At 32.8% G+C, this 117,619-nt stretch overlaps 13 protein-coding genes and 4 pseudogenes across 14 annotated transcripts; 6 read left to right on the forward strand and 11 right to left on the reverse strand.

Annotated features, from left to right (window-relative positions):
• Window positions 1–2,552: 2,552 nt before the first annotated feature.
• LOC107415233 (calcium-transporting ATPase 12, plasma membrane-type) lies at window positions 2,553–7,180 on the forward strand. The gene is made up of 2 exons (XM_016023531.4): window positions 2,553–3,247; window positions 3,718–7,180. The coding sequence occupies exons 1-2, from the start codon at window positions 2,957–2,959 to the stop codon at window positions 6,739–6,741; spliced, it is 3,315 nt and encodes a 1,104-aa protein (XP_015879017.3). The 5' UTR covers window positions 2,553–2,956; the 3' UTR covers window positions 6,742–7,180.
• A 2,927-nt stretch (window positions 7,181–10,107) lies between these two features.
• LOC107415217 (uncharacterized) lies at window positions 10,108–10,575 on the forward strand. The gene has a single exon (XM_016023507.3). The coding sequence runs from the start codon at window positions 10,108–10,110 to the stop codon at window positions 10,573–10,575; it is 468 nt and encodes a 155-aa protein (XP_015878993.3).
• A 3,603-nt stretch (window positions 10,576–14,178) lies between these two features.
• On the forward strand, window positions 14,179–16,039 carry LOC107415349 (glucan endo-1,3-beta-glucosidase 4-like). The gene is made up of 3 exons (XM_060813698.1): window positions 14,179–14,406; window positions 14,568–14,819; window positions 15,721–16,039. Exons 1-3 carry the CDS (start codon window positions 14,352–14,354, stop codon window positions 15,753–15,755), a joined length of 342 nt encoding a protein of 113 aa, XP_060669681.1. The 5' UTR covers window positions 14,179–14,351; the 3' UTR covers window positions 15,756–16,039.
• An 824-nt stretch (window positions 16,040–16,863) lies between these two features.
• Window positions 16,864–17,868, reverse strand: LOC132800383 (uncharacterized). Its single transcript, XM_060813938.1, has one exon. It carries the CDS (start codon window positions 17,859–17,861, stop codon window positions 17,334–17,336), a length of 528 nt encoding a protein of 175 aa, XP_060669921.1. The 5' UTR covers window positions 17,862–17,868; the 3' UTR covers window positions 16,864–17,333.
• A 9,436-nt stretch (window positions 17,869–27,304) lies between these two features.
• LOC107415310 (CASP-like protein 2B1) lies at window positions 27,305–30,389 on the forward strand. Its single transcript, XM_016023617.4, has 3 exons — window positions 27,305–28,098; window positions 28,199–28,331; window positions 29,940–30,389. Exons 1-3 carry the CDS (start codon window positions 27,875–27,877, stop codon window positions 30,189–30,191), a joined length of 609 nt encoding a protein of 202 aa, XP_015879103.2. The 5' UTR covers window positions 27,305–27,874; the 3' UTR covers window positions 30,192–30,389.
• A 2,540-nt stretch (window positions 30,390–32,929) lies between these two features.
• LOC107415292 (protein NAR1) lies at window positions 32,930–38,544 on the forward strand. 2 transcript variants are annotated; one of them, XR_003056424.3, is made up of 12 exons: window positions 32,930–33,318; window positions 33,553–33,623; window positions 34,475–34,628; window positions 34,739–34,925; window positions 35,098–35,224; window positions 35,873–36,050; window positions 36,157–36,206; window positions 36,294–36,465; window positions 36,844–36,970; window positions 37,147–37,238; window positions 37,774–38,059; window positions 38,245–38,544. XR_003056424.3 is itself a non-coding variant. In XM_016023595.4 (11 exons), exons 1-11 carry the CDS (start codon window positions 33,187–33,189, stop codon window positions 37,924–37,926), a joined length of 1,443 nt encoding a protein of 480 aa, XP_015879081.2. In that variant the 5' UTR covers window positions 32,930–33,186; the 3' UTR covers window positions 37,927–38,544. The 2 variants fall into 2 exon arrangements, 1 of the variants encoding a protein (XP_015879081.2); XM_016023595.4 differs by having other exon boundaries at window positions 37,774–38,544.
• Window positions 38,545–39,167: 623 nt separating this feature from the next.
• Window positions 39,168–41,317, forward strand: LOC107415498 (uncharacterized). Its single transcript, XM_016023840.4, has 3 exons — window positions 39,168–39,329; window positions 40,465–40,621; window positions 41,131–41,317. The coding sequence occupies exons 1-3, from the start codon at window positions 39,327–39,329 to the stop codon at window positions 41,175–41,177; spliced, it is 207 nt and encodes a 68-aa protein (XP_015879326.1). The 5' UTR covers window positions 39,168–39,326; the 3' UTR covers window positions 41,178–41,317.
• A 255-nt stretch (window positions 41,318–41,572) lies between these two features.
• Window positions 41,573–44,135, reverse strand: LOC107415489 (uncharacterized). Its single transcript, XM_016023831.4, has 5 exons — window positions 43,388–44,135; window positions 42,872–43,090; window positions 42,569–42,667; window positions 42,326–42,430; window positions 41,573–42,182 (listed from the first exon to the last, which is right to left on the reverse strand). The coding sequence occupies exons 1-5, from the start codon at window positions 43,955–43,957 to the stop codon at window positions 41,970–41,972; spliced, it is 1,206 nt and encodes a 401-aa protein (XP_015879317.3). The 5' UTR covers window positions 43,958–44,135; the 3' UTR covers window positions 41,573–41,969.
• Window positions 44,136–46,167: 2,032 nt separating this feature from the next.
• LOC107415186 (desmethyl-deoxy-podophyllotoxin synthase-like) lies at window positions 46,168–47,869 on the reverse strand (annotated as a pseudogene).
• Window positions 47,870–48,694: 825 nt separating this feature from the next.
• Window positions 48,695–51,204, reverse strand: LOC107415167 (cytochrome P450 71D8-like; annotated as a pseudogene).
• Window positions 51,205–59,174: 7,970 nt separating this feature from the next.
• Window positions 59,175–65,832, reverse strand: LOC107415151 (uncharacterized). Its single transcript, XM_016023440.4, is given in 6 exon segments — window positions 59,175–60,518; window positions 60,675–60,915; window positions 60,917–61,604; window positions 63,436–63,445; window positions 64,036–64,650; window positions 64,886–65,832. Coding segments are annotated over 6 exon segments (3,072 nt in total). The 5' UTR covers window positions 65,777–65,832; the 3' UTR covers window positions 59,175–59,891.
• Window positions 65,833–69,486: 3,654 nt separating this feature from the next.
• LOC107415142 (desmethyl-deoxy-podophyllotoxin synthase-like) lies at window positions 69,487–71,602 on the reverse strand. The gene is made up of 2 exons (XM_025075076.3): window positions 70,563–71,602; window positions 69,487–70,358 (listed from the first exon to the last, which is right to left on the reverse strand). Exons 1-2 carry the CDS (start codon window positions 71,454–71,456, stop codon window positions 69,732–69,734), a joined length of 1,521 nt encoding a protein of 506 aa, XP_024930844.3. The 5' UTR covers window positions 71,457–71,602; the 3' UTR covers window positions 69,487–69,731.
• Window positions 71,603–71,733: 131 nt separating this feature from the next.
• Window positions 71,734–73,158, reverse strand: LOC107415427 (serine acetyltransferase 1, chloroplastic-like). The gene has a single exon (XM_016023751.4). It carries the CDS (start codon window positions 72,975–72,977, stop codon window positions 72,048–72,050), a length of 930 nt encoding a protein of 309 aa, XP_015879237.1. The 5' UTR covers window positions 72,978–73,158; the 3' UTR covers window positions 71,734–72,047.
• A 16,092-nt stretch (window positions 73,159–89,250) lies between these two features.
• LOC107415416 (desmethyl-deoxy-podophyllotoxin synthase-like) lies at window positions 89,251–91,141 on the reverse strand. Its single transcript, XM_025075055.3, has 2 exons — window positions 90,114–91,141; window positions 89,251–89,967 (listed from the first exon to the last, which is right to left on the reverse strand). The coding sequence occupies exons 1-2, from the start codon at window positions 91,005–91,007 to the stop codon at window positions 89,338–89,340; spliced, it is 1,524 nt and encodes a 507-aa protein (XP_024930823.2). The 5' UTR covers window positions 91,008–91,141; the 3' UTR covers window positions 89,251–89,337.
• Window positions 91,142–91,595: 454 nt separating this feature from the next.
• LOC125420678 (serine acetyltransferase 1, chloroplastic-like) lies at window positions 91,596–92,511 on the reverse strand (annotated as a pseudogene).
• An 862-nt stretch (window positions 92,512–93,373) lies between these two features.
• LOC125419471 (desmethyl-deoxy-podophyllotoxin synthase-like) lies at window positions 93,374–96,255 on the reverse strand (annotated as a pseudogene).
• Window positions 96,256–103,408: 7,153 nt separating this feature from the next.
• LOC125422815 (premnaspirodiene oxygenase-like) lies at window positions 103,409–104,670 on the reverse strand. The gene is made up of 2 exons (XM_060813857.1): window positions 103,688–104,670; window positions 103,409–103,564 (listed from the first exon to the last, which is right to left on the reverse strand). The coding sequence occupies exon 1, from the start codon at window positions 104,579–104,581 to the stop codon at window positions 103,688–103,690; it is 894 nt and encodes a 297-aa protein (XP_060669840.1). The 5' UTR covers window positions 104,582–104,670; the 3' UTR covers window positions 103,409–103,564.
• Window positions 104,671–117,619: the final 12,949 nt, after the last annotated feature.

Genomic DNA, 117,619 nt, shown 5'->3' on the forward strand with positions numbered 1-117,619 from the left:
TTAACAAATTATTGCTTGAATTGTTTTGAAAAATAAATTGTTTAAATTTTTCTTCTCTTTATTTATTTATTTATATATTATCCTTTAATTATTATCAATATTGGTAAAATATTATGCAAGATAAGAGAGTGATTAGAGTATGCAATGTGAAAAGATATATGTTATTCCAGATAAAAATTTATTTTGAAAATTATTAAAAAATAAAAATAGAAATAAATACTATAAATTAATATTGACATATATCATACATCATGTCTACTCTTGTGTAGCCCAATATAAGGTAACCCTTATAACTTATTAAATCATTATTGTATGTATGTGTATATATATACTTGCTATAATAGGTTTATCAAATTATTTACAAATTATGGACGAATTATTAGAAGGGTATCCTATATTTACCATCCCTGAGGTATGCTTTATTATTTTTATTTTACTAAAAATCCATATGGGACAAAGTAAAAAAAAAAAAAAAGGGACAGAGAAAGCGAGAAATTTTACATTTTGTCCGATAAAAAGAGAAATAAAGGGCCATATTTTCCGATGGTCGGTACATGTGTCATGTAGGAGAAGTGGTGCGTCGTACATAAGTCTTTCTCGTCAAGTGGGTCGCTTGTTTTTCTACCAGTTTGATAATCATTTGGCAAGATATCAACGATAGGGTGACTTTGCTCAAACAATCTCAATCGGTCCTGTTAGAGTGGAAGAATAGAGAATGACTATTTTTCATTGAAACCAATTAGGGGTGGGCAAAATCCAATCCAACCCGTTCAACCCGCCCAATCCAATCCATTTTTAACGGTTTGGATTGGATTTTTACATCAATTGGATTGGATTGGGTTCAAAATATTATATTTTGTATGGATTGGATTGGTTATGGATTGGAAATATAAATCCAATCCAATCCAATCCAATCCAAATAATATATTATATAACTAAAAAATTATATATTTTTTATTTTTTCATTTTTATATATTAATTTTAGTATATTTTTTTATTTTTATATATTAATTTTTAATTTTTTTTTCCATTTTTATATATTGATTTTTAATATATATATATATATATATATATATATATATATATATATATATATATATATATATATATATATTTTTCTTTTACATCTCCATATACCAAATCCCAAATTAAATTGTAAGTTGTAATCATAAACTAAATATTTACCTTTGTTGCCACCCACCACCAGTCTATCACCATCACCATAATATATATATATTTTTTTACATCCCCATCATATATATATATATATATATCTACATATATTGTATCCAATTGTTATATATATATATATAAATGTTTAAATATAATTTATTGCTAATTTTATTGTTTTGATCTTTGTAGAGCTTACAGAATTAACTAAAATTAGTAAACCTGTCAACGTTGATTAACTTATGATTTACCAAAGTTTTAAGGTTAAAAAAAAATTATGCATTGATTCTTGAGTAAATGAATTTTAACGAATGTATTATTTTACATTATTTATTCTAACAATTTTAATTTGATTTTATAGGAGTGAGATGATGACATTAATGTTTGCTATTTAATAAGTGCATGATATGTATCATTTGCTACATTTTCTTCTTTATTTTCTATTGTAGACTATGTTGTATTATTCTAATTATATTTTATATTTGAATAATTATAATTTATTATTTATATTTTATATTTGGAAAATTTTATATTTGTATTATATATTTATAAATTAGTAAGTTTCAAACCGATCAACCAATCCAAACCAAACCGATCATAAATGGTTTGGTTTGGTTTGAATTTAATGCTTTAATGGTTTGGTTTGGATTGTAAATTAGAAAAACCGATATGTATGGATTGGGTTGTATTTCGGTCCAAAACCGAACCAACCCAATCCATGCCCACCCCTAAAACCAATAGTTATCTTAATTTATTAGAAATTGAATAGGTAAAGAAATTTTTGCATATTTATTTAAAAACGAATAAATTTCATATTCAAAAAACCATAGCTTAATACCTTCTCTGAGTTAATTTTAATAAAAAAAAAAATTTAATGAAAAGGATGTAATTGCAGTTGTAGAAAACTTAAGGAGTAGGTGGGCTGTAATTAAAGTAGACTTTGGAATGCAATGTATCCTTGCTACAATTTAATGTAATCCGAAGGCAGTTCACTTAGGTGAATTTGCATAATTTGCGTGGCCATCATCGAATATCTGTCAACTTTTTCTTGAACAAAAGCATTTTCAACCAAAGTTAGAAAAATAATATGTAAATTTCCTGGTATTTCAGTTGATTGGTGCCAATGTGCCACATAGTTCTCTCTTACTTTTCCGGTATAAGGAATAAAAGAGTCATTCCAGCGTGTCGCTGCGGCCACACCTTTTGTTTTTTTCTTGACTTCCGTTCCATATATGAATTCTTGACGCCAGAGATGACAAAACAAAGCCCGAAGCAGATAAAAACTATTAAAAAAATAATAAAATAATAAAATTAACCAACCACTCTACAATTTCCTCTCGAGTTTCACGCGTTTTCTACTTAGATCTCCATCCTTTGTTCGTACGTATAAAGTCCTTTTTTTCTTTTTTGGGGGGTTTTGATGAATAAGTTGTACGTGTGCATCCATACAACCTCAATGAGCAGCATCTTATATTATATGATATTAACTAATTATAGGCATCAATATACATCCAAATCATCCATATCAACACCGTGGCATGGACGGCCCCAGTCATATGATCTCATTACCAATATCTTCTATATACTAAAGAATTTTCTTTTCCATAGTCCATTCTCACAACTGCAAAATCCCTTTTCCATTTTCTACTTTCTCTGCTCTATTTTGCTCCCATGTCTTTCTTTCTACTTTTCTTGTGCAATTTACATAATATTGATCGTCTCCTTTTGATATATAAAATATATTGCTGTTGTCGGTTTGAATATACACAAGAGAGATTAAGGTAGCATGCAGCAAAACCAGATGAACCAAATGTCTGATTCGAGCTCATCACCGCAGCAGCATGTAGACCTTGAGTCTCAGCAGCAAAAAGTGTTGTTGAGAGCCCGGTGGCGTAGGTTTCTGTTGATCATTAAAGTGCATAGAGCCTTCATGTCAATCCCAGTTGACAAACTTAACAAGTTCGCTCCCCGAGTCTCAGTCCCATCATCATCATCATCATCATCATCAACAGCAGCAGCAGTTCTGTCCACGCAGCATTACACTGCTCTCTCCTCTATGGTTACCAATGAAGATGCAGTAAGTTTCAAACATATATATATATATATATAATTGATATTGTAGGAGAAATTGCCCACTGAATGTTGGGAGACACACCTTCCACAACATATTACGGGACGAACAACAATAAATCATGCATCCTGCAACATGTTGTAGAATATGTGTAGCTCATCGTTCAGTGGACGACTTGTCGCCACAAAAGCGGGACTGTATGTATGTATGTATGTATGTATGTATATAAATATATATTTCCTTCCTTTTCTATAATAGATATTGGTACTTAACGGCCACTACAAGATGCAATATTAATAAAGCCCGATCATGTGGAGATATCCTAATGCCTCCATTTAAGATTTTCATTTTTGACAAGAAATTAATGCAGCCAGGAGTACCGAGAAACTATTATTTTGTTCCATTCATGTTACCGGCCGTCAAATTAGATAATTCAGATATTACTGTCTGAACTCAATTTCATTGATTTCTTGAAGGATGAATATTCTTATTCGGCTTTACCTTATGATCAAGTGTCGATAGAAGTCCATCCAGATGCCGAGGAGCAGGATGACTACTGTAGAAGAGCGAGGGACAACGCAAACCTGCAACGGGAAAATATTGTGAAGATAGTAAAGGACAAGGACATGGATTCTTTGCAGAGTTTTGGAGGTGTCCAAGGAATGGCAGAAGCTCTTTGTACTGATCTAGAGCTTGGGATTTGTGGTGACGAAGAAAGACTTGATATTCGATATGCAGGGGAAAGTGCACTACTTTCCACAACACAGGCAATCGAAGCCCCTCGAAAAGGCTTGCTTGGACTTCTTAAACAATATTCTTGCAACAACTGCAACATTCTACTTCTCTCCTTGTGCGCGGTGTTGTCCATTGGATTCGGCATCAAGGAGGAAGGCTGGAAGACTGGTTGGAACGAAGGTGCCATTATACTGGTGGCCATTTTCATACTCGTAGCTGCTCCTTCCATCCGTGATTTCTTTCGTAAACGCTCACAGAAGCTTTTGGAGATGCAGAAACCAATTGAAACCGGAATGTTAACTGTTATCAGGGGTGGCTGCGAAAAGGAAGTATCAATCTCTAACGTCATGGTAGGCGATTTGGTATACCTGAAGAGCGGATGTCCTATCCCGGGTGATGGATTATTCATTGTTAATTCTGGTGACGATCAAGTCCTTGTTGTTGATCATGATGGGTTGGAGTCAACAGCTGATGAGAAAACTCCATTTTTATTTTATGGTGCAAAAGTCATTAATGGGAATGGACGAATGCTGATAACGTCTAGGGGAATGGATACAGTACTGAGGGAGCTGATCAACAAAGTTTCCAATACTCGTAGTCTGACCCCATTATCAGCTCAACTGGATAAGGTGGGGGCAACAACACAAATAGCTGGGATATCAATCTCTATTCTAATCCTTGTGGTGTTGTTCCTCCGTTTTATGCTTGAAAGCAAACATACTAATAAAAATAAACACTCAGCTGGTCTCCCAGACCTAAGGAATACAACAGCAACCAAGGGAATCATAGACATCATTGAAAAAATTGTCAAAAAACCATCTGGAAAGATCAGCCCTTTCACAGCTTCACTCACCATTTTGCTGGTAGGAATTCAAGAACCAATACCTTTTCTCATCATACTAGCCACGGTTTATTGGAGAAAGAAGATGTTTTCTTGCAAGGTGGCTTATGCTCAGGAACTATTGGCTTCTGTCACAGTAGGCTCCGCCAGTATCATTTGCGCTGAAAAGTTATACCAACCGGAAATTGCCATGTTCTATGTTGGTGAAGAGAATATTCAGAAAGACTGTTGGGTTGCTGGAATAGATATATGCGTTCGTGAAGATCTCTGTCAATGTATCAGCAACCCAATCCTGATGCAATCTGTTCCTGGTAGATCAACAGAAGACCCGCTTCTTACATGGGCAGCCTCAGAATTGGGGACTGATATGGAGATTTCAAAGCAAAATTCCACGATTCTAGAGATGAAAGCATTGAGCTCCGATGAGGAAGGAAGTGGAGTATTAATTAGGAAGGTCGACAGGGAAGATGGAAGATATGAACAGCGCTTACACTGGAAAGGTCCTGCAACCACAGTATTAGCCATGTGTTCCCATTACTATGACTGCAATGGTGTAATAAAGGACATGGACGAAAACAAGAGAGGGGCTTTTAAGCATATCGTTGAAGGAATGCACTCTGAACATCTCAAAACCGTTGCCTTTGCTTCCAAAAAGATGGATTTTTCAATTCTAGAGGAAAATGACTTGATCTTAGTAGGAATGATAGGCTTGAAAAGCACATGCTGCACAAAGATCACAAATGCAATTACTGCTTGTCAGAATGCTGGTCTAAAAATCATACTTGCTTCTGAAGATGATGTGTCGGTTCTAGAAAACATAGCTCACAAGTGTGGATTATTTATGCTTCCCAACTCAGTCAGGCTCAAAGGTGAAGTTTTTGGAAATCTTACCGAAAAAGAGAGGATGGATCTAGTGGATAAAATCGGTGTGATGGGAAACTCTCATCCATCTGATAGGCTCCTCCTTGTTCAATGTTTGAAAAAGAAAGGCAATGTGGTGGCAGTGGTTGGAACCAGGACAACTACAAGTGCTATGCTAAAAGAAGCTGATGTTGGGGTGGCAATGGGGATTTGGAGCAGTGAAATGGCAAGAGAGAGTTCCGACATCATTGTTCGAAATGGAAATTTCAGTTTGTTAGCGAGCCTTATTAGTCACGGAAGATGTACTTACAACAACATCCTGAAATGCATCCAACTTCAGCTCACAATGATCATATCAGGGACATTGATTTCCTTCATAACCACTGTGTCCTTGGTAGACGTCCCAATTACGGCGATTCAATTGATCTTGGTAAACTTCGTTGTGAACCTTGTAGGTGGGCTTGCTCTATTATCAGAGCCACCCACAGATGAACTGATGCAAAAGCCTCCTATAAGCCAAACCGTACCTTTCATCACAAAATCCATGTGGAGAAACATAGTGACTCAAGCTCTATACCAGACATCCATCTTGGTCACCTTTCATTTCAAAGGGAAAAATCTCCTGGGCATCAGCAAGCAGGTAGGCAAATCCATTGTCTTTAACAGTTTTGTGCTTTGCCAGGTATTCAACCTGTTGAATTCAAGGGATCCAGAGAAGAAAAACGTGTTCAAAGGGCTTCGTCAAAATAATCCATGCTTTTATGTAGCAGTGTTTATCATCCTAATCCTGCAGGTATCTTTTACTGAGATTTCACATATTATTATGGATTATGGCAGATTGGACAAGACACAGTGGGGTTTGTGTCTTCTAATGGGATTTATTTCATTGCCAATCGATTCTTCTGTGAAATTGACAACCAGCTTCTTCAAGATTCATCCACTCCTCCCTAATATTATTGGATCTACAAGCTTTACACCCTCTGTTCCGGCAGAATCAACGGTTTCTACTATTCTAGAGCTCCCTTTGATGGTTGCAGGGGAAAACTGTGAATCAACTACTTAAGCTTAATGGTCATGCACATATATACATGTTGACTTAGAAAAATGCAGCTATTTAGCTCCAAGTTTTGTATTATAAATAATCACCGATAGTACTCTTTCTTATTTTAACTCTTATCAGCTTTGCCTTTTTTGCATAAATATTTTTCTTAAAAAAGTAAAACTAAAATTGCTAACAATATGAGGTACACGGGTAAGTCTTTATTCATAGAAAACAATCAGAAATTGCATCAAGCAGAAGACCTAATAACAGTCCTGTAGCTTATCAGGAAAATTAAAATTATATAAATAAACAAAAGTAGCAACTAAGTTTGTAGCCGAGAGAGATCTAGTTAGTTTGTTTAAGACTGTAAAACACAACAACAAAAACAGCAGCAGCAGCAACAACAACAACAACAATAACCACAACAAAAACAAGAAAAACACACACACACAGAGTTGCATCTCACCTTTAGGTAATGAATGAACTATCTAGCAAGTGAAGTTATTGACGAAGACAATATTGGTGATGGGTTTGGGTTGTAGGAGATAAAGAAGAAGACCGAAGACACAGTCTAAGGTAGTTGACGTTGACCTTTTCAGTCAACAGCTGGAGATTAAATTTTAACCATGTGCACCACAATTGACAAACCTTTTATCAAAACGCTGACGTACTGGTGTTGTTATGAATTAAACTTCAATGTCGTCTGGGAGACTGGTGGGACTTGTCTTGTTCCATATCCAGATCTTTGAGAGCTTAATTGTCATTGAATCAAAATAAATAAATAAATAAATAAAACGTACATATACATATAAAAGAGCTCATATTGTTGTTGATTGATCCATCATCTTCAGAGAAACGACGTGCCATGATTATCCACAAATTTTGTATATAAATTACAAATCTTCAGTTAATGTTCCAATTAGCAGGATCTGAAACAGTTTCTGTTTTTGAGAATTGAGGATTACACATAATTTTCCAGAATAGCCAATTCTTTTTTTTTTTTTTTTTTTTTTTTTTGGGTAGTTTTTTCTTTCATTATTTCGAGCATGAAATGGGCACCCTAAGAAATTATGGGCTTTTGGAATCCGCCTGCCCTATCCAAAAGATTGGGCCATCACCGGTTCTTTGGATCTCAAGACAAGTGATAATTTACCCACTACAGGTTACATTTTCTATATTATTTAAAAAAAAAAAAAAGTTACATTTTATATTCCGCCCAACAGAGAAAAAAAAAATTATATATTCATATACATATACATATATGTATATGTATATATATAAAGCTAGCATGTTACTGTTATATATAGTGCATTGGAATTGACAATGCCTTCCTTTGTTTTCAATTATCATTTCGTGTGTATATAGCATTGTCTATTATATCAATTATGCCAAGCTCATTTTGAATAAACCATCCTAAACAAATTCACCCAAAGAGAAGGAAAAAAAAAAAAAAAAAAAAAATCCACCCTAAACAAAGGAGACTCATTCGCTCATGATTGAAGCTCTTCTTTTTCCTCCCCTCCCACTAAAAATGTTAGAGATTTCATTGAAATTAGGCGGAAAAGCCGATATACATGGAAAAAAACAACCAAACAAATGGTTAAAAATATAAGTATATACAATTATAGAGAATGTCTGCGCACCAAATTATATATCATTGGTTACCTAATTATATGTAAATAATAACGGATTACAAGCCGACATATATATTTTTGATATTATATGTATATATGCCTTTTATAATAAAATTATATAGAGAGAGAGAGAACATATTCAAATGTCTCCTTATTTATTGAAAAGAAAAAATGGATTAATTGCATTTAAGTATTTTTTTTTTTTTTTTTTTTAGTTTGAAATTTTGAAAATCCATCGTATTGAACCTTTGATCCTTTATTTTTTATTTACGCACATGGATACAATTGGATCTAATCCTAATCCACCACTTATGCTATTACCTTAATTTTTTTTTTTCATATTAATAACAATGAACATAATTTATAGGTTCTAAAATACACAATTTAAAATATCATATGAAACCATGAAAATTATGTCCATTGCATTTTTGGCATGGTGTCAATCGAACCAATACAAAACAAATAAAAAATAAAGATTAAGATTTTGTAATAAAGGATAAAATTGCGAAATTTAAATTTTGAAGGCACTAAAATGCAAGTAATCTGGTGAGGATTTAGGAGCTAGAATGATTGATTTATTCATAGTCAAAATTTTATTTGTCTCTTGGGAGACAGTTCAATATGGCTTCAATTAATCAACAATTAATTACGGAATGAAAAAAAAAAAATATGTTTTCCCAGTATTGTAAAAAATTACATTGCAAACGTGGCGCGCTGAGGGGCTGCAAAATATTCTCCCCCCTCCTTGAATGTGTCCCAAGGCAAATGGATATGCTATTATATGCAAGTTTTTCAATTGCACGCCTTGTCCATCCATATCATGTAAATATATATAAAATTAATTATCTCTTGAGTCTTTCAAGCTTCGAAGTTAGAAAATATTAATAATGGAAGGAGAGGAGCCAGTAAGAGGGATGCATAAAAGAAGCATCCAAACCATTTCCCAGCGGCATCTGCAGCCTTCATTTGTGCATGCCATTCCAATCCAAAAGCTCCAAGACAAAAACCATTCATATACCCATTAGAGAGAGAAGTGTAAAAAGAATGTTGGGTATGTTTGTCTTTGTCATAACATTATATTATTTTTCAATCAAAGCATAATGACATCCTAAAGATTATTCCCCTCTTCTAAACCTTTGTCTTTTTCCCCCTTCCACACATTCTCTTCCTCCTTTTTTCTTTCCAAAGCAACCCCCACCCAAAAATAAAGAGGCTCCATCTCCAAAGCTTTTTAAAGGAGCTTTTTTTTTTTTTTTTTTTTTTTGGGGACAAAACTCACAGAGCATCATCCAACCTATTATTCTTCCAAACACTCCCTTCCATTTTACTACTTGAAAGTTGAAACATTCTTCTTGGATTTTTCTCCAAAACCCTTTTTCTCTTTAGCCCTTTTTGCCTTTTATTATCATTTTTTTCCTTTCTTTTTTGGCCTACTCTTCCCCTCCACATTCCTACAACACCAACACCTTCCTTAGATTTGGCCATTTGACCTTTTCCCTTTGGATTTTTCAAGCTTAGCTGCCGATTCCCTTCCTTTAAAACCCATATCTTTAGAATTTTGTCCAAACAAATTGAAATCTTTGGTTAACTTAATCATTCAAAACATAGAAAACCAGATTTGGGTTTCCTATAAATACATGCAAAATAATAATATTCAAGTTCCTACTTAGAGGAGTACTACTAGTTCACTCCAACCCACCACCCAACTTTTGAAAAAGCTTTACAACACAATATTTGCACTTTTTTCTCTGAAATGAGTAGGGAAAGCCATAACCCAATAGCCATTCACTCCTCCATTGCTCTGTTGCAGGAGAGATTTAGGCAGTTGCAGAGAATGAAGGAAATGAGGGAGGGAAAGGAGCTTATAAGAATGCTTGTTGTTGAACCAAATAAGCAGAAGCAGTCGGATATTAATCTCAACCCCACCTTGTATTTTGAGCCCCCAAAGTCGTTTCCAAATCCAGATTTTTTGACTCCACAGATAAGGCCAATATCCCAGCAGGATTCGCTCTCACTGTGGCAGAATTTGCGTAGCAACATGAATATTGAAGATTTTAGAGGCATCGAGATTAGTTGTTGTGTCCCACCCACCCTGATGAACTTGTGGCCCGTAAACGACACACCGTCTTCTTCAAACGCTTCGTCGTCTTCGTCTTCCAATATTTATAAATTCGAGGATTCTGATTCTGACTCTGATGTTGATACTTCTCTTCATCTTTGAAACTGGAAAAACTAGTCATATATACTAAAGACATGGACCCAGAGAAGAAGTACTACTGCCTGCTACTAGTGCGTGAAGCTTTTTCCAAACATATATTCAGGTGTAGCCCCTATATATATAAATATATTTGTTATATTGTTTTTAGCATTTTAAAAGGCTTAAAACGCCAAAATTGTTAGTTAATTATATATATATATATATATATATAAAGAAAATAATCAATGATACATGGCCATGGCCTTGGCCATGCACATCGGAATTATTGTTTGGTGTGGTTGTAAAAGCAATTAAATGATCAGTAGTATTTGCTTGGTGCAGTTCCATTAAAAAAGTACTTCTAATTAACTCTAAGTTCACTTATGAATTATGATCCACCCAAAAAAATAAAATAAAATAAAAAAATAAAAAACACTCCAATAAGTTTACTCTGAAAGCTGTGGAATTGATCCAACGAGTTAAAATTTACAGAGAGCATGATACGGATGACATAATTAATATTATGCATATATATTTATATTTATTAAAAAAAATCGATTCCGAACTTAACACTCGATGATATGTATATCGTCCTGATTTGACGTTCATTATAAAGGGAAACATGAAGTATGTTTCCCTACTTGCAGCACTTTAGAACAATATTGTGGTTTCAACTAAAAGTGGTAAAGTTACTGTTTATTGGCATTATCAATTCTTGCATTTGGTTTTTGAGACATATACATGTGTAGCAATTCAATATGTAAAATTACCCTCAGACATATATATATATATATATATATATATATATATATTTATGGTACATATTTAGTGCAAAATCAAGGGATTAATACTAATGATCAAAGTGCAAAATCAAGTAAGATTGAGGACTATAAATAGCTAATATCAAGAAGAAGTATCAATTCAAGTTCTCCTGCAACTATTCTTATGATTATGTTGTGTGCTTTTTATAAAGCTCTAATACGGATGTTGATCTAAAATTTTAAATCAACAATAAAAATATTTGCATTTTTCATTCTTCTCTCTTCAATCTTCCTGTTCTAAAACTTCTTTTACTCCCTTGATATTCCATTGCTTCATGGATCACATACTGAAACTCTAATAAAATTAACAAAGGGACAAAATAATACAATTATATTATGTTATAATTAAAATTGAATTGAGATTTATTAATTAAGTTACCGTTTGTTGATGTGGTTAGTTTTTATTTTTTGTTATTGTTTTTACTTAATCATGTGTAATTGGTTTCTTTCAAATTTTAATTAGTAATATTTAAAGTTTGTTAAATATTTAATTAAATTAACTATAAAGTTAAGAAGAAAAAAAAGTAAACAATAAAATTTCTATTTAAGTTAGTTTTTAATTTTATTTTTTAAATTTATAGTTATTTAAAATTATTAACAAATTCTAAATACAACTACTCCACTCACTAATAAATAAAAATACACAAATTAAAAACCACCACATCAAATTTTCTTGCAATTTTACTCTGTGATCCATATAAAATTTGTGATCCATTTAAAATTAGTGGATCGTAGAATTATTAAATCATGCATATCAAATAGTGCATTGCAAAACTAGAGTGGAAGAAGACAAACATGCAACAACATAACCAAACTAATAGCATTCATTAAAGCTGAATTTTCTTTTTCTTTTTTAATTGATATGATTGTTAAAGCTGATCCTTTGCATATAAAGCCAAAAAAAATTATGTTCCCCTATCATTCTGTCAAGTACTTTTTGTGCTGTCATTCAACAACGTTGTGTACGGTGATTTATTTAACGAATCCCAATAACCAAAACCCTCACAAATATTTCCAACATTAAAATTAATTTTCTATAAACAAAAAATTCAGTAGTAATAGATAGCATGGTTGTACTTTTAATTAGCAAAAATCAAATTCGCTCCTGCCATTTATTTAACTATTTAAAAGTGTTAAATGGAAATCTAAAGAAACGGGAATGTAAATTATATAATTATAATGAATTCAAGAAGGTGATGGATTTAAATTGTAATAAAATGGAGTTAACAATACAAGAATTTAATTACAAAAACGAATAAAAACTGGACAACTAAAGTGAGTTCTAGTGGTATACACTCGAATAAAGTTTGCGGATAGTTAAAAAGTAGAATGCAAAGATAAGAAAGAAACATAACAATTCACAACAAATAGAAAAACGACATAACTAATCGAAACAAAACAAAAAGAGACCGATGTCGATTGCAGGGAGATCCTCAAAACCAGGCCTTTGATTAAGCTATAAAGGGTTTATGTTTCTCCTAAGTTGTCTCACTAATTCTTTACCCAAAAAATAAAAATAAAAAAAAAGTATAAAAAAAAAAGCTATCGTCACTGATAAACCATCTAAAGGTTTGATTATTCCTCTTTAAGCCATTCCTTCCCATATGAAGTCACAATTGTTCTGACCACAAGCAAAAAAAAAAAAAAAAAAAAAATCTTAGACCAATTTAACTCAAAAGCTGTTGGTAAGTTAGAGCCTTCTTTAGTCAAGTTTACTTAGTGGGCCCACGACTATGGGGCTCTATTTCAGATTTCATTCATGATTGTGTCCCATCATATCTTTGAAATAGCATTTCAAACTCAACCCAAAAAGATAGACAAAGAGGAAGGAATTATTATTGCTTATTGAATATTACATTAATAGAAAACATGAAATCAAACTTGTAAAGGGAGGTAAAGCTTTCTTTAAAAAATTAAAAAAAAATAAAAGATAAAACTTAAATGAGAAGAACATCCATATATATTCTCATATTAACTTAATCATATTATATGTTTCTGAAAAGGTCGATAGTCAAATTAATAATGATTGTAGTGTTAACTTCTAGAATTTGATTAGGGTAGCCATTAAAATTTTTCAAAATAAGTTTATAGTATCCAATAGATCATCTTTCATATTAGACTACTAAACTCTTTCTGGAAATTTTCCAGAAATTTTAAGAAAACGTCAAATAATAAACTTGGCAAACCTTTTGATTTTTATCTAATTAATACATGGAAACGCTATATTGTCAAAGCATATTCAGTAATTGCATCAATTCCATTACACCTGATCAAAACATTCATGCAAACGTTTGGTGCAACAATCTGTGCCCGGTAGACCACCAAAAAAGCCCAAAAAAAAAACAAAAAAGGCTTGTGGATCCTGATCATCCCGTTAGGATGAGCCAGATGGAACAAGGGTCCCACTTGGAAAGAAAAATTCTTGGTTGCTCTTTCCCAAAGTTTCTTTCAAAAGCAAGGTATCTTGATGGGTCCCATGTCAAAAGATTTAGCTATTTATTTAACAATCTTTGACTAAGACCAAAACATGAATTGCAACCATAATATATTTTCGATCCTTTTTCTCAGGTAAATGTACTGAAAATTTTCATTCAATTAAATTTTTAAGTATATAAAAGTTTACATTGGACCTTTGACTAATTTTAAGTAGATTAAAGTTTACATTGGATCTTTGACTAATCAATTATTTTAGTGTAGTACTTCATAACTACACTAGGATATTTTACTCATATAATCAGTAGCAATTAATGGCACTCTGGGTATATAAGAATAAGAAGGTATAGTAGTAATTAATAAGGAAATCAATTAATTATATAGAAAATGAATCTTTAATATGCAGAGAGTGCCGTACGATTGAAGGAAGGAATACCTATAGAGATGGGTAAAGCTTATAAGAGAACTTGTTTGGCTGTTTGGCAATGTATCTATCTCCCAAAGTTTTACTTCACAGAGTGCTAATTGTCGGTGATCTTGAAGAGGATGAGAATTCTGCTAGCTCTGTTCCTTTTCACTCTAGTAACACCTCATAGTTCAAGTAAGTTCTTCATTTCTCATTACTCAATATTAATTTTTTAATTAATAATATATTTTCTTTTTCAATATTTGAACCGGTATCGTTGTTATATATATATATATATATATATATATATGAATAAACAATGGCTATATAAACTAATATTTTCTTGGATTGATTAGGTGGGCAATCTGGGCAGTGGTGCATAGCAGATGAGCAGGTCCCAGATGATGAGCTGCAAAAGGCCCTTGATTGGGCTTGTGGGAAGGATCGTGCAGATTGCAGTAAGATCCAACCAAACCAACCTTGCTTCTTGCCCAATACTGTGAGGGATCATGCTTCTTATGCCTTCAATAGCTACTATCAGAAATTCAAGCCCCATGGAGCTACTTGCTACTTCAATGCTGCTGCTTATGTTACTGATCTTGATCCAAGTAAGTTGTTAATAAATTAACACTCCAAAACGAATTTCCCAATTTTTTTTTTTCCCACTTTAGCTTAGATTATTAGATTGGTACTCTAGATTTGACTCATCCTTAGCTATATATGCAACTTTTCCTTATGGAAGTCCACAATGTACGTTTCATTTTTCTTTGTTCCCAAGATATGAAATATTTCACGGCTTATTATTAATTAATTTATTAGAAATTGGTTTTCTTCTAGTTATATGCACCTTAGAGAGTTAGAGAATTTTGTTGACAATCTTTGAGATTTTTTATTTTTTATTTTCGGTAAAATAATAATCTTTGAGATTGAGACGTCCTAGAAGATAGATTTAATCATTTAAGATTTCCTTTTTTTTATGAATGTTAGTTTAGAGAGACAAAAATGAAAGAATCCACGTGCCTAAAAGGTAGTCCACGTGGGAATAGCTTGCTTTGTTAACTATCTCATGTGGTAGAAGATTCAGTATTCTTTACCAACAAATCAGAAAAGGAAGGGAAATTGGGAATTTCTAGTGAGTTTTTTTTGGGGTCAAATGGGAATAAAGTACATTCTTCTTTTTTTCAAAATTTTTATAAATTCACTCTTTAGTATAAATTCAAATAACAGTTTAAATCACCCCATCACTATAATTGTGAAATTTATTTTATTGCATTATAAGTGGGTGAAATAAAAAGCAATGTTTATTCACATTAGTTTTTGCTACAACACATGCTCTTGTTTGCTGAAGAAACGGAAATTATCAACTGTAATGATTGGAGTGATGCCAAATAGACTTATCCGGTTAAAACTAGCACATTGAATCTCATTACATTTTTCTTCATTTTCATTTGATTTTTTTATTTTTTTTATTGTTTTGGGGGTAAAATTTCATTTTCATTTTGATGGCAGGTCATAATTCGTGCAAGTATGAGTATCTTCCTTAATGGAATGATGGGGGTATGGGTGAAACTCTGAACTCTGAAATTGAACCAATTTCTGTATTTTTTTTATTTATTTATTTATTTTTTTTCATATTTCAGTTCCGTAATCCCTTTCTTCCCCCTTCAAGATTTTCCCTTTTATTTCTAAAACTTTTTTTCTTATTTCTTCGTTTAAGATTGAAGGATAATTTTCACCCTTTAAATTTTGTGTACCCAAAAAGTCGTAAGTATGCAAATCAATTTCCAGATATTGGTTTTCTGCTTGTTACAACTTATATATATACATATTGATTTTACATGGATTTGGAATTTTCAGTTATTGGACACAACAATACTTCAATATGTACGTATGACAAGCCATAACATCATAACTATTAATTAATGAGCTTGATTGAAGGAAGAACATTATCACTTTCACATTCAGAGCCCATAATTATATATAAAAAACACATCAATATAAAAAATAAATATTAAAAAAAAAACCACATGTAAATTGTAGTTCTAACTCCGTTTACTGATGTTTTTTGCTCCTATAGTTGCAATCAATCCGAGATTAAGAGTATGGTTGGTATGATTTTTTTGTAGGCAATAAGCACTTATGGACTATATAAAGTTGTTTAATTAAAAAAAATGAGTGTTTTGTAAAAGTTAATATATGCTTATTAACCAAAAAAAAAAAAAGTCAAAATAGGGAAGCCAAATTTTTTGCTTATCTAGAAAATCTCATTTTTAACTTATAAACTAAGTTTAAAATAGCTTAAATGAAACTTAAAATACTGTTTAAACTAATAACCAAACACTCAATAACTTTTTAATAAAAATTTTTATTACATAAGTTTTACTAAAAAATCTCTATAAACATAAACTTTTTTTATATAAGTAATGCCAAAGAGATCCTAAAATTGATACACATTATAATATGGATTACATGATATATATATATATATATATTTATGAAAAGATCATATTATAATTCTCCGAATCATTCTTATTTGGGACTTATTTTAGATAAATATATATATATATATAAATATATATATATATATATATATAATATAATTCATTTAAGGATTGAGGAAGGAAACCTTACAAGCCTTTTAACTTCTTCTTCTTCTGCTTTCTTTTTTTTTTTTTTTTTTAAGTTGATCTCACTGTAGTCCTAAACTAACAGGTTCATTCCTTCCCATGTAAATCACCATTTAGGCTTTCCGACCCACCTTGCATTCAAAATCTGTCACCTGTTTTCCGCCCACGGCCTTTCCTCAATCAGAATCTTCTTTAATCAACTTATTTACTGAGCCTATGACTATTGGGCTCTCATTTAGGTGACAGACTCCATTGGCCCATCTTGTATTTGAACCAGCATATCAAACCCAAACAGATGAGTTAAATGGTTTCACAAATGTATAGGTTTCACAAATGTATATTCCACCATTAGCCGAGTTATAGAACATGTATGCTTGCCACCGACTAAAATCTCAATAAATAAAAAATAAAAATAAAAATCATATTTAACTTTGCAAACCATTTATTTTGATTATACTAATTAATATCTCGAAAAACGAAACTATATTAACTTTGCTATGCATAGTCAATAATTGCATCAATTCCATGACACTTGATCAAAGAGTTCATGCAAACGTTTGGTGCAACAATCCGTGCATTGTTGACGAAAAAACCCGACCTTCCATGGTTATGGATCCTGATCATCCTGTTAGGATAGGCTGATGGAACAAGGGTACCATTTGGAAAATGTACCAAGTCATTGAACAAGAGTGGCATGGGGATAGCATGGCTCATCAAGAATGTTTCGAGATGGTTTGGAGCAATTGGGAATTCTGATAAATCTGAATCACCAGGCAAAAAGAAAGTTAACCCTCCGTTTGTTCGATTTAGCATCTGCAGAAGGATTGCAAATCCATGGTAGGATTTCGATCTCATGTCCTTTATGGCCCATTCAAAATCTGTGTGGTTCACACCACTATTACTGCTACTACCACTACTACCACTCGTAATGAGTTGCTGTGACCTAAGTTTTGATTCAGAAAGTGGGGGGACTATTAGAACAAGGAATATTAGCATGAACAAATTGTAACCATGACTGGCCATTGGGAATGAAAAGAGAGAAAGATTGGTTTTCTGATATCCCACATGAGGATGTTATAAATACAAGAACTTGTGATGAGTACTCTAGGTCGTTGGAAGAGCATATGCATGAAAACCTTTTAGTTTCATGAAATCCAACTTTTCAAGAAATTAGTTTGATAGTAGGTAGACACAAGGAAATCATGGTTTAATGGATATAATTTTGAAAATAGTTTCCAATAATATAATTTCTATATTATATATAGATATATTAGAGTTTTCTGTGTAAGTTTTTTTATGTGAATTCATTTTATGATGGGTATGGAAGTCCACTATAGCAAAATTATATACAGATATATAGAGTTTTTTATACGAATTTTTTATCTAAATCTATTTTATAATGGATATGTAAATTCACTGTAACAAAATTATATACATATATATAACATGCAAAGATTTTTTTTTTTTTTTTTGGATGTTGTTAAGATGAAAGTGGTTATTAAAGGAATTTGCAAGATGCACCAGTTACTTTCATGTATGGAGTACATATATGGGAAGAAAAATTCATGCTTTCTCTCTTTCCCAAAGTTTTTTTTAAAAAGATGGGCACCTTGATGAGCCATGTCAAAAGATATTAGCCATATAACAGATCTTTGACTAGGGCCAAAACATGAATTGCAATCAGAGTCATCCTATTTTTCACAGGTAACTTGATGAAAATTTTTAATTAAATCATAATTTAAGTCAATGCGTATGATCACATTGGACTTCAAAACAAGAAAAAAGCATCCACATTGGATCTTTGAATATTAAATTATTTTATTTTATTGTGTCATAAGAAACCACTTTTTAGCCTATTTGGTAATGTTAATTTATGGTGTATATAACTCATCCACTAACAATTAATGAAACTCTGGGCACTATAGCAATTAATGAGACCCTGGATACTTAAAAGAAGCTTTAGTAGTAATTCATATGGTAATTAATTAATTATGTAGAAAATGAGTCTTTAATATACAGAGTGTCGTAGGTTTGAAGGAATGAACACATACAGAGATGCAAAAGCTTATAAAAGGCATGTATCTCCAAAGTTTTACTTCGCAAACAGAATGCTAATTTTCATTATTGGTTATCATTGAACGCATTGAAAAGAGAAAGAAACAAAATAATGCCATCTTCTTCACTGAGAATTCAGCTAGCTCTGGTCCTTCACATTCTATTAACATCTCAAAGATCTAGTGAGTTCTTCATTCATGATTACCCATTTTAAATTTTTGATGAATAGATTCAAACTCAGGCTTTATCGTTGTATTGGCCTCAAGTGAAATTAATATTTTTCTCCATTGGTTTCTACAAGCTAATTAAGAATATTACTGGAGACTAATTATCATTTTAGTTCACAATTAGCAAATGGAAATTTTTTTTTTTTAATTTTTTTTTTGGGGATGGAAAAAGGTGGGCATTCTCAGCAGTGGTGCATAGCAGATAACAACTTCCCACATGCTCAGCTGCTAAAGGCCCTTGATTGGGCCTGTTGGAATAATCCTGACGATTGCAGTGTGATCCAACCAAACCAGCCTTGCTTTGAGCCCAATACTCTCAAGGACCATGCCTCTTTTGCCTTCAACAGCTACTATGAGAAATTCAAGCACCAAGGAAGGAGCTACTTGCTCCTTCAATGATTCTGCTCATCTTACTGCCACTGATCCAAGTAAGTTTTAATTAATTGAAACCATCATCTACAAATATGAAATTTCCACATTGTCAAAAAACTACTTTTCAAAGTAAAGATCTTATAAGAGGTGGATTGATAATAACTTATATATAATTTAATATCTTTTTTTTTTTTTTTTTTTTACACGTAGAAGCAATGCGTTAAGGCATATCTTTTATCAACCTCATATATTTCAATATTAAATACATAAAATTATAAAACATACCACATTTTCGTATAATCTAGTATGATGTGGAAACATAATTTCTCTTAGTACCATGTTAAAAATACCATTAATAATTTGAGTTTAAAGAAAGCAAATCCATAATGATTTATACACATGATTGAATGAAAATACTATTGTAGGAAAAGTCGTTTATTTTTTATATTCGACAATTATCCATAATTGTTAAATTGCATAAATCATACAAATTTAAAGATTGCTGATAACTTTTATCCTCCCTATGTTGTCCAATTTAGTCCACAACAGTAACTTATGTACTTCAATACACACGCACATACATATATATATATATATATATATTGAACAAGGACGTCCTAGTTTCAGCCAAAAAAAAAAATAAAAAAATAGGACGTCCTAGAAGATAGATTCTAGATTTTTTTTTAACTTTTTTTTTTTTTTAATAAATGTTTGTTAAAAGAAAAAAATGAAAGAGTCCACGTGTGACTTGCTTGCTTTGTCAAGAGTGTGTCGTGATAATTAGAAGATTTAGCATTTCTTTATAAAGAAAACAAAAAAGGGTGGGAATAGAAGTACATTCTTCTTTTTCCAAATTCTTAGGCATGTAGTTTGGAGAGTTATACATTATTATAGACTTTATCTACACTTTTTTATTATAAATTTATATATCAGTTCAAATCACATATGATTATACTAGTCCACTATGGTTGTGTGTATATATATATATATTTGTGTGTGTGTGTGTGTATATATATATATATTATTTTATTATTATTTTTTTTTGCATTAGAAGAGGTTAAAATAAAGAGCAATGTTATTCGAATTAACTCATGCTGCAAAACAAGTGTACATGACATGCTTTGATTCACTGGATATCCTAAAACTATCAACTCTAATGCCGAGAACACTCACCCAATTAAAACTTAGCAATTGATTCTCATTATGTTTTGTTTATTTATTTATTTATTTTTTTCATTTGATGACAAATCATGGTTCATGCAAGTTTGAGTGTCCTCCTTAACGGAAGTATGGGGTCGTAGTGAATAGTGAAACTCTTGAAATCCAATCAAATTCTGTAATTTTTCCTATTTTGATAATACCCTTCCTACCCTCTTCAAGATTTTAACTTCCATTTTTTAACCTTTTTCACATTTCTCACAATTCAAAACTAAATGAAGCATAATTCAGTTTCCAATGAAATGAATTGCCTATTTTCAAGTTTATGTACCCAAAAAGTTATGAGGATGCTTGATTTACAATATGGATTTGGATTTTCAATTTTTGGACCCAACTATATTTCAATGAAAAAAATAACATAAAAATAAAAATAGGGATACAAGGCCATGTCCCAAGTCTAAAAATCATATTTAATCTAGGTGATAAAGTAGGTAAAGAACATATATACATGAAACTTTTTAGCTTTATGAAATTCTACTTCAGAAGAAATGAAGTTTGGTAGTAAATATTAACGAAGAAATCCTCGTTAAATATATATATATAATTTTGGAAATAGTTTTTTTTTTTTTTCGGTTTGGGGACATATAACATGCAAAGATTGTGACATGCAAAGTTTTTTGATGAATTTGTAATATGCAAAGATTGTTGTTTGCAAAAGATGATGTAGTTATTTATTTTTTATCCAAAAATAAAACAAAATGAAGTAGTTATTTAAGTTGAAGGACCCATCCCGTTTGGAAGATGCTTTAGTTATTTTTATGTAGTGAATGAACATATGGAGAGAAAAGTTGTCACTTGGTCTTTCCCAAATTTTCTTTCAAAAGCAGGGCATCTTAATCGGCCTATGTCAAATCCTTGACCAAGACAAAAAAAAAAAAATGTTTTTTTTTTTTTTTTTTTTTTGGGATAAAAAGATCAATATATGAATTGCAACGTTCAACAGTAATTTTATAAATTAAGATTACCAATATACAGGTGCGGTTAATTTTGGTTATTATGCTGCTGCCTCTGTCAGGTGCTAGTAAGGAGGAACATAAAACATTATTGGCTATTATATGCTAAAACATTATTGGCTATTATATGCTAAAACATTATTGGCTATTATATGCTAGTAAGGAGGAATAGAGTAGTTTTTTTTTTTTTTTTTAATCATATTTCTTTTAATCCTATTAATATCATTTTGAGTGCACATGAGGCAAGTGTAGAAGCCTTGAATATTAATTTCCATTGTCATTCTTTCGTGATTCATGTTACTAATTGGGTCCTCCTTTAATTGGTTGTGTTAAAATCAACTGTGACATTCTTTTAAACCGGATGTACCTTATGGAGACTTGGATATTATTATTCAGAAATATTGGGTAGGTCGTGTGTTGGAGACAGCATTTAAGGATACACTCAAGTTCTGCTCTTACAATTGAGGCTTATATAATATTTTTCATGGTAGACAAATTGCTAGTAGACTTGGTATTAAAAAGTTGTTTCTTGAATTTGATAATGAAATCCTTGTTTTGGCAATTACTAGCATCTCAAAGTCATTTCCTTGGGAGATAAGAACAGTTGTATAAGATATTTAATGAAACTCATAATACTGTAGCAATTAATGAGACTATGGGTACTTTAAAAGAAGGTGTAGCAGTAATTCATAAGGTAATTAATTAATTACCTAGAAAATAAGTATTTAATGCACAGAGTGTCGTAGGTTTGAAGGAACAAACATGTAAAGAGATGTAAAAGCTTATAAGAGGCATGTATCTCCAAAATTTTACTTCACAAACAGAGTGCTAATTGTCATTGGTCATCTGTAAACGCAGTGGAGAGAGAGAAAATAATGCCATCTTCTTCACTAAGAATTCTGCTAGCTCTGCTTTTTCTCACTCTATTAACACCTCAAAGATCAAGTAAATTCTTCATTCTTAATTACCCATTTTAAGTTCTTATTTAATAATTTCCTTCCCTTTTTTTTTTTTTAATTAAAATCTCTCACAGATAATTTTGAACTTGGGTTTTTCACTGGGTTATCTTCAAGTGCAATTAATATTTCTTTTTCTTGATTAGTTTCTACAGGCTAACTATAAAAATATTACAGGAATTTAATAATGATCATTTTAGTTAACAATTAACGAATGGAATTTGTTTGTTTGTAATTTTTTTTTTTTTTTTTTAATGGAAAAAGGTGGGCAATTGTTTCAGTCAGTGGTGTATAGTTGATGATAAGGTCCCTGATGCTCAGTTGCAAAAGGCTCTTGATTGGGCCTGTTGTCAGTATCCTGAAGGATGCAGTATGATCCAACCAAACAAGCCTTGCTTCGAGCCCAATAGTGTTAGGGACCATGCCTCTTATGCCTTCAATAGCTGCTATCAGAAATTCATTCAAGCACCCAGGAGCTTATTGCTCCTTCAATGGTGCTGCTTCTTTTGATCCAAGTAAATTTTAATTCAGTAACCTTAACCATCACCCTATAAGTTTCCACATTTTTAAAGCACCACTCTTGGAGGTATATTCTTGATAGACCCTATATATTTAAATCCAAAACATAAAATAAAATAATCAAATGTACTATTTTTTGGGACCATTTAACTTTGAATTTTAAAAGCGACTAACATTTAAAAATTTGAATCCAGAGCACAATTTCTCCTTGATAAAAATTTAAAAATATCAACTTTTTTATTTTTATTTTTTAAATAAAAGTTCAAACTTATAGAGGCGGCCCCATTTTAACTTATTAGATTACTACTCATTTGCTCTTCTTAATATGCTATTTTTCCATAGCAAGGACACGATATATGTTTCAAGACATGACATATTACATATTTACCCCCCAAAAAAAAAAAAAGACATGACATATTATATGGTTTATTATTATTATTATTAATTAACTAGAAATTAATTTTCTGTCAGTTATGTGTACCTAGAGAGAGGTATGTCGTGGATGATTTTTGAGATTAGACGTCCTAGAAGATAGATTTAAGATTGCTTTAATGAATGTTAGTTTTGAAGACAAACATGGAAGGGTTCACAGGTCCAAAGGTGAATCCACGTGCGAATTGCTTGCTTTGTTAAGAGTATGCCATGTGATAATTAGAAGATTTAGCATTCTACCAACAATAATATAGAAAAGGGTGGGAATAGCAGTACATTCTTCTTCTTCTTTAAATTATTAGGCATGTAGTTTGGGGAGGTGAACATCATCATGCTTATTTTTATTTTTATTCAAATCAATTGATAATGCAACACAGGTCTATACGGCAGGCATGCTCTCTTATTTATTGGATTTACTGAAGCTATCAAAAACTCTAATGCCCAAGTACATTTTCCACAAAAAAAGAAAAAAAAGGAAAAAAAGCCCTAATGCCCAAGTAGACTCACCCGATTCAAACTCAGCATATTGATTCTCATTATGCTCTCTCTCTCTCTCTCTCTCTCTCTCTTTTATTTACTTTTTCATTTTCTTTATTTTTTATTTTTTATTTTTTTTTTATCATTTGATGACAGGTCCTCCTTGATGAAAAGATGGGGGTCGTGGTGGGTGAATAGTGAAACTTAGATTCAATCAAAGTCTGTGATTGTTTCCCATTTCAACGTTGTAAACCCTTCAAGATTTTACCTTCTTTTCGCATTTCTCCCTAGGCAAAATGAAATGAAGGATAAAATTCCAGTTTCCAACAAATTGTCTATTTTTACCCTTATGTTTGTGCACCCAAAAGGTTGTGAGGATGCTTGATTTACATGGATTTGGATCTCCTATTATTGGACGCAACTATGCTTGAACAAGTTAAAACCAGGGTCTAGTAGTCATATGGAATCCAAATAATCTAAATAGGCAGAGGCTAAATCAAGGCCAAGGACAAGGTTCCCAACACCATACCCACTTGAGGAAATTTGCCAATAAAATAAAATAAATAAATAAATAGCCCACTTGGGGGTCTTATAGCAAATCGATGTCTGATCTTCTTCTCCAAAGGGACTCCTTGATCTCCGGGCAATCTCATTATTGCTTATCATACTGGTAACAGAAGAGAGAAGAGCCCTGCCAGGACTCTGAGACATGGCCTCCGGCTAAGATAAAGTGAGATTGTCACGTCTATAGCAACAATATCCCTAATATAAATTGTGTTTCAATAACAAAATCATGTGGTTCAAAAAAAAAAAAAATGTAATAAACAAAAATAACAATATCATCATGATGGGCTTGAAAGAAGGAAAAGATTGGGAGAAGAACATTATCACTTTCACATTAAAGGCCGTCAAAATAAAAAATGAATAAATAAATAATTGAAATATGAAAGAAAATTCTAGATCCAACTTACTACAACTTTCTTTTAATACCAATACCATGTTTTTATACGAAAAACGTTGTGTTGGTAAGAAACAAAAATGTTAAGGGTAGTTAACAAATTTTGTTTGCGAAATGATATGGGCATAGTATTGCATTCATTTTTGGTGAATAGAAGATATAATTTTTGTCAATCATTAATTTCACGCTAAATAATTTGGTAATATATATATATATATATATCAATTGGTGACTCAAGCAATAATGATACAAAAAAAAAAAAAAAAACTTTTCATTGGTCTATTAAAAAAAAAAAACTTTTCATTGGTCTATTAAAAAAAAAAACATTTTCATTGGTTTATCTTTGTACTTACAAAACACTCTTAATTCATTAATTATCACTCAAATCTACAATTTTATTGTGTGGATGTGATGAATATACAATTAAATTAATCTCCTTTGATTTTTTTAAAAATCATTTAAAAAGTTACTAATACTCACAATATAATTGCAAGAGTACACAACCATTAAATTTGTTTATCAAATTTTAGTTAGCAACGGTTGTAACTATTCCATTAAAAAAAAAAAAGCAAAATTTCATAAGTAAATTTAATAGCTTTTTGTATTATTGCAAACGCAATGCTAGCGTAATTGCTTACATGCCAAGTGACAATTCCCATATTGACACCTTGACATTGACCTTCCATTCCACATCGCTCTTAATTTTTGCTTGGTGGCTATTTATCCCTGCTGCCTCTATAACCCCACCTTACCAAACACCAAGCACCAAGCACCATTGCGAATGGTTTATAGTGGTGGATATTGCATTTATCCTTTTTCTTTTGTTTAGTGTTAATTACAAGGAGGTTGAAACATAAACCGAATAATAATAAAATATTTACTTTTTTAAGTCTTCAAAAAGATTCAAGTCACCAACTCAGAAAAGTGATTGGCTATTTGTCCGCTACAATGACCCTGGTTATCTTCACATTCATTTTTCATAAATTAGCATATTGATGTAATAATCATTAAAATAACACGTTTGATTTGATTGAATTAAATTTTTTTTTTCGCCCAAATACAATGTTTTTAATACTCTTTGTTTAGTATTTTTGTTATGTCCTAAAAAAAGGACCATAGAGGATAAGGTCAGTGTCAATATATAATTAAATGAATAATGTCTAGAGCCTTACTAGTTATTAATGTGTAGGGGTGGTGTAATTAAGTGGTAGTTGCAGTGACTTGTCACAACAGGAGGCTCTCTCACGGCTTAGGAGAACCATTCCTGGTTAAGTTGGTCAAGAATTCCATAGCCAAGCCTCACTTTTTAAGGCGTGAGGAAGTGGCTCTTTCAAAATTGCCTTTTGGGACATATGTTCTTTGTCTCTCTTTGCCGCTACTCCTGAATCCACTTGAAAAAATAAGCATTTATTGGTTTTTTTACTTTTCACACACAAAATAATAATAATAATAATAAAGAAGAAGCTGTGGTTAATTAGATGGATTAACTAGAAAATGAAAATTTTGGATTCATCATGATAGCATGTGAAACACTAACATAACCTACCGCTGCAATGGCCCACCATTAAAAGGAAATGAAGAAACATGAACTCAAATACAACCCATCTCAATCATTCTTTCATCTGCTCGTTTTACTTTCTTTTGTCTTAGTGTTCTCCTTTTTTTTTTTTTTTTTTTTGTTTTCCTTTTTGAAAAAAATTCATTAGATCACTTCGATTTTGTTGTAATTATATTTAAATTCTATATTTTTAATAAATTATCATTTTTTTTTCATATCTATTCAAATAAAATTGTTATCAATTGTTATTAATTTCAACAGTTAAATATCAAAATTGTATTTTTATTATATTATTTAAGTACAAAATACTATCAAACCTTTTTTTTTTTTTTTTTTTTAGCCTTTGACATCAAAATAAATGGGTAAAAATTTTAAAAATGAATTTGTTTTTGATAGATATTAAGAATTGAAGGTAATGTAATAACAATTTTCAAAATTTAAATATAATTACGGCAAAAACCAAGAGGAACAAATAAAATTTGCCTTTTTCTTTCTTTGAATTCAGCTAATTATGATAAACACTATAAAATTGGTCTATAATTTGAGCTTTCTTTCTGCTGGTTAGTTTGTATGTAGACTATGAGAAGAAAGGGTTCATTGTATTTTAAACAAAGAAAATGGGTTAAGTAATCAAGATTCCATAAATATATCAGGCAAAACAAAATTTACACCAAACCTCATTCAATCGCGGTATTTAAGACCCTCACCTTATCAGACTCTGACAGAGCTTTCTTTTCTTGGGGCCAGAAACTGTTGGCTCTTCCTAGAAAATGAAAAGCATATAGAAAAAAACAAAAAAGAATTAAAAAAAAAAAGGAAAAAGAAAAAGACCACCTTGACTTCTCTCTCTCACTCTCTCTCCTCTCTCTCTATTATTTTCCATTCTGCTGATTCAACTGGGAGAGTAAATGAAGAACCAGAGGTGAGGTTGGGAACCATTAAATGTCCCCAATGCAGATGTGTGAGGTTCCTTTCGTCTGAACGAGTGTTCAACATTTTCGAAGCCTCTTTAGCTTTGGCCACTTGTCAGTCCTTGCACATCGTCAGCAAAGCTCCATCGCCCAAATATTTTGGAATTTACAAGGAAAACCCAGAAAGGAAATTGGCTAAAAAATAAATAATTAAATATATAAAAGAAAAATAAATACTTTGTTTTGGTGGGAAAATTTATTGATGTCTATTTAAGGCACGAAGAAGTGTCTTCGTACAGTGCTCAGAGAAGACCGGTGTGCTGTTTCTTCTTCTTCTTCTTCATCTTATTCTTCTTCTATAGCTTTTTGTTAGGTGTTTTGGGAAATAAATAAGCAAAGCATGAGCTACTTGGGAGTTGGGGTTAGTCCTGGGAATGTCCCAGTTTACCATGCCACAAATCTTAAAGTGATGGACAGGAGAGTTAGAGTGGCTGAGTTGGTTTTGAGATCTGTAATCTGTGGTTTTGGACTCGTTGCTGCTCTTCTTGTGGGGACTGATTCACAGGTCAGAGAAATCTTCTCAATCCAGAAGAAAGCCAAGTTCACAGACATGAAAGCTCTTGTGTAAGAAGCCCCATAACCTCGCTCTTCTCTCTCTCTCTCTCTCTCTGTGTTTTCCCTTTTTCTCTGGATCTTTCTTGTGATATTACTATAAATATTGCAGGTTTATAGTCATAGCTAATGTGATTGCTGCTACGTACTCATTGGTTCAAGGATTGCGTTGTGCTGTGAGCATGGTTAGAGGTCATGTTCTCTTCAACAAACCTCTGGCTTGGCTCATTTTCTCTGGTGATCAGGTATATATGTAATAACTATGTTTCATGAAATTAATTTGGTGTTACTTTAACCCGTTTTTCCCCTTTTGTTTTGCATGCATGACTTAAAAAATATGACATGAAATTCTTTTTGTATTTCTTCTGCTTATTTGAGATCAAAGTTCTGCTTAGTCTAATAGCAATTAGCAGGGGAAAACAGAAAAAAAGAGAAACTCTTCTATAAATTGTAATGAACATGGCTTCCTTGTTATTATCATTGACATCTCAAAGTTTCAGAGCATAATCATGAATTTATATTCAGAAGAATTAGAAGTTTATAAACAAAAATATTAGAGGGTGTTGTTTCAAATGGCAAGATGGAATTCAAAAACAATGTTTGGTAAGAGTTTTTAAAACGGTGGGTTGGATCATGAACACTAGATCAATTTGGGGCAACTGTGCTATTTAGTTTGATTTCTAAATGAGCGCAGTGTGGGAAACCGTACGTCTCACCAAGCCTCATTAATTTATGTACTTCTGGCATGGTGATTCAAGTTGACAGCTCTTAATAGGTAGTTGTCCATTAAAGTTGGCATTTTCTACTGTATAAAATTAATTGTACTGTCCTTCTTTTTGGAGTTATTGAAATTTGTCTGCTGGAAGGATATCTTCTAAGCTGGATTTTCTCTGGTTAGATGATTTTAATGGATGGTAGACTTGTGCAAAGTTTTACAGGACTATTATTAACTGCTGAATTGAGATCTTATTGATGACATTCTTATGCAGGTCATGTGAAAAATGTACTAACTACATTACTTGATGTCCCTTATAATGTAGGCAACTTGAGTTTGGTTTTTGTCGGTTTGAGCTTTATTGTTACTAGTACTCACAAGTAGATCTAGCAATATCCTAAATATCGGTTGAATCCATGATTATGGTGTATCTTTTTTTTTTTTTTCCTTTTTTTTTGTCCCGGTGAATCTATGATTATGTTATATGATATGTGAAAACTTGGAATATTTAAGCTGTGGTTGAGTATCTATTATGTACCATAGTTTAAAGTCAGTGGACTTTAGATCTTTTCTGTTTTTTTATCCTGGAAACCATCGAGTTTATTTGGAAAGTAATTTCTCATGACTTCAAATTCCCAAATTTGAGGATGAAAGGTCATAAATGCATAATCAACTTAACAACTTTTTTAGAAATCCTGGAAAGGTTGTAGTTAATGAAAATTGCTCCTTTCAAAAAAAAAAAAAAATTTACATGGTTTTGTGTACAGATTACCAAATAATCTGGAGGTTTGCCTTAATTATAGCATTGACTTTTTGTTCTTCTAGTATGCGACTGTCCACGACCTTCTATCCCAAAAATTGAGGGAGACTTGGAAAATGTTAGAGTGTTAGTTGGGTTCTCATTTTTTAGAAGTTGGCTGGACTGTTCATTTGCATTACAGGTGGTGTGCAAACTAGGAAATGCAAATAGGAACATTGCTGGTATTACATATATAGTGTTATACATTGCTGGTATTACATATATAGTGTTATCTTCGGCAAGTAAAGTAAAATTGCAATCACGTTTAGCTGGTGAACAACTCTATGCTTTTTGCCAACCGCATATGATGTAACATTGCATATTCCATTGTTTGAATAGGTGATGGCTTATGTAACGGTTGCTGCATTAGCAGCAGCTGCACAATCGGCCGTGTTTGCCAAGCTTGGGCAGCCAGAATTACAATGGATGAAGATATGCAATATGTATGGGAAGTTCTGCAACCAAGTTGGGGAGGGAATTGCAAGCACTTTATTCGTTAGCCTTAGTATGGTGTTGGTCTCTTGCATTTCTGCTTTCAACCTCTTCCGCTTGTACGGCAGCAACAAGGGCAAGAGCAGCGGAAGTTGGTAGGTTTCTAAGAGCATATATGCATACTAGTTATGACTGAAATGGCCATCTCTTTTCTTCCTCTTCGTCTTACATGGTTCTGTAATATTTTGGCCTCCCTCACAGTATTATGATGATAAAGATGATTGTAATTACAGGTTTGGTGACTGTTTCAGCTATGTTGAGTAATAAAACAAGGCTATGTTAAAAGTTGTTAGCTCTTATGGATTTTCAGTTTGCCTGTTTAGTCCAGCAATTTGTATGCTTTTCAGCATTTTGTTCATCTTAATGAGCAAAGTCTAAGTATCAAAGGAATGAGAAGGAAGATGCTAATGAAAGGTTAAATGTGCCAGTGATACCTTTTGAGAAACCCAAAATAGAATTTATGGCAATACAAGAAAAGGAATAACATCAAAGGCAGAGATTTAATTTTAAAAAAGTCAAAATGAACATTGTTTACTTTTTCACCATCCTTATTATAACATATGGAGACAAAACTCTATATAACCATTGCCAAGAATATCTTCAAGCCATCCACTGGGCTTGCAAAATCATACAAAAGATTGAGAGAGAAGGGGATTACACCAGCACATCTGAAATTCAGTCTGGGTGTAGAGAGGACATTTTGTCCTCCAAGACTTTCACAATTATTGCACTTTTTCTTTCAAATTATAAAATTCTCTTGCATTGCTCTTAAACCATCACTCTCTTCTTCTTCTTCTTCTTTTTTTTAATCAATTTAGTCCGATAATGCGGTTTTTTTTTTTTTTCTTTCTTTTAATGATTTCGACAAAACTAATAATAAAAACTGTACAAAAATAGGATTAAAAAATTATAACCAGAGTTGGTTATTTTGTGCATATGGTGAATTTTTAACATTTCATTTGTCAAAATGTATGATTGAACTAAATTGTTAAGACAAACAAAAATTAGGAGATAATACGATAGTTTTAAAAGTTTAAGAGGTACCAAAAATGTGAGAGATCAAAGATGACATGGAAGTGTAGGCTCAGCAAATGAAATTGCAAAACTTATTCTTTGCTTGAAGAGTCAAATTTATCCCCTTTGCTAGCAACAGTGTCCAACTATAATTCATTATTGCACTGGTCCTACATTCTTATAGTTTTACACAATTTGATATATTGATCTCAGATTTTTTTTTTTTTTTTTTTTTTTTTTTTTAAGTTCTACATTGCAAATTGAGTAAAACCGATAGAGAAGTAAAGGAAACAGAAATTACAGAATGAATGTAAAACATAATTCCTGTGGGCTATGGTAACTTTTGGGTAACAATAAAATAAATTACTTTTTATCTTTTTATTTTTCTTCTTCAAAATAAATTTTACTCCAATATGACTAAGGAATTCGGTGGGCACTGATTTATTTTATTTTATTTTTGAATTGTGCCTTGCTAATAAATTTAATGGGTAAATATCGTTATATATCCTTCTATTTTGCTACTTTTCTAATATTACATTTTTATTATGAAAGATATCAGCATAATTTCTTTACATTTTATTTTCATTCCAATATAGTACTATTTTTTAAAATTTTTACCAATAGAATTAAAATTTAATTATCTACCCTTCTAATTAAATTTTTTTTTTTTTTACCCATTGATCTTACAAATAACAAATAATGAAAATTAATTAATAAAAATAGTATGATCAAATTTATAATTAACTTGTTAATTTTTTTTTTAAGAAAAACATAGTTTCAAATATATTTAATGCATTTGAAACAATCATGATTATCACATATAATTTGTTACTTTTTTTTTGTTACTTTTTTTTTATAAACTGGAAGGGAGAGATTTTAATACCAATATTTTTAAGATTTAATGATTTGTGTGTGTGTGTGTGTGTTGCACTCGCGCAAACGTGTCTTTCATTTTTTTTAAAAGTACTTAGAGATCATATATAAAATAAAATATAAAAACCATAGAAGTGAAAAAAAAAAAAAAAAACCTAAGTAAAATGAAAGGTAAATAGGTTAATTTTTAACTTTAAAAGATAAAATTTTTATAAAACGATGCTATATTTAAACAAAAATGAAAATATAATGATGTTATACTGGTATTTCTTGTAATATAAATGTAGTATTAAAACAATAACAAAATAAGAGGGATTACAATGATATTTACTTTAAAATTAATAACAACATAATTGATATTGACAATGAACAATTTACCAAAAAGAAAAAAGAAAAATAGAATATCAAAATTGAGTTTTGATATTTAATATCGTTGATGATGATATCGTCATTTCTTTAATAATAACTTTTAATTAAAATATTTAATTTTATTAATTTAATTTATAAAATTTTAAAATAAATTCTTTAATAATAATAATAATAATAAAAATCAAATAGAATTTTTTATTAAAACATAATTCAGCAATTATAATCCATGATCTTAACCTAAAAGACAATACTGCATTTTAATTTTTAAAAATCTTTTAAATAAAAAGTTGAGGTTTTCTTTAAAAAAATAAAAATAAAAATAAAAATAAAATAAAATAAATAAATTTCAACCATTTGAAAAGTAGAGAATATAAAAACCATAGAATGTGGAAAGTTGAGTGCAAGCGGTGGTGATGGACCGTGGCTGACACGTGCCTGGGAGTCTACAAAGCAAAAGCATCGTGGTGTCTGATTGGACAACTGAATTGATAAATAAATAAAAGGACATGTTTGACCTTGATTTTCCATGAAAGTCTACGATTTCAATGGCTACTGAAAGAAATAGCCCTAAAGGCGGTTTACACAGGAAACATTCCAACACACATTCCTCATTCTCAGTTTCTCCTTCACAAAGTTCACCGCCCCTCTGACCTACTCAAAAAGCTTCCAACACACCCTTTTCTGTTTCTCACTCTTCGTCTTCAATTTCGTTACCTCTCTCTCTCTCGAGCTCCAGAAAAACCCCCAACTTCTCCACAACCTCCGCAAGTTTTAAATTCTCAAAATCTTTTTGGTGTAAAACCGCGTCTTCAGCTATCGAGTTCGGGTGGATAGAAAGATGTCTGAGAAATTCTCTCCGACGCTTCGGATTGGAGATCTAAGCGATTTCATAGCGCCGTCTCAGGCTTGTATAGTCTCTCTTAAGGGACTCAAATCTTCCTCCTCCAATCCTTCAGCTAATAAACCTGAGGTATTTCTCTTTCCTTAAAAGTATATATATTTATATATATTATTAATTTATTGTTTTTTCGCTAATACTCGCAAATGTCCCAAAAAAATGTTTGTTTCTTTTTCCTGATTTTGTAGTAAGAAAATGATTCATTTTTGGTTAATGATTTTATGTAAGTTGGCTCGAATAGTTGTTAGGGTTCTGTGAGCTGAATTCAGCTAATTTATGGACTTTTTTTAATTTTTTTGGCTGAAGGTTTCGACTTCTAACCAGCAATTGAAAACAGAACCGGTAAAGATTTCGCTCAAGGATTGCTTAGCATGCAGGTAAATTTATCTCTCTTAAAAACTCTTACTGGTTGGCGTATTTATTTGTGTAATCTAAGTGATACTGATGGAAACTTAAGGAATTTTTGAAGTATCAATTTCCATTTTCTAATCATATTCAAGTTATTGACGACTCAATTGGATTAGAATTTGTTGAAATACTTAGTACCCCTTTGTGTTGCAGGTTGAACTGGATTGAATTGGATTATTTTAAGTTTAGACCAATCGTATTGGAGTATTTAAAATTTATCTCAATATGATTGGACAAGACTTCCAGCAGTCCAGTCCAATCCAATCCCGTCGTGCAACACAAACGGTCCTTTATGTTTTGATAAAAATTTTTGGTCGGATTGTACTGTTCTTGTGTCATAGTTCAACCATTGGCTTCTCGGGGAATGGTCATTCTAAGATCAACTTCGAGGTTGTTTTGCATTGAATACCTTGTGTAAATATTTCTTATATTGCATTAACAACCATACCGATGTAATAATAGATGCTTTGAGAGTGTAATGCATGGATCTATTTCACTGAAGTTCCTGTTAGGCACCATAATTGTCAGATGACATGTCACCGCCCACTGTTCTCTCTACCTACAAAGAAAAATAAAACTTAGTTAGGGGAAAAAGGAGTTACTTGTGGGTTTGATAATATATGTAGTTTTTCCTGGTTCTAAATTTTCAAGTTGTCAAGCAACCAGTTGGCTTAAATAGTTATCGCTTCAAAACTATTCTCTCTATGAGTTTTAGATAACTTGTCAAGGTTGTTCATTTGGAATTCTTTTTTATTCTTTGAAAAGAAGAGCTCTTATTTTCCATTCCAAAAGATTGTTATGATCTAATATGTCAATGCAGTGGGTGTGTCACATCAGCAGAGACCATTATGCTGGAAAAGCAAAGTTTGGATGAGTTTCTTTCTAATGTCAATAAAGGGAAGCCAGTAATCGTCTCCCTCTCTCCGCAGTCAAGAGCTTCACTTGCAGTTCATTTTGGCATTTCACCACTTCAGGTGAGGATAGGTCTAGTTCCCTTGTACTATTAGAGAGATGCGCAGAGGTATTGTTCAAGCATTTTTGGGAACAATGGCTTCTAATGCTGGATGTATTTTTTATTTTTCAGGTTTTTAAGAAACTCACAACACTTTTTAAGTCCTTGGGCGTAAAGGCTGTATTTGATACAAGTTGCAGCAGAGATTTAGCCCTAATCGAAACTTGTAACGAATTCATTGCATGGTACAAAAAAAGCCAAATGAATGATGATGAAAGATGTAATACCTCCCTACCCATGCTTTCATCTGCATGTCCAGGTATATACTAGAACCTTTAAGTTGTGTGCCTATTACATTTCATCCTTCTCTTTCCCCTCTTCCTAAACAAGCACCCACAAAATATAAACCCATGTTTAATACTTCTCTGCCTGGTGAAGGGAGGCAAATTGTTGTTTTGATGTGCTAAATGAAATTCTTTCTTGTGTTACAGGTTGGATATGCTATGCTGAAAAACAATTGGGTTCCTATATTCTGCCCTATATATCTTCAGTTAAGAGTCCCCAGCAAACTATTGGGGCTATTGTGAAAAATCTGATATGCCAACAAATGGATCTCAGGTGATTTTTCAGTCCTTAAGTGAACCATTATCAAAATTGTAATGCATACACACATAAAGAGATAGGTCACCATGTATGGTAATCATTTTAGTTACCTTTGCTTTCTCACTAAAACTTGTCAAATGACAATATAATGATAATTTATACATTATTCAATCAACATGTAGCTGTCTTTTTTATTTCATGTCAATTAAATATGAAATACACGCATAAAGAGATAGGTCCATGTATAGTAATCATTTTAGTTACCTCTGCTTTCTTACTGAAACTTATAAAATAATAATGTAATGATAATTTATACATTATTAAAGCAACATTAGCTATCTTTTTTGTTCCCCAGTTCATGTCTATTAAATATGAAATGGATTTGTTTCCCTAAAAAAAAGCATAAGTGACGTTGAATTATTGTCCAACGTTTTCTTTAGTCCTTATATGATTGCTATGTTGTCTTTGCTTTAGTATGCCTTAAGAGTATGAAGCCATTTTTATTTTTATTTATTTATTTATTTTTTATGTGGGTGTGGAAGGTAGGAGTATGAAGCTTAAAATATCCAGCTTATATGCATGCTTGAATGGTTTAATTAAGAGTTCTTGCATTTTGTTTGCGTATGCTTGAATGGATATGATTGGTTGATGTTTCTTTAATAGGCCAGATGAAGTTTACCATGTGACTGTAATGCCTTGTTATGATAAAAAGCTTGAGGCTTCCAGAGATGACTTTGTTTTTCAAGTTGAGTCTGAGGCCAAAGCTAGTGAGAATGAAGGTATTAAGATTACAGAGGTAGATTCAGTGTTGACTTCTGGGGAAGTTTTGGAGTTGATACAGGTATGACAGGCTGTTCTGGTAGTTTTTATGTCCTCTTTGTTAAGTCAATTATTCTGAGAGATATTGACATATTTTAAGTAACTATTTTGACATCATATATTTGCAGTTAAAAGGAGTGGACTTCAAAGCCTTAGAAGAGTCTCCTCTGGATAGGATGTAAGAACTTTTGTTTCCCTCGTAGGCTTCTTCATCTTGCCCAAGTTGTTATTTACTGATAGGTTTATTTTTGTCATCTTGCTGCAGGCTGACGAATGTTACTGAAGAAGGGGAACTTTATGGAGTATGTGGCAGCTCGGGAGGTTATGCAGAAACTGTTTTTAGATATGCTGCTAAACTTCTATTTGGAAAAGAAATCAAAGGCCCTCTGGATTTTAGAACTATTAGAAATTCAGATTTCCGGGAAGTAACTTTGGAAGTAAGTCAAGTTCTTTATAACTTTGTTCGTAATTTCAAGGCTTATGAGGAAGTTTCATTATACAACTTTCTTTTTTTTCCCCTAAAAAATTTCATTTTAGAACTTACGCTCTCTGAAAATGGCCATATTGATATTTCTGCATAAATAAGGATGGCAATTATAGTTTTATTTTTTTGTTTTTTATTTTTTATTTTTTTAATTTTTGGATCAAAGGTAATTAAAGTTTGAATACCTACTCAATGTAATGGAACCTGATTTTGCTCGGTTACTGGTTTATAAAGTTTTTATAAAATTACCAAGCTTCTGGAGGGTTTCATATTTCAAGTTTGCATTTTGTTGCTTGTCACATTTAAAATAATGTGCTGTCTTTTAATGAAGGTGGAAGGGAAAACAGTGTTGAAATTTGCATTATGTTATGGTTTCCGGAATCTGCAAAACATTGTGAGGAAGATTAAAATTGGAAAATGTGATTATCATTTCCTGGAGATTATGGCATGTCCTTCAGGTATTTACCTCTCTCTCCTTGTTTATTTATTTATTCTTTTCATGTTTTGCCCTATGAATTCATAACAAACTTTCTTCCTTTTTTCATGCTGTATACTTTATATATTCAACTCAAGAGTTATTTGCAAACTGGAAATTTGGAGGTAATATTGACAGAAATATGATTTGATAAAACAGGTTGCTTGAATGGTGGAGGACAAATTAAGCCAAAGCCTGGGCAATCCGCGAAGGATCTGATTCAGTTGTTAGAAACTGTCTATATGGAAAATGTAAGTTCGATTTGCTCAATTCTTATTGAGACTTAATTATGACATTCTTGGCTCAACTTGCTATATTAGGCATTCATGTTTTAGTATATTCTTTTTTCCTATTATTTACTTGGCCAACAATATCCATTTTTGGTTCTAAATTCTGAATCCTCTCACACAAGTAAAAAATTATTAGAGCAGACTTGCAACCTGCTGGTTATATGACTTTCAATTATGTATAGGTGTCTCTTTAAAAAACACACACACACCCAAATTGACATAGTAAATTAGGTCCCATGTTTGGTATTATTTCATGTCTAGTGAGTAATGTTTTATTAGAAAAGCTTCCCAACTTCTTAATGATCCTGGTTTGTGTGCTTGTGTTTTTCATATAGACTCCTATGATAGATGTAGTTGAGATGATCCCATTCTATGTTCATTGCTTTTTATGTGTTTGATTTTGTATGCTTGTTTGTTTAACTTTCCTTTGCTGGCATCATGAGGCATAGTGAATCTTCTGTTTGTTGATTGGTTCTTCTTTTTACTATTTATACAGGTTCTGGTGGCTGATCCTTTTTCAAATCCCTTCGTCAAAAGATTATATGATGAGTGGCTTGAGCAACCTGGTTCAGAGAAGGCTAAGAGACACATGCACACAGAATACCACCCTGTGGTAAAAAGCATCACAGCGCAGTTGCACAATTGGTAACAATTTTGAGCTGCATTCCGGAGGAGGTGGCAACCTGGGGGAAAAAGTCTCTCCTTTGACCAAAAACGGCACAAAACCCTGTGGCCAATCACTTGTTCATGTGGTTGCTCTTGTGGAGTCCAATTTTGATAGAGTAATCAGATAACTTTATTCACTTTTTTGACGTTATGTAAATATTTCAACTCTGTTAGATGTAAGGGAGGAAAAAAAAAAAAAAAAAAAGAAAAAGAAAAAAAGCAATCACACGTAGATTTTAGCTACCATCTTTTTATTTTTATTTTTATTTTTCCTAATGATTTCCTTTTCTCTTTTTGAAAGAAATTGTTTGTCGTTTACCACATGAGAGGTTCTGAGTCAGGGTTACCTGCATTCGTTTACTTTTATTCATGTCTCTGTACGATTGAAGAAGTTGGGGGAGCGAGGAGGCATTTGCTCTTGGAAAGAGGAAGAAACAGTAGCCTTATACTTGTCCATTATGATGTAATATTGTTATTATTATTAATTTCCTTTGTTGAGGTGAAATTACAGAAATTGTAGAGAGGCTGTGCCTCTCATATGCCTAGTTATTATTTATGCATTTGTTCATTTGTTCATGCAAGGGGTCGTTTGAGATCTTTATATCGGGCCAGTCTAATTCTTCATCTTTTTTTTTTTTTTTTTTTTTTTTTTCATTATACTGCCTTTCTTTGGGCATTTAGTACCATTTGTACCCATAAATAATAAATATATGTTATGTACATTTGTTTCTGTTGGTACGAATGTGTTTTGTTTTTGTTGTTCCGAATGTATTTCGGAAAGTTCATTACAGCTGCCAAAGTTTAAATCAAGACACCAAAGGTTAAAAGGAAAAGAAATAAAGTATACACACTAATAATGTGCATAGTCGGTAATAATGCCCGTATATGCGAGAGCAAGACGTATAATTTGGAATTAAGCGTCAAAGTTTCAAAAAAAAAACAAAAAAAAAAGGTTGGTGGCAATGTTATGTAAGAATATGAGAACGAAATGTATTTAAAAATTGCTTTGCATCCCACAGCGAAAGATAAAAATGAAAATTGCTCTTCATTAATTTTATATCCCATATTTCCAGGTGATGATGGCTTTGTGGGGTAGCGTAGAGTGTTTTTATTTTTTTTATTTTTTATTTTTTGTCCGAAAATTTTAATTTATTATTGATTGTGGCGTACGGAATTCATTTTAAAAATTAGAAATTTAGAATTAATACACAAATACCGTGCTGGTTTTAGACCCTGGGATTAGGATAATCCTAATAGGATTTAGGTCACGTAGTTTTTTAGGAGGAAAAAAAAAGTATATATAAGTAGTTAGTTTTGGTTTCAAAACCACTTCATTTCTTTACGTTTTTTTTTCCTTCCATCGATCACTAAAAACCAGCAAAAATGGTAAACGCCTCTGTAATCTCTCTGTGCCTCGGTTTTTTCGTCTTCTTAAAATTGTTTTGCCTATTAATTTTCTTTTGTCGATTATGCTTTTCCTCTTTTCCAATTTAACCTACCTTGTTCTGAATTTTATCATGTGACCTGCAAAATTTACTGACAAATCTTTTTGTTTCTATATTTTTTGGGGATTAGGGTTCTTGTTAGTATCGCAGAATTTCTTTCCTAAAAAGATATAATTTTGATTCCTTAATTGTTATTTATTTATTTTTTGTTTTTGCAATTTCAAGATTATGAGTAAATCAGCTTGCATGTTAGGTGTGGATGGGTTGTGAAACATACCCAATTTACTTCATGGTTGCTGGAAATTTTTTCTTGAAGCTCCAAATCATATGATTGTAGTTAGGAATCCGGAGGGAAAAAAAAAAAAAAAAAATACAAAGATCTTAGTTTAACTGATGATAATTAAAAAAAAAAAAAAGTAGAAGAATGCATATTCTAGGTATTCAGAAGATTTAATGTTTCTATTTCTTTTCTCTCTCTTTCTTTAGTGGATTGCAAATTAACTCTCAATATATGATGAATTTTATTGATTGAAATATGTAGTTGATCTTTTAACATCGCGGTGTCTCCTTTTGATGCCTAAAAGCTTCTTTTTCCTTTTTCGTGTACGAATTTATACTTTCACGTAGCAATAAGTGGTGAAAATTTCTCTTGACTATAAGCTATTCTATGTTAGAATTCACTTTTTACTTTTACAAAGTTCCTTAAAGATATGAGTCTTATAGTTTGCGAAAGTCTCCATGTGGTCCTGTGAATTTTAAGGGGAATATATTTTGGTAGGAAACAAGCCCAACTCATTGTTTGGGAATTGCAACTCTTGATTTGCTAGTTAACCTTGAAAAAAAGCAGAAAAAGGAGGAAGACTATATTGTATCTCAGTTCATCTGCTGTTTGATAATTGCTTCTGCTAATAGATTTGATATTTCTGGAAACCTTTTTAGCTTTATCAGATCATATCTTTCAGAATTTTCATTTTATATTGGGATGGAAATAATTGAATTGTGAATTTACTTGAGTGATTTGTTATTTCCAAGATGGTGCAAAAGAACTTCTATTTATTCTTCTTTGAACTTGACAGACCACCTCAAAGCGCCTAGCTGAAAAGAAAGTTGCAAAGTTTCAGAAGAACATCACGAAGAGGGGATCAGTTCCTGAAACCACAGCAAAGAAAGGATATGACTACCCAGTTGGGCCTATCCTACTAGGATTTTTTGTGTTTGTGGTTATCGGATCATGTATGTACCCTCTGCCATGTCTTTGAGCTCTATACTTCTGCACTCTCTATTTAGCAAATGTCTTATTAATGTATACTTTTCTATCATTCTGAGTGTCTTTTACTTCGTAATATTGTGATATGGACTTCTCTGAAGCATGTATGTATTTGTTTTTTACTAGTCTATAAATTGTCTGCGAATTCTACTATTTGGTGTTCTTTTTAATTATGTGGGGTTATGAGGTCTTGTACTCACTAAACTCAATAAAACAAAAAAAGTCTTCGTGGGGCAGGCACACTCTGCATGTCCTGTGGTAGTGTCACTTAATGCTATTGTAGTAGGGTATGGATATAATGTTGATCTATCTTGTGTTAAAAAGTGACATTCCAAGTGATTCTCTGCGGAGGTAAACCGATAAATACATTTTTTTAGGTGGTTATACTTTTGTCCTTGTACTGAACTGGTTGCAGCTGTTAGAAATAATCTGCAAAAGATTATGAATTACTTGACTCTCTACCCTTGTTTTGCAGCCTTGTTTCAGATAATTAGAACAGCTACAAGCGGTGGAATGGCTTGAGGAAAAGGAGTTGTATGTATTCTAAAGGTCATGTAACTTATGTGTTTTTACGTATGAAATGGCATCTTAAATAGTGAAGTTGAGACAAGATTTTATTTTATTTTTTTTCAATAATGAATAAACTAAATCTCCTGCCTCTATCTGAAAGGTCTTCATAGTATATATCATTGTCTTAATTCGACATCTGAGTTCAAAATATTAGGTGGGAAGATGACATCTCACTTGCATTAACAATAAGAGAAGTGAATCTCCTTGGTGAGAGGATATAACTTGCATTAAGAGAGTGAATTTGACTTACATGATAGTTTGGAATACGTGATGTACTTATAACACGAAGTAAAACAGGGGAAACATAAAAATGTTTTTGTTTTGGTGAACAGGGAAAACCAACAATATGGCTAGTGTTCACAAATGCTTCTATAACATTTCCAAATTTCCTTGCCATTTGTCATACAGAACCGTAATAAACAGTGGCAAGAAAAACAAAATACCTTCCTGCCAAAAAGTAATAATGCAGCCCATACAAATCAAAGCTTTTCTCATGAGGACCTTAAAAGGGCTCGTCTCAAAATCGACAACTTGTACAATATTGTCTACTTGTAATTTCTTATGCTTGTGACGAGAGCCTTACATTTCTGGTCGGCCTATCTTATGCATGAGAGTATATTGAACCTGACCAGAATTATGGTCCATACAACCTGACAAAGGTAATAATAATAACAATAAAAGAAACAGAAGAGAAAGAGAGGAGAAATACATATGATTCACAAATGAGAAGGTGAGAGAAATGAGTCAATAAAGTTTATGGTGCATTTGTTTTCCATATATGCATTTTGTTTCGTCTGATCTTCGAGCTGCTCTGGGCATTGTAGTTTCCGTTTTAGGATGCTGGCAACAATCAGAACTTTTGGACAACTTCCTTGAAGAGTTAAATCCAAACTCCATTTCGATTTCTGATAAGTTTTTATCATCTGGAGAATCAGCATATCCCATTGCGTGGAATTCCTGTAATGCGTCAAAATCTCAATTAAACAATCTTGATTGTCTTACTTTGGATAAAGTGATCAAAAGAGGCAAGCATGATAAAACAACCTTATATGAAGCACTGTGTTACAGTTAAACAGGATGTCAAGCATGATAAAACATACCTTGGATCTTCTTTTAGCAAAATAGGGTGTCAAACAAGGATTTAAATCCTTGAGAAACATGTCATCTGGACTTCTGGGGCTGGTTGGATCACCAGAGCTATACTCCTGAGATAATCGAATAAATTTCCTTTTTAATTTGTACAATCAGTATTAGACAAAGGTAAAAGCGAGGTCCTAATATCTAGGATGGTGAAATGATGATAACTAGAAAGCCGTTGCCTTTTTCTTTCATGGCATGCTTACCAAAGAATCTGATGCCCCTTCCCGATTATATGTTGGTGTTCTTGGAGAACTGTCGTGGTGTTGAAAACGAGCCCTTGCTGAATATTTATCAGCCTTCACCTGCTCAGTCCAGTAAAATGTCAGCAATGTAAACAATAATTTCCCTTTTCTTTTTGTAATTTGTTACCGAAAAAGAAGACCCAATTCAGCCCTCGTTTCGTTTTGAATTGCATAAGAAAAATACATATTACAATTTGCATTACATTATATTCTTGATATACATAAATAATGATTAGCTAATATAGGAATATGAGTTATATATACCTCAGCAAGATCCTCAGCTAGGGATTGTAGCTGACCAGTGAGAGAAGTGACCTGCCTTTGAAGTGTTGGGATCAACTGTTTAGCTTGCTTCAGCTCTGAGCTCTGCTTCTCCAATACATCTTGAAGCTCAGGATTCATAACATCAGGGAATAATACTGCATTCTTCAATGCCTTGATTTCCTCCCTTTGCTTCAAGCACAAATCCTTCAATTTCTCCACCTATACTTTCCAATCAACAAATCGGTCCATTGAGAAACGAATTCTCCATAATTTTTTTGTTTTCTTTCCTTTTATTCTTCTTATATTTTCACAATATGGTTTTAGACACACCTCAGGGAATTTAATTTGAACTTTCCATGGAAGTGTAAAAGTCTTGCATTTATTATGAACTTGTACTAAATGAATACTAGAATGCAGAATGTTTTAACTATTCAAAATTGAAACTTGAGCTTTAAAAATAAAAAAAAAATCCCAGAAAAGAAAGTGACAGAGAAATTGGAGAGTGATTTTACTGACCTCTCTGTTCTTGTCCTCAAGCATCAACTTGAGGTCAGCGATCTCCAATTCCTGTTCCTTAGTCTGACTCAAAAGCTCCCTCTCACTCCTCAAAACCATAGCCAGTGTCCTCGTGTTCCCTTTCACCTCTGTCAAAGCCTTCAGTTCCTTCTTCCCCTTCTCCTTCTCCGACGACGGCGTTCCTTTCCCGAACAGTTTTCTATGCAAAGTTCCGAAATTGTTCCCCTTCCTCGCAGTCTTCTTCAAGTCCTCGGCGATTAAATCGGACGGAATGACCAAACCGGCCCGATGATGATCCACTTTGGTTTTTGAAGACATAGTAGACCTCTTCTCCATGAACTTCTTGACCATGGTGGTGAAGTTGGGATCGGATGGCTTGGATTTGGGCTTGGAGAGATCGGAGGGCTTGGATTTGACGAGGGCACCGGAGGAGGAGGAAGTGTGGCCGGAGGAGATATTGGATTTGAGCTTGAACTCCAAAGAAGAAGATGGGTCGGAGAAGTGAGAGGATGTTGAGGAGCGAGAATCGTAGGAACTGTAGCGCGACGACGGCTTCATAACTGAGGCCATTGCTTCTTGAAAACCCAATAATAAATAAATAAATAATAATAACAATAAAAATGTTTTTTTTTTTTTTTTGGTTAGGAAATTGAGGTTTCTAGGGTTTTGTTTGGAGCAAGAAGAAGAAGAAGAAGAAAAAGAAGCAGAAAGCCTGAGGTGATAAAACAGCTCTGAGTTTCTGATTGTTTGTTTTTTGGGATAAAAAAGTTTCAGTTTTTTGAGTTCGTAAAGTGAATGGGTGATTTGAGGGACACGTGGCACTGTCTTCTGCTGTGTTGGCGCTCTGTCTGAATTCAAATTTTCGCGTAATGCGCGCCTGCTGGGGTATGTTTTGATGGACCTAAATTTACTAATTGGCCCTTCAATTATTGTTCTAATTACGTCAAATGCCAGCAATGCGGCACGGAAAAACATTAATTCCCTAGGGAGGCAGAGGCTCTTTCCATTCTAAGAATTAAGCTTAAAACCAATAATAACCATCTTGCTAAAAGGCAAAAATGGATACGAGTCAATCTTTCCATAAGTAAGACTGCTGTGATTTATTATTGATGTAGATTATCTGATTGTAAATTGAGCTGAATTAAAGCCTTTTTTTTTTTTTTTAAATAATTATTTTGGTGTAATGAATTAAAGCCTAATTGGATGCATAGGATTATTGTCGAAACTTCTCTTAATTAGAATCCAAGGTTTAGGTGTTGGCTCTCATGGGTTTCCACACTTATTAATCAAATACCTGATCGAACTTAGGACATAATTGTGTTTTTTTCTTTGGTAATAAAATGTATAAGAGAGTTAGTATATTATATTTTAGGTTCAAAGAGTTAAAAAAGAGGCAGAAAAAATAAAACACAAACATGTTATTGCTTAGAATCTGAATAATGTTGGGCGATGAAGTTGCGTTTAGCATTAGCACAGCACAACACAATGGATTATTCACACACACATACAGTTATGCACAAGGGTTTTATTCACCCCCCAAAAAAAGAAAAAAAAAAAAAACTATGCAAAATGGTTTAGGGTGTTAATGTCCAAAATTTAGTTCTAAGTTGCAGCCGCAAATTAAGAATACAATAACTTACTTATAGTCCAAGTTTTTGTTTGATCTTCTATTAAATTGAACTTTGTTGTATTTATATGGCTGTTCTTTGCATTGCCGTAATAATATTTCTATTAATAAATATTGTTTCAATTTCAAAATGACAGAATTTTGGAAGAGTACTTCGGAGGATAAAACATAAATTTTTTATTTTAATAGTTTATATAGTTGAATCAACTTTACTATACTATAGCTTGGGACATCATAATCGTCAAACTTTCCTATACTTTTTAATATTCTTGTCAACAAGTAAAAAATAATAAAAAACGATTTATTCATTAAATCACAAATTCACACGGCTCGCGTGCAAATTAGTATGGAGTTACTGTTTGGTATAAGAGTAAAGTCCTTAATTTAATTAAATTAAGAATGTTTATATGATAAAAACTTAACTATTAGATGAAATAATGATTAATATTTTTTTAACAATGAAATAATTATTAAATTAAATTCAAATATTAAATCCTAGATAGGATATAACAATATTAATCATTCTTTATTTATTAAAGTTAAAACATCCATAACTAGAGAATTATTAAGGTATATATTATAATAATTTTTTTCTATTTATTTTTATTTTTATTTTTTTATGATGTAAAAGATTATGAATAAAATTTGTCTTTGAGAGTTTTCTTCCAAGTACTGTTCAGAAATAAAAATAGACACGGAATAAGTAAAAACAAAAACAAAAAATTTTCATTGGTGGCTCCATAGAAAGCAGCGCTCTAGCTAGTTGCTATCACATTACATTATTACTGATCCATTTCAATTTTCTTTATCACACACAAACATATATATATATATATATATATATATATATAGAGAGAGAGAGAGAGAGAGAGAGAGAGAGAGAGAGAGAGAGAGAGAGAGAGAGAGAGAGAGTGTGTGTGTGTGTGTGTGATAGTTATGAAATCTATCTTCCAGCTTATAGTGAACATCTGTGTGCTTTTCGAGAAAAATTTCAGTGCATCATGGTACAGCTTATCTGGTACCATTTCTAATGTATTGCTTATACGTATTAAAAAAAAATCTACTATTATTATTTATATATTTTTTTTCTATATTTAATATTTTAATATTTAATATTTTAAATGATAATGAAAATCACTAGTGAAATTCATTTTTAATACGTATAAGCAATACATTGGAAGTGATACCAGATGAGCTGATACCACCGATGCACGTGCTTTTCTGGTCCGTATTCACGATAGTTGAGGAGTAAAAGGGGTGCGATCAAATACAAATTGTTTTTCCTTGCAGAAACAGATCCAAATACTTCAGTCATGTCCAGGTCCTCTGGTTTTATCCCATTAGGGAGTTGCCAGTTGAAGTGGTAGAGTAGATTAGCAAGAGGAAGGTCAACATTTGCCATCCCAAATGCTATCCCAGGACACATTCTTCTTCCTGCTCCAAAAGGAATAAATTCATAGTACGTCCCCTTATAATCAATGGAGCTTCCATCAAATCTTTCCGGTTTGAAGTTCTCAGCATCATCCCAATACTCTGGATCTCTTCCAATCGCCCATGCATTCACGATGACTCTTGTTTTTAATGGGATTTCATAGCCATTAATTTTGCAAGCCTCCCTGCATTCTCTAGAAGTAACAATGGAACAGGAGGATGTAGCCTTAGAGTTTCTTTGATCACCAACTTCAAGTAGCTCAATCTCTGAATATCTTTCTCATGGAGTAGTCCTTTATTTCCATGGCAGAGTTTTCTTACCTCAGCTTGTGCTGTCTCTATCACTTTGGGGTTTTTCATCATTTCTGACATTGCCCACACAACAGTCGCTGATGAAGTATCAGTTCCAGCACCGAAAACGTCCTGCACATATATATATTTACAATTGTTTTGAGGTTTGTCAATAAAATTAACATATAGGTTTGTGCAAGTGAGCTAGATTTAGAGCATGTATGCAGAAAATAGATACAAACCAAAATCACGGCTTTCAGGTTGTCTGTTGTCATTGGAAATTCAAGGCTTCCACTTTGCTGTAGTCGTAGCAGAATATCAACCAGATCTTCCTCCCGCGGCAGACTTTTATCCTCACCATTTTTTTCTGTCATCTGCTTCTGTTTGTGTTCATGGATGATATTCTCCAGAATCTGATCGACCTTGCGGAAAACCTTCTTTAGCTTATTAGTTGTACTCCACCTTATCATTCGAAGAAATTTATATGAAGGAAACAAGTCAGCCAAATCAAATCCCCCACCTAATGTTCTTCCTTCCTCTAACAATGATACAAATTCACCTTGGTCTTGGCGTTTGTTACCAAATGCTGCTCTGCATGTTATGGAACTGGTTAAGGAGGAAATCTTTCCAGCAAAATCGATTGGTCCTGCAGAATTGCGAATAGATTGAATAAGATTCCAAACCTCGTCTTCTCGAATAGAAGAGAAAGATTGGACCCTCTTAATGCTTAGGAGCTCTATAACGCAAAATTTTCTCATCTGCCTCCAGTAATCTCCATGTGGAGCAAAGGCAATATCTGAGCCTCCATAAGTGATGACTTCAGTGGCAATAAGTTGAGGCCTATGTGCGAAGCATAGGTCATGGGTTTTCATGATCTCTATGGCCATCCTTGGGGATGATATAATGACTTGAGACACTTGGCCTAATTTTAGGTGCATGAAAGGTCCGTGTTTCTTTGCTAGTTCTCGAAGAGCAAGGTGAGGTAGTGAGCCTACCAGGTTGTGTAAATTCCCTATAACAGGTAACTTCCATGGACCCGGAGGAAGTTTAGTGGAAGACCTGCTTTGTTTTAGCAACCAAAACAAGGAGAAGATGAGGAAAATGGTGAGGGATAATGAATATTGGAGCTCCATAGATAGGTAGGCTACTATAAGGAAAAACAAAACTCTTTTAAGTTGGTGTTTCTGACCAAGGTTTTTGGCACGTATATAAATGCTGTTATGGAGGAATATTATAGTTTAAATTACGAGACTATTATCACATTTATAATAATTAATACAATAAATACATGAAATATAGTTGGATAGATGTAGAATCATTATTAATTCTGGGAGCACTGATTAAAATTCAAACCAGTCTATCCAACGCCAGCAATTGGCCTCAAATGTCAATCTAAACAATGTTGTGGCACGGTTTCATTGATAGTCAGTGCCTGTTTTTTTGGAGTCAACAAAAGATCTAGAAGACGTTCCTTTGAAGTTTAAATATTATCTGATTATTTTTACTTGAAATTTGATTTATCAATTATAAATGACGAAAAGCTACTCCGTCGTGGAAGAAGAAGAATTAAAGAAACCGGCACCAACCTCCACGTGGCGTTTGAGGTGACGATTTTTTATGTGGCGAAGTAGATTAATTTATACATGAGTCAAAACACAATCTCCTAGTGATTGACATATCTGATACTTGGCCCACATTCTTCAGCCATATATATCTCAATATATATTATTACTTTAATCAACAAAAAACTGTGAAATATATGAATCCATTCACTACCACACAAATTGAAAAAAAATGGTTTAGTTCTTTCAGCAATTGTTATATTTCTTACTTCCAGCAGCAAAAAAAAGTGCCCCCCCAAAAAAAAAAAGAAAAAAAGAAAAAATCTTAAAACATCTTAGTCAGTTTAAATTTTGCTGGGTTTGATCTTGCACAGGTTTTTTTATTTTGTTTTCAAATTAAATTGGGCTGCAATTGAACAACGAGGACGTTGATGTAGTTGTATATGTAACATGACTAGAAAAGATTAAAAGGGGGTTGGCCATCAAATACAAATTGTTTTTCCTTCCAACATTTGCTCCAAAAGCTTCATTCATATCCACATTCTCTGGTTTCATCCCACTGGACAGTTGCCAGTTGAAGTGGTAGTGTAGATTAGCAAGAGGAAGCTCAACATTGCCCATACCAAATGCAATTCCAGGACATATCCTTCTCCCTGCCCCAAAAGGAATATACTCAAAGTCTGTCCCCTTATAATCAATGGAGCTTCCATCCAACCTTTCTGGTATGAAGCTCGCTGCATCATCCCAATACTTTGCATCTCTTCCAATTGCCCATCCATTTACATTGACTTTGGTTTTGAGTGGGATTTCGTAACCATCAATTTTGCAAGCCTCTCTGCATTCTCTAGGGAGCAACAATGGAGCTGGAGGGTACAGCCTTGGAGTTTCTTTGATCACACATTTCAAATATCTTAGTTTCTGAATATCTTTCTCAAAGGATTAGTAGTGTTTTTTTTCTTCTTTGGCTGCAGAGTTTTCTTACCTCAGCTCGTGCTTTCTCCATCACTTGTGGGTTTCTCATCATTTCTGCCATTGCCCACTCCATTGTTATTGATGATGTATCAGTTCCAGCATTAAAAATGTCCTGCATATATAATTTTTATTAATCAGAAACACACACACACACACACAAATTAGATTATTTATAGCATAGCAGAAATTCATAGGAACCCAAATCACTGCTTTTATATTGTTGGTTGTGATAGGAACTTGAAGGCTGCCACTTTGTTAAAGTTGGAGCAGAACATCTAGAAGATTTTCCTCTCCATCATCTTTTGCCATGATCGTCTACTTCTATTTGTGTTCAAGGATGATGTATTCCAGAATCTGGTTGGCCTTGGAGTGGATCTTCTCTAGTTTAGCTCTCATCCGGCTTGTCACTTGAAGAAATTTGTTTGACGGAAACAAATTTGCCAGATTGAAGCCTCCTGACAATGCTATTCCTTCCTTGGCCAATGATATAAATGCTTCTAAGTCTTGGCCTTTGTTACCGAATGCTGTTCTACATGTAATTGAACTTGTCAAGGAGAAAAGCTTTCCAGTCAAATTGATTAGCCCTGTTGCAGATGATCGAATTGCCTCGATAAGGTTCAAAACTTCATCTTCTTGGCTAGAAGAGAAAAATTGGACCTTCCTGATGCTTAGGAGCTCTGAAATGTAAACTTTTCGAATTTGCCTCCAGAATTCACCAAATGGAGAAAAGGCAATGCTTATTGTAGGATTTTTAATACAAAAAATACAGCAAAACGAAAAGGAAAGAAAAAAGGAGCTTTAACTGGTGTAAAAACTTATATGCATTCATTTATGGACAAAACATATAAACGCAAGCTTATAGAAACAGTAAACCACCTAATTTTCACCTAACATTGCAGTAATCATACTGCCAAAAGACAAGCCATTCTTTGGCTACCTAATACAACAATATTTTTAACAAAAAGCTGAATGTAAAACAACCAAACATCAAAAAGCAACTAATGACAGTAACAAAAGTGTCATTACACTAACATTCCTCCTTGGCACTTTTGGCTGGAAACACTAAGATCATTTCTTAATGTTTGAAACTTGTTTCTTGGCAAAGATTTTGTTAAAATATCAGCAAGCTGGACCTTAGACCTGTAATGAACCAGCTTTACTTCACCATTTCTTTTAGCTTCCTTTACAGCATGATATTTGACTGGAATATGCTTTGTTCTTCGATGTTAACCTGGATTTTTTGCAATGGAAATTGTAAACTTGTTGTCACAGTATATAATGGTAGCTTCTTCTTGCTTTTCCATCAAATCCGCAAACAACTTCCTTAGCTATAAAGCTTGATTCGAAGCAGCTGCAGCAGTAATGTATTCACCTTCAGTTGTGGAATGAGCAACTAAATTTTGTTTTTGTGAACTCCATGAAAATGGACCTGAAACAAAAAAAAAAAAAAAAAAGTATCCTGACATACTTTTTGGTTCTTCCATGCTACCAGCCCAATCACTATCAACATAGCCTATCAACTTGCCTTCTTTTAGCTTCAAAAACTAAACACCATAGTCTATAGTACCTTTAATGTACTTTAGCACTCTTTTAGCTATAGAATAGTGAATATGTGATGGAGTATGCATAAATCTATAAAGAAAACTAACAGAAAACATAATGTTGGGTCTGGATGCACATAAATACAGCAAACTCCCAATAAGGTTTCTATAATCCGAATCTTCAATCTTGGTAGCACCATCTTCGAATTCAAATTTCTGATTGTAAACTATTGGAGTATCAGCTGGATTACACTTCTCCATGTCAAACTTTTTGAGTAGTTCCACAGCATACTTCTTTTGAGATAAGAAAATGCCAGGACTAGATTGATATATCTCCATACCAAGAAAGTAGTTCCTCACTCCTAAATCTGATATTTCAAACACCTTTTGCATTTTAGATTTGAACTCCAACACACTTTGTGAATCTCCTTCTGTAAAAAACAAGTCATCAACATATAGAGAAACAATTAATTTTTCATCATTTGAACCTGACTTCTCGTACAAGGTAGGCTCATTGTCACTCCTTTTAAATCCCTTTTCCACAGTATGTGAGTCAATTCTGCTATACCAAGCTCTAGGAGCTTGTTTCAAGTCATAAAGAGCCTTATGCAGCTTATAAACTTTGGGGATATTGGCAGCTATGCACTCTGAACTTTATTGGGGTTGATACATTGCACCTTAAACTTCCTTTTCCCTTACACCGTTGATTTTTCTGTAAAAAATGCTTAACGAAATGACCACGTGCTGTGCACGTGATCATCAAGCGATGATAGATCATGTCATTTTACTATCCTCATCACTGCCTCTTGTGTGTGTGATTAGGGATCAAAAACCAGTCTCCTCATATATGGATTTTACTATCCTAGTTCTTTTCCCTATTCAGCAAAGTGCATGAATTTCCTTCTTCAACAACAACAAAGTGAAACTCAAAGGTAAAAATTAACTCTTTTTACTCAGCATTCAATTTAAAGTTTTGCTTGACATTATTGATTTTTTATTTTATTTTTGTTTTATGTGCAGAGCTGCGGCAGCTTTGATGATGGGTGCTGATGATTTGCACAAGTTTGGAAGATCTTGCCTTGAAAGGAATGATTTTTCGATGAATGGTTTAGAGAGGAAGATGTTTTAAATTATTTCAGGTTCTATTATCTTAAAATGGATTTGTGAGTTCTGTTTTCTTTTTTGCTTCAATGGATTATTATTCAATATGCTGATTTTTTTTTTTTTTCAATTGAAGCATTTATGGACCAGTTCAAGATATGAGAATCCCATACCAGCAAAAGAGAATGTTTGGATTTGTGACTTTTGTCTACCCAGAAACCGTGAAGCTTATCCTGGCTAAAAGAAACCCTCATTTCGTTTGTGATGCTAGAGTTCTCATTAAGCCTTACAAAGAGAAAGGCAAAGTCCAAGACAAGTACAGGAAAATTCTAAAAGCTTTTGATTTGTTTTTCTCTTTTATGTTGTCAGCAAAATAGTAAACTTTTTTGTTGCAAAAGCTAATTTTTTTTTTGTTTTTGTTTTTTCTCTTTGATTTTCTAGAAAACAGCAACAGAAACAAGTTGAAAGAGGAGATTTTTTACCCTGTGGTACCCCAAGTGGTTTGGATTGTAGAGACCCATATGATCTTCAACTTGGTAAGCGAAAACCCAGAAAAATAATTAAATCCTCTATCTGTTTACAGCATTCGAAATGGATTTTTTTTTTTTTTTTAACTTGTGGTTTTCTATATTTATGAGAAGAATGGTCACTCCGTTAAGCATTTTTGATAGAAGAATCAATGGTGCAAGGAAAAAGGAAGTTTGGGGTGCAGAATGACAGGAAAAAAAGTTTAGGGTGCAATATGTCAACCCCGATAAAGTTCAGGGTTTATAACTACTAATATCCCTAAACTTTGTCTTCCTTTCCTTCAACAGCAAAGCTTTCTGATTGTTCAATGTACACTTGTTCTTGCAAGTAACCATTTAGAAATGCAGATTTCACATCTAAATGGTAAACTTTCCAACCTTTTTGAGCAGCAAAAGCTAGTAGAAATTTGATTGTCTTATGCCTTGCAACTGGTGCAAATGTATCTCCATAATCAATACCTGGTTGCTGAACATAACCCTTAACTACCAATCTTGCTTTATGCTTTTTTATTGTACCATCTACATTGAGCTCGGTTCTAAAGACCCACTTCACTCCAATTGCCTTTTTGCCTTGAGGTTTGTTCACCAATTCCTAAGTCTTGTTTTTGTTCATCATGTTGATTTCAATTTCCATGGCCTCTTTCCATGTTCGAACTAATTTGCATCATAGAAGGTAATTGGATTATCCAATGCGAGGATGCATCTCTCATATACATCAGTCAAAGATCTTGTATCTTGGATTCCAATAGCATTTTCATGGTCTGAATCAGCCTCCTCCTGAATTTTATCATGTTATTGGATAAAATTCTCTTCTGAGGCTTGAACTTCACTTTTTTCCCAATTCCAAACAGCAGCTTCATCACCCACTAACAATCAGCTTGTTAATCTTCAAATGATACACTCTGTACCCTTTTTTGTTGTTGTTATAACCAACAAAAATTTCCACATCAGCTTTTTGATCCAACTTGTCTATTTTAATTTCAGGAACATGTGTATAACAAAAGCTCCCAAATATCTTGAAATGCTCCATAGTATACTTGACTCCATACCACACCTCATATGAAATTTTGAGCTCCAATGCTTTGTTGGTAGTCTATGTAGCAAATATACTGAGGTATTCCCTGCTTCAGCCCAAAACTTCTTCGGTAATTGCTTCTCAAAAATAAACATCTACACATCTCCATAATAGTCCTATTCTTCCTCTCACTAACCTCATTTTGCTGAGGAGTATAGGGAAAAGTCAGCCGATGTTGAATTCCAGCTTCTTTTGAGATGTATATTCAGTCTCATTATCTGATCTTATCACCTTGATGCTACACTTTGTTTGAGTTTCAACCATGGCTTTAAAGCTAGTGAATATCTCAGCAACTTCAGATTTTTGTTTCAGAAAGTACACCCAACACATCCTAGAGAAATCGTCTATGAAAATGAGAAAATATCTGCTACCATTGGTAGAATTCTCACTTATAGGTCCATATACATTACTACGAACTAACTAAAGCTTTTCAAAGGCTCTCCAAGCACCTTTCGAAGGAAATGACAGCCTTTGTTACTTACCAAGCTAACACACTTCACACATTGTCGAATTTTTGCTAACAATAGGCATATTTTCTACTAATTTCTTTTCATGCATTAGATTTAAGGAGTCATAGTTAAAATGACCAAGTCTTTTATGCCACAACTTGTATTTAGCACTAGATTTGGTATAAAAAATGTTGTTTCCCTTCTTGTTCCACTCTACTATAAAGCTTTTATCTTTCATTCCAAGATTTAGAATTTCAGTTCCATATTGGTCATATATTGTGCAAGACTTATCTTGAAAATTCAGAGAATATCCATTTTTAAGCATTTATCCCACACTTAACAAGCTTTGATTAATTTTGGGTACATATAACACATTTGAAATGAGTTTAGTACCTATTGCAGTTTCCACATCCACATCTCTTTTGCCTTGAACTTGAATAAAATCTCCATTTTCTATTTAGACTTTGAAAACAAAGCTTTTATCCAAGCTCTTGAAGAGATCAGCATCATAAGTCATATGTTGAGTGCTGCCACTATCCATCAACCAAGCTTCTTTGCTGCCGTTTTTTGCATAACATGTGGCAACAAATATCCTTTCCTCATTTTGTTGTGCTTCATTAACAACTTGTACCTAGTGTGCTTATTGTATTGGTCCTCCTTTGTTTTTGCAAAATTTTTTCAACATGTCCAAGTTGTTTGCAAGTTCTACATTGAACATTAGGCCTAAACCAGCAATATTTTTCACAATGATTGTCATTTTTACAATGAGAGCACTTCATAAACTTATTTCTTTCACCCTTTCTGCTTTTAACAACACCATGTCTTCCTTTGTCATTACTTCCTCCACCTTGCTGCTTCATTTGGTTATTGTTTACTGGAGTCTTGCCTTTTTGTAGTGCTTTTTCTAGCACTTTCTGAAGCCTTTTCTTGTCTTATAGATCTTCTTGGTTCAGTTGCTTGTAAAGTATTTATCAGCTCTGACAAAGAAATCTGACTCAAATCTCTTGACTTCTCCAAGGATGAGATCTTTGCTTCAAACTTCTTCGATAAGCTAACCAGTACTTTCTCCACCACTTGTCTGTTATTGAACTCCTCTCCAAGAATTCTAATCTAGTTTACTGCCTTTATGAGTCTGTCAATGAAATCTTTCATCAACTTTAAATATTTCATTCTCAAAGTTTCGAACTCCCTCCTTAGGTTCAATACTTGCATTTGTCTTGTTCTTGGACTACCCTAGAACTCTTCTTTTAGCTTGTCCCAGACCTCTTTGGCTTTAGTGTAGGCTATAATTCTGGTGAACATCACATCTGAAACACTAGCATGTAAGGTAAATAAAGCCTTAAACTTTTTAGCAACCTCCCGCTATGTTGCTTTATTTGAGCAATAATGGGATTTGCTGTCAAAGGTGGAGGATCTCTATTAGTCTCTACAACTACCCACAAGTCAAAAACTTGAAGATAAGCTTTCATCTTTATAGGCCACATGGCATAAGTTTTTCTAGAAAATATAAGAGGTGATGAACCAGAAAAATGAGTTGAAGCCATTTAAAAAGGAAGGAAAGGTAGGAAGAAAGGTTTCTATATTTTATTTTATTTTATTTTTGCTATTTTACTCACAGCCCCTCTAAAATCATAAAAGCTCTAATACCATTTGTAGAATTTTTAAGACAAAAAACACAGCAAAATGAAAAGGAAAGAAAAAAGGAGCTTGATTTGGTGTGAAAACTTATCTACATTCATTCATGGACAAAACATATAAACACAAGCTTACAGAAATAGTAAACCACCTAATTTTCACCTAACATTGCAGTAATCATACTGCTAAAAGACAAGCCATTCTTTGGCTACCTAATACAATAATGTTTTTAACAAAAAGCTGAATATAAAGCAACTAAACATAAAAAAGCAACTAATGACAACAACAAAAGTGTCATTACACTAACACCTATGCCTCCATAAGTCAGGATTTCACAGGCTAGAAGTTTTTACCTCTGTACAAAAGAAAGATCATGGGTTCTGAATATCTCTGCGGCCATTCTTGGTGATGATACAATTACCGCTAAAACATGGTCCGGTTGTAGGTGCATGGAAGGTCCATGATTCCTCGCTAGTTTTCGAAGAGCATGATGAGGTAGATCAAAGCTTACCAGGTTGTGCAAGTTGCCTAGAACAGGTAACTTCCATGGATCGGGAGGGAGTTTTTGATGACCTGTTTTGTTGGTCGATTTGCTTAGTTTTATTACCAACCAGAACAAGGAGATCAAGACCATCATGGAAATGGTGATGAGCTCCGTCACTAGAAGGTGTTTGGAAATGCAATTTTTTTTTCTTTAGAAAAATATGTACTTCAAGTTGCAGGTTGGTCAATCATTAGGATAGTAACTGTGAGGTGATAGCTAGTTTTAAGTTGAAAGATGCATGCAGGCATGTGAATATTTAAGTTTTGAACTACATTGGAGGAAAAAGATGTTTTTTTAGTGGAATAATATGTCTCAATTCTAACTTCTTCGTACTATTATATTCGTGAAATACGTGAAGGGCATATATGCAGAATCATAGTACTAGGAAGACTGATTAACTTAATATATAATACAAATTAATGGGATACATAGGAGAACTTATGAAGAGAGTTGTGAAGAACAACATTCACAGTTGTTAAATCATACGGATCGTGCAGATATGTGATTATGGATCTATCTCTTAGAATCACTCATTATAAATCCATCACTACATTAAACTTGTACAATTAATATATATAACTTTATTAAATTTCTCATGTGCAATTGGATAAGAGATATCAATCTTAACAAGGATATTGCATAATGTCACTAAATGCCCCATGTACATACCAATCTCTTCCTGTAATACTTTATGATAAATTGGAAATGGAATTTTAGTACAACATATTGAATTAGTATTGATAATCATTGTTCATGGGAATGTCTTTTTCTACTAGAAGTGGACAATTTTTTTTTTTCAAAAAAAGAAAAAAAAAAGAAAAAGAAACAAAAGGGCTAGCAACTAATATATGGACTACTAATATCTTAAATTGATAAATCATTCTTTTATCCAGGATGTGGCTATTTTCCTACTTTTATACATTTGCGCCTATTATTACATGGATGAGGATTCGGAATTTGAGGGGAAAAAAAAAATCCCCCTTAAATTAATATTTTGTGAGGAGAGTATGTTGAGGAGGTCTTATCTATCCCAAAAGCTTAGGTTATGGAATATGTGCTTTCATTTGATTTATGTTTTTCTCTAACATTCCCCTTCAAATGTAGGCCTCCCCTCTTTTAGGTTTTTTTTTCTTGTCCTTACATGTGTTTTTAATTTATTATTTATTTTGGGTGGAGTTGTTGAGTTTTGAACTCAGAACTTCTTGGATGTTTGACTTTGATACCATATTAAATTACTATTTATCCTAAAAGTTTAAGGTTATAAAAAGTAGACTTTCATTTGTTTTATATTTTTCTCAAACATATCCTACATTGTTTTTCTTTAGCCACCAATAAGAAGTCTAATTAGTTGGACAAGTAGGCCAGGAGTCCGACCTCAAAGTGCCTTGATTAATTAGCAAAGCTATATGAAAGATTTATCATTTCTATGGGATTAAGTCCCGAGTTATTGTCCATTAGAAAAAAAAAAAAAAATGAAACGATGAAATTATGAAAGTAAATATTTCTGCATTTCAAATCATTATCATTTGATTCGGATCTGTTTTAAAAAAGTTGAGACATTTCCAATATTAGAATCCCAATCTAAATTCACAATCGTAGGGCAAATTAGATAAAGCAGTGCTAATGTATTTTAATTAGTTTAATGAGCGTACGCCAAATCGTTTTAATTTGAAGCCATGACCCAATCACATGCATGTAGTCAATTCATCCAAGACTTTAAATAAATTATGACGATCGTTTTTGGCTAAATGAATTATGGTCATTTAAAGAAATTATAATTTAGATCCGAACCACACGATTACCAATTAGCTAAAAGATTAATTAAGAAAATTAAGTGATGAGATTTGAAATACGAAGGCAAGGAAAAGTGAAAGAAAGGTTGACATAATATATATAGTTGATATAATGTTATAGCATTTTCTAGGCAGTTTAAATTAATATTACCTGAAAATTTGATTATATCAAATAGTAGGGTCGATCAAACAAGTACTGGCAAGAAGAAGAAGACAAAGGAGGAGACAGCCTCCAGCCCCTAGGGTAAAGATTTTCTTAGTCAATTGGCCGCCAGGTTGATGTGTTTCTTACACTTCTTTGTGATAAAATATAGCACAGTATGTGTAAAGCTCCAATGGAAGAAAATAAAATCGAGCGGAATCCCGGTAATGTCTTTTTCATATAAAACTTTTGGTGACAACATGGTAAAACCTTTAAATTTTAGTCCAATAAAACATTGCCATGTTCATTAATTACAAACTAATTTTATAATACGCCTTGCCACATAATAAAATCCCAGATTAATGATATTCCTTCCTAGTACCGCCTCTGGAGCATATACTGCTGACCATTAAATATATACTAGCTAGTCAAAATGGCGATGCATCCTAAGCATCTCTCATGTTTAATTATTTATGGTTCATAATGCTAAAGTAAGTTTACGAAATAAAATTTTTGTTTAATTTATCTGAGATTTTTTTATCAGGTCCAGTTGATTGTGTTTAGGTTATATATTAATTAATTTATCTAATAAAATGTTATATATAGATTTTTACTTCCAAAAAGTAAAAAGCAGTTTAGGTAGAAGTCAATAGGACCTACCACCCTATTAACTTTCATTAATCTGTGACCATTGCCATTAGCAATGTGATCTACTTTATCAAACATCAAATAATGACACCAGTTACCATATGGTAAACTATTTGCCATGTCAATTTCTAAGTGTTGAAATCAGTGATCAAAGGAAACGAAGCGTCGAAGGTTATAAGGTTTTTGTGGATGCTAATGTGCTGTAGACAAATTGACTTTACCCAAGTTATATTATCATGGTTTATTAACTCAACTCTAGTTAATCTAACCATCATGTTTGTCTAAGTTTGACAATTGTATGAATGGGATGTAAATCTAGAAACATCCAAAATTTACTTTTTCATGTTCACATTGTTACTGATCATGTAGTGGGTTTATTTTATATGATGTAAGACAGTCAGTAAAAACTGAGTGAAATAGAATATGAAACAAAAAGGTAGACAAGTCTTCGGATAATTCTTGACAAAATTCGACACATTTCAAAAGTTCTCGTCAAAAACTCTCATTCTTTATACACTTTGAAGCCTATCGAAACAAACTCTTCCTCCCCTGTTTTCTTCTTCTTGCCGTGAGAAGTGTCCAGCTGCTGCAATATATTTGTATCTACTTATTTCCTCTGCAGATCACACTTTGCTATCCGTAAAGCCAACAGTTTTAAACTTCAGGTTTCTAAACAGTGTTGTTTCAGCCTACTGTTTTTACAACTTCAAGTAAAGCTGTGCATTTTGTCAATAACAGATGGGAAATCAGTTATACCAAATTCGAAGGCTTATAAACAATGCTGAAGTCTTCATCGGCAATACAGAACAGTCTTTTGAGATCTGTAATTCTTTTCTTTAAGTTCGTTTTCAGTTTTACTTAGTATTTCTTAATTTCCACTACTAAGTAATCAGAAAGCAGACAGGGAAAACAAAACATAAACAGAAAGTGTATGTTGGAGAGGCTCCCTTAGAAGTCAACTAGCTAATAGCTACATGACATGATAAGTGATCACAAAATATCAAGAAAACAAAAGGGGGACGGGGGGAATTATTGTCTAACATAAGGTTAGCAATGTCAATGTAGTAGATCAATTTTATACACACGTATATATATATATATACACACATATATATATATATATGTATGTATGTATATATATATATGTACTTGTATATATTATTCATTCAGCAAAGTGAAGGAGTACTAAAAGGGGTGGTCATCATATACAAATTGTTTTTCATTCCAGCACTAGCTCCAAATGTTTCAGTCATGTCTAGATTCTCTGGTTGTATTCCATTGGGAAGTTGCCAGTTGAAGTGGTAGAGTAGATTAGCAAGAGGAAGTTCTATATTTGCCATTGCAAATGCTATGCCAGGACATATTCTTCTTCCTGCTCCAAAAGGAATATATTCAAAGTCTGTCCCCTTATAATCAATGGAGTTTCCATCAAATCTCTCCGGTATGAAACTCTCAGCATCATTCCAATACTCTGGATCTCTTCCAATCCCCCATGCATTCACGACGACTCTAGTTTTGAGAGGGATTTCATAGCCATCGATTTTGCAAGCTTCTCTGCATTCTCTAGGGAGTAACAGTGGAGCTGGAGGGTGTAGCCTTAGAGTTTCTTTGATCACCAGCTTCAAATAGCTCAATTTCTGAATTTCTTTCTCATGGATTAGCCTTTTGTTTCCTTGGCAGAGTTTTCTTACCTCAGCTTGTGCTTTCTCCATCACTTGTGGGTTTTTCATCATTTCTCCCATTGCCCACACCATTGTTGTTGATGAACTATCAGTTCCAGCACTAAAAATGCCCTGCATTACATACATTAATTGTTTAGTAAAATACATTCGGAATCAGATCCCATAAACAGGAGAAAAGTCGATATAAATATGTACATTTTCAATGAGGTTAATTTGTGCAAGATAGTGAGCTAGTTTTACAAATAGCAGGCAGAAAATTATACAAACCCCAATCATAGCTTTTATACTGTTGGTTGTGATAGGAACTTCGAGGCTGCCACTTTGCTGAATTAGTAGTAGAACATCGACGAGATCTGCCTCCCTCTGACTTTGATCCTCACTATTGCTTACTGTAATCAAGTTCTGTCTGTGTTCACTAATGATACTTTCAAGGATCCGGTCAGCCTCGCTGTGAATCTTCTCTAACTTAGCTCTAGTCCGGCTTATCATTCGCAGAAATTTACTTGAATTCAGCTAAGTCAAAACCCCCTGCTAACGATATTGCTTCCTCCGCCAACGATACAAAGGCAATTTGGTCTCGGAGTTTGTTACCAAATGCTGTTCTACATGTTATGGAACTTGTTAAGGAGTAAATCTTTTCAGTAAAATTGATCAATCCCTCAGACGATTGAATTGACTGAATAAGATTCCAAACCTCATCTTCTCGAATAGAAGAGAAAGACTGAACCCTCTTGATGCTTAGGAGCTCTACAACGGCAACTTTTCTCATCTGCCTCCAGTATTCACCATATGGGGAAAAGCCAACGTCCAAGCCACCATAGGTCAAGATTTCAGGGGCCAGAAGTTGTGGTCTCTGAGAGAAGGAAAGATCATGGGTCTTGAAGATCTCTGAGGCCATTCTTGGGGATGAAACAATTACCAGAGAAACTTGTCCGAGTTGTAGGTGCATGAGAGGTCCATGTCTCCTGGCTAGTTCTCGAAGAGCACGGTGTGGCAGAGAGCCTACCAAGTTGTGTAAGTTCCCTATAAGAGGTAGCTTCCATGGACCTGGGAGGAGGATTTTAGGATTGGTTTTCTTGGCAGAACTGCGTAGTTTGACCAACCAGAAAGAGGAGAAGAGTATGAGGAAAATTGTTAAGGATATTGAATATTGGAGCTCCATGGCTAGAAACTTTGGAAACGCAGAACTCTTTGTTTCTTACTGGAAAGTACTTGCTCAAGTTGGTCATGTGACCAGGTTGGTCGGCTTGGAGATGCCAAATATGGTCAGTGACCGTGAGAGTTTTAATTATTTAAGTAAAGAGAAGCTACTCCGAAGGACTATAAATTTTGTTTAACTATAGAGCATTATCATAACTATTGCATACATTATGGAATATATAAATTAATAAAACTAATACATGAGAGATTAAATCAACGCGTGCAATTAATTGGTCCCGGATCTCAATCCTAACAAATGCACGACTTGGTACAGTTTCACAAAATAGTCAACGCCTCTACCATAGAAAGCCCAATATTATTATTTTTCTATTATTGTTCTTTTCTTCTTCCCCATCCAGCTCCTAAATTCCCTACCCTTTTTAAAAATTGTAAAACGTTTAAAAATTGTTATCAATCTATTATACAAAATGATAATTTTTAAAAAATTATCATAAAAATTCACATGATAAAAAATATGAATATCCATATCATAAAATACACAGACACACACACACACACATATATATATATATATATATATATACAAGAATTCAAATATTGTTAATATAGTTAATGAAGTTAATATCATTACATGTATACTTTGATTTGAAAGGATGATTTTTCTTTGTTGCTGTAATTTGAAAGGATTAGATGATTAATTAGACCAATAATAATAATTTGTTTATTCAACTGTCTGACATGGTTATGTCTAGAATTTATTCCTACTCGTAGCCGCAAATTAAGACTACCACAAAAGCAATTGTAATATAATAACTTAATCCTAGTTTTTGTATGATCTTATATTAAATTGAACTTTATTGAATTTATACGGTTGTTCTTTGTTTTGTAATAATAATATTCTATTAGTATTATTGGTTAAATTTTAAAGAAATAGAGTTCTGGAACAGTATTCTGAAGGATAACCCATAAATATATTATTTAATAGTTTATCAACGTTATTCAAGGTTAACTTTACAATACCTAGGGATATCATAATCATCAAACTTTCATATACCTTTTTTTTCTTTTTTTTATTGTTCTTATCATTTGCACAATACAAGTAAAAAAATATCAGAAATATTAGATAATTTCACACGCCTTGCCTGCAAACTATTTCTACTTTTTTCTTGGGATAATTTCACAATTTTGTTAATTTTATATGTTTTAACAAAAAAATAAAACACAATACCACGTCGCACCAAACAATATATAATAAATATTAATACAATATAAGATAATATAATGCATTTCAATATCATACAACATAATTAATACAATATAATCACGCACAAACTTGTCGTAAAAGCAATTCTAATAATAATGTTTCAAAGATGTCGTTTGATCTTATATTAAATTAAAGTTTGTTGAATTTTGTAGGATTTTTAGACAAAAAACATAGCAAAATGAAAGAAAAAAAAGAAGCTTTTTCTGTTGTGAAATTTTTTTTCATTCATTTCTGGACAAAAATATATAAACACGAGCTTATAACAGTAAATTATCTACTTTTCATCTACTATTACAGTAATCATACCATCAAAAGACAAGTCATACTTTGACTACCTAATACAACAATGTTTTACCAAAAAGCTGATTATAAAATAACTAAACATTAAAAAAGAACTAAAACACCAACAAAAATATCATTGCACTAACAAATTTATACGGTAAAAAATAGAATTTTGGAAAAATCCTTTGGAGGATAATGTATTTATTACGTTATAGTTTTATACACGGTCAACGTTCTGACAGAGAAGAGAAAGAGAGAGAGAGAGAGAGAGAGAGAGAGAGTGTGTGTTTACTGTAGCTTAGGATATCATAATCAACAAACCTTCATAAACCTTTTAAAATATTTTTGCCCATTACAAAAGACAGAAAAAATATACAATATATATTAGAAACAAAAATAGAAATTACATATTGAATCACAAGTTCGTAACTTGGGTTTATACATATATGGGCTCTATGTGTATTTTTTGTTTTTTTTGTTTTTTTTTGTTCTTTTTGTTTTTTTTGGGTTTTTTTTTCCTCTTCTAATCTTGCAAGCTAGGTACATGGGTAAAGAAGCTGATGGATTTAGGACCTAGCTGATTATAATATGCATAGGATCATGAATAATAATTTCTCTTTGATTATGAGAATTTTACTTCAACTACTGTTTCAGTTTGTATTACATGATTAGTGAGTCCGTTGTAATCTTATAATAAATACATGTTCAAGGAATTAGAAATTAAAACGGGCATGAACAAAATAATACACAAACAGAAAGAGTACATTGGAAAGCTCTCTAGAACAGAATTTTCTAATTGCTGTCACATTACATTACAACTGTACAGAGGAAATATTTATCCATTCTTCTCCTAAGAACTATTTTCGACGACGACATAACAAGTCTAATAATATATGTTTTTGTCATTTGAATTCATGAGACTGAAGGAGTAAAAGGGGTGGCAATCAAATATAGATTGTTTTTCTTTCCAACACTAACTCCAAAGGATTCGGTCATGTCCAGTTTCTCTGGTTGCATTCCGCTGGGAAGTTGCCAGTTGAAGTGGTAGAGTAGATTAGCAAGAGGAAGCTCAACATTGGCCATCCCAAATGCTATGCCAGGACACATCCTTCTTCCTGCTCCAAAAGGAATATATTCAAAGTCTGTGCCCTTATAATCAATGGAACTTCCATCAAACCTCTCTGGTGTGAAGCTCTCAGCATCATTCCAATAGTCTGGATCTCTTCCAATCGCCCACGCATTCACGATGACTCTGGTTTTTAATGGGATTTCGTAGCCATCAATATTGCAAGCCTCCCTGCATTCTCTAGGAAGTAATAATGGAACAGGAGGGTGTAGCCTTAGAGTTTCTTTGATCACCAACTTCAAATAGCTCAATTTCTGAATATCTTTCTCGTGGATTAGACCTTTGTTTCCTTGGCAGAGTTTTCTTATCTCAGCTTGTGCCTTTTCCATCACTCTTGAGTTTTTCATCATTTCTGACATTGCCCACACCATTGTTGTTGATGAAGTATCAGTTCCAGCACTAAAAATGTCCTGCATATACGTGTATATATATATATATATATATGTATGGTAATAAATTGCGGGCTTCAGATGTATTGCATTTCAAATAACTATATATAAACTTAGAAGGAAAATAAAAAGCACCAAATTGAATACTGTTAGGGAAAAAAAATAAATAAATAAAAGCGTTTCTTTTTCTGCCAGGTTTATGCAAAGTGAGCTAGAATGTTAATTTATAGCATGTATGCAGAAAATGTACACAAACCCAAATCACCGCTTTTATGTTGTCGGTTGTGAGTGGAAATTCAATATCGCCACTTTGCTGAAATCGTAGCAGAACATCCACAAGATCTTCCTCCCACTGAGTTCCATCCTGACCATTTTTTTCTGTCATCTGCTTCTGTTTGTGTTCATTGATGATATTTTCCATAATATTGTCGGCCTTGCAGTGAACCTTCTCTATCTTATTAGCTGCTCTCCACCTTAACATTTGAACAAATTTATTTGAAGGAAATAGGTCAGCTAAATCAAATCCTCCTGCCAATGATATTCCTTCCTCTGCCAACGATATAAATTCATCTTGATTCTGGCGTTTGTGACCAAATGCTGTTCTACATGTTATGGAACTTGTTAAAGAGAAAAGCTTTCCAGTAAAATTGATTGGCCCTGCAGATGAGCGAATAGACTGAATAAGGTTCCAAACCTCATCTTCTCGTATAGAAGTAAAAGACTGAACCCTCTTAATGCTTAAAAGTTCTATAACACAAACTTTTCGTATCTGCCTCCAGTAATCTCCATATGGAGCAAAGGCAATATCTGCGCCACCAAAAGTCAACACTTGAGTGGCAAGAAGTTGAGGCCTCTGTGCGAAGCAACGGTCATGTGTTTTCATGATCTCTCTGGCCATCCTAGAGGATGATATAATTAGTTGAGAAACTTCGCCTAATTGCAGGTGCATGAAAGGTCCATGTTTCCTGGCTAGTTCTCGGAGAGCATGGTGTGGTAGTGAGCCTACCAAGTTGTGTAAATTCCCTATGACAGGTAGCTTCCATGGACCCGGAGGGAGCTTTGTTGAGGACCTGCTTTGTTTTAGCAACCAAAACAAGGAGAAAGTGATGAGGAAAATGGTGAGGGATATTGGATATTGGATCTCCATAGCTAGACAGGTTACAAAAGAAAACAGAACTCTTTCAATTTGGTATTCTGTCCAGGATTTTTGTCTTGTATATAAATGCTCTTTGGAGGAATATTATAATATAAATTACGAGATTATTATCACAATTATTGCATATTTTATTTTATAATGATTAGTGCATTTTCAATCATTATCATACCAGGAGGATTAATTAAAATACATGTCAATCTTTTCTTTTTTGTCTTCCGACGCCGGCTATTGGTCTTAAATTTCAGTGTTAACAATGTTATGACACAATTTCATTGATAGTCATTCCCTGTTTTGTTGGTGGTACCAGCTTTTACCCAAAATATATATATATATATATATATGTATAGAAAGACAGCTCACCAAACAAATTCTATGATACATTTCCATAACGTTAATACTGTTTCAATATTTATAATGAATTAAAAGGACTTCAAAAGCATATCTGAAAACCCATCTCTTTTTCTTATATAGTTTATTTATTTATGAAGAAAAATAAATTTAAAAAAAGGGGGAAGAAGTCTCGAATTAGTCTAAAAAATGTTTGTGTTAGCTAGCCACCCTATTAGTCTAGCAGGGTTTGCAACGGCAGTAGCTATGGGAGGTACTTCTTTCAAGACCACTGAACCTGCACCTATTTTAGCACCTTCACCAATCCTGATGCTCCCCAAAACTTTAGCAAGGAATGGACACAGCTTATACAAGCTGGGTTACAAGCTGGGTTGAGAGCTCCTCTGATGTTATGAGCCTAAGAGAAAATGCTTAGAAAATTTTCAGACATTTCATTCCTTGAGAGGCTTGAATTGCTCAATTTGGTAGCCAATAAATTTGCCAAGGCGCATTACCGTATGTATTGCCTACACTATTGTACAAATTAATAAAACAAACACATGGGAAAGATCTAGTGGCAGGGATGGACAGATTAAGATACAAGTCAACGTCTGCAATTGGGTCTGGATCTCAATCTTATCAAATGAATAACGTGGCACAATTTCACTAAATTGTCAAACGCCTCTTTTGTTGGGTACCAAAGAAAGCCAATAATAATAATAATACTAATAATTTCATCATTATCATCATCATCATCATCATCATCATCATCATTATTATTATTATTTTTATCATCGAGCTCCTAAACTACAAAAACAGTGCAGTTATAGCTTCTAACCTCTTTTTTTTTTTTTTTTTTTTTGGGGCACGATAAAGACTCGGCAGGGGCAATAGATGAAGTACAGACTAGTTAAGCCATTAACAAGTGAAAAAAGCGAATTACAATATTAATTTAATGCAATATATATAAATATATATATATATATATATATATATATATATATATATATATATATATATATATATATATATATATATATATATATGTGATATATACACAGACTAAAATGCAAGCATTGGCGTGCAACAAGCCGTTTAATTTTGACAAAATAATTTAGGCATGTGTAATGAAATTGATATCATTACATGTATACTTAAATTTTAAAGTATGATTTTTCTTTGTTGCTTTAATTTAGACCAACAATTATAATTTATTTATTTAACCACATCCCATGGCTATAATGTCCAGCACGTATTTCTAACTGCAAATTAAGAATATGTAAATGGCTACTAAATTTATACAATCTTCGGTTTAGCATGCAAAATTTGGTGCACTCTTTGTGCGACACCATTTTTAATGTGTATTACCAAAAAACACCATTTCCAAAGGGCTTTTTAACATAGCGTATCGATTGATAAAGCTTTGTATGCATCGGTCGTACCAGGTCAATTTTGTACCACTTCAAGTTGTTTGGTAACATGTCTTAAAAACTTCTTTCTGATTTAAAATTGGCTAGCTCACTCCTTTGACTGTTTTTTTTTTTTTTTTTTTTTTTTTTTTTTTTTTTTAAATCAAATTAAAATAAAAAAAAAATATTTATACACTGCAAAGACGCTTCTTATTCCCTTTAGATGTTTAGATTTCTGGTTGCTTCATGATAATTAGCTAAAGCTTGAAGGTAAACAATTTGGGCTTCTCCGGCAAACCTAAAGCTTGAAGCAATATTAAAATTTTTTATCTCCTTTTATAAAAATCTATAATATTATACAATATTGTACTAAATAATGTATAATATTAATACAATATAAATTAATACAATGCATTTCAATATCATATAGCATAGTTAGTACGATATAGTCATACATAAACCTGTTGTAAAAGCGATTCTAATAATAACATTGTCAAAGATTATGTTAAATCTTAATATTAAATTAAACTAAATTATTGAATTTATATAGTTGTTCTTTGTATTCCCTCAATAATATTCTATTTGTGACATTGTTTAAATTTCTAAAGAATAGAATTTTGGAAAAGTACTTTGGAGGATGAAATAAATTTATTATTCCATACTTTATACACGGTCAACTTCACTATAGCTAAGATAGAATTTTTACAGAGTACTTTGGAGGATAAAATAAATTTATAATTTTATAATTTTATATGCAGTCAACTTTACTACAGCTCTAACAACAACAATAACAACCAAATAATAATAATAATAATAATAATAATAATAATAAAATAAAATTCTTTACCATAGCTAATTGCTGGCCTGTGTGCGATAGTACAAAGATCCAGTTAGGGCTTCCAAAATATATATTTTTTAAGTATTTTTTAATTTTTTAAAATATTTAAAATAGTTTTAAAAAAATTGAAATGTTAAATGTTCTAGTAAAAATAATAGAGAGACATGGCCCTTTTATTATTTTAAGTTTTTTTACTGACCACCAATTAATATTTTGAAATGAAATTATAATTTTTCAATAAAATAAAATAAAATTACAACCATAATTATTTTTTTCTTCAATAAATTTATAATTTTGGATGTGAATGTTATTTATTGAATATATTTATAATTTTGGATGTGAATGTTATTTATTGAATATATACAACACATGAATGATAAATCTCTTTCCGACTCTTATCCTTATCATATAAATCTTTCTAATTATCTTTCAATTTTTCCCATCTGAAATCCAACTTTGCTCTTAAATCTCCATTATTTTTTGGATGAATTATACAGAGATCAACTCATGAAGTTACCTCTCTCAAAAGCCCTCAAGGCTCAAGGTATGTATACGTCTATAGCATATATGGTTTTTATTGTCATATCATAAATTATATACATATGTATCTATACACCTATAGCGAATGTAGTTTTTATTTTCATATCATAAATTATATACATATAGTGTTTAGAATTAATTATAAAAATAATGTTTCACGAACAAAGTTGTTCAATATGTGACTAAAAATTTGGCTTAAGGCCCCATATCCCAAGACTAGTCATGTATAATAGCTTAAGATATCATGGCTATCGCACTTTCATGTACCTTTTAAAAAATTCTTGTACATTACACAAGCCAAATAATATATATATATATATATATATATATAATATTAGAAACTAAAAATTATATATGCTCATTGAATCGCAAGATCGTATATAACTTATGTATATTACATGTTATTTTTTTTTTATTTTTTATTTTTTTATTTTTTTATAAAAAAAAATAGTTATGAGAATTTTACTTCCAGTGCTGTTTCAGTTTGTATTATATGATAAGCATAATAATTTCTCTTTAATTAATTATGAGAATTTTTTTCAAGTACTGTTTCAGTTTGTAGTACATGATAAATAAGTCCATTGTAATCTTATAATGAATACATGTTCAAGGAATTAGAGATTAAAACATGCATGAAAAAAAATAAAATACAAGCCGAAAGGGTTCATCGGAAGGTCTCTAGACTAGAATTTTAACTGCTATTACATTATAATTGTATGTGAGAAGGATATGTATCTATCTATTGTTCTTCTTAGAACTATTTTCAAGCTTATAATCGACGGCATAATGACATAAATAAGACGTCTAATAATTTGTGTTTCGTCGTTCAAATTCATGAGAGTGGTGAAGAGGCAAAAGGGGTGGCAATCAAATAGAGATCGTTTTTCTTTCCAACAGTAGCTCCAAACGCTTCAGTCATGTCCAGATTCTCTGGTTGTATTCCAGTGGGAAGTTTCCAGTTGAAGTGGTAGAGTAGATTAGCAAGAGGAAGCTCAACATTTGCCATCCCAAATGCTATGCCAGGACACATCCTTCTTCCTGCTCCAAAAGGAATATATTCAAAGTCTGTGCCCTTATAATCAATGGAACTTCCACCAAACCTTTCTGGTATGAAGCTTTCAGCATCATTCCAATACTCTGGATCTCTTCCAATCGCCCACGCATTCACGATGACTCTCGTTTTTAATGGGATTTCATAGCCATCAATTTTGCAGGCCTCCCTGCATTCTCTAGGAAGCAATAAGGGAACAGGAGGGTGTAGCCTTAGAGTTTCTTTGATCACCAACTTCAAATAGCTCAATTTCTGAATATCGTCCTCATGGATCAGTCTTTTATTTCCTTGGCAGAGTTTTCTTACCTCAGCTTGTGCCTTCTCCATCACTTTTGGGTGTTTCATTAATTCTGACACTGCCCACACCACTGTTGTTGATGAGGTATCAGTTCCAGCACTGAAAATGTCCTGCATATATATATAACTGATTAGAAATGTAATAACTCATAATAAATGGTGTGCTTCAAATGTTTGTTAGTGGTAGTTAGTGTTTGTTAGGCTTTGAATACAATTAAAAAAAAAAAAAAAAGATGCTTGTTTTTTTCTATGAGGTTTGTGCAGAGTGAGCTACAATACTAATTTATAGCATCTATGCAGAAGATGTACACAAACCCAAATCACAGCTTTTATGTTGTCAGTTGTGATTGCAAATTCAATACCACCACTTTGCTGAAGTCGTAACAGAACATCAACCAGATCTTCCTCCCTCGGCGTACTTTCATCCTCACCGTTTTTTTCTGTCATCTGTCTCTGTCTGTGTTCATAGATGATATTTTCCAGAATCTGATCGGCCTTGCAGTGAACCTTCTTTAACTTATTGGTTGCTCTCCACCTTATCATTTGAAGAAACTTATTTGAAGGAAAAAATTCGGCTAAATCAAATCCTCCTGTCAATGATATTCCTTCCTCTGCCAGCGATATAAATTCATCCTGATTTTGGCGTTTGTTACCAAATGCTGTTCTGCATGTTATGGAGCTTGCTAAAGAGAAAAGCTTTTCAGTAAAATTGATTGGCCCTGCAGATGAGCGAATAGTTTGAATAAGGTTCCAAACCTCATCTTCTCGAATAGAAGAAAAAGACTGAACCCTCTTGACGCTTAGAAGTTCTTTAACGCACACTTTTCGTATCTGCCTCCAGTAATCTCCATATGGAGCAAAAGCAATATCTGAGCCACCAAAAGTCAACACTTGAGTGGCAACAAGTTGAGGCCTCTGTGCGAAGCAAAGGTCATGTGTTTTCATGATCTCTCTGGCCATCCTTGGCGATGTTATAATTACTTGAGAAACTTGGCCCAATTGTAGGTGCATGAAAGGTCCATGTTTCCTGGCTAGTTCGCGGAGAGCATGGTGCGGTAGTGAACCTACCAAGTTGTGTAAATTCCCTATAACAGGTAGCTTCCAAGGACCTGGAGGGAACTTTTTTGAAAACCTGCTTTGTTTTACGAACCAAAACAAGGAGAAGATGATGAGGAAAATGGTAAGGGATAACGAATATTGGAGCTCCATAACTCAGGGAAAACAGAACTCCTGGAAATTACTTCTTCAAGTTGGTCCTCTGACCAGGATTTTTGGCATATGTATAAATCCTCTTCAGGGGGGATATAATTATAATATAAATTGTCGACTATTATCACAATTATTGCATATAAAATAGTATAATTAATACATCAAATACATGAAAGATGATTGGATATAGATGTAGAATCATTATAGAATGCTGGGAGGACTGGTTAAAATATAAATCAATCTATTTTTCTAAATTTCACAACGCCTGCAATTGGTCTGACATCTCAATCTTAACAGTGTCGTGGCAGAATTTCATTGATGGTCATTGCCTGTTACCAACTAAATAGAAAAAAGAACAGCTCACCTTACAAAATCTATTGTGTACACAGCTAGAAAGTTATCACAGTTTCACTATTTAAAAAAAATTAAATAGACTACAGAGCATATTCGAAAAACTACCTGCTTTTCTTTTTCTTATAAAGTTTATTTATATATGAAGAAAAAAATAACTTATTAAGAGAGAGAGAGAGAGAGAGAGAGAGAGAGAGGGTGAAAAAAGCCTCAAATTAGTCTACAAAATGTTTATGTGAGCTAGGCACCAATTATTCTAGCAGGGTTTCCAACAGCAGTAGCATTGGGAGGTACTTCTTTTAAGACCATTGACCCTGCACCTATTTTAGCACCTTCTCCAATTCTGATACTCCCCAAAACTTTACTTCCTGCTCCTATAAATACCCCATCACCAATCTTAGGATGCCGACGAATATGATCTCCACTGGCTTTTCCTGTTCCACCCAATGTTACATTATGCAGAATTGTAACATTATCTCCTACAATTGCTGTCTCTCCTATTACAATTCCAGTGCCGTGGTCAAGCAACAACCCACTTCCAATCTTTGCTCCGGGATGTATATCCACTGCGAAAACATCCGAAACCCTGCTCTGAATCAACAATGCCAAGGCTTTCCTACCTTGTGACCACAACTTGTGTGCTGCTCTATAAGCCTGGCATGCTTGGAAGCCTTTAAAGTTCAACAAGCAATGGACATAGCTTATACAAGCCGGGTCTCGTTCTTTTGCTGCTTTAAGGTCATCCCTCAGAGCTCTTCTGACATCATGATCCTCAGAGAAAATGCTCAGAAATGTTTCAAACAATGCATTCCTTGAGAGGCTTGAGTTGCTCAATTTCATAGCCAACAAATTTGCCAATGCAGTTTCTAGTGTCTTGTACGAGAAAATGGATGAGAAGTAGTAATTGTGCAAGAGTGGATCTTCTTGTGTATCAGCTACGGCTTCTTCTTGAATCTTCAACCACAGATCATCAATATTGATGTCTCCGGGAATGATTTCAGAAGCACAAACAGCATCCAGAATTTGCTCACCAAAACCGGGTTTGCAGGGCCAGAGAGTACACCAGAATAGAGAATTACGAGCACTGATCATATGGTAATATTGGGTACATTCCAAAAGGCATGGACTTACTGAGGTTTGGCTTCTGCAGTTTTCAATACAAGCTGCCATTTTTTCTATTGTACAGATATTTAGCAAATGGCTAAGAAATAGTATATGTAAAAGAAAGAGAAGGGTGGTAGCTTAGACTATCATTATATAATGAAGAAGATGAAGTGAGAAATGTAGTTGATCATGGGAAAGCTGAAACGGAGGTATATATAACAATTGGGGCGGCCATGGCATTGAGCAACATCCGGAAGTTTCTTTGCAGTTTAAGTATTAATTAATTATGCCCTGAAATTGGATTTGTCAATTATTAATTACTACCAATTACTGGTCAGCCAGAAGGTGACGTTTGCGGTGACGATTGTTTTAGTGGCAAAGTAGATTAATTTATTCGAGTCAAAGATTGACCAACATATATAATATATGCAATGCGTGCCCAACACTTCAGCCATATGCAAAAAGCTTATGAACTTTTATATCATATATTGATTGAAAAAAATAATAATAATAAAATAAAATAAAATAAAAAACACCATTGATCTCCATGCCGAACAACCCTAAGTCATATGAAGCAATTCGGCCCATTGCCATTTCCTCTTAGCCCAAGTCTTATTTCTTTCTATTCACATTTCACCTTACTATTTTTCTTTTTCAATTATAATTGATGAAGGATAAAATACCATTTATTTCCCTTTTTCTTGGAGAAAAAAGGACTCCTGGGATTAAAAAAAAAAAAAATCCAAATTAAGATCTAATTTTATTTCAAAAAATAATTAAATATAATTTAAATATAAATATATACTTATTGTTTATTAACATGAACCTAGAAAATCTAGTATTTATGAATTTATAACGCAACAGCCTCTGTTTCTTCCTTTTCTTTGTATTAATTTTTTATTGTTACTGTTATTATTATGTTTTTTGAATGCCTTAATTTATAAATTAATGTGAACCAAATTTGCTATTTAATGGAAATCCAAGTCAGCCCAGGAGAGCCCAAAGGTCCAGTTAATGATTGATGGCTCAGCCCAAATCTTGTTTTCTCAGGGGCGTTCTGTTCTCTTTCTCACGCCAAAAATGGGACATAGTTTTTCTTGGCCACCAAACATTAATTTCCTTTCCTAAAGAATAAAACTCAAAATTTCCAACCCCAGTTTCCTAAAGTAACAATCTAGAACAAATTTCACTTGTACGTAATTAGCATTTTTGGAAAAAAATTTCCAACATCAGGTGTCTTGTTTCCATCTCTGATTGTGCATGCATTATCATTTTCCAGATTGAAAGAAATATAATAATAATAATAATAATAATAATAATAGCTTATAGAGAACAAACAATTTTAAAAGTTTTAATGCTTGCTAAAAATTAAATAACTAAAGCAAATAAATTAGGTCTAGGCACTAAAGCAAATAAATAAGGCTGCCTAGACTTGATTTATGTTGAAGAAAACTATAATTAAACTAAAAAGAAAAGAAATATTCTAGTGTAGAAAATTGTTATAGATGTTGAGTTTTATCTTCAAAGAACAAATGAGGCTTTAGTATATAGTGAATGAGTTATCCACAAATCTTTTATTCTTCTGATGTGAGATAATTGTTAAACTTATACTTTAAAAATTAATTTTGTTTTTTTCTCCTAATTTATATGGGATAAATATTATTTTTCCATCTTCTAGTTTCCTTTTACCTAAGTCGGAAATATTGATACAAACAGTAACACCAGGCATTACAGCTTAAGCATTTCTTTTTTCACCAACATGATATCCAAATCCACAAAAAGAGCCAAAACATCCAAAAGGAGTGAATTTTTTTAGCTGAGAAATTAATACCTACTTTCGAAGTTGTCAAGACAAGTCCTATTTATTGAGGATTATTGGTTTAACTTACTCTGTAAATACCAACAAACTATTCTTCTTGTTCATGTAGCTCTCCAAATAATAAACACTTTGAGCAGGTACTACTCATGAGCTCGCTCAACTTTGGAAATCAACAATGGGTCACTCTCTCGGAAACTTATGCTTCATTGATGATGAACCTACCCAAAGGTCTATCTTTTTCCAAATTACAATTTTTTTTTTCTTTTTGAATTATAATTTTAATATTGTATGAGAGGCATTTTTGTGTGGCTAAGGATTTTAGATGTTATTATTGAGATTTTTCTTTTTTATCATGACAATAATTTCCCTCATTATCCTTTTGAACCTATGACCTCTCAGTCATACGTGCTAGTGGCTACCAACTAAGCCACCATCATTTGGTATTGAAAGTTTAACTGTTAGGTATTGAATTACGTTGGGTCATTTTTTTTTTCTTTTTTTCTTTTTTTTTTTTTTATCTAAACCCATTCATTAATTACTCTAACCTATTGCACAAAAAATTATTTATCTCACTGAACCCATTCATAACCTATTACACAACCCGTTAAACTCAATTTTAAATTTAAAATAATATAAAAAATAATTATACCAAAAATATTCAAATGAAAAAAGTCAATACAAAATTATATTTAATTAATGGTTAATAGTAAAAAAATAATAATAAATAAAATATTTTATTTACTAAGTTAAATATTAAATAGATAAATTAAAATATATTAGAAAATAATATTAATTAATATCAACATGTTGTATTGTATTACAAAAATTTCTTTCTTAACATGTTAATTAGGGGTGAGCACAAACTGAATTGGACTAACCAAACCGATCGAATAATTAGTTCGGTTCATTTTAGGCTAAAAATAACCCACACCAAGCTCATGTAAAAAACTGCTAACTTGATTAATCCTTCCAACCTAAATCAATCCAAACCATTTTGGATGCGTTTTACACTTTATTTTGGAAGAGGGGGGGGGGGGGGGGGTGTGTAGTGGGTTGTTTATTTTCAAACCCCGAGTATATGTGGTCAGGTGGTGGATTCAACAATTCTTTAACCTGTTTAAATCGATCCAATCGAATATCATTTAAAAAAAAAGAAAAAGAAATAAACCTCTTTCTATTATCCATACGCATGTATAACTAGCTCACCTCACCAATATGAAACCTAGTAGCCTCATTTTCTCTTCAAGCCACATTTTTAACCCTCTTAAATTGATCCGATCGAATATCATTTTAAAAAAAGAAGAAGAAAAAAACCGCTGTAACACCCCGTCCCAAAGTACATCGAAAATTTCTCAAATTTGACCAAGGTTGACTAAGTTTGACCGTTGTTGACCGAGAAGGAGTCAAATGTTGACTTTTTACTCTTGATGGAATTTCACATTGACCAAGGCACCGTTAAAAAGTATACATTGTTACGAGTTCATAGACTAGTAGCACGTCGAAAATGGAGCTACAGTTTGAAAATTATGAGCAAAACAAGTTGAGGTCCAAACTGTCCAAGGGATGCCGAAGTTGACTTTTTATTCATGCAAAGTTGAGCTTTGACTCATATATGGTTGTGAAGTACTCATCGATACGAGTCCTTAGACTAGTGGCACATCCGATTTGGACATGTAGTTTGAAAGTTATGGACCTGTAAAATTTTTCAAATACAGCATTATTTTAATATTATTTTTAAATATGTGAACAGTGTGCCACGTGTGACTTAATAAAAGGTGCCATGTGTCACAACGGTGAGATGCCACATGTCAACTATGGTTAAATACCATATTATTTTATTATTATTTTATACAATAATATTATTTAATTATTTTCATTTATTTTCTTTTTCTTTCTTTTTCTTTTCTTTTTTTTCTTTTTTTCTCCCTTCCCCCACGTGGGAAAAAAGACCCCAGCCCCCCGAATTCTTTTTCTTCTTATTCCTTCTTCTTCTTTCTTCTCCTTCCTTTTCCTCCTCTTGGGTCCTTGCCGTTTCTCAGATTTCGGCCACCGGACGGCAACACGGGCCGGCCACCGGTGAAGCCCAGTTCCCGATGACCCCGACCTCCAAATTTCCTGGCCAAATGCCACCGGACACGCCCAGATCGGGCCGGTGAAGTCGACGGTGGCGGGTTGAGTTTTTTGGCGATTCTCGCCGTTTCCGGCCAACCCAGTCCGGTCTTCCACCCCTCTCCCCCTATTTTGGGTCCTCTGAGTTCAAATATGGTCTCCAATTGTTTAAATTCGAAGTGGTTCACGAGTTATGAGGAGGTGAAGTTCGGTCGGTACTTCCCGGCAAATTCCGACCACCACCAGCGGAATTGGGGTCAATGGAGGCCGGTAATGCGATCCTCGTTCCACAAGCTTCAATTCGGTATATTACTCGTCAATTTTGGTTAACGTTGGTGTTAAACCCCTTGGTTACCGGGTATTATTTACCCGAATAAAATATTAATTTATTTGAGCTGTGTAATATTGTTGTTCTAGGAGCACGTGTGCATCGTGGAATTGATCCCATGGAGGATCTTGGGTTAATTGCATGCTCGAGGTGAGTGAACCACCTTCAAATTTTTTATGGGATGTTACAATATATATATATATATATATATATATATATATATATATATATATATATATATATATATATATATATATATGTTGTGTTAATTGGTTATTTGTTTGATGTGTTGAATATTTAGTAAATTTATATTTGAAATTTTGATGCCAAAATTGAATGGAATTAAATATTTGTGCATTATAAAATATTTTGGTTTTAAGGAATTTGAGATTTTGGTAATTATTATCAAATTTCATTGTCGAAATATTTCATAATTAAATATTTGGTAAATATGTTTATGTATTTGATATTAAGAGAATTCCCATCTAAATTATATTGCCAATGTATGTTGCTTTAATATATGTTTTGGTGCCAAAAGAATATATAGGGGAATTTAAAGAAATTGTGGTTTGATTTATTTTAATTATTGCTATGGTTATTATTCAATTATTGTGCAAAATTATATGAATAAATTATATATGAAATTTATGTTGTTTTAAGGAGTTGTTGATTTAAATGGATTTTGAGGATTGGAGAAAAATATTGTTTTAAAGAATTATGTTTAAAAAATATTTATGCCATTGGAAATTTGTATATTTGAGTTGATGGAAATGAAAGTTGATGGATTTGAAAATTATATAATTGTATCGATGGATTTTGTGATATGAGAAAAATTATATATATTTTCGAAGTATTTGTGCTGGCGTTATTAAAGGAAAAATGTGGGATGTGAATTTGAAAAGTGGTATAATTCCCACGGTGAATTTTGGAAAAATTTGGTATTTTAATAATAAACTTGGTTATTTGTTTTAGACGTACTCATACAGTACTGGTGTTCTGTACTGTATATGTGAATGAGCGCGCAAGTTATAATATCTCCTGTGAGTTGCCATTGGAACGAGGGTAGGCAAGTTTGATATTGGCCATAAGCCGCCCCCTTCCATGGCTGGGATGACGGTTTAAGCAGCGGTGCTGTCGGGACACCGAAGCGACCGTATGCAAGTTTCTCTCTTTAACCTCCCGTTACACGGTGCTCGGGACTCTGGGTATCGTGGGATATCACTGGTATATAGTATGGTGCGTCAAGTAACTTTCGATATTATTTCCAAATAATAATGTTTTTAAAGAGTATTTAAAATTAAAATGTATCTAATGGAATTTTTATAATTTATTTAATCAATGTTCCTAAAATACATTTTACCTTAATTTATTTTACTATTTATATTAATTTGCTGATTTTAAAGCGATTTTACTATGTTCTTACTATTCATTTTAAATGGAGATTTTAATTTGATTTAATTATTCATTTATTTAATTGTCCAATTAATTGATTCATTTTAATTATTTAACTATTTCATGAATTGTTTTAATGTGAGTTTTATTAATATTTCGGTATTAATTATTATGACATGGATTAATTATTTAGTAATTGTTATAAGTTATTTTATTTCAATTTATTTCATTATAAATTTTGGATGTTTGATTTATTATATTTTATTTGATATTTAGTTAACTAATTGTTTCCTTGGTTTTCGGGGAATACAAATAACAGGTTTTGCGAAAATATTTTAAAAGGGGAACTTTTCCAACGGAGTGAATGGTGAGGGTTTTGAGAGAAAATATTATTTTTAATTAATTATTATTTATTTACTTATTTATTCTTGATTAATCAAATGTACTATAATTATTATTACTGTTATAATTGTACAGTAGATAGAGTCACTCATTGAGATGATTAGCATCTCATATTTTTTTAAATTTCGTTCCCCCTAGGTACAAGGATTGGGAGATGTTGTATTACTCTTCATCTTGTATTGCTTCCCTTTTTCCTCATAGAGTCACTCAATGAGATGTTGTATCACTCATTGCCGAAAGTCCAAGAAGCATTTCTTCCCTTTTTCCTCTTCATTTTGTATTACTTCATCTGTCATTGTATTAGTTCCACATTTATTTGTATAATACTCTGTATACTATATTAGACATTTAGTTATTAATTATGTACTAGTTTCCTGTTATTCATTTTGAAGTGCTGCAAATTTGTAGAATTAAATTGTAGTAATGTGGGAGGAATAAAGGGATGTATATAGAAGTGTATTTTCAGTGCAGGAAAATTGTGGTAAGTTCAACCCTTAAGGGAGGTTCTGCCGGATTTTCCATTGGAGGATCCGGTAGGGTTTTCCTGGGATCAGGGCTTGTCTAGGGTTCCGGTGAGAAATTTTGAACGGGTCCTGACACCGCTTTCTATTATCTATACACATGTGCAACTAGCTCACCTCACCAATATGAAACCCTAGTAGCCTCATTTTCTCTTCAAGCCACATTTTTTTTTCTTCTTCTTTTGCTTCTTCTCTCATTTTTTTTTTTTTTAAAAAGATTTGGCCATAGCTTCTTTCTTTTTCTTTTATTTCTTTTAGATCTATTCACAGTGCACCCTTCTCCATTTGCATGTCTTTTGCTTTCTTGTGTCTTTACAATTGCTTCTTAAATGTTCTATATAATTTTATGGAAGAGATTATGATTAAAAAGAAGAATAGCAAGCGAATGCGTCTTTTCCACTTTTCTTTTTTCTTTGTTCTTGTAGGTCGAATATGATATTTACAAGAGTTGAAACCGACTAACCAACCGAACCACTCCAACCTTTGTTTCGTGAGTTTGGTTCGATTATTTTGTAAACTCGATCGACCATAAGTTTTAAAATTTCAAACCCAATTATGTTGGTTTAGGTAGACTATGAATGCTAAACCCATCCAACCCAACCCTTAACACCTAACCCAAGCAAAACTGAATCGAATCGAGCATATATATAAATATATATATATAGATATATATTATAATTTTTCAGTATTTTATTATAATCAATTATATTTTTAGATCATTTAATTAAATATATTATTAATATTAAACGCAATTATTAAAAAATAATAATGTTTTTAAAAAAATTTTAAAAAAAATTAAAATATTCAACAGATCCAAACTAAATTGGACCGAATCGGTTTAATTCAGTCTAATTTCCTTCCATAATTCGGTTTAATTCATGTTGAAAAGAAAAAAGCAAAAAAGGGACTGAACCGAACTGATGCTTACCCCCAGTGTTAATCGGATATTATCATGTTTCACTGCTAATTACTTGTTAACTAAAATATTTTATTGTGTTAAACCATTATGAATAAGATATCGTTAACATTGATAATTTTGTATGGATTCATATTGTGAAATTTTTTATCAAATTTAGATGGAAGCAAGTGGAGAAGTCAAGGGGTAAAAGCAAGGATATATATATATATATATATATATATATATAGATATATATTGTCAGGACCCATCCAAAATTCTTTACTGGAATCCTAGATAAGTCCTGATCTCAGGGAAATCCTACCGGACCCTCCAATGGAAAATCCGATAGAACCTCTCCCAAGGGTTAGACTTAGCATAAACTTCCTGCACTGAAAGCACACTTCTATATACACCACCTTATTCCTCCCACCTTACTACAATTTAATTCCACAAATTTGCAGCACTTTAATGAATAATAGGAAATCAGTGCATAATTAATAAATAAATGTCCAAAACAGTATACATAGCTTTATCGAGATACAATTAAATATGAAATTTAATACAACAAAGAATAAAAGAAACAATACAAAATAGTGAAGAAAAGTAAGTAAGGCTCCTTGATCTTTCAGCAATGAACAAGACATCGAACTCGCCTCTAGATGATCAATGTCTACTAACCTGGGTCTAGGGGAACGGAATTTAAAAATATGAGATGCTAATCATTTCAGTGAGTGACCCTAACTACGACACAATCATAATAATAATAATAATAATAATAATATAACAATAAAATGAACTTGATTAATTAATAATAAATAATCAAATAAATAATAAATAGTTGAAATATTGCTTTCTCTCAAAACCCTCACAGTTTACTCAGTTGGAAAAGTTTCCCTTTTAAAACATTTTCATAAAACCCAATAATTATACCCCCAAAATCAAGGAATAGTTAATTAAATAAATTATAAATAAAATATATTAAATTAAAGATCTAGAATGTATAATAAGAAACAATAATAAGTTTAATAACAATTATTAAATTGTACACAAAATATCATAAATAAAATAAGCAAAATCACAATAAACTTTACATTAAAAAATAATTATGAAAATATCAAATTAAATAGAATGCAATAATTTAGAATGCACATAAATACAAATATTAATTTAAAACTCAATATATACATTGAAACATTTTAAAAATCCAATAATTAAATTTAGAATAAGACATCACTAGATAAAATAAATAAAATCATAAATAAACTTGTATTAAAGAAATTTGGCATAAAACAAAAATAAACTCAATATATAAATTATAAAATTTATTATTTAAATCAATGAAATAATCAAAGAAACATTTTAATAGATTTTAAACCTCAATTTAAAATAAATAAAAAAATACAATAAAATTTATGTTAAAATCTCAAAATTTAAATAAATAATATCAACATGATAAAATAAAATTCTAAAACACCAATTTAAAATAATTGATAAAAACATGAATAAATACATTATAGAAAATATTAGTTTGAAATAAGCAATAAAACAAAATTAAATACGTTTAATTTTAAATACGATTATAAAGAATCTTGGTTTGAAATTCGTATCGAGAAAATAACTTGACGCACCACACTATATACCAGTGATGCCCTATGATACCCAGCATCCTGAGCACCATCTGACGGAGGGTTAAAGAGAGAAACTTGCATACGATTACTTTGGCGTCCTGACAGCACCGTTGTTTAAACCATTATCTCGGCCATGGAGAGGGACGGCTTATGTGCACTATATAAAATTTGCCTGCCCTCGGTCCGATGGTAACTCACGGGAGACATTACAACTTGCCCGCTCATCCACATATACAGTATAGAACACCAGTATTGTATGAGTGCATCTAAAATCAATTACTAAATTTATTAAAATACCAAGTTTTTCCAAAATTCACCGTGGGAATTATACAATTTTTCAATTTCACAATCCCAGTTTTTTCTTTAATCCTCATCATAAATCCATCACTTTAAAATCCATCAATTTCAAATCCATCCATTTAAATATAAAAATTTTCAATACCATGAAAACCTGATCCATAAATAATCAAACGTATAAATACGGATTTTGAACTCATTACTTTAATACAATTATTTTTCTCAAAATCTTAAAATCAATTTATATCAAAATCACATAAATTTCATATTTGCTTAAATCCACATAAGTACATTTATTATACGCAATTAATTCCATAATATAAATTTAACAATAATCGATCATAATTTAAATCGATAATTTCTTTAAAACCAAATATATGAATTCCATGCAATATATGCTTAAATCAATAAACTTTTGGCATCATAAATTCAAAAATAAATTTAATAACAACTCATCATAAATTCAAAAATAAATTTAATAACAACTTAAAACATAATTTATTTAAAAACCCAAAATATAATTTTTGATGCAATACATGCACTACGTCAACATAAATCATCATCATAAGCCCAAATAAAAATCTCTTCAATATTAAACATATATAGCATATTTTTCATAAATTCAATTAGCACCATATATATATATATATATATATATATATTTCATGATCCCAAAATATAGTTCGGTGACATTACATATATTAATTAATCATAATTTGGCATTATAAATTTTAAATATCAATTCCTCTCAATATCAACATATTTATTTTCCATAATTTCAAATAACACAAAATATATATTTTTAATAGTCCCCAAAATAGTTTTAAAGGTGGGTCACTCATCTCGAGCACGCAATTATACCAAAATCTTCCCTAGGATCAATTCCATAATTCACACGTGCTCCTAAAGCATAAACAATACACAAACCGATTAAAATAATATTTTAATCGAATAAATTATGCACAGTTATCCAGAGGATTTAATACAAATGTTAACTAAAATTCACAAATGAGGTGCCTATATAAAGCTAATAAGATGAGGAACACATTTCTAACCTCCATTGACCACAAACCCACCGGTGGTGGTCGGAATTTGACCGGGAAGCTTCGGCCGAGCTCCTCCTCAGCATATCTCACAATCCGCTTCGAAATTGAACAAATGGAGGCCATTTTTGCGATCACAGGATCCAAAATAGTAGGGATAAAGTATAAATTTGGACTGGGTATGTCAGAAAACGACGAAATCGTTGGAAATGGAATTTGTGTCGCCGCTGGCTTTACCCATTGGGCTTCGATGGTGGCCGGCGCGTGTGGCCTTCTGGTGGTCGGAAATGGAGAAAGTAAGGTGGGGTCGAGAGGAAGGAGGAGAGAAGGAAGAAGAAGAAGAAAAAGCCCGTGGGGCATTTTCCCACGTGGGGGAGGAAAAAAAAAAGAAAAAGAAAAGAAAAAAAAAAAGAAAATAATAAATATATAGAAAATAATAATATAAGATAAAATAATATAGTATTTAATCATGGCTGACATGTGGCATTTTCTTGTCGTGACACATGGCACATTTCATAATGTTACACATGGTGCAAACTGTTCACACGTTTAAAAATAATATTAAAATAATATAGTATTTGAAAAAACTTTGCAGGTCCATAATTTTTCATCGAAATGTCCAAATTAGCATGCCGCTAGTCTATGGACTCGTATCAACGAGTACTTCACAACCATACATGAGTCAAAGCTCATTTTTACAACAATAAAAAGTCAACTCCGGCATCCTCGGATAATTTGGACCTCAACTTGTTTTGCTCATAACTTTCAAACCATAACTTCGTTTTCATCGTGCTACTAGTCTACAAACTCGGATCGATGCATACTTCATGAAGGTGCCTTGGTCAACCTAGAATTCTTGCTGAGTCAAAAAATCCAAGTTTAACCCTTCTTGGTTAACGACTGTCAAACCCGATCAACTTTGATTAACTTGAGAAATTTCCGGCATATTTCGGGGCGGGGTGTTACATATATACACTACACACACACACACACACTAAAAAAGAAAAGATTTAAAGATATTTTATGCATGTTTTATACAAGGAAGCTAAACTCAAATGGGAAAAATAAAGCAAAGAAGAGATGGTTAAAATTGCAATGCAGCTGTCACCTACATTCAGTGAGGTATTAGATTGACCTTCTCCTTGATGGTTACATTGACAAGCATAAGATTACTTGGAGGCTAATTTTAGTATCCAACATAAAAGCACCAATGAATAAACTCCACTTACCAATAAATTAAAGGGTAAAGTGGTCAATCAACAAATAAGCTAGAGGTATAAACTTTAGAGTGGTTTTATTTTACGTTACAAAAATGGATAACCATACTACATTTTTAATTATATTTTCATACTTCAAAATACCTATTGACAAATGGTTACTAATACCCTTAAAACATTTAATCAAAATAAAAATACTACGTACATTACACATTGTGAGATTCCACATCGGTTGGAAAGGGAAACGAAACATTCCATATAAGTGGGTGTGGATACCTTTCCCTTTAGAGGCTTTTTAAACCTTGAGGATTGAGTTATAAGCGAATTTTCCAGGCCCAAAGAGGACAATATTTAATGCGGATGGTCTAGGCTGTCACTGATGGTATCAGAGCCAGTACCCGAATCGGTGTGCCAGCGAGGACGCTGGGCCCCGAGGGGGGAGGATTGTGAGATCCCACATCTGATGGAAGGGGAACGAAACACTCCATATAAGTGGGTGTAGATACCTTTCCCTTGAGAGACCTTTTAAAATCTTGAGGGCTGGGTTGTAAGAGGATTCCTTAAACCCAAAGAGGACAATATCTCATGCGGGTGGTCTGGGCTGTTACACACATTGTATTTTGTCTTTTAAGAAAAATAATAAAACCTGATAATAGAATTTAATGATGAAGACGAAAAGATAGAGAATAATGATTAATAATCATCTCTTTCAGCATAGAAAATTTTTATAATTTATTTGTCGTATGCTTTTTCTTTTTATAATATTCATACTATTTGTTCTTAGACTAATTGCTTTTAAATCGAAAAAAAACCACCGTAATATATATATATATATATATATATATATAATATCATTAGGTTTATATAAATTGAAGTTGTTCAATACACACAAGTAGAAGATTTTAATGACATTTAAGTTATGTAATTTGGAGTAGCTATGTGATCTTGCTTATACAGACCAAATAAAAATTCAACAATAAGTGAAGTTATTCGATATACATAGATTTTCAACAATAAGTGGAGTTATTTGATATACATAGCTTGAACTTTTTGAATCTGTCTAGGTTATGTATACAGGATAATATAATGAAATTCAGTTTATATAAACCGAACAGATTCGATGATAGGTGAAGCTATTTTAATCATATAAACCAAGCAAATTTAGTAATAGGTGTAGTCGTTTTAAGTCTATCTGGATTATGTATACAAGAAAAGATAATTGAATACAGTTTATATAAACAAAATAAAAATTTAATCATGAAGTCATTTAGCATACATAGTTCGGATATTTTCTCTATACCAAAGAACACAAAGTGATTTGATTTGTGATCTGATTTGTATAAATTGAACAAAAATTCAATAATTCATTCTTATCCAAGTGTCATTCAATATGAATGTGTAAAGAGTCGTTAGGAATTTGGCATGAGAATTTGAAGATGAATAAGGTCGTTGAACAAAGTCAATCGATTTCAATGTGAGGCGATTGACTTAATGAGAGTTAAGCCTGTTAAAGAGAGTCAACTAATTTTAATGAAAATTAGGGATAAAAATAGTATAGTAATGTAATTATTTGTGGACAATGATAAAGCCCCAATGACAACTTAAAAACGATAATGAATTCAATGATCACGACAACAACACATTTTATTCTTATAACATCTTCTGTTCTAGAATCTGCATCTCCCATTGGCACATTGCAGAAGAAAAGCACTCCGGGCATCGTTATATTTGACTTTATATGCTCAAAATTAAAATTATGCTGGAAGTTATATATTTATTTATTTATTTATTTAAAAATAAATTTTGGGTAAGAAAACTTAAAAAGTTGAAAGAGTATTACTCTTTTTTTTTTTTAAATGTATATATTTAAGAAAACTTTAAAAGTTGAAAGAGTATTACTCTTTTTTTTTTTTTAATGTATATATTTAAGAAAACTTTAAAAGTTGAAAAAGTATTTTTTGTATTAAAAATGTGTTTTTTTAATTTAATTTTTGACCTCCATGCCAAACAAATTCTAAGTCTTACGAAGCGTTGTCTGGCCTATTCCCATGGCCCTTGTCTTATTTCTTTCTTCTCTTTTCTCTTATATTTCATCAGTAGCTCCACTTACAATTTCAAAATAACTCTACAATTTTTATGTTCTAAAATTTCTTCTCTACCTCAAAAGGTTTTTCATTTTTTTTTTCAAATTTTAATTTTTAATTTTTAATTTTTTAAAAAACTTTCTTTCCTGCAATATGAGTATCCTCCGATAATGGTGGTGACTGTCGATCTAGAATAACTAATTTTTTTTTTTCAAAAATAAAAATTAGTTATATAGAAGCTTTAAAGTCTTTTTTTTTTTTTTTTTTTAAATTATAGAGTGTTTCAATTTTAACTCTTTTTTATTTTTATAAAAATTAGAAAAACATTTAAGTACAAGATCCAAGGAGTTTCTAAACCAAATTGGTAGACCTTTAAAAATAAATTGTGCTACACTGATAACCAAATACTTCATGGTAATGCACCAGAATGGTTTGAGAAAAAGAAGAAATAAAATTTTTTTATGTCGTTAGAGCCTTGCCGGCATTGGAGAACCATTAGATCCTCATTGTAGGCAGGCTGGATCTTGAAGGCAAGGTGATGGCAACTTCTTCGGGTGGTGGAGGCAGTGGCTGCTACTGAATGTATAAAACTCAAACTCAACCAAGAAAGAGACAAACAAGGAGATGAAAAGATAAAGGGGTTTTTAGTAAATTATTATATATAAGGAAAAGGGGTTTTTAGTAAATTATTATATATAAGGACTATACTTTTAGTAAATTATTATATATATATATATATATATATATATAGGGACTATATAAAATCCAAATAGAATAGTGAAAAAACTTTTCATATCTCATCTCAATTTTTTTTTTTTTCAAATAATTCACCAAGGGTGTAGGAGACATCATAATCCTACAATTTTTGCTCATAATAGTTGCATTGTGAGTACTTGAATTGTTTGTTGTTCCTTAAAATTTCCTTATCTTATTAATTGCCCTTGTTAATTTACAATTTTCATCATTTAAATTTCCTGGCCTGCTTTATTTTTCTTTTTACATTTAATTTGGTTGTCAAAATAAAATTAAATAGTGAAAAAAACATAATAATTAATTTAAATTCGTTTAAAATCAATCCTTGTAGGACATTATTCAATTTATTATTTTTATTATTTGAAATTACCAAAGCACTTATGATTTTCAAAGAAATTTTAAGTCAATTTGCTTATACCATAGGTGTGCGTTCAACATTAATACTCGTTAAGAATGAGAGCCACATGATAACGAGCCGTTTTCATATGTCCCCAAGTCGAGTTAAAAATTTATGGTACTTGTTGAATACCAATCCCTTCTTTTACAATCAAATGATACTCGTAAGTCCAGAGGAAATTTTCAGTACATCCGAAATACTGCTTTGGCTTCTAATACAGAGATGGAGCCCATACACATGGATCCCAATCGTGTATTAGAAGCGGAAGCATCTGCTCCTGAAGCACCATAGTTTTTTCTTTGGTCCGGAAAGTGATGTGGCGGAAGAGTCAAGGGAGAGCGATTGAGAGATAAGAGCTATGATGTCTATGAGAAGCTCCTCGAATTTGACAGAAGAGGGATATCAAAGTCTCGTAAGTCCACCAAGGACTCAAAGACTTTCATCTGCCCGGTGGGCCCGAAGGAATGGAAAATGAGATAAGACGGAGTAAGAAAAGACAAAAGAGGGGGAACAAATTTGCTTTCCAGCGGACCAATAATAATTTATTTATTTATCCACAATTTAATTCCATCTTGCAGACGCAAAATTAGGAATACCATACAAGCAATTCTGAAAATAACTTTGTCCAAGTTTTGTTTTATCTTCTACTAAATTGAAATTTGTTGAATGCATATGTATGGTTGGCCTTTTTTTTTTTTTTCTTTGCTGCAATAATATTCTATTAGTAAATTATTTAATCACCAAATTTTCATATATATATATATATATATATATATATATATAGGTGTGGAGTGGTTCTCGGATCACATCTAAATCGATATTTTTTTAAAAAAAATATTAATTTTGTTGTGTACACATATATATACACAGTAAAATGAAATGTTTTTATTCAGAAAGTATTGGTTTCGATATAATCTGTGTGCGGATTAGTTTGAACCATAGAAATTTTCTCTCTCTCTCTCTCTATATATATATATATATATATATATATATATGTATATATTATTCTTGTCAATTTCACCAGACAAGTTAAAAATATCAGAAAAATTATTTACTTAGTAAGATCACAGGTTTTCACTTCTTGCCCTGCACACAAGTTTGAGTTTACATCTTGGGTAACTTTACGTCTATTTTATATAAGGGTTGTTGTTGTTGTTGGTTTTATTATTATTATTATTATTATCATTATTTTCTCTACTGATGCATAGGAATATGTATAGAATATGTCTTTATGAGAATTTTACTTCCAAATACTGTTTATAAATTAAAATAAGCAGGGGAAAAAAAAAACACAAACACAAAGGGATCATTGGAGGCTCCCTGGAAAAAGAAACATTCTACTCGCTATCACATTACATTATAACTTATATTAATTTCGATTTCTTAATCACACACGCATATAATATATATGTATATATATATATATATATATATACACACATATACATAGGTAGAGAGAATTGTTCTGTTGAAAACTATCTTCCAATTTATAATGGGCACCAAGACGACATGACAAGTTGTATAACGATTGTTTTCGTTCAAATACATGAGAGTAAAGGAGTAAAAGGGATGGCAATCAAATACAGATCGTTTTTCTTTCCCACAGTAGATCCAAAGGCTTCAGTCATGTCTAGATTCTCTGGTTCTTTTCCACTGGGAAGTTGCCAGTTGAAGTGGTAGAGTAGATTAGCAAGAGGAATCTCAACATTGGCCATCCCAAACGCTATGCCAGGACACATCCTTCTTCCTGCTCCAAAAGGAATATATTCAAAGTCTGTGCCCTTATAATCAATGGAACTTCCATCAAACCTCTCTGGTATGAAGCTCTCAGCATCATTCCAATACTCTGGATCTCTTCCAATCGCCCACGCATTCACGATGACTCTGGTTTTTAATGGGATTTCATAGCCATCAATTTTGCAAGCCTCCCTGCATTCTCTAGGGAGTAACAATGGACCTGGAGGGTGCAGCCTCAGAGTTTCTTTGACCACCAACTTCAAATAGCTCAATCTCTGTATATCTTTCTCTTGGATTAGTCCTTTATTTCCTTGGCAGAGTTTTCTGACCTCAGCTTGTGCCTTCTCTATCACTCTTGGGTTTTTCATCATTTCTGACATTGCCCACACCACTGTTGTTGATGAAGTATCAGTTCCAGCAGTGAAAATTTCCTGCATATTTAAAATTGTTTTAAGGTTTTTCAATAAAACTGCACAAAATGTTCTTTTTTTATTTTTTTTTTATTTTAATTTTTATTTTTTAAAGGTTTGCGCGAGTTAGCTAGATTATAGCATGTATGCAGAAAATATATACAAACCCAAATCACAGCTTTTATGTTGTCGGTTGTGAGCGGAAATTCACGGCTGCCACTTTGCTGAAGTCGTAGCAGAACATCAACCAGATCTTCCTCCCGCGGCCAACTTTCATCACCACCATTTTTTTCTGTCATATGTTTCTGTCTGTGTTCGTGGATGATATTTTCAAGAATCTGATTGACCTTGCTGCGTACCTTCTTCAACTTATTAGTTGCCATCCTCCTTGTTATTTGAAGAAATTTATTTGAAGGAAACAGTTCGGCTATATCAAATCCTCCTGCTAATGATATAGCTTCCTCTGACAATGATACAAATTCATGTTCATCTTGGCGTTTATCACCAAATGCTGTTCTACATGTTATGGAACTTGTTAAGGAGTAAATCTTTTCAGTAAAATTGATCAATCCCTCAGATAATTTAATTGACTGAACAAGATTCCAAACCTCATCTTCTCGAATAGAAGCGAAAGATTGGACCCTCTTGACGCTTAGGAGCTCTATGATGCAAACTTTTCTTATTTGCCTCCAGTAATCTCCATATGGAGCGAAGGCAATGTCTGAGCCACCATAAGTCAAGACTTGCATCGCAAGAAGTTCTGGCCTCTGTGCGAAGCGAAGGTCATGGGTTTTCATTATCTCTCTGGCCATCCTTGGTGATGATATAATTACTTGAGAAACTTGGCCTAATTGTAGATGCATGAAAGGTCCATGTTTCCTGGCTAGTTCTCGAAGAGCATGATGTGGTAGTGAGCCTACCAAGTTGTGTAAATTCCCTATGACAGGTAGCTTCCATGGACCTGGAGGGAGCTTAATGGAAGATCTACTTTGTTTTACAAACCAAAACAAGGAGAAGATGATGAGGAAAATGGTGAGGGACAATGAATATTGGAGCTCCATAGCTAGATAGATTACTCCGGAAAAAGAGAAGTCTTTTAATTTGGTATTCTGACAAGGATTTTTGGCATATATATAAAAATGCTCGTGGAGGAATATTACATTATTTTATAAATTCCACTTCAACTACATGTCTATTATCACAATTAGTGCATTTAGATAACAATTTATACAACAAACACATGAAAGATGGATATAAAATCATTCCGCTACTGGGCGGACTTACTAAATTCAATTCAATCTATTTTTCTATGCCTTCCGATGCCTGCTAGCGGTATCCAATCTCAATCTTAACAATGTTGGCACAATCCCATCTAATAGTTGCCTATTTTTTTGTTGACCACACTAAAGAGAAAAGAACAGCTCACCTAACAAAAGCTGTGATGTACATATCCAGAAAGTTATCACAGTTTGAATATTCATAAGAATTCAAAAGGACTTCAAAACCATATCTCGAAACCAATCTCTGTTTTTTTAAAAAGTTTATTTATATTGTGAAGAAAAATAACATATATTATAAGAAAAAAAAAAATAGAGAGAGAAGAAAAAGTAAAAGAAGTCTGAAATTAGTCTACAAAATGTTTTTGTTAGTTAGCCACCAATTAGTCTGGCATGGTTTCCAACAGCAGTAGCATTGAGAGGTATTTCTTTCAAGGCCACTGACCCTGCACCTATTTTAGCACCTTCTCCAATCCTGATGTCTCCCCAAAACCTACTTCCTGCTCCTATGTACACCCCTTCACCAAATCTTAGGATGCCGACGAATATGATCCCCACGAACTTTGCCTCTTCCACCCAATGTTACATTATGCAGAATTGTAACATTGTCTCCCGTGATTGCTGTCTCTCCTATCACAATTCCCGCGCCGTGGTCAAGCAACAGCCTACTTCCGATTTTTGCTCCGAGATATATCCACTGCGAAAACCTCTGAAACCCGGCTCTGAATCAACAATGCCAAGGCTCTCCTGCCTTGTGACCACAACTTATGCACTGCTCTATAAACTTGGCATGCTTGAAAGCCTTAGAAGTTCAGCAAGCAATGGACATAATTTATAGAAGCTGGTTTGGAGCTCTTCTGTTGTCATGATAGTAAGAGAAAATGCTTAGAAAAGTTTCAAAGAGTCCATTCCTTTAGATGCTTGAATTGCTCTGAAGTTTCATAGCCAATAAATTTGACAATGCGGTTTCTAGTGAGTTGTGTGAGAAAATGGAAGAGAAGTAGTAGTTGTACAAGAATGGATTGGATCTTGTTGTGTATCTAATACAGCTTCCTCTCAGATCTGTAACAGATATGATCATCCTCATCAATGTTGATATTTCCAGGAATGATTTCAGAGGCACAATCAGCATTCTGATTTTGCTCACCGCAGCTGGGCGTGCTGCATATGCTGCATAGAGAATTAGTACTGATATGGTAATATTGGGTTGATTCCAAGAAGCATGGATCTGTTGAGATTTGGCTTCTATATGATTAACTAGGACTATTAGTGACTGTGCTGATCGCATTTATGATAGACACATGATCTAAAAAATAAAATTTTACTTGTAGGTTAACGAATATTTGTCTAAATCTATAGATAGATTAGCACCTTTAAATGAAATACTTAATGTTTAAATTGTAAGGTATGGGAGTATATTTAGTTTCCTCTTGCTAGAACACTAAGTTAGAAGTTATGACACGTCCCACTTTGCCATTACCATTAATAGACACCAACAAACCTTTGCTAATGACATCTGTATCTACTTTTGTGAAAACTATTAATCCTGAAGCATTAGATGGTACTAATGAGTTAGTGACATTATTTGTCGACAATGATAAAGCTCCAATGACAACTCATACGACAGTGAAGTCAATGATTACGACAACAACACATCTTACTCTTATGACATCCTCAGTTCAAGAATCTACATCTCCCATTGACATTGTGCAGAAGAAAAAAACTTCAGGCATCATTATATTTGACTTGATAGTTTTCAAAATTAAAATTTTGCTGGAAAGTATATGCATGTATAACTTTTATGTGAACTTATTTTTTTATTTTTATTTTTTGGGTAAGAAAACTTAAAAAAGTTCAAAGAGTACTTTTTGTGTCCAAAATGTGTTTTTTTACTTTTGACCTCCATGACAAACAAACCCTAAGTCTTATGAAGCATCGTTCGGTCCATTCCCATGGCATATAACACAATGCATTCCAATTCCATATTGGAAGGTCCCTAGACTACAATTTTCTAATTGCTATCACATTATATTTGTATGTGAGGATATGTATCTATCTATTGTTCTTCTTAGAACTATCTTCAAGCTTATAGTGGACGGCAAAATGACATAAAAAAAAAGTCTAATAATTTGTGTTTTCGTCGTTCAAATTCATGAGAGTGAAGGAGCAAAAGAGGTGGCAATCAAATAAAGATCATTTTTCTTTCCAACAGTGGCTCCAAATGCTTCAGTCATGTCCACATTCTCTGGTTGTATTGCACTGGGAAGTTGCCAGTTGAAGTGGTAGAGTAGACTTGCAAGAGGAAGCATTTGCCATCCCAAATGCTATGCCGGACACATCCTTCTTCCTGCTTCAAAAGGAATATATTCAAAGTCGATGCCCTTATAATCAAGGTATGAAGCTCTCACCATCATCCCAATACTCTGCATCCCTTCCAATCGCCCACACATTCACGATGCATGACTGTGGTTTTTAATGGGATTTCATTGCCATCAATTTTGTAAGCCTCCCTGCATTCTCTAGGAAGTAATAATGGAACATGAGGGTGTAGCCTTAGAGTTTCTTTGATCACCAACTGCAAATAGCTCAATTTCTGAGTATCTTTCTCAGGGATCAGTCTTTTATTTCCTTGGCAGAGTTTTCTTACCTCAGTTTGTGCCTTCTCCGTCACTGTTGGGTATTTCATTGATTCAGACATTGCCCACACCACTGTTGTTGATGAAGTATCAGTTCCAGCACTGAAAATGTCCTGCATATATATATATATATATATATAACTGATTCGAAATGTACTAACTCATAATAAATTGTGTCCTTCAAATGTTTGTTGGTCATTGAAGTGGGGCCTCATTAGCAGCTCCATGGGTGCTCAAGTTGCTAGCTTGGTGAGCTATCATGGCCAACTAGCAAGTCAAGCTTACTCAAATACACTCCAACTTGTCATCCAAGCATGCCAGCAACTCCAACTTGTCCTCCAAATGTTTGTTGGGCATTGAAGTGGGGCCTCATTGGCAACTCCATGGGTGCTCAAGTTGCTAGCTTGGTGAGCTATCATGGCCAATTAGCAAGTCAAGCTTACTCAAATACACTCCAACTTGTCATCCAAGCATGCCAGCAACTCCAACTTGCCAAGCTTAGCATGCTCAAGCCTCCAACTCACGCTCCAAGCTCCTATCATGTAAGCATAGCAAGTTCATGGCAACTCCAACTTGCCATGCTCAAATTCCCTTCATTCTTAGTGTGCGCAAGTCAGAAGCCTTAGTAAGCTAGCTCGCTATATGGCAAGTCCAAGTTGCTGTCCGGATTTTCTGAAGACAAAAGCACATGCTCTTCTTCCTAAGTCACATGCCAACTTATTTTTTGAGGATATGAAAATTTGTGAAGCCATGATGAAAAATTAAGGGTTAGATCTCCTTTTCTAGTAGGTTTTTAGAGAAAGCTTGAGATCTAAGTTAGGGAGGCTCCCATTTTGGGAAAAAAGAAAAAAGAAAAAAAAAGAGAAAATACCCTTGGGGGAAGAACACAATTTGTAGTGAGAGAAAAGGTACTGTAGAGAGAGAGCTTGAACTTGGAGGAACTTTGAAGATTGCTAGGAGCAGAGCTTCCAGGATTTCCCATCTACTTTGTTTTCTCAACTCTTCTACTACTTCTTTTCTATTTTGGATTCATTAATATAGTTTATTATTGCAAATATGCTTGGATTAATGAATTATTTTATGCTTTTGCGTATGGTGATTTGTAGGAGCATGTTAGACTAGATCAGGTATCTACAATCATGAGGAACCTATATATTGAATTATGTATGAGGGTTTATTGTTAATTTTATTTATCATCTAATTACCTTAAGCAATTCTTATTTTAATGCTAATACATACTTTGCAAGTAGAGATTTGTTTGGATGTTGGGCCAATTTGTTGATTTAGATTTGAGAAGGTCTACTTTAACAATTTGGTAATAGACTTGCATATCCTAGGCCTTAATTGGATGTTGTGATCCTAAAATTAGGTGGATAGCCATGAAAGAAGGGGGCTCAACGCATGGGAAAATTAGGGACTCAGGAAGAGATTTACTAAATACTTGAGATTCCCATAAGCTCTATTCGAACTTGGAAAAGGGAATTAGAGTAAAATAGGACACCTCTAGGCTAGGGTTGGATTATTAATTGGATCTTTAATCAAGCTAATCACTTAAATTCACCAAGGGTGTAGCGGTAACATAATCCTAGAACTTTTGCTCATAGTAGTTCCATCTTGAGCACTTGAATTGTATGTTGTTTCTTAAAATTTCCTTATCATATTAATTGCTCTTGTTAATTTACAATTTTCATCATTTAAATTTCTTGCCTTGCTTTAATTTTCCTGTTACGTTTAATTTGATTGCCTAGAAAAAATTAAATAGAAAAAAAAAACCATAGTAATCAATTTAAATTTGTCTAAAATCAATCATGATGGGACGAAACTCAATTCATCACTTTTATTACTTAAGACGACTTGTGGACTTATGTTTTTCAAACAATTTTTAATTCAAATGAATTGGCTTATAGCATAGGTGTGTGTTCAACGTTAATACAAGTGAAGAATGAGAGCCACATGATAACAAGCCGTTTTCATATGTCCCCCAAGTCGAGTTAAAAATTTATTGTACTTCGTGAACAACTACTCCCTTCTTTCACAATCAAATGCAATTCATAGCTTTCGCTTCTAATACAGGGATGGATTCCGTCTCGGTGAAGCTCCTCGAATTTGACAGATAGGAAAATCAAGTGTCGCAAGTCCGAAGAAGTTACTGACTTTCATCGGCCCAGCGGGTCCGAAGGAATGGAACATGCGACAAGACGGAGTAAGAAAAGACAAAAGAGGGAGAACAACTTTGCATTCCAACCAGCCCAATAATAATTTCTTTATTTTTCCAGAATTTAATTCTAACTTGCAGCCGAAAATTTAGAATACCATACAACCAATTCTAAAAGTAACTTTGTCCAAGTTTTGTTTTATCTTATATTAAATTGAAATTTGCTGAATGCATATAAATGGTTGGCTTTTTTTTTTTTTTTTTTTTTTTTTTGTATTGCTTTTCTGCAATAATATTGTATTTAGTAATATTGTTCAATCATCAAGCTTTCATATAAATATATATATATATATATATATATATATATATATATATAAATTATGCACTTACTAGAATCACAAGTTCACAAGTCTCCGCTGCATACTAGTTTGAGTTTACATCTTGGGATAACTTTAGGTATATTTTATATAAGTGTTGTCGCTGTTGTTGGTTTTATTATTATTATAATTATTCAATAATGCATAGGGTTATGAATAGAATTTGTCTTTATGAGAATTTTACTTCCAAATCCTGTCTAGAAATTAAAATAAGCAGGGAAAGAATAAAAACACAAACACAAAAGGATCATTGGAAGCTCCCTGGAAAGAAGACATTCTAATTGCTATCACATTACATTATAACTTATATTAATTTCAATTTCTTAATAGCTTATATATAAATATACATACAGAGAGCGAATTGTTCTTTTGAAAATTATCTTCTAGTAAATTATCTTCCAGTTTATGGTAGACAGGGACACGATATGACGACATGACTGTTTCGTCGCTCAAATTCATGAGAGTGAAGGAGTGAATGGGATGGCAATCAAATATAAATCGTTTTTCTTTCCCATAGTAGCCCCAAAGGCTTCAGTCATGTCCACATTCTCTGGTTGTTTTCCACTGGGAAGTTGCCAGTTGAAGTGGTAGAGTAAATTAGCAAGAGGAAGCTCAACATTTGCCATCCCAAATGCTATCCCAGGACACATTCTGTGCCCTTATAATCGATGGAACTTCCATCAAACCTTTTTGGTATGAAGCTCTCAGCATCATACCAATACTCTGGATCTCTTCTTATCGCCCACGCATTCATGATGACTCTAGTTTTTAATGGAATTTCATAGCCATCAATTTTGCAAGCCTCCCTGCATTCTCTAGGGAGTAACAATGGACCTGGAGGGTGCAGCCTCAGAGTTTCTTTGATCACCAACTTCAAATAGCTCAATCTCTGAATATCTTTTTCATGGAGTAGTGTAGGATTTTTAGAACAAAAAACACAGCAAAAACGAAAGAGAAAGAAGCTTAAACTGGTGTGGTTGAAAAAACCTCGTTTATTTTGGACATAACATATAACCACAAGTTTTCAGAAACAATGAACCACCTAATTTTCACCTACTACTGCAGTAATCATATTGCCAAAAGACAGATCATACTTTGGTTACCTAATACAATAGTGTTTTTATCAAAAACTGAAAGTACAGTAACTAATTATTACAAAACAACTTATAACAGCAACAAAAGTGACATTACACTAACACTCCTCCTTGGCACTTTTGCTGGAAACACTAAGATCATTTCTTAATATTTCAAACCTGTTTCTTGGCAAAGTTTTTGTCAAAATATTAGCAAGCTAGACCTCAGAACAGCAATGAACCAGCTTCACTTCACCATTTCTTTCAGCTTCTCTCACAGCATGATATTTGACGGGAATATGCTTTTGATGTGATTCTGCCCGCGCCCACACATCCATCCATGTCTCGGAGGACATCCATACCTCGGAGGGCAACCATACCTCGGATACCTCGGAGGGCATCCATACGTCGGAGCACATCCACACCTCGGGGAGCATTTTTACCTTGGACAACATCAGTCCATCCATGTCTCGGACAACATTGGTGTCATCCATGTATCGGACAACACCAGTTCCTTTGGACATCAACAACACATTTATACCTCGGACAACATTCCACCTCGGCTATCAACTATATCGGCCATCTGACTCTTGTTCAACTATTTCGGACATCTTACTCTTGTCCAACTATCTCGGACATCTGACTTTTGGACAACATTAACTATCTAGGCCAGTTGACACTATATAGTTTGGACACAAGCTAACTCGGATGAAAGGCATGTTCGGACACAAGCTAACTTGGATGGAAGACAAGCTCGGTCATGAGTTAGCTCGGTTGAAGACATAATTCAGCCTAGATGTCAAAGTCAACTCGTTACCTAATTTGCGATTGACTTTCTTTTTTTTCTTTTTTTGGGTTTTTATTTATTTATTTTCTAGACAAATAACTTTAGGAAGGTTTTTATTTTATTCTTTCCATTGTAAATTAATTAATTCCTAATTTAATATAAAGGAATTAATTAATTAAACTTAGATTAGGAAAGGAAGTATAGTTTCGGCCAACTAGGTTTCTTTATGTGTGTGGCCGGTTCTACCTAGGGTTTTTAGGGTTTATTTTGTTTCTTTCAAAGCCTCTTTAAAGGCTTATTTTTCAATAAGAATACAACTTTGATTTGATAGAGAAAATACTTGTGAGATTAATTATCTCTTTGTTCTTTGAGAACACCTAAACACCATTAGAGAATTGGTTGTTTTAGCTTGACTTATCAATAGGTTTTCCATCCCTTATTGTGGCGTCTACATTATACCAAGGTTTCTAACCATAGGTTGGTTAGGGGTTGAGGTCCATTCCATTAGAACTTGAACTTAATTGAGATCCGGGCTAATATAATACGGGTTTAGGAGCAGGTCATCCTAGGTTCGTATCAGCTTTGTTCTTCTATGTTGACCTAGATTTTCAGCAATGGAAATTGCAGACTTGTTGTCACAGTATATAGTGGTAGCTTTTTCTTGCCTCTCATTTAAATCAACAAGTAACTTCCTTAGCCATAAAGCTTGATTTGAAGCAACTGCAGTAGTAATATATTTAGCTTCAGCTGTGGATTAAGCAACTGAACCTTGTTTTTGTGAGCTCCATGAAAAAGGATCTAAACCAAGAGAAAATAAGTACCCTGAAGTACTTTTTGAATCCTCCATGCTTCCAGCCCAATCACTATCAATATAGCCCATCAACTTGCCTTCTTCTTGCTTCAAAAACCAAACGCCATAGCCTATGGTTCCTCTAATGTATCGTAGCACTCTTTTAGTTGTAGAATAATGCATATGTGATGGAGCCTGCATAAATCTGGAAAGCAAACTCATAGAAAATATAATGTCAGGTTTAAAAGCACATAAATACAGCAAACTTCCAATAAGGCTTCTATAGGTTGAAACTTCAATCTTGGTAGCACCATCTTCGAGTTTAAATTTTTGATTATAAACCATTGGAGTGTCAACTGGACTACACTTCTCCATGTCAAACTTTTTGAGCAGTTCCATAGCATACTTCTTTTGGGATAAGAAAATGCCATGACTAAATTGATATATCTCCATGCCAAGAAAGTAGTTCATCACTCCTAAATCTGACATTTCAAACACCTTTTGCATTTCAGATTTAAACTCCAACATACTTTGTGAATCTCCTCCTGTAACAAACAAGGCATCAATATATAGAGAAACAATTAATTTTTCATCATTTGAAATTGATTTCATGTACAAAGTAGGCTCATTCTCACTCCTTTTAAATCCTTTTCCAACAAGGTGTGAGTCAATTCTGCGATACCAAACTCTGGGAGCTTGTTTCAAGCCATAAAGAGCCTTATGCAATTTATAAACTTTGTCTTCCTCTCCTTGAACAACAAAGCCTTTAGGTTGTTCAACATATACTTCTTCCTGCAGGTAACCATTTAGAAATGCAGATTTCACATCTAAATGGTAAACTTTCCAGCCTTTTTGAAAGGCAAGTGCTAGTAGAAATTTGATTGTTTCATGTCTTGCAACTGGTACAAACGTATCTCCATAATCAGTACCAGGTTGCTGCACATAACCTTTAATTACCAATCTTGATTTATGCTTATTTATTGTACCATCTGCATTAACCTTGGTCCTAAAGACCCATTTCACTCCAATGGCCTTTTTGCCTTGGGGTTTGTTCACCAATTCCTAAGTTTTGTTTTTGTTTATCATATTGATTTCCGTTTTCATGGCCTCTCACCATGTCTCGAACTGATTTGCATCATAAAAAGTAATTGGATCATATAATGCGAGGTTGCATCTTTCATATTCATCAGTCAAGGGTCTTGTGTCTCGAACATCGGACATGGGTCTTGTAACTTGGACATCGAATAGGAGTCTTGTATCTCAGACATCGGATAGGGGTCTTATAGCTTGGACATCGAACAGGGGTTTTGTATCTCGAACATCGGACAGGGTTCTTATACCTCAGACACAGACAGGGATAGGGGTCTTGTATCTTGGATGCTTCTTTTGGATGCATCAGTGAAGTGTCTTATACCTCGCCCTCGGACATCAGACAGGGGTCTTATAGCTTGGACATCGGACAGGGGTCTTGTATCTTGGATGCTTCTATTGGATGCATCAGTGAAGTGTCTTGTACCTCGGATGCTTCTCTCAGATGCATCAGTTAGAGGTCTTGTACCTCGGATGCTTCTCTCGGATGCATCATTCAGAGGTCTTATACCTCGGATGCTTTTCTCATATACATTAGTCAAGGATCTTGTACCTTGGATTCCAATAGTATCTTCATCATTTGAATCATTCTCTCCTGAATTTCATCATGTTCTTGGATAAAATTCTTTTCTGAGGCTTGAACTTTACTCTTTTCCCAATTCCAAATAGCAGCTTCATCAACTTTAACATTCCTACTAACAATTAGCTTGTTAGTTTTCAAATGATATACTCTGTACCCTTTTGTGTTGCTGCTGTAACCAACAAAAATTCCCATATCAGCTTTTTGATCCAACTTGTCTATCTTAATTTTAGAACATGTGTATAACAAATGCTCCCAAATATCTTTAAATGCTCCACAGTAGGCTTGGCCCCATACCACACCTCATATGGAGTTTTAAACTCCAATGCTTTAGTTGGTAATCTATTTAGCAAATACACTGAGGTATTTACTGCTTCATCCCAAAACTTCTTTGGTAATTGCTTCTCAAATAACAAGCATCTACACATCTCCATAATAGTCCTGTTCTTCCTCTCACTAACCCCATTTTGCTGAGGAGTATAGGGAGAGGTCAGCTGATGTTGAATTCCAGCTTCTTTGCATTGCAACTCAAACTTTTGAGATGTATATTCAGTCCCATTATCTGATCGTATCACCTTGATGCTACATTTTGCTTGATTTTCTGCCATGACTTTAAAGCTGGTGAATATCTCAGCAACTTCAGATTTTTGTTTCAGAAAATACACCCAACACATTCTGGAGAAATCGTCTATGAAAGTGAGAAAATATCTACTACCGTTGATAGAATTCTCACTCATAGGTCCACATATATCACTATGAATCAACTGAAGCTTTTCGGAGGCTCTCAAAGCGCCTTTCGAAGGGAATGACAGCCTTTGTTGCTTACCAAGCTGACACACTTCACACACTTCTAGGTTTTTGCTAACAGCAGGCATATTCTCCACCAATTTCTTTTCATGCATTAGATTCAAGGAGTCATAGTTAAAATGACCAAGTCTTTTATGCCACAACTTAGATTCATCACTAGTTTTTGGCATAAAAAACATTATTTCCCTTCTTGTTCCACTCTACCACAAAGCTTTTATCTTTCATTCTAACATTTAGAATTTCACTTCCATATTGGTCATATATTATGCAAGACTTATCTTCAAAATTCAAAGAATATCCATTTTCAAGCATTTGTTCCACACTTAACAAGCTTTGATTAATTTCGGGTACATATAACACATTTGAAATGAGTTTAGTACCTGTTGAAGTTTCCACAGCCACTTCTCCTTTGCCTTGAACTTGAATAAAATCTCCACTTCCTATTTGGACTTTGGAAACAAAGCTTCTATCCAAGGTCTTGAAGAGATCAGCATCACGAGTCATATGTTAAGTGTAGCCACTATCCACCAACCAAGCTTCTTTGCTGCTGTTTTCTGCATAACATGTAGCAACAAACAACCTTTCCTCACTTTGCCGTGCTTCATCAGCAACTTGTACTTGGTGTGCTTGTTGCACTGGTCCTCCTTTGTTTTTGCAAACTTTTTCAATATGTCCAAGTTGTTTGCAAGCTCTACATTAAACATTAGGCCTAAACCAACAATATTTTTCAGGATGGTTGTCCTTTTTGCAATGAGAGCACTTCATAAACTTCTTTCTTTCATCCTCTCTGCTTGTACTAGCACCATGTTTTCCTTTGACATTACTTCCTCCACCTTGCTACTTCCTTTGATTATTGTTTGCTAGAGCCTTACCTTTTTGTAATGCTAAAAAAGCACTTTCTGAGGTTTCTTCTTGTCTTATAGATCTTCTTTGTTCAGTTGCTTGTAAAGCATTAACAAGCTCTGACAAAGAAATCTGATTTAGGTTTCTTGACTCCTCCAAAGATGAGATCTTTGCTTCGAACTTTTCTGGTAAGTTGACTAGCACTTTTTCCACCACTCTTCTATCTCCTAGCTCCTCTCTAAGAATTCTAATCTGGTTTACTACCTTCATAAGTCTGTTAATAAAGTTTTTTACCAACTCAGAATCCTTCATTTTTAAAGTTTCAAACTCCCTCCTTAAGTTCAATACTTGCATTTGTCTTGTTCTTGCACTTCCTCGGAACTCTTCTTTCAGCTTGTCCCAGACCTCTTTAGCTGTAGTGCAAGCCATAATTCTGGTGAACATCACTTCTGAAACACCAGCATGTAAGGCAGATAAAGCCTTAAACTTTTTAGCAACCTCCTCACTATGTTGCTTTATTTGAGCGATAGTGGGATTTGTTGTCAAAGGGGGAGGATTTCTTTCGGTCTCTACTACTTCCCACAAGTCAAAAGCTTGAAGGTAAGCTTTCATTTTTATAGACCAAATGGCATAATTTTCTCCAAAAAATATAGGAGGTGATGGAGCAGAAAAATGAGTTGAAGCCATTTAAAAAAGGAAGGAAAGGTAGAATGAAGGTTTCTGTATTTTTTTTGCTATTTTACTCACAGCCCCACTAAGATCATTAGAGTTCTGATACCATTTGTAGGATTTTTAGAACAAAAAACACAACAAAAACGAAAGAGAAAGAAGCTTAAACTGGTGTGGTTGAAAAAACCTCGTTCATTTTGGACATAACATATAACCACAAGTTTTCAGATACAGTGAACCACCTAATTTTCACCTATTACTGCAGTAATCATATTGCCAAAAAACAAGCCATACTTTGGCTATCTAATACAATAGTGTTTTTATCAAAAACTGAAAGTACAGTAACTAATCATTACAAAGCAACTTATGACAGCAACAAAAGTGAAATTACACTAACAAGTAGTCTTTTATTTCCTTGGCACTATTTTCTTACCTCAGCTTGTGCCTTCTCTATCACTCTTGGGTTTTTCATCATTTCTGCCATTGCCCACACCACTGTTATTGATGAAGTATCAGTTCCAGCAATGAAAATTTCCTGCATATTTATATTTGTTTTAAGGTTTTTCAATATATATATATATATATATATGTATATTTTGTTTTGAGGTTTGCATGAGTTAGCTAAATTATAGCATGTATATAGAAAATATATACATACCTAAATCACAAATTTTATGTTGTCGATTGTGAGTGGAAATTCAAGTCTGCCACTTTGCTGAAGTCGTAGCAGAACATCAACTAGATGTTCCTCCTGCGGCCGACTTTCATCCCCACCATTTTTTTGTGCCATATTTTTCTGTCTGTGTTCATGGATGATATTTTCTAGAATCTGATCGACCTTGCAGCGAACCTTCTTCAACTTATTAGTTGCCATCCGCCTTGTTATTTGAAGAAATTTATTTGAAGGAAACAGTTTGGCTAAATCAAATCCTCCTACTAATGATATAGCTTCCTCTGACAATGATATAAACTCATGTTCGTCTTGGCATTTATCACCAAATGCTGTTCTACATGTTATGGAACTCGTTAAGGAGAAAAGCTTACCCGTAAAATTGATTAGTTCTGCAGATGAGCAAATAGACTGAATAAGATTCCAAACCTCATCTTCTCGAATAGAAGCGAAAGATTGGACCCTCTTAATGCTTAGGAGCTCTATAATGCAAACTTTTCTCATCTGCCTCCAGTAATCTCCATATGGAACGAAGGCAATGTCTAAGCCACCATAGGTCAAGACTTGCATCACAAGAAGTTCTGGCCTTTGTGCGAAGCGAAGGTCATGCATTTTCATTATCTCTCTGGCCATCCTTGGGGATGATATAATTACTTGAGCAACTTGGCCTAATTGTAGATGCATGAAAGGTCCATGTTTCCTGGCTAGTTCTCGAAGAGCATGATGTGGTTGTGAGCGTACCAAGTTGCGTAAATTCCCTATGACAGGTCGCTTCCATGGACCTGGAGGGAGCTTAGTGGAAGATCTGCTTTGTTTTACAAACCAAAACAAGGAGAAGATGATAAGGAAAATGGTGAGGGATAATGAATATTGGAGCTCCATAGCTAGACATACTACTCTGGAGAAAAAGAAGTCCTTTAAGTTGGTATTCTGACCAGGATTTTTGGCATATATATATATATGCTTTTGTGGAGGAATATTATATTATTTTATAAATCCCACTTTAACTATGAGTCTATTATCACAATTAATGCATATATATATATATATATATATATATAACAACTTATACAACCAATACATGAATGATAGATGGATATAGAATCCTTCCGACGCCTGCAAGTGGCATCCAATCTCAATCTTGACAATGTTGAGGCACAAACCCATCGATAGTTGCCTATTTTGTTGTGACCAATCTAAAGAGAAAAGAACAGCTCACCTAACAAAAGCTATGGTGTACATAGCCAGAAAGTAATCACAGTTTGAATATTCATAAGAATTAAAAAAGACTTCAAAACCATATCTGGAAACCGATCTCTATTTTTTTGTAAAGTTTATTTATCTTGTGAAGAAAAATAACTTAGGAAAAAAAATATAGAGAGAAGAAAAAGTAAATGAAGTGTCAAATTAGTCTACAAAATGTTTTTGTTAGTCTGCTACCAGTTAGTCTGGCAAGGTTACCAACGGCAGTAGCATTGGAAGGTACTTCTTTCAAGGCCACTGACCCGGCACCTATTTTAGCGCCTTCTCCAATCCTGATGCCCCCCAAAACTTTACTTCCTGCTCCCATGGATACCCTTCACCAAATCTTAGGATGCCGATGAATATGATCCCACAAATTTTGGCTCTTCCACCCAATGTTACATTATGCAGAACTGTAACATTTGCTCCTGCAATTGTGTCTTTCCCATCACAATTCCAGTGCTGTGGTCAAGCAACAGCCCACTTCCAATTTTGCTCCGAGATATACAGGACCGTCTCAAGAATTTTTGAGGGCCTAAGCAAAAAGAAACCAATATTTGAGGCCTTAATTAAATATTACTTTTAATAAAATAGATTTTTTATGTAAAATTTATTTTTTTTTGGCTTTTTTAATGTAAAGGTAGTAATTAAATTTTTATATTCAAGATTGATAATAATTCTTTTTTAATTAATAAAATTATTAAATTGTTTAATTTTGTTGAAACATTGTTTAACATAAATAAGATTTTATTAATTTTAATTTTGAAAAACTTATTTTTACTGAAGCAATACTAACACAAAATAATGAATCCATACATTGCAAAAAAAAATTTAATTTTTTAATAGACAATGCCAAGGCTCTGAAACCTGGCTCTGAATCGACAATGCCAAGGCTGTCCTACCTTGTGACCACAACTTATGCTCTGCTTTATAAGCTTGGCATGCTTGGAAGCCTTTAAAGTTCAGCAAGCAATGGACATAGTTTATACAAACTGGTTTGCAGCTCCCCTGTTCTCATGATAGTAAGAGAAAATGCTTAGAAAAGTTTCAAAGAGTGCATTCCTTTAGATGCTTGAATGCCTCTGCAGTTTCATAGCCAATAAATTTGCCAATGCGGTTTCTGGTGAATTGTGTGAGAAAATGGAAGAGAAGTAGTAATTGTACAAGAATGGATCGGATCTTGTTGTGTATCTAATACAGCTTCCTCTTGGATCTTCAACAGATATGATCATCCTCATCGATGTTGATATTTCTTGGAATGATTTCAGAGGCACAAACAGCATTCTGATTTTGCGCACCGCAACCGGGCAGCTGCATGGAGAATTAGTGCTGATATGGTAATATTGGGTTGATTCCAAAAAGCATGCTCTTGTTAGATTTGGCTTCTATATGATTAGGATAGAACTAAGACTATTAGTGACTGTGCTGATCGTATTTATGATAGATACGTGATCCAAAAAATAGAATGTTACTTGTAGGTTAACGAATATTTGTCTAAATCTATAGATTGATTAGCACCTTTAAATGAGATACTTGAATGTTTAAATTGTAAGGTAAGGGAGTATATTTAGTTGCCTCTCGCTAGAACACTACTTTTTTTTTTTTTTTTTTTTTTTTTATAAAATATCACCTTAAGTTAGAAGGTGTGACACCTCCCCTTTGCCATTACCATTAATGGACACCAACAAACCTTTGTTAATGACATCTGCATCTAACTATTAATCCTGAAGCATTAGATGGTACTAATGAGTTAGTGACATTATTTGTGAACAGTGATAAAGTTCCAATGACAGCTCAAACGACAATGAATTCAATGATTACGACAACAACGCATCTTATTCTTACAACATCTTCAGTTCAAGAATATTGCAGAAGAAAAAAAAAAAAAAATTCAGGTATCGTTACATTTGACTTTTACAGTGCTCAAAATTAAAATTATGCTGGAAACTAGATGAATGTATGACTTACATGTCAACATTTTTTTTTTTTTTTTTTTTTTTGGGGTAGGAAAACTTAAAAAGCTGAAAGAGTGCTCTTTGTGTCCAAAATATGTTTTATTATTATTATTATTACTACTACTACTACTTTTGACCTCCATGCCAAACAAACCCTATGAAGCTTTGTTGGGTCCATTCCCACGGCCCCAATCTTAATTTTTTTATTTTTTTATTTTTATTTTTTTTCTCTTTTCATATGTATTTCACAAGAAATTCTACTTGCAATGCCAAAATGATTCTACCCGATTTCTATTTTTAAAAATTCATCCTCTATGCCTTTTCATATACTTTTTCAAATTTTATTATTGTTATTTTATAAAAAAAATAAAAAAAAAAACCCTTTTTTCCTTCAGTATGTAACATCCTCCTATGACAATGGCCTTTTTTCTCAAAAATAAAAAATTATGTAAAGTAAAAGATTCAATAAATTTTTGAAGCGACTAGGAAAACTTTTAAAAATAAATTGTATTCTACTGATAATCAAATGCTTTAAAGCAATACGCAAAAATTAATTGAAGGAAAAAAAAAAAAAAGAAGAAGAAATAAAAACCTTGTATGTTGTTAGAGCCATGGGGCATTGGAAAACCATTAGATCCTCATTATAGGTATGCTCGATCTTAAAAGCTTAGAGACTCTATAAAATAGGAATAAAATTGTAAAAAGACCCCTCATATTTCACCCCACCTTTTTATTTGAAGGATAAAATACCATTGATTTCCCTTTTTTTCCTTTTTACTTGTAGGTTAACGAATATTTGTCTAAATCACTACTAAAAAAATGCCTTTTAACAACCATTAATTTGGTTGCAAAACATCCTATTTTGGTCGCCAGTGACTTTTAGAGACCAAAAAACCGTGGTCACCACGTGGTCGCTTAAACGTTGTAACAGATTCTATTTAGTAACTAATATATGTTGGTTGCTAAATCAGTTGAGGTTTTAGTGGCTAGTTTTTAAGGATTTTGTGACCATAAATTAGTCTTTAAAACTCCTTGAATATTAAAAAGGACACCAATTTTAAGCTTTTACTGACCAATTATAAAATATGAGCAACCAATATTTTGTCACTCAATGCTGTGTTGGTGACTATTTATGGTCACTTTAAGCATATATTTTAGTCATAAAAACTTATAACTTTGTAACCAAAAAATGTTATGGGACCAATTATTAAAATATTCATGCCAAAATTATGGTCACTATGACAAAACGTTCCAGTCATCAAAAGAGGTTTTGAACGACCATGTAGTTGGTTGCAAAAATATGGTTTTAGCAGCAATGTGATTTGGTCGAAGAATTTAGTTTCAACGACTTATTATTTGGTCCTTAAATAGTGTTTGATTGACACATTTTTGTAGTCACTAAAATTGTTGGTATAGTGGCTAGTTACAATTGGTGGCAAATTTTATTACTCTGTAACTATTATTTGGTCGTCGAGAAACCTTTCACTAACGAATGTTGTGGTTAATAATAATCATTGACAATTTGAAATGTATTTTAATGACAAAAATATTAGTCATTGTATCCCTTTTTCACTGTATACCAAAATAAAGGGCATTATCAATTACCAATATTGGGTTTCTATAAACCTTTATTTTGGTATCCATTGAATTGGTTGGTGAAATATAATTTGAGTGACCAATAGATTGGTAGTGAATTATGCTTATGAATGTTAATAAATATTAATAATATTATATAATTTCAATTATATGTTTAATCAAAAAGTATAAAACTGATTATATTATTATAAATTTCATTACATACATGAAATTGATATCACACTATATTTACATTGCAAACACAAAATATTAAAGAAGAAAAAGCATCTGTATATAACATGAATAAAGCAAACAATATAATTTATACTTGTGAGATGCTACAATGTAATTTGAAAAGCACGCACCAATATCCATGGTTATTGTAATCGTACCATAAACTGTATCAACGCATGTTTGTTGTAATCATACCATCTCATTCTTAAATATAAAAAAACATTAAAAAAAATTGAAGACAAAATACAAACGAAACAAATTAGAAACAAATTACTAATTGATTGATATATTGGGGAAAAAAATGTGCATAACTGATCCAGCTCCAATAGTATTCTATAATAAATATCCCTCACTTCCATTGAAATTCTCCAAGAACACTAAATGCATTTGTGAATATTTGACAAATAAAGGCAATAATAAAATTTAGGAAAAAAAAGACAAACTCTAAAAAAATGCAATAATAATTTCACCAATAAAACATTTTTTATTAAGCCAATAACATTCATGATTGAGCATAAATTCACAAATGAAAATACATAATTAATTTTCAATCAAAACAAACTCTACACAAATATACAAGTAATTCTCAATCTAAAAATAACTTGCACAAGGTAAAACATTGAAGGAAATAGAATCACTATTACTCTAAATATTATCATGAATTGGAATAAAAACAAATATACATATGTATATATATATATATATATATATATATTTATATATCTAATCCTCCTAATTCACTTTAAGAAATATCCTATTAGGATCATGTTCGGCACTGTAGATGTAATCAATTGCAAAAAAAAAAAAAAAAAGTACTCTTTTTTGTCATTAGGTGCTTGTCCAAGGTGGTAAGATGGTGCAATATATTTTAGTATGATGACACCCCTGTTTTAAAAAATAAAAGCATATTGGAATTGATGATGACATAAAAATAAAGAAATTATTAAGTGAGAATATAAATATAGGTAATTAATATATGCAAATAAACCACATTCAAAAGACAGCGTAGGTTATATTAACCTATAGTTAAAATGGAGCATGATCAGCATAAACATGAATATAAATCATTACACAAATACAACAGTATGATGAAGAGAAATCATTACATAAATACAACAGTACAAGTAATTAGTATATGCAAAGTGAAGGAACTTTCTAATATGTCCAAGGTGATAACATGGTGCATTATAATCATATTGTGATAAAACTTTAAAAAATAAGAGTATATGTAAAGTGATGACAATAAAAACAAAAACGAATGATTAGCTGACAATATGAACATTCTGGACTATATATATATATATATATATATATATATATATATATATATATATATATGCTAGTAAGCTATATTAAAAAAGCAACATATAGTTATATTAAATTAGTTTGAAATGGAGCATAATCATCTTTAACATGAACAGAAATCATTACATAGGAAACTGAAAAAAAGAAAAAAAAAATATAGTTATTTATGCAAATGAGTCAGTATCCTCACCGGTTTCACCATTACTTAACAACTCATCTTCACTATCATTGTCGGTTTCCTCATTGTACTCCCCATTATCTTCATTCTCTGTGCCACAATCTGCATCTTCATAATCTTCACTCTCTGCACCACTCTCTGCACCACTATCTGCATCTTCAAAATCTCCACTCTCTGCCTCACTATCTGCATTTTCATAGTTTGTTGCACTCTTCAAATTAATTTCTATTGGGTCAATATCTTCAGGATTAAGACGTTCAATATCAATTGATTCAAATAAATTTTGAATGTCCATTGAATCATTTTCTTGATAACCATCCAACTCATAAACTTCAAATGAATCACCATGATCATCACCTTCACCTAATCGGTCTGGAAAATCCCATAGATGATGGTGACGCACCTTTCGAACCACTTTCCAATGTTGACCCATCTTGTAATCATCCACGTAAAACACTTGTTTAGCTTGTGAGGCAAGGACAAAAGGGTCGTTCTTATACCAATATGAAGTGACATTAATGCTTGTGATTTGAAACTCTGTGATCATCTTTTTCTTTTTCACATTTGCGTCAAACCATGCATATCTAAAAATTACAACAGAGTGTTTGGACCTATAGTCTAACACAAGAATATCTTCTATTACCCCATAAAAGTCACAAGATTCACCATCATGATCACCTACAACCTAAATTCCACAATTTTGAGTGACAAGCCTATCATCAAGAACTTTTGTATGATATCGAACTCCATTTACTACACATCCACTATATGATCTTATTCCATAATCAGGACCACATGCTAGTGAGTACAACTCATTAGTTACCATTGGATATTTACATCTACTGAAATATTTTATCTGTGAAAATGTAATTTTAATTAATTAACAATACTTACATATTAAGCTGGAATTTTACCTTTCATAACTAAAAAATATATACCCGTTGTTCAAACCATTATGGAAATTCCTTTTCTTGTACCTGCAGAATACTTATGACACCCTTGTTTTGCAATAGTTTGGTGTGCTCACTGCAAAAATGTAATTTAATTAGAAGTATGGATTTATAATTTACTTATTTTGAACTTCAACTAATAATATATAAGTTTTGGTTCTTACTCAAAATATGGCTGCAACTCACAGCAATTGTACAGGATGTACCAATGAGCTTTTTTATAATCATCATCTTTCAGTTCAACAAATTGAGGTTTCCCCAACAAGTTCACAGGTTGAGTGAATACTGACAAAGTCGAAGCAATCTGATTCTCACCATCTTTATTACGTTCTGGCCGATTGAATCGAGTTTCAATACCATGAAGGTACATTGAACAATAAGTTAATGCCTCATTGACAACATAACCCTCTGCTATTGAATCTTCTGGATGAGCTTTATTTCTCACATATTTTTTCAATGTTCCCAAAGCTCTAATAATGAATGAAAAATATCATAAAAATAAAAAAAAAGTAAAAAAATTAAAAAATTAAAAGAATGTAAATTGATTGATCAACTTTAATAACCAAAGACTTTACCTTTCAAAAGATACATCCAACGAGTATGTACTGGTCCTGCCATTTTTGCCTCATATGGTAGGTGAACTGCTAGATGAACCATGATATCAAAAAAGGCTAGAGGGAATATTCTTTCCAATTTACACAATGTAAGTATTATCCCCTCTTGTAACATATCCAAGTCTGAAACAGATAGAGTTCGTGCACAAAGTTTTTGGAAGAACATGCACATTTCAATAATTGTTCCACAAACCTCTTTCTTAATGTAAGGTCTTATACCCACAGAAAAAAGTTGTTGCAAAAGAACATGACTATCATGAGTTTTCAAACCTGATATCTTACCATCCTTAATGTTCACATTCTTTGAAATATTAGCAGCATAGCCATCTGGAAATTTGACAGACTTCAAAAACTTACAAAACTCATGTTTTTCATCCCTTGTTAATGGAAAACATGCCAAAGGTTTCAAAACTTTACCGCCAGTTTCTTGTAAATGCAATTCTTTTCGAATTTTTAGATCCTTTAAATCCATACGTGCCTTGTCAGTATCCTTCGACTTACCTTTGATGTCCAATATTGTTCCAACTATATTATCACAAATGTTTTTCTCAATATGCATCACATCCAAATTGTGTCGAAATTTTAATTTAGACCAATATTCTAATTCAAAAAATATGCTTTTCCTTGTCCAATTTAATTCACAGGCAGCACGTTTTCTCTTTTTTATCCACATTGTTAGGATGATTCCCCAGTCTACTCTCAATTGTCCTATCTAACTGTTGTAATATTTCAGCTCCTGAAAACTGCCTTGGAGCTAACCTTCGTTCAGGCTTTCCATCATATTGTTGATTATTTCTCCATGCATGATTTATGGATAAATATCGACGATGTCCCATGTAACAAATCTTACTTCTTAAAGCTTGGGAAGAAGTATCTTCATTACAAGTCGGACATGCTTTGTATCCTTTGGTACTCCATCCAGAAAGTGTTCCATATGCTGGAAAGTCATGTATTGTCCACAACACTGCTGCATGCATTGTAAACCTCTTCTTTTTAGAGATGTCATAAGTGGTGACACCATTTGTCCATAGATCTTTCAATTCATCAATCATAGGCCGTAAGTACACATCAATGTCTTTTCCAGGTGCCGTTGCGCCTGGTATTAATAGTGACATCATCGAAAAAGTTTCTTTCATGCACTTCCAAGGTGGCAGGTTATAAGGCACTAACATCACTGGCCACATGCTATACGAAGTACTCATGTTACTAAAAGGATTAAATCCATCAGTGGCAGCAACTAGCCGGACATTACGAGGATCCATAGCAAATATCGGATATTGTTCATCAAAGTGCTTCCATGCTTCTCCATTTGCTGGATGCCTCAATACTCCATTTGTGTTAGGACGCTTCTCTTTGTGCCATCTCATATCAATAGTAGTATGGCGAGATGTGAATAATCATTGCAATCTTGGAGTGATAGGAAAATATCGAAGCACCTTTTGAGGGATCCTTTTCCCCTTAGTACCTTGAAATTTGTATCTCAGTTCAGTACATATTGGACATTTATCCAATTCAGCTGATTCTTTCCAAAACAATGCACAATCCCATTTACAAGCATGAATCGTTTCATATCCTAATCCAAGTGCATGAAGTGTACATTTTGCCTTGTAGTAAGACTTTGGCAATTTAGTACCCTCTGGAAGTGCTTCCTTGAGAAGTTCAAGCAACATACTAAATTACTTGTTACTCCAATGGTTTAAAGCTTTTATATGCATTAACCTGACCAAAAAAGTCAATGCAGAGAACTTTGTACACCCTGGATATAACTCACTTTCAACTTCAGCAAATAATCCTGAAAATTCTTTATTTCTATGATCTTGATCTCCAATGTAACCTTCATATGCATGTACATCAATATCCATGTCACCTGCAGCATCTTGCAATGCTACCATCATATCATCATTATCATCTTCTTCCCTATCATGTTCAACAGCTTCATCATCTTCCTCAAAACCCATTTCAATACCTAGAAAATTCAATGCCTCTCCATGATAAATCCAATTGTGATAATCTGGTGAAAATCCTTTCACCCATTAATGTCGTTCAACTAGACTTATATCTTGGAAATACACATTCCGACAATATCGACAAGTACATCTAGTCCTATTATCTTAATCTAAATGATGTTTAGCCAATTCAATAAATGATTTAACACCATTTGTGTATTCATCTGACAGCTTATCATGACACCATATCCATTTTTTTTCCATAACTTCCTAGAAGAAACCAATAGTATAGTTATAAGGATATAATATATCAAGCACTTAAAATAACTTAACATGTACAATATTGAAGCTAAAATGGGTTTAAGTGTCTCAATACACAGCAAGATAGCATTAAAGGATAGGAAATTAAAAGAATAATAAACTAGTTAAATAGCAAAAGGAGAACAGATATTGCAATATTCATATACTCAAAGACATGAAATGGTCTATTTAAAAAAAAAAAAACAACAAAAAGAACAATGATAGGTATACTAAGCATTATTCGTTCCACTAATATTTGTTTTTGGAGTATATTCATAGCCATCTAGAATTAACATTGATAATCAACTTCACTTTATCATAATAAAGATAAAACTTCAATGACCTTGTGTCCAGTGTGTTTTCCTATAGCATGATCCTTTTTAAAGGTGACAGCAAGGTAGTGGAAGCACAGTGTCAGGAGCTGCTAATATATATTTATGTATCACATAAATATTATATGTATGTAGATATACTTTCTTGAAAAAAATAAGAATAGAAATTTCCAGCTTACTAGGCATTAAGTTATGGCTAAATCGTGTGATATAGAGTTATCTTGTAACATAATATTTTAAATAGAATGTGGACAATGTTATTATGTTTCTATGATGACTTGGTTTACAAGCTGATTTGGAGTTTGGCAAGTATCCCTACATTTGGTTATTTCAATTGCTCTGCCACATGATTTTTGGGTTCAAGTTTGTGTAGATGCACTACTTTTATTGTTTTTGCCAAAATAATAAATTAGTTTTTTCAATCTTATTGGAGGGTAGGTCAAATGGAAAAAACCACCTCATCCACAAACAACCAAACCATAATTCCAGGAAATGACATATAATTACACTTAGAAATTATGAAAACCAAATAGGATATAGAAATATAATTTGTATAAGTCATAGTAACTAAAAGTATTCACCTAATCCTATATATGCTGCAATAAGCTGTAAGTTGTTCCAACAAAGAATGCAGGTTATATATATTTGTTTTCCTATTGACTCATCATGTAGTTTGGTATGAACCCAAAAACAAAAATCTGATATATTTTTCAATATTTACAGTACTAGAACTCTGTCATTTACATAAAGACACCACAAACTCAGAAAGAAAATGTCTCTTACCAAGAATGCCTTGCTTAGGTCATGAAGAACCTTTTCCCTTTCGGCTCATCACATCTGGCTCCTCAATCCAGTTACTTTCGTTTGATATGTATAAAACCCAATCATTCACGTACATAAATACCTTACAAGTTGAGCAAAAATACATATGAAGAATGACTTCTTCATTCAGCCAAAATTCTGGAATTGGACGAAATTTGATAGGTGGTAGCAGAGGTAATAAGCTGTATTTTGAAAAGAAGAAAACAAAACTGAGAGAGAGGTTGAGAGTGTTACCGGTCAAAATGGATGCACAGAGGGGTGGACTCCTATCACACAAAATGTTTCAAATGGGGATTTGCTTTTGCTAAAACGTAAACATAAGGGAGAGATTGGGATTTTAGCAAAATGAAATAAATGGGAAATATGGAAAAAGGCGGCAAAACTTCCCACCAAAGTAGAAATTCATATTTGGGTTTCACTTTCCAATATAAATTTTCGTTTACTTTCTCTATTTTGCTTTCTTTTCTTTCTTTTTCTCTTTTTTTCTTCTGTCCAAATCATGTGAACCTAAGAATTAACCATATAAAAATTTAATATTCATATGACAAATATTGTAATATACATTTTCTATAAAACAATGTCCATATATATATATATATGTTAAATAACAATGAAAGCTATATGTATGGAAAGTGAAAAATGTATTTTGTCCATCTTAATTAATCAAGTGTAAATTATTAGGAAACATATTTATAATGTGGTTAAATATCAGAAAAGTTTATGTGCATTTGCAATTATTTTATATCATGATCATGAGTTTGAATTTAAACACTAGAGATAATATATATATATATATATAAATGTACACGTATCTTTGTAGATTAGTATGTAAATAACATCTTTCTTTGTATGATAAAAACTATAATAACATAACAAATGTTCCTTGAGAAAACAAAGAAGGATCAAAATCATAATACTTAAACACATATTTTATTTATAATTATACGGCGACATATAGTATCTCAAATAAATTGCGGACTATATATATATATATATGGGGTCGTGTTCTATCAAAAATATTTGACAAATATGTTTGATAAATCGCACTAGCAATTGCAGGATCATTCAATAGTTGAAAATTGATATATTTTAAATATATTATAATTTTGAAAAAGAATTATTTTTACTATCTATTTTAATAAAAATAAGCGATTATTTACCATTAGCTAATAACAGTTAAGGATCGCTAATATGTGTCAAACCCCTAATTTGTACACAGTACATTCCCCTATATACATATAGTTACTTATAAAAACTATGCTATAATACATCTAAGCCCTTAAGATTTATAATAAGGTTTGTTATAATTTGATGTTAGAAAAATACACTAAGACCGTGAATGTTAGACGTTTTCCATCAAACTATTTGTACAATCAAAATATCTTCCAACAACTTATAAATATAAATTTCACAATTAATCATTAAGGGAGTAAGAATTTGTAAATTTTATAATTAATTATTAAAATAAAAAATATATAATCATAAATAATTATTACGTTATGTTGGTAATAATCGTGGCACTAATTTGCGAAAACAAAAAAATGATAAGAATATTAAGTAAAACAAAAAGATTTGACAAATAATAATCAATTACATTAAAAGTGTTTTTGCTGGCATAGAACCAATTATTAATTTACAACACGTTTATTATAAATTTATAGTCAAAAGTTAAGCATTCATTGAGGCACAAAATATATATACACGTATACATATAATTTTGCCTGTGAACAATTAAAAATACATTAAAAATTAAAAATAAGTTACTTCAAAAATAAGTATAACATTAAAGTTAGTGAAAAAAACAAAAAAAAAAAATTCGAACTAGTGCAAAATAAAGAAAATGCAGCTTGCCTCCTCTCGAGTTTAAACAACATTAATATAAACAAGCTTTTTTTTTTTTTTTTTGTCTCATTATGTTTATTCTTGTTATTAAGAACAATAAAATGTAAAAAAAAAAAAAAAAAAAATAACAGAAAAACAAAATTAAAATCATGTAGGGGAGAGATGGAATCCCACAAACTATTTTTCATTTTGGATTTTTTTATCCTTAATTTAATTATTTAAGTTTGCATTTTTGTCCTCAAGTTCGTTTAACCTCCTAAACTTTTAAAACATTGCAGTTAAATGTTGTTCTACCATGGAGAGGGCATAGTATCGAATTCAGTCAAAATCCATGTCATAATTATAGGATTATAAAGTTGTGTCCTTGCCTACACACAATTGTCATTGCATACATTTATATACTTACACTACAAACATAAAGTAGTGTATCAAAAGGACTGTAAGTTGAGCACTTGTGCCTGTACATGCTTTGCAAAAAGACTTGTGATTGCAAATGTCTATAACCATGCATAGTGCCAAAAATTCACCTATGAATGCAAATATTTTGCATTCTAACTATGTACACTATCAAAAAACTATGTATAGGTGAATTTTAATGCTATGCATATCACAAGCAGAAATCATA

The sequence above is a fragment of the Ziziphus jujuba genome, chromosome 1 (genome assembly GCF_031755915.1).
Source record: "Ziziphus jujuba cultivar Dongzao chromosome 1, ASM3175591v1".
NCBI classification, from domain to species: domain Eukaryota; kingdom Viridiplantae; phylum Streptophyta; class Magnoliopsida; order Rosales; family Rhamnaceae; genus Ziziphus; species Ziziphus jujuba.

Coding starts and splice junctions, on each gene's coding strand:
- LOC107415310 (XM_016023617.4), top strand. CDS start 27,875: ATGAGCTACTTGGGAGTTGGGGTTAGTCCTGGGAATGTCCCAGTTTAC. Junction 28,099..28,198: donor ACAGACATGAAAGCTCTTGT/GTAAGAAGCCCC, acceptor TAAATATTGCAG/GTTTATAGTCATAGCTAATG. Junction 28,332..29,939: donor TCATTTTCTCTGGTGATCAG/GTATATATGTAA, acceptor TTGTTTGAATAG/GTGATGGCTTATGTAACGGT.
- LOC107415416 (XM_025075055.3), bottom strand. CDS start 91,007: ATGGAGCTCCAATATTCATTGTCCCTCACCATTTTCCTCATCATCTTC. Junction 89,968..90,113: donor ACATAAAAGCTGTGATTTGG/GTTTGTATATAT, acceptor TTAAATATGCAG/GAAATTTTCACTGCTGGAAC.
- LOC107415233 (XM_016023531.4), top strand. CDS start 2,957: ATGCAGCAAAACCAGATGAACCAAATGTCTGATTCGAGCTCATCACCG. Junction 3,248..3,717: donor TGGTTACCAATGAAGATGCA/GTAAGTTTCAAA, acceptor GATTTCTTGAAG/GATGAATATTCTTATTCGGC.
- LOC132800383 (XM_060813938.1), bottom strand. CDS start 17,861: ATGGCCAGTCATGGTTACAATTTGTTCATGCTAATATTCCTTGTTCTA.
- LOC125422815 (XM_060813857.1), bottom strand. CDS start 104,581: ATGGAGCTCCAATATTCATTATCCCTCACCATTTTCCTTATCATCTTC.
- LOC107415142 (XM_025075076.3), bottom strand. CDS start 71,456: ATGGAGCTCCAATATTCGTTATCCCTTACCATTTTCCTCATCATCTTC. Junction 70,359..70,562: donor ACATAAAAGCTGTGATTTGG/GTTTGTGTACAT, acceptor ATATATATGCAG/GACATTTTCAGTGCTGGAAC.
- LOC107415498 (XM_016023840.4), top strand. Junction 40,622..41,130: donor GTTTGTGGTTATCGGATCAT/GTATGTACCCTC, acceptor CTTGTTTTGCAG/CCTTGTTTCAGATAATTAGA.
- LOC107415489 (XM_016023831.4), bottom strand. CDS start 43,957: ATGGCCTCAGTTATGAAGCCGTCGTCGCGCTACAGTTCCTACGATTCT. Junction 42,431..42,568: donor AAGGGGCATCAGATTCTTTG/GTAAGCATGCCA, acceptor CGATTATCTCAG/GAGTATAGCTCTGGTGATCC. Junction 42,183..42,325: donor TTGCTAAAAGAAGATCCAAG/GTATGTTTTATC, acceptor GACGCATTACAG/GAATTCCACGCAATGGGATA.
- LOC107415349 (XM_060813698.1), top strand. CDS start 14,352: ATGAGAATTCTGCTAGCTCTGTTCCTTTTCACTCTAGTAACACCTCAT. Junction 14,407..14,567: donor AGTAACACCTCATAGTTCAA/GTAAGTTCTTCA, acceptor TGGATTGATTAG/GTGGGCAATCTGGGCAGTGG. Junction 14,820..15,720: donor TGTTACTGATCTTGATCCAA/GTAAGTTGTTAA, acceptor TTTTGATGGCAG/GTCATAATTCGTGCAAGTAT.
- LOC107415292 (XM_016023595.4), top strand. CDS start 33,187: ATGTCTGAGAAATTCTCTCCGACGCTTCGGATTGGAGATCTAAGCGAT. Junction 33,624..34,474: donor AAGGATTGCTTAGCATGCAG/GTAAATTTATCT, acceptor ATGTCAATGCAG/TGGGTGTGTCACATCAGCAG. Junction 34,926..35,097: donor GCTTTCATCTGCATGTCCAG/GTATATACTAGA, acceptor CTTGTGTTACAG/GTTGGATATGCTATGCTGAA.
- LOC107415217 (XM_016023507.3), top strand. CDS start 10,108: ATGAGTAGGGAAAGCCATAACCCAATAGCCATTCACTCCTCCATTGCT.
- LOC107415427 (XM_016023751.4), bottom strand. CDS start 72,977: ATGGCAGCTTGTATTGAAAACTGCAGAAGCCAAACCTCAGTAAGTCCA.